Source organism: Megalobrama amblycephala, linkage group LG6 (assembly GCF_018812025.1).
Source record: "Megalobrama amblycephala isolate DHTTF-2021 linkage group LG6, ASM1881202v1, whole genome shotgun sequence".
Classification (NCBI taxonomy): domain Eukaryota; kingdom Metazoa; phylum Chordata; class Actinopteri; order Cypriniformes; family Xenocyprididae; genus Megalobrama; species Megalobrama amblycephala.
The window spans coordinates 39,207,338-39,347,539 of NC_063049.1; the positions used below are offsets into that span (position 1 = coordinate 39,207,338).

The window sequence follows — 140,202 nt, forward strand, 5'->3', positions numbered from 1 at the left end:
TATAGTGTGCAATATAACGTGTTCATGTTTCGCGTGTAAAAAAACAGAGTATTTTTCACATAATTTACTTATCTGTATACCACTGTTTCCACTGTCATAAAAACGGGCTGATGACTTCCTTGTTCTATGAAGTCCCTCCTTCAGAAATACGTAACGAGTTCTGATTGTGCCAGCGGTTCCTGTGTTGTGATTCGACAGCAGCTTTGTCTCTCTATGGCTCTGAGCGAACCTTGCCCGGAAAGGTCACGCCTCTTACCATAACGTGGAGATGCACGCGCTCAGTGTTATTGTAAACATGTCTTTAATTTTACCCTATCAATTTGAGCCGGAATCAGACCCGGTGATTGGACTGCGGGATGAAAATAACAGCGTTTCGACGACATGGCGACAAACACACTCTACAAACGCAACTCTTGTGTATTCCTGTGGGCGGAGGTTAGTCAAAAAACTGTTTTAGTGACGTCATTAAAGAAGGAAGTAGAGGGATGTAGTCCAAACTGGCCGTTCGATGTAGGCGACTTCTGTTAAATAAAATATCTCGCTTGGCATTGAACTTTGAGCTTTAAAATTTTACAGATTTTATTTATACTCTAACAACAACATTACACACTAACTAAAGTTTGAAACATGGGATCACGAAGAACAGGACCTTTAAGCATTAAACAGACTGTTGACATGACATAGAATTGATAAAGCAGACTACGCAAAAACGCACAGTGATAGTATAAGAACCCATGTACTTATCTTAGATGATTTCTGAAGCACACTGCGCTGCTAAGCAATGCTAACTCGTGTATTTAAAGATTAAGCACGCAAGCTCATTGGCTACTAATACAGCAGGAACCAATCATCTGTGACCTATAGATCAGTGTTTCTCAACTCCAGTCCTCGGGACCCACTGCTCTGCACGTTTTGTATGTATCCCTTATTTAACACACCTGATTTAGATCATCAGCTCATTAGGAGAGTCTGCATGTACTGAATTGAGTGTGTCATATAAGAGAGACATACAAAATGTGCAGAGCAGTGGGTCCCGAGGACTGGAGTTGAGAACCACTGCTATAGATAATGATGTGATAATTAGCAGGTTGTGTTAAAGGACCTATTAGCCTGCCCATTAGAGTTTCATGCCAGAACTTTGTATAAAAGTTGCTGACCGCTAAAAATTCTCCTCCATTTTGCCTCGACATTCTACTACAGGATGTAGTGACGGATCATGTGCGCTTCACTGACTCCTATTGGTTGTTGCTCCCGAAAGTCGTTCTTCATTTGCATAAAGGTAAACATATCTCAACTTTGTCGTGTCACTGGACACGCCTACATCCTGTCGCCAATGGTCACTGTTGCTCGTATTGCCGGAAATAGCCAGCTCTCCACTGAAATGATTGTGTTGTTTTTTTGCTGCGTGTCGATGGTAGTTTGAATGCAGCTTTAATCTGCTGGAGTTGTTGTTAGACACAATAAATGTATATAAAAGACAAAGGGTTATTATTATCAGTGTTGAAAACAGTTGTGCTGCTCAATATTTTTGTGAAAACCATGGTACATTGATGAACTAAGTTCAAAAGAACAACATTTATTTGAAATAGAATCAGAAACTGCCTGTCAGTCTTGACGTTTGAGATCTCTGGGTGCGTTCACATGTCTTGACTTGGTTGGGAGGCACATGTTTCTAATGTACTGTGAGACATCACAATAGACAAGAAGAGCTGCAGTGCCACATTCTGCATTAGTGTTCTCTGAGCCACCCTAGATTAGTAGTAACATGTCAAATCTAAGATAATTGATGCAATTTTATAGACAATCATCCATATGAACCATGCGTGATTCAGCAGTAATGCTGCATGGACTTGTGAATGAGAAAGCTAATAGATAAGAGTTAGATAAGATGGAAAATGAATGCATTCTGGATGGAGGACTGTTACGAGCCCCTGCTCTTTCTTTTGTTTTTTTGTTTTTTTTCCCCTTTCTGAGTATAGTTGCCAATTGGATAGGGGCGGAGCCTGATATCTCCAACACCTGCGGCTTCTGCCTATTTAAGAGCTGCCGGTGGCGTGCCACTTGGGCCTACCTCAAGAAACCTGTTGTTGGTGGTTTTGGAGTTTGTTTTTCTCTTTGTTTTTGTACAGGATGGTGAGATCTGTTTGTTTAGTTGTATTAGAATAGTGGGAAAGCATAGGTATGTAAGCTGACCCAGAAGATTCTTTTGTGTTTGTTATTTTACCTCGGGAGTGAGGAAAGTTTAACTTGTAGCTGTAGCTGAGTTGTAGCTAAGATTAGTTAGCTCACCAGTCATTTGAGTTTTGTATGTTCAGTTGTTGCTTTGCTTTTGTTTTCTTTGTTTGTTATAGTTTTGATACTTTTACTGCCAATAATTATTATTATTTTTTTTTTTTTGCCCTGGCCATTGCGAATCTTGTTTATAACTTGTTTTGAACGGCTTCTTATGTTGGTTCCTAATCTGGGTCGTAACAAGGACATTACGTAACTATTCTTTCTTCCCAATTATAATAAACAATAGTGATTTGAAAGTCAAGTGCATCTTGTTGTGTACAGTGTTAGGGGCAAATTTATTTGAATATTAAGAAATTAATCTATGCATTTACCTACAGCTTTATCTGTTGCAAATCTTTCATTTTAAGGTGGAAATTATGAGTAACATCTCTTACTGAGCAACTCATTGTCACACTGTTACTGGTTCTTAACAGTCAATTTCAATTTCAGTTTCAATTTTATTTGTATAGCACATTTCCAACAGCCCCCAGGCTGACCAAAGTGCTTTGCAGAAGAGCAAGAATATCACACATACACAAAAATAAACCAGAAGAAAATATAAAACCACCCATTAAAAAAAAAAAAAAAAAAAAAAAAAAAAATTATATTATTTTTATATATATATATATATATATATATATATATATATATATATATATATCACCCGTTTAACATATCACAGTAGTCAATACACTAAGGAAAATAAAAAGTTTTTAGCAAAGGCAAGGAAGGGGCCAGCCTAATCTCTAAAGGCAGGGTATTCCAAAGTCGTGCCTGCCACCGCAAATGCACGCTCACCTCTATGCTTTAGTCTAGTGCATGGAATGACTAACAAAGCCTGATCACAAGAACGGAGGCTTCTGGGTGGAGTATAGGGATAAAGGAGTTCAGATAAATAGACAGGAGCTTTGTTATGTAGGGTAACCGTAACATTATTGAGTTAACAATACGTTAACAGACTTGCTGAACTGGATGATCATTGATTGCCTTATATCAGTCACTTTAATCAGAGCATTATTTCTCATGCTGTAAAACAATTGGGGTTTTTGAATGACTAAATTAATATGGATTAGGGTGACTATAAAATGGAAGATAAATTTACACTAAACCCATCTTTTTATCATTTAACTAAATATTTTGCAATAAGATGTATAATGCCACACAGGGATGTTTGCGCAAGTGAATTGTTACTTTTTGAACCAGTTCATTCACATGAACCATGTAAATAAATCAATTCAGTATAACAAAACTCAATCTTTGCACACTGAGGAGTTCTGCCTATGCTCAAAGATGCGTAACTCAAAGATGGGAAAACAAACATGATTATTAAACATTAAAATTACAATCATTATCTAAACCTTCACAAACAGAAAGGCTGACAGATCCATATTAACTTGTTTAAATGGTCGATCATGTTTGGGTGTTGTCTAGATGGTTAAGTTAAGAAATAACAAAGTTTGTTGGTACGATGCAACCAGAATGACCAGGGTATTCCTTCAGCCATGGCCTGAACAGCCATTGGATTGTTGTTTTAGGAAGTGTGTCCACAAGCTTATCTGATCTCATTGACTGAGATAAAGCAAAGCAAACAGCTCTGACCATATCAGAGGGGAACAACTCAGAGAAGCTGCCAAATTAAATGAGACTTTATTAAAGAGCTGTCTGAATAGTGTTTGGGCATGTGGAGACTGTAGTTTTTAAAAACGTAATCTTGTTAATTACACTGAAAAGATGTCTTAGCATCTGTTGTGCTTTTCTCTTGCATTCTTGGCCCTGGAATAAACAAGTCTCCCATTCAATGTTTATTTAAAGACATTTTGTTCTACTAATGTACCAAGTAATCTGCCTGGAAGTGAAGTAATAAGGGGCAACGCACATTGTAAATACAACAGACTGGTTGAGCTGGTTCATTTACTCCACAGTTAGCATACATGTAATACTTAAACGTAGTCATGGTGAGTTAGTGCGTTACTTCACAGGATTGTCTTTTGTCTTGAAAATTTGACAAAGCAAGCCATCATGACATTCCTTTACATGGTTTACATTTAACTAGTTTTCTTGTACTATATTCCTTGCTATATCTTAAATCAATATATTGCAGCCTCTGGCTTGTCAATCACTGCCGTGACGTTCCTTGTGAGAGACGTGCGCGGATTGGCCCTCTGGCTTGTCAATCACTGCCGTGATGTTCCTTGTGAGAGACGAGCGCGGCTGCGCGCTCCAGTAACTTTCCACACTCCACAGGCGCCGCATGCAATGTTTTTATCAGGAGACAGGAGTAACAACCGCAGATTATGAGTTACCTGCGGTGAGTCCAACATAATGAATCCACTAACACGACACAGCGAATGCCGGTGGTAAACACTCGTGTTCCAATACTCGTGCACGAGTTTTGGGAGGAGTTCCCTCGAAATGAGCTGTGAAGGAGGGGGGCTGTTCTTACGCATGCGCTCATTTCAAAAACTCACTAACAGTCTTTGGTTTCTCAGTCGACGAAAAGATCCTCTTTAGCACCTTTAATAACGTGTTAAAATGAAGAAAGAAGAAAAGTCATATACACCTATGGCTTGAGTAATCATATGGTAATTTTCATTTTAAAGTGAATTAATCCTTTAACTACATTAGTTAACATGAACTAATAATGAAATGCACTTCTACAGCATTTATTAATCCTTGTTAATGTTAATTTCAACATTTACTAATACATTATTAAAATCAAGAGTTGTATTTGTTAACATTAGTTAATGTACTGTTAACTAACATGAACAAACTGTATTTTTATTAACTAACATTAACAAAGATTAGTAAATACAGTAACAGATGTATTGCTCATTGTTAGTTTGTTAACTAATGTTAACAAATGAACTTTATTGCAAAATGTTACAAGTTCTAATGGAGCCCTCCATAGACATTTAAAATAATAATAATAATAATAATAATAATAAAGAGTTCTAAGCCAGCTTAGAGATTAATCACATTTTTCATGAGGCAATGAACTCCTCTTCCCTTGCTTTGTTACAAAATATTTAAACAGATACAAATAGTTGTTTGTACGGAAGAGGATTAGGGCCAAGCAATAATAAAAAAATTAATAAAACCATCTCGAGATTAAAGTTGTTAAATTACGAGAAAAAACTCGTTAAATTTCAAGAAAAAGTCGAGATAAAATGTTGAGAATAAACTCGTTAAATTACGAGAAAAAACTTGTTAAATTTCGAGAAAAAAGTTGAGATAAAATGTTGAGAATAAAGTCATTAAATTACGATAAAAAAGTCGTTAAATTTCAAGAAAAAGTCGAGATAAAATGTTGAGAATAAACTTGTTAAATTACGAGAAAAAACTCGTTAAATTTTGAGAAAAAAGTCGAGATAAAATGTTGAGAATAAAGTCATTAAATTACGAGAAAAAAGTCGTTAAATTACGAGAACAAATTTGTTAAATTATGAGAAAAATTTTGTTAAATTTCAAGAAAAAAGTCGAGATAAAATGTTGAGAATTAAGTCATTAAATTACGAGAATAAAGTCATTAAATTACGAGAAAAAAGTCGTTAAATTATGAGAACAAATTCGTAATTTAACAACTTTTTTTCTCATAATTTAATGACTTTATTCTCAACATTTTATCTTGACTTTTTTCTCGAAATTTAACGACATTTTTCTCATAATTTAACGACTTTTTTCTCGTAATTTAATGACTTTATTCTCAACATTTTATCTCGACTTTTTTCTCGAAATTTAACAAATTTATTCTCAACATTTTATCTCAACTTTTTTCTCAATTTAACGAGTTTTTTCTCGAAATTTAACAACTTTAATCTCGAGATGGTTTTATTTTTTTTTTATTATTGCTTGGCCCTAATCCTCTTCCGTATGTTTGAGATTATTGGGCAACTGACTCAATTACGACCACAAAACAAGGCAAAATAAACTACAAAAGAAATAAAAGTGTGTTCCTACAGTTGTTCACACTAGAATGTGTCTCACAACAGTGTTCACAGGTAAATGCATTTAATTTACATAATATATATATATATATATATATATATATATATATATATATATATATACTTTGTACATAGTAGCCTTTCCTGCTTACTGCTTGATGTAGCATATATAGTTTGCAAAGATTAAATATGAATTGAATATGAATTTATTCATTAACTATGTATTATTATTATTATATTTAGTATGAATATATTTAATATTAATAGTAATAATAATGTAAAATTATTTTAGTTTGTATAATTTATTTATTTATGTTTTTATGCAATATACACTGTAAAAAAGAATTGCTGGTTTAACTTAAAAAAAGTAAGTTACCTGGTTGCCTTAAAATTTTGAGTTCATTGAAATGTGAGTTAATACAATGAAGGCGATTGATTTAATCAACAGAAGCTCAAAATATTATATTATGTAAGTTGATTCGACAAAAGAAAAAATGTTGTAATAACAAATCATGAAAATGTTTTTTTTACAGTGTAATTTACTTTTGTGCCAAAAAACCAGAAATAATAATATTACTTTAAAATGATTATTTTATATGTGTGTGTATGTGTGTGTGCCAGAAATAAAATAAAATAATTATAGAAAATGATTCTGTGGCCTTGTCTGAACTAGAGGGAAAGGCTCATTCAAAAAAGCTTGCCTGAAGTGCAGCTTTTCTGAGAGAATTGTCTGGCTTTGTGTGTATATTTAATATAAGAGGGTTGCACCAAATAAAAAGAGCCACCACAAACTCCTCTGCTTTGTTGAACCCTCTGAATCAGTTCCTCTTGAGAGGGGTTCAGAAGCAATAAAGGGCCTCTGCAAACAAAAGCAGCACTGTAAAGCAGTTCATTTCCTGTTGTTGCTTCTTGATCCCCACCTTGAACCTTTGCCAGAGTGTGGATTTAGTGAGAGATGGAGGCAGTAAGATATGGGAGATTTTGGGTTAGTAGATGTCCCGGGATAGTCCCAGTTTCAAGAGGTATGTGCAGTGTCCCAACAATTCATTACAAAATGTAAATATGTTCCTATGATGTTCAAGCTACTGCCTTGTGGTTCTCAACGGGAGGTCGCAGTGAAGCTTGCCAAACTGATGTTCTGATACTTTCATTCTAGTCTTTCATCATATCAGTTTGTAATGTATCTGGTTACCATAACAAAAAACTTCACACACTTGCTGCTGCTCCCTGACATCCACTCAGTGCAAATATTGTCTCAAGTGAGCAAGCTAGCTTGTTAAGCTGGAGAAATGCCCAAACAAAAATGTGTTTTCAACGATGAGCTGAAAGAATATTTCTTCATACAACTGCATTTGAGGTTTCGCTGTCACTATAAATGTTAATGTTCTGGAAATTGCAGGTCATATTCAGACAGCTAAGCTAGATTAAAAATGCAAGTTTTTGAAGATGATACAGTTATCATCTCCTAGTAAACTACAAAAATGTGAATTTGTGAAATGATGACGTAATGCGCATGCATATTACATGTTCAGTCTATAGGCGCATAGTGTTTCATTAAAAAGTGATATCACCAACTACTGGCCTGGCATGCATAATACAGTGTTTTTAATCGCTTTCAAGGATCCAAGTGAACGGAGATTGTTTTGACAACATTGCTTTTACAGAAGGACTACAACAAATGGCTGGTAGGGACTACAACGAGCTTCTTCCCGGGTTAGTGGCATCACAAACCCCAAAATTTACATAAACGCTGCCCCCGAGAACACACAACAAAGGGGGTGAGGCCATGTTGGGCTGCTTTAGAGAAGAGGAAGAGTTGTTGTAGTAGAGTGTTGTTGTCATGACGTCATTTTACGCTGGACTTCACAAACGAGGATCAATTCAACGCTGGATTTGCACAAAAGATTAACATGACGGCACATGCTAGTGGATGAGTTGAATCAACTCCACAGTAACTACATAAATGTATCCACTAACCATTCAGAAACGTCCAGTTTCATTCTAAAAGTTGTAACTTCTTCCTGAGTCTCTCCATCAGTGTCGACTCCGGTTTGAACAATGTAAGGCTGAACACCGTTACTGTCAATCCTCATTTTGGCTGCGTGAGATTCTCCAGCTTTGTTGTTGTTGAGCTGTTAAAGCTCCGCCCTCTTCTGTAAAGAGAGCCGGGAGCAGCAGCTCATTTGCATTTAAAGAAACACACACAAAAACATTGTGTTTTTCCTCAGACCAAAATAGGGGCACATTTGACAAGCTATAATAAATGGTCTGTGGGGTATTTTGAGCTTCACAGACACATTCTGGGGACACCAGAGACTTATATTACATCTTGTGAAAAGGGGAAAGTTTTTGTTTTAGTAGGATGGGCTTAAACAGAATATATGACACTAATATTATATCTGCCAAAAACTATATTTTGAGACAATTACTCTAATGAAACTGCATCTTTTAGGATTAATGTTATTCCTATGAATATTTCAGACAGTGGGCAGAAAAACTTGCGTGTCCCGGTTTGAGACTTCACCAGATAAGCTGAAAATGACTAAAGAAAGGAGGTATTTTGTGGTCATGTGTGTTCATGTCTGAACAGGTTACAACGTATTTTTCCATCCCTTAACCAGCAGCTCAGGTTCAGATCAGTGTGATAGAATATTTTGTACTTGTACTTTTATAAGATGTACCTAGACAGGTTCCTTAACATATTTTTAATGGTAAAAAAAAAAAATCTGACACTAATCATTTTATTCTCTGGCACTAATCATTTAACTTATAGATTAGAACTTTAGTTTGAGTGTAATTCTTTGAATTTTAACATGGTATTTTCTTTCCAAATAACAAGCTTGTAACAAGTTAAGTTAATCATTTGGCAAGTTGAGCATCCTGAAAACAGAAGAAAACAAATGACGTGTCATAAAAACATTTAGCCTACTCAGTATTTTTGGCTTCTGAGCAAACACACAGTTTTTAGAAACCACAGCAACAAAACCCTGACTCTAGCTCTCAAGAAAACGTGATTTAAGTGGAAATGTATTAATGGATGATACCATTGATGACGCATCTTTGCATGACTTAAGGTCAGTCATGTTTGCACTAGCTAAAAAAACAAAACAATATTGCTTATTCTAATCTGAGACCAATTCTGCCCTCTGGTGGATAATCAGAAGTCAACCACTGTACAGTACAGTAGTTTGTTTTAAACCAACCACAGTCATGTTGCTTTCTTTAAAACAAACTATTGTAACTATTGTATTGTATTGTATTGTAACTGCTCTATTAGTCATTGAGATGCTATCTATCAAAACAGCCAAAATTTGGATTAATTTTCTAATAAAGTAAAGAGTAAAAATCCCACAGGCTAATTGATGTTAGTATTGTATAATCTTCATATGAAGGTTTTCTCTTTCTTAAAGGGAATGAATACATGTTTTCCACTACTGAAGTGTGCATAATATAAAGCCAGTCCAGTTTATTGACTACTCACATTTACTGCATGACAGAATATTACCTTTTTTTTTTTTTTTTACGATATATGAAATTAAATCTTAAACACTACAGTGATTTTAGTGCTTTTATAGGAACAGATTTGTGACCGTGCTGGTGTCAAGCAACAGATGCTGAAGCTCCTGATAATAAGACCTCAAACATAGCTGCTACAGGCCATAAATACCTGGAGCAACTGTGGCTTGACAACATCTACCATAAAAACAAGACATGCTCAGACACCAAGACATTTTATCACCTGGATGTCTGCCCTGACTCTTGGGCTGCTTTCTTAGTAATATCACCTATGTTTGCATGCAACCTTCGCTGACAATCTGCTCATAGAAGGTCTGATGAATCTCTTTGACTCAAACACAGAGTGACTTTTTTAACACAAACACATCAATCATGTGCGCTGAAGCGGTTTGAAACCTGCATTGCACTGGCACAGTCTCCAACATTTGCAGTCCAATGTAAACAGCACCAGCAGTGAGCAGAATATCCTTTCTTTGACTGACATATGCAAGCATTGCTTTGATTGACAGACTGTATCCTTTTTCAGGGCTTGGATCTTCATTTAGCAGAACGATGCAGTTATACCAACCATCCTCCTGCCCACAGTCTGTACTTCATACACACTGACGCACTGTCTGCCTTATTGTGGCTGAGTAATGACAGGTGCTGCTAATAGCGTCTGTACTCCTCCAGGTCTGTGCTGACGCATGCGTTCTGATGGAATGTTGGAATCGGGTCCTTCTGGGATTCGTGTTGGGGGAGGAGGAGATCACTTTAAAAGCAGCCGGCCCACCATCACTGACAGGTAAGCGACCAGTCTGGGCAATGAGCTCTGAGAACAGTGCTGTGTTACTAACAAGATCCAGATATGAGACAGATGGCTTTTAAAATTAAAGGAAGCAAAAAAAAAAAAAAAAAACTGAGAGCAGATAAGAAAAGCAATTTAATTTTAGAGTAATGGGTCTGGATACTGCAGCTCCTCCACTGTAACTGTACAAAATAAAAATGTAGAGGAGGCTGGGGGTAATTTATTTAGTTATAAAACTCACAGACTAGCATACTAAATCTACCTGCCTATTTTGTAATTCATAAATGCTTTGGAATACAGACCTAAGGCTGCTTTATTTTTAAAGAAGACACTCAACAAGTTGCTGAAAGGACCTTAAAGGTGCTAAATAGGATGTTTTGTTTTAAACATTTTTGCAATATTACTTGAAACTGTCTTTACTAACTGATAAAAGACTATTTATTAGGTGCACTGAAAGGAATAATATTAATATACATAATCTGTGCACGAGGTAGGGCCTTAAAAACATCAGCCAATCGCATAAACGATTGGCCCTCTGGCTTGTCAATCACTGCCGTGACGTTCCTTGTGAGAGACGAGTGCGACTGCGCGCTCCAGTAACTTTCCACACTCCACAGGCGCCGCATGCGATGTTTTTGTCCAGAGACAGGAGTAACAACTGCAGATTATGAGTTACCTGCGGTGAGTCCGACATAACGAATCCACTAACACGACACAGCGAATGCCGGTGGTAAACACTCGTGTTCCAATACTCGTGCACGAGTTTTGGGAGGCGTTCCTTTGAAATTAGCTGTGAAGGAGGGGGGCTGTTCTTATGCATGCGCTCATTTCAAAAACTCACTAACAGTCTTTGGATTCTCAGTCGACAAAAAAATCCTCTCTATCACCTTTAACAAAATAAAAGTATAAAAAAGTTATAGACGTTTATTTAGGTTTATTGTAAAGCAAATGTACTAAACTAAACATTTTTTATTTTATACAAAATGTATATTTTACAAAATAATCTGGACTTTATCACTTCTAGAAAATAAAAGCCATGGGCCCTATTGTACACCCAGTGCAATTCGGCGCCAGGTGCAACACAAGTGTTTTTTGCTATTTTCAGCCCAACGCAGTTATCATTTTCACGTCCAGTGCCATGTTGCTTAAATAGCAAATGCACTCGTGCCCATCTGTTCACCCATGGACGTGCTGGTCTGAAAATGAGGTGTGTTCAGGTGCATTGTTGGCGCGTTTCTATTTTGAGGCAACTGAAAAAAACTGCGCCATTGACCAATAAAAACCGGGTAAAGGGCCCTTTTTTAACGATCTAAGTGCATGGTCTATAGCGCATGGCGCAAGTGTCCGAATCCACTTTTGCTAGTTTAACGAAGGGAAAAATGGTCAGTGCGCCCGGTGCATGGTCTAAAAGGGTTATCCCTATTCTCTTAATGAGTCATGGGTGTGTTTTGGGCATAACGTGCAATAAACCAATCAGAGTCTCATCTCCCACTCCCTTTAAAAGCCAGTTGTGCTTGCACCATGGTGGATTGCTATTTACTGTACATGGCGGGATTTGCAAGCAGAAAATCTGAACACTTCTCTAGTGAGGAAACGGATCCCACCATCTACGGGACAAGCCAGATTCCACCAAAGCATTTTTATCTTTATGCACACAATAATAATCTTTTACATTGTAATCCTTTTATTTTTATTATTTGGCAAGTTTGAGTGCTGCTGTGCGTTCCTGTGTGTATGCGTCTTGTGCACCCGCCTATAGGCTTATATTACGAACATTCTCTTTAAATAAATGAATAAATAAAACTTGCGCCATTGACTTTAGACCAAGTTTCAGTTGGTCAATGGCACAGTCTATTTCAGTTGCCTCAAAATAGCAACACGCCAACAATGCGCCTGAACACACCTCGTTTTCAGACCAGCACGCCCATGGGCGAACAAATGGGCGCAAATGCATTTGCTATTTAAACAACATGGCACAGGACGTGAAAATGCGTCAGGCTGAAACTAGTAAAAAACACTTGCGTCGCGCCTGGTGCTGCATTTCGCCGGGTGTATAATAGGGCCCAGGGCCCAATATGTCTAACCAGGTTGTGTTCCAAATTTGAAGTTGATATCACAAAAATTGAGCCCACTATTTAGTACTATTTTCTTGGTAATGCAATGTCCAATTTCACAGGATGATACCTAATGATGATTTCTAGAATATGTGATAGGGAAAAAGGCAATAAATAAGGCACACCAAGTGTCCTGCAATACTGGGACACTGACAGTTAACAGGCTAAAATACTTACATTGGTAAATTTAATGTAATAAACTAATCACTGTATATCTCAGACATATACACTACTGTTCAAAATGTTGGGGTCACTCATTTTGGGGTTTCCACAAATATATTAAGCAGCACAACTGTTTTCAATATTAAGAAATGTCCCTTGAGCAGCAAATCAGCATATTAGAATGATTTCTGAAAGACCATGTGACACTAAAGACTGGAGTAATGATGCTGAAAATTCAGCTTTGCCATTAAAATATTGCTGCTTTACTGTATGTTTGATCAAATAAATGCTGCCTTAGTAAGCACAAGAGACATCATAAACACTAGAAAACTTTAAGGGCCTTAAACTTTTGAATGGCCATTTCAACCTCAGAATAATTTAAGTCCTGTTTATATGAGAAATAAAGTCACAATTATGAGAAATAATACAAAGATACAAACTTGAGTAATAATCACAATTCTGAGATGTAATGAAAGAATTATTATTTTTACTCTAGGGCAGCAATGGGTTTTCATACAAAGAAGAGCAGACATTAATTATATCTTTTGCTTTAATACTTCTTAAATATAACTAATATATTTTGTTGTTTTCACCTTTACATGGTTGTGATTCTTTTAGCTGTAAGAAAATGTTTAAACCAAAAGTCACTTTTATAATTAAATGAAATTAGTTCAATCCTTTTTACTAAAATGATGAGTCGACAATGAAGGTTAATCTACAGCCTTGAGAATATGTCAGGTTAAAGGTGCCATCGAATTGAAAATTGAATTTACATTGGCATAGTTGAATAACAAGAGTTCAGTACATGGAAATGACATACAGTGAGTCTCAAACTCCATTGTTTCCTCCTTCTTATATAAATCTCATTTGTTTAAAAGACCTCCGAAGAACAGGCGAATCTCAACATAACACTGACTGTTACGTAACAGTCTGGATCATTAATATGTACGCCCCCAATATTTGCATATGCCAGCCCATGATCGAGGCATTACACAAGGGCAGCCAGTATTAAAGTCTGGATCTGTGCACAGCTGAATCATCAGACTAGGTAAGCAAGCAAGGACAATAGCCAAAAATGGCAGATGGAGCAATAATAACTGACATGATCCATGATTACATGATATTTTTAGTGATATTTGTAAATTGTCTTTATAAATGTTTCGTTAGCATGTTGCTAATGTACTGTTAAATGTGGTTAAAGTTACCATCGTTTCTTACTGTATTCACGGAGACAAGAGCTGTCGCTATTTTCATTTTTAAACACTTGCAGTCTGTATAATTCATAAACACAACTTCATTCTCTATAAATCTCTCCAACAGTGTAGCATTAGCCGTTAGCCACGGAGCACTATCAAACTCATTCAGAATCAAATGTAAACATCCAAATAAATACCATACTTACGCGATTAGACATGCTGCATGACAAACACTTTGAAAAGATCCATTTTGAGGGTTATATTAGCTGTGTGAACTTTGTTTATGCAATGATAGAGTCGAGAGCTCGGGAGGGGGCGGAGAGCGCGAGCAATTAAAGGGGCAGCAGCCTGAATCGGCGCATTTCTAATTATGCCCCAAAATAGGCGGTTAAAAAAATTAATTAAAAAAAAAATCTATGGGGTATTTTGAGCTGCAACTTCACAGACACATTCAGGGGACACCTTAGACTTATATTACATCTTGTAAAAAAACATTCAATGGCACCTTTAAATTCAAAGGTATCAACATATTAAACAACTAAATTGGAAAAATTACTCAAAAAGTAAATTTTTCACAAAGTGATTATGATTTTGCTTCTATTTCTCAGGCACACTCTTTGAAATAAATGTTCTTTATTGGCATCTATGGTTCCATGAAGTGTAGCCAAGTATAGTGTCCCATACTTGGAATTTGTGCTCTGCATTTCACCCATCCAAGTACACACACACACACACACACACACACACACAGTGAGTATTGAACACACACCCGGAGCAGTGGGCAGCCATTTTTTGCTGCGGCGCCCACCGCCCGGGGAGTGATTGGGGGTTAGGTGCCCTACTCAAGGGCACCTCAGTTGTGGGTAATGAGAGTGGAAGGGAGTGCTGTTCATTCACTCCCCCCACCTACATTTCCTACCAGTACTGAGACTTGAACCCCATGACCTTTAGGTTACAAGTCCGACTCTCAAACCATTAGGCCACAACTACCTGAAGAAAGTTTAACATTCATGGAAGCTTTCCCTTGCACAAAAGTTTCTTTATAGTGGAAAAAGTCGCTTTAGATTATTATAATGTTCTTCACACTAAGACAAAAATGGTTCTTTTAACAACTGTTTGCTTTTATGACATCAAAACACTTTTGGAACCTTTATTTTTATGAGTGCAGAGAGGACACATTACTAAGCATATTTTGAATAATCATTCTAGCTTGTTGTGAGTTAAAGATATTCTGTGTCACAAGTGTCCCTGGTCTCTCTTACTGAAGAAGAAAGACATTGATTACTCTGTACTCGGGGCCCTCAGATTGCTGTAAAACAATCTTGGCAACTACACCTTTATTATGTAAAAGCACTTTAGAAATGCAATTATGTTCAATCCACCTTTTAGATGGATTAGTGTTGAGAACTACATCATAATAATCTTAACATATCCATGTTTTTTTTTTTTTTTTTTTTTGACCTACTGTATCAATTGTATCAGACAGGGCCTTTCAGCTCAGATCTTAAACACTGAAATATTCCCTGCACTGATGGGAAAGAAAATGACCATCCCTCATCTAGCAAAATTTGTTCTTCTTTTAAAAGCTCATGAATATTTTAGAGATTTTGCTGACACAGGACGTTCATCTTCAGAGAGCGAATGCCAACTAGGTTTTTTTTTATTTTCCGAAGAAAAGTGAGTGCTTAGCAAAACAGCACACCTCTCTGTCTTATCATTCATGTCTTTAGACAAACAGTGTTGTGTATAAATTAGTGAGTAGTAAAGTTTAATGTCTAGGGGTTTATTCAAATTTAAGTATGAGCAATAGTAATAGTCATACTTATGATACTTGATACTACTCTGTATTTATCATTCCATATCATCACACTTTAAAAACATGGTATACAGTCATTCACATACCCCAATCAAATAATTTCCAATACTCCTATGAAAATTACACCCTGTAGCCACAAGGAGGCAGCATAATCTGAAAGTGTACTAAATCTTACTGTAGGCTACTGAAGATTATCTGTGTGCATCTTTGTTACAAATTGAGTAAATATTAATTTTAAGTAATTTACACATCTCACAGTGAATATGCAAAAATAGAATATTTTAAAGTTTGTGTTTGGATATCAAGAAAAAGGATTATCTTAACCCAAGTTTAACAATTTCAAGTGTCAGTTTAGAGAAATCAGCTATCAATGGAACAAATAGAACACAGCGGGCCTCTGGGATCAGCTTCCTAAAATAAAATAAGTAAATTGGGGTCAGCATCTCCATCTGAAATATTTTTCACAAGACACGCAAGTAACCTCTCATGACTTATTTATTGCTGAATAAAACCTAAATAAATAATCATCCTCGCTCTAAAAACAAGAATGTACCTTATCAGCAAAACCACTACATCAGGTTTATCCAAAGAAAACACTCTATTTGCATGTGTCTGATCTAGTTCCTCTCAATTATTTGATAAACCAGCTGGTGTGTTATAGCATGAGAAGAGCATCCTGCCTTTGAGCTCTGCAGTGACAGGATGAGAGAAATCAATGACAACAAAACAAGTGATTAGGGACAAGAAAATAAGCAATTTGCATGTTTGGAAACAGTCCAAGTCATGAATTTATCAGTCCAGCACTGTATTCATTTCAGACCCTCTGAAGTATGCTGGTTTAATTTTGCTGCAAGGCACTGAATGGGAAATGAGCGTTATAGCCAATGTCTGGCAGGAAGGAGTCGGTATGTAGGCCTCATACAGGCTCTCATCAAATCTGACAGGTCACATTTTTTTTTATTTTCAAAAAAGTAAATGTAGGCTACATTTGAAGAGAAAAATCTCAAAATGAGCAAAAGGTTATGTTATAATAGGTTATATGCAGAAAAGCAAGAAAGTTAATGTAAACAGTAAAGTAAAACCTAAGCCATAAACTGCGCTTTCAGTGATTCATATTAAAGGGAATATATCATGAAAAACTGACTTTTTCCTTGTTTAAGTGCTTTAAGTCCCTGGTGCATCTAGCAACCCAGAAAATGCAAAAAAGGAAAACCCAGCATTTTTGTTTTGGTAAGCCTTTCTCTGCAAGCATGTGAAAAAATGACCCGCTCAGATTTCGCTCCCTTGCGACGTAGGAAGGGGATCATATTATGATATCACCGCCCCTTAATCTGCACGTTTCCACCCACGGTGCCGCCATTTTGTTTTTTTGGAAGTTACAGCGGTGTACCAGTTCTAATGCCATGGCAAAAGTTTGAGGAAAGCATGCTCACAAAATTTACATAAACCCTGCCCTGGGGAACACAACAAAGTGGGTGAGGCCATGTTGGGCTGCTTTAGAGAAGAGGAAGAGTTGTTGTAGTAGAGTGTTGATGTTTTATTCTAAAAGTTGTAACTTCTTCCTGAGTCTCTCCATCAGTGTCGACTCCGGTTTGAACAATGTAAGGCTGAACACCGTTACTGACAATCCTCATTTTGGCTGTGTGGGATTCTCCAGCTTTGTTGTTGTTGAGCAACTGAAGCATGAGCTGTTAAAGCTCCGCCCTCTTCTGGAAAGCAGGCTGGGAGCAGCAGCTCATTTGCATTTAAAGGGACACACACAAAAGGCGTGTTTTTGCTCACACTCAGGGGCAAATTTGACAAGCTATAATAAATGATCTTTTGAGCTGAATCTTCACAGACACATTCTGGGGACACCGGAGACTTAAGGTGTACTCACACTAGGCGCTCTGATCCATGCCTGAGCGCGTTTGACCCCCAAAGCCCAGTTTGTTTGACTAGTGTGATCGCGCGTTTCCTGCCCGGGCGAGGTTCGTTTAGCTATCCCTGGCCCGCTTGGAAGAGGTGGGCCAGAGCACGGTTCGGTTGGGCTCAATTGGGGCAATTGAGCTCGGGCTCGGTTCAAGGCAATCATGCCTAATGTGAGCACACCCTTATATTACATCTTGTGAAAAGGAGCATAATAGGTCCCCTTTAAAGGCAGGAACATTCCAAGACAACGGTCGGCCGTCGGGCAGTTTTTGTTCGTCCGCCGACTAAGTTTTCTCAGTGTGTTCTGCACTGTTGGCTGAAGTTGGTCCTCGTCTGCTTTTTTTCAGCCGATTCGAAATGTTTTATCGGCGTCGGAGCTCGTCGGGCCATCTGATCATTCTGATTGGCTGTTCAGATACTGCCACCTGCTGGTACGAAAAGGCATTTCATCTCATGCATGCGCAGAACTGATGTGCTACTTGGCTGTCGGCTGTTTAGCGTTGGTTTGGTGTGTCACGCCAACTTTGGACACAGACGCTGCCGACGTGAGCCAACCCTGCAGTCTGCTTTCATCACCACTAGTTTATTGGCGTCGGCTTGGTGTGTTCTGGCCTTAAGATAAATGTTTTATTCACTCAAAAGAACTGACTAGTAAGAGTCATTATTTCACTAATCAGAGACAGTACACAGGAAGTGCTCATGGGAACTGAATCATAACAGTCTTTAGATGTGTTTGACTTGAAGCGGCGCTGTGCAAACCGATCGGTGTATGACATCAAAGTACCACGATTCGGAAGTGCGATTCGAAAGCTCGCTCTCGTGGTACTTTGATGTCATGCACCAATCAGTCGAACACAACTCTTAAGTTGGGAGTAGGACCACATCTGATTTATTTTATATTTTGATTAGCTGAAAAGAACCGGTTCGCAAGAGTAGTTCATTCGGGAATCAAACTGGTTGAGCTGTATGCTTTTAAAGGTTCTCTAAGCGATCCTGTGTGGAGTAACTTCCTGTTGACGTTCAAAGTGTTGTCAAACAAAACAGAGGCTAGCTAGACCCTCCCTCCTCCTCCTCCCATCCGTGCTTCCTGAAACAGTCATGAACGCGCATTTAAAATCAGTCTTGTCGGTTATTGGCTGGAGCATGTTTATTATGATTCGTGGTCCAGGCTGCACCAGTTTGTTTTTGTTGCCGTTTTTGGAGCTTGTGGCGACTACAGAGACCGCGGTTTTTTACAGTGTGTTCAGGGGACAGGCAGCTAGCGGATAGTGAGTTGATGTTTGCTGTATGTGACAAAAAATGTTTTGGCCTAAAAACGCGTGACATCGCTTGGAGGACCTTTAATTTACTAAAAGGATCCGACTTGGAAGAGTTATATTCTTTTGTGAATCGGACTACACTGGTTGCGCTATATGGTTTTGATTTGCTAAAAAGAACCTACTTATAAAGGCCAAAGTATACTTCCTTTTTACGCGTATGCGAGATTCAGCGTACAGTGAATAGTACACGTGTACTCAATGTGCACCAACAAATTTTTGTAACCCTGCGTATTTTGTACGCTCAGGTCGCACATGCGCATTCATTTTTTTTGCGATAATTACTTTATCCACTAGGTGGCAGCCGTGCCCTGGGGGCGTCGATTCACAAGGTAGTCAAAAAAAAAACAAAAAAAAAACTTTTTTTTATGCATACGACTCTAGCGTATGCTTAAAAAAACGAAGCATACTTTCTTCTTCAGAATCTGCTGGTCTCATGGTTTGGATTCAGCTAATAGTAGTACACTGTAAGAGAAGTAGCTCGTTGTTTCATGGAATAATGAACGTTCGAAAACCAAATCATGAATTTTTTTTATATTTTGTACATATTTTGTACATAAATTAAAACTTTTTTTTGTTGTTGTTTCTCATCCTTAATTGATTATGGCATACATTTAAAGGGTTAGTTCACCCAAAAATGAAAATTCTGTCATTTATTACTCACCCTCATGCCGTTCCACATCCGTAAGAACACAAATTAAGATATTTCAGTTGAAATCCGATAGCACCGTGACTCGAGGCCTCCATAGGGAGCAATATCCATAAAGGTTCTAAAAACATATTTAAATCGGTTCATGTGAGTACAGTGGTTCAATATTAATATTATAAAGCGACGAGAATAGAGCGCCAAAAAATCAAAATAACGACTTATTTAGTGATGGCCGATTTCAAAACACTGCTTCATGAAGCATCGGAGCATAAATGAATCTGTGTGTCGAATCATGATTCAGATCGCGTGTCAAGCTGCCAACGGCTGAAATCACGTGACTTTGGCACTCCGAACAGCAGATTCGACACACTGATTCATCTGTGCTCTGATGCTTCCTGAAGCAGTGTTTTGAAATCGGCCATCACTTTATAAGTCGTTATTTAGTTTTTTTTGGCGCTCCAAAAATATTCTTATCGCTTTATAATATTAATATTGAACCACTGTACTCACATGAACCGATTTAAATATGTTTTTAGTACCTTTATGGATCTTGAGAGAGGAAGTATACCATTGCTCCCTATGGAGGCCTCACGGAGCCATCGGATTTCAACTAAAATATTTTAATTTGTGTTCTGAAGATGAATGAAGGTCTTTTGGGTGAGGAACGGCATGAGGGTAAGTAATAAATGACAGAATTTTCATTTTTGGGTGAACTAACCCTTTGTTATAATAACTGAACTGAATAAATAATTAGAAAAAAGGATAGAAATAAAACTTATGTAATAATAATAATAATAATAATAATAATAATAAAAATAAAAACGATTAAAATAAAAATATATTAAAATAATATGCCTTTCAAATTTTAGAATGGGTGTCTCTCACACAAGGATGATCCGTGGCATCTAAAAAGCCCTGATGTACAGCACCCATGACGCGCCCACTCCTCAGCAGCATCTAGTGGCTGAAGCGAGCATCGCTCTCGGATGAGAGAGCGACAGGCAGGGAGAGTTAGAGCAGCTGGAGCGCTTCACTATGGACCAGCACGGCCCCTGCGCTCTCTGACCGATCGTCTACATTCTCATTTTGCTTGAACAACTCTCCAAACACACAGGTAGGCGAGCACAACACTGTCCGGGTGCAGATCTTTAGCACACATATTCATGATGGCACAATGAGGAATAGCGCAGATCATCTTGGCTGTCGTGGATACGGGTGCGTGGATGCGCTCCTTCCTCCAGAGCCTATGGCAGAAATGAGTCTCCCCGTGGATATGACGATGGCAGGGGTGTGTGCTGAACAACAAAGCCGACAAAACACTCACTTAGGATGCGTAAAATGTGCGCACAGGTCATTCATATGGATAGGAACATGCTCGTGCAGTCGTACAGGGAGGTGAAGCGTTTGCAGACGCATTTTACGGATTGGATACAATGATTTGAAGGCGAAGTTGTGTGCAGAAATGTTCAGGAGATTGTCGTTTATGCAAAATATAATAGCCAAACGACATTCGGATTCATAGTATCGAGAAACCCTTGACAAAGAGCAGAGCGTTTGGTGCGCACCTCAAAGGGTTAATGCTTGAAAGATGCTGAAGTAGGTTATTTGAGCTAGTCATCCTGAGAATGCATGAAGTTATTAACGCAACCCTATCATTGGTTAATAAATGGAATGTGAGATTTATGACAGAAACTGTTGAAATAAATAGTCCAGATCTTTTAAGTTATTCCAATATATATATATATATAGGCTATATATATATATATATATATATATATACCTGTTGACCCATATCAACAAAGGGATATGCAATTATAATTATTAAAAAGTTTCCTTCCTACATCTTTTTGGAAGTCTTGCAGTCTGGATCAATATGGATCAGGATGTTGGTGATTTATTTAGTTGTAACCGGGGCTAGTTGTCACAGTTCTTTCTTTTCTAATAAATATTCCTCAGGATGGTTTTATTTTTGAAACAGAATTTTTGAATTGACACATGTAGAAAGATATATTACATTTATCACATGCTGACTAATAATGATGCATGCTGTAACAGCATATGGGGTAAGTTGTCACAATGAGAACATACCATTAAATAGTGTATTACAGATTGGCCTAAAACATTTGTTTAAAATTTACCTTCTGCTCGCTAGGTGTGTCAAAACCACTGCGAGAAAACAAGCATTGTGTGCAGATGGACTCAAGTTAGAGATATGAGATACAGCCATGATTTCTCCCCTACGTCTTTTCATCTTTTCGAACTTCATGGAGATCAAATGTGATACTCTGATGATGAATGATGAGACAAAATGAATGACAACATTCCAGAGTTGGTCTTTAGCAAGGCAAGAACTTGATTGAAAATGCATTTTCATTATTCGATTCTTACAGGCCACAACCCTGATATTTTACAATTCAAATTTGAGTTACCCAAATTGCACCTGGTCGAATCCTATGCACGCTTTGGACTATACTTCATTCAAACAGCACTAAAGAAGGTTAGCAGTGTAGCTAAAGTATGTTGTCGACTTCAAGTATTAAATTTTCTCCAGTCTTCATGTAAGTGTTATTTTTGCAGATGTGCGCTCGACATTGTTTCTCTTGCCCACGCACATATCCAAATATAGATCCATACATCAACAGATAGGACCTTGTGGATCATGTTAAGTAGGCTGAAAATTATAGATACTCCCAGAAGAGTTGGAGCCCGTCCGAGCCTTTGTAACTGTCTAGATTTGTGCAATATGGCATTATAGATTCAGTATGTATACCAGTGGTTTTCAAGTGATGGGTTGCGACACAAAAATGGGTCACCTATCTGTTCTGATAGGGTTGAGAAAAATAAGGCCAAATGCAGTTCATGATATATTAAAGGGAATAGTTCACCCAAAAATGAAGTTGTTCCAAACCTGTATGAGTTTCTTTCTTCTGTTGAACACAAAATAGGATATTTTGAAGAATGTTGGTCACCAGACAGTTGACAGTAGTCATAGTATTTTTTTTTTCCTACTATGGAAGTCAATGGCTACTGTCAACTGTCTGGTGACTAACATTCTTCAAAATATCTTATTTTGTGCTCAACAGAAGAAAGAAACTCATACAGGTTTGGAACAACTTGAGGGTGAGTAAATGATGACAAAATTTTATTTTTTGGGTGAAGTATCCCTTTAATATATCTTTATTTACTTTTGTACAATAATCTTTTGTATTACAACCAAAAAGGGTTGGATAATGTTGAGTCTTGAGTCATCGATGCATCATAGAGCCAGCTGTCTACTTCCAACACAGCTGCAGCGGACCACGTACATTTATACTGTCAGGATTGCATTGAGACATCTTCAGCATCTTCTGCTGGAGTCCTTTAAATGATCAAAGCTTCAATTGTAATTAGGTCTCATCTGTTACCCGGATAAATGCCCAGGAATAGCTGCAGATGTGCTCGTTTTCAAACAAGCACAAACTAACGGAGTAATGAGGAAGAAGTAAAGAAGTAAAAAAGCTTAAATGATATGCAGGGAAGTTATTATGATCTCTATCACTATCAGTTGGACTGACGTAACTGTGTGACATTAGAAGTGTGTCAACCGTGTATTGATTTTGCTATACACATTACAGGCCAAAATTGGCAGGACAGATTTACGTTATTTACATGTGAAAGTAACAAAGAAATTTAGAGTTAAATGAAAATCAGAGCAGGAAATTCCATAAAAAATGATTTTGCACCGATGTCAGATGCAATTTTTGATGAATAAACCGATCAGTGTTGTTAACTAAAACTAAAACTATTAAAAATTGTTTTCATTAATAAAGCTGAAATAAAACATATAAATATTAGAAAATTAAAATGAGAAATGTTGCTTTGGCTACTAATTGAAATAAGTTTGAAATGAGATTTATAATATATACTAAGATAAATAATACTAAAATAACACCAGATCTTATATATGCAAGTCATTTTATACATAAAAACAAGCAGATACACAGCTGAACATAAGTATTTGTGTATATAGTGCTGTTAACGGTTGCATTGACAGTAGAGATACATTTACAGTAAACCGTGTCTGTTTTAGCTTATCCACAGCAGTTTCCCGGCACACGTTTTTTCAGTTTCAGTTGTTCTTCGGCCTAAGGTTTCTTCAGCTGTCAGTGGTGTGTTTATCATCTGTAAAGACGGTGATGTAAACAGTGTTTCCTCAGCTTGTTATTTGTTTGTTCATCCTGCTGCTTAATAAGTTAATTGTTATACTGAGACAACAAACTAAAGTATGTCTGCTGGAGAGTTATAGTTTCTTTCTAAACAAACATGCAATAGATGTTTTTCAATTAACAGTGTCAAAGCAATTTCTTTACATTAAATTATCCTCTTAATTATGTCAAACAAAAACATGCAAACACAAACTAGTATAACTGTAGTAGAATAATTGTTTGTATTGCCATTCAGCAGAGGCCAAAACTGCAGATGTGCAACTTAAATGGATAAATCACCCAAAAACTAAAATTCCATCATTTACTCACCTTAATATTGTTTCAACACCCTTTATTGTTCTGCTGAACACACACACAAAAAGATATTTTGTAACAAAAATTGTTGTTTTGGACCCCATTGACTCACAATGTATATATATATATTGATTTGGAAAGAAACTAGCATATATATATAAAATGTTCCCCAAAATAAAGAAAGTCATACAGGTTAGGAACAACATAAAGGTGAGTAAATGAGGGCATTATTTTAATTTTTTGAGATTTTAAATACTATATCTTTAAATCAGTGTAATGCATAGTAAAAAGCACTGAAAGAATCATTATGGAACCTGAATCATTGAGTGGAATCAGATTCAAAGAATAATTAAATTCCTCTCGATTCCACTCCTGAGTCACAGCAGATCACATGGAGAAATGGTCTTATTATTGGGAGATATCTCAATCTCTTCTCTTATAAAAACTTTATTTTTTTCCTGTTTAACCTCCTGGGACCCAGGAATAGAATTTTGTCCTCTGTAGTGGACATTATATTTTAGTGAATTTCACTGACATCATACATGCCACAGTTTTAAGTCCGGATGTCCTGTAAAGGAAAATGTTATGGGGTTTCTAATCAAAATGTGACTTTCTGTTACAAAACAGGACATTGATTTCATACATGACCTCTGTAGAGGACACCAGGATTTAAATCATGATTATCAGGCATTTTGGGAGACACAACAAGTGAATAGCCAAATAAATTATCTATCAATATTCCTATTAATTATTAGATATTATTATGAAAATGTTGACAATTTTTACTCCCATTATTACACTTCTTTTTTCATTACAAGTTGCTCCAAGAACACATTAATATGCAAATTAGATACAATGTATAGATGCATTGTATTAAATGGGAAAACCGATGTATGACCATTTCCTCACATATTGCATAAAGTAAAATGGTATAGCGTTTCATTCCGTTCTATCTTTCATAACATAGTTGAGAATCATTTTAAAACAAAATTTAGTAAAAAAAAATCCTGAAACCTAAAAATTGATTGGTTTTTGCCTATACATGTAATTTATTGTCATTTTATTTTTAAACAACTTAGTCCTGGTGTCCACTACAGAGGACATAGCATAAAATATGAATAAAATATAATTTTTCAAAAATATTTTATTTATTTATTTTTTTTCCTTATGCTCTGAACAATGTAATGATGTGAAAAAAAAATACTAAATTCAAAAACTTTTTTCTGGGTCCCAGGGGGTTAAACTAAAAATAGATCAATCCAAAACGAATGTTTAAGAGCAAACATGTTGAAATTAGCTGATGGGTTTTCAATTTATTAAATGATAAGCTATTTCCTCACAAAATCAGTTTAAGCCTCTCCTCCATTGACATCCTTTAAAAAAATAACGGCCTCTTGTCTCCTTTCCTGTGTACCGCAGCGTTAGCTCGCATTACGCTTCTTTCGGCTAAGGTTGCAGGCTTGCCTTCACGTGGCTTTGTCACTTGGTTAAAAACTCTCTGTCTTGGCTGTTCAGTAGAAGATGTGTTATTAATCTGATGGCTGACAGGTGGAGACTGGCCGCAGTAATCTGTGATGTGAGGGTCCTGTGCTGCGATCACACCTGTTAGCACAATAGCAGAGGCTCAGACAGGCTGAGAACGAGACACTTCAATAAAACGGCCTCTTTAACTGATTGAGCCTCTCACGAGGGATGCTTTGGGTTTAGCATCGGCTATGTGTTGCTTCACACATACTGAGGCCCATCCCCGTAATGTAGTTTATTTAATTCCTGATGTTGGCTTACTGTCTGCACGCATAGGCTTAAGCATGTGAATTGACTCTCCTCTTACAGACCTGGTTAATTATAGAAATAACTGTGGAGCTGCTGTGCTGAACCTTTGTTTGGAATGAGGTAAATAGCTTATTTTTGTGTTATGGTTGGTGGCATCAAATTAAATTCCTAATTTCAAATAATGTGTGATTCAGTTCAGACTATATCTGTGGTTTGAAGACTATTAAATTTTAAAATGTGGTTGAATCATGGCAGTTAATTTGCAAAAAGTAATAATATTCTCTGGCTGTGAGTTATCAAATAGAGTAGTGTCACACAGACAGATATTTGACCATTAGAAGAAGGCGATTCATTTTGCAACTTATTCTTGTCAACAACAACCCACTTATAGAAGAAGAGGAATCTGTAGAGTAAACAAACACAGTTCATTTTTTTTTATTGTGTTATTTAGGGCTGAGGAGGTTATTAGAATTGTGATTTATCTCAGTGTTTATTCAGTCTATTCACCAAAAACAATTCACACCATGAGTTATTCATTGACCTTTTCTAAAGCATATTTACATTATGAGACATTAAACATCATCACAATGAACAGGTAAACTCATCTACTCACTAGTTTTCACAAACTCATTGTGTTTATATTCACGCTTTGCAAACTATTCAGACTTTTCAACCTGTAGATTTTAAATTAAAGGTGCTGTAGAACGTCTTTTTAAAAGATGTAATATAAGTCTAAGGTGTCCCCTGAATGTGTCTGTGAAGTTTCAGCTCAAAATACCCCATAGATTTTTAATTAATTTTTTTAACTGCCTATTTTGGGGCATCATTAAATATGAGCCGATTTAGGCTGCGGTCCCTTTAAATGCTCACGCTCCCCGCCCACGGAGCTCGCTCTTGCCTTTAAACAGTGCATAAACAAAGTTCACGCAGCTAATATAACCCTCAAAATGGATCTTTACAAAGTGTTCATCATGCAGCATGTCTAATCGCGTAAGTATGGTATTTATTTGGATGTTTACATTTGATTCTGAATGAGTTTGATAGTGCTCCGTGGCTAAAGCTAACATTACACACTGTTGGAGAGATTCATAAAGAATGAAGTTGTGTTTATGCATTATACAGACTGCAAGTGTTTAAAAAAATGAAAATAACGACAGTCTTGTCTCTGTGAATACAGTAAGAAACGATGGTAACTTTAACCACATTTAACAGTACATTAGCAACATGCTAACGAAACATTTAGAAAGACCATTTACAAATATCACTAAATATATCATGATATCATGGATCATGTCAGTTATTATTGCTCCATCTGCCATTTTTCCGCTATTGTCCTTGCTTGCTTACCTAGTCTGTTGATTCAACTGTGCACAGATCCAGACGTCCTGCCCTTGCCTAATGCCTTGAACATGGGCTGGCATATGCAAATATTGGGGGCGTACATATTAATGATTCCGACTGTTATGTAACAGTCGGTGTTATGTTGAGATTCGCCTGTTCGTCGGAGGTCTTTTAAACAAGTGAGATTTATATAAGAAGGAGGAAACAATGGTGTTTGAGACTCACTGTATGCCATTTCCATGTACTGAACTCTTGTTATTTAACTATGCCAAGATAAATTCAATTTTTAATTCTAGGGCACCTTTAAGACTAAAAGAGTTGTTAGAAACATAGTGATGGTGACATTGAATTGTGTGGTGTATAGCCTAATTTTAGCTTTTTTCTTCTGATGATTGTATTAAGGCTTCAAAATTCTTTAAAATTGGGTTCATTTGTGAAGATTATTGTGATGAACAGAACATGTAAGAATCATAAATTTGTGTTGGCCACAGAGGATATTTTGTTGCAGTTAACCAAAAGAAAATTGAAAGTCCTGGTGGTCCAGGGTGATGCTAACTTCTGGGTTGTCCTACAAAACTACACAATCAATCAATCAATCAATCAATCAACCAGTCAATCAATCAATCAATCAATCAATCAATCAATCAATCAATCAATCAATCAATCAATCAATCAATCAATCAATCAATCAATCAGTCAATCAATCAATCAATCAATCAATCAATCAATCAATCAATCAATCAATCAAATAATCTATCTATCTATCTATCTACAGACTGACTGATCTACATACCTCATTTCTATGTAAATTTGACTCATTATGCAATGTTGCTTTAGATAAAAGCGACTTCCAAATGCATTTTATGGTTTATATACATTTTATGAATTATAGATTTATAATATAGAAGTTAAGGCATATGCCATTTAATTTAATTGTTTGTGTGCACTTTCTAATGATCATGGAAGCAGTTATTCATCAAATGATGATGAAATGATAATGGAGAAGAGCATTATAACCGGGCATATATCCAGATAAGGAACATAGACAAACATTTTAAATAGCTGATTCAAATTCATTCCCCCGTGCATTTTAAAAGCAGACAGAAAAGGAATAAGCAAGAAAATATAGTGTATAGTTACTAGGGGTGTAACAGCTCATGGACAAAGGAGTATACTTTGAAAGGCTCGCGCACTCAACTGTGTGCGAAACAGAATGGAATGCAGCAAATTAAGTATAGGAGGGTTGGGCTTAAAGGATTACTTCACAGAAAAATGAAAATTCTGTCATTAATTACTCACCCTCATTTCATTCCACACCCATCTTCGTTCATCTTCGGAACACAAATTAAGATATTTTTGATGAAATCCGAGAGCTGTCTGACTCCTCCATAGACAGCAATTTAACCACCACTTTCAAGGTCCAGAAAGGTGCTAAAGACATTGTTAAAACAGTCCATGTGACTACGGTGGTTCAACCTTAATTTTCTGAAGCAACAAAAATAACAATTTTATTCAACAATATCTTCTCTTCTATGTCATTCTCCAATGCTGTTTATGTTCAGCGCTTCCAGATACTACATCAGAATGCCGACGTATCATTGGCCGACGCTGTTCATGTGAGCAGCATGACGCATGCGTGTGATGCTGACGCAGGAGCCGACCAATGCTGAGCGGCGTTCTGACGTAGAACCTGGAAGTGCTGAACGTAAAAGTGTATGAGAATGAAGGGGGAGAGATGAATTTGTTGAATAAAGTCGTTTTTTTTTTGCTTTTTTTTGTGCACAAACAGTATTCTTGTCACTTCATAACATTAAGGTTGAACCACTGTAGTCACGTTGACTATTTTAACAATGTTTTTACTATCTTTCTGTGCCTTGAAAGTGATAATAATGTTGCAGTCTATCAGAGGCCAGAAAACGATATTGATTGAATGAAGGTCTTACAGGTCTGGAATGACATGAGGGTGAGTAATTAATGACAGAATTTAAATTTTTGGGTGAACTATCCCATTAATAGTTAGTTAATAGTGAGAATTGGACCCTAAACTAAAGTGTGACCATTTTTCCTATTGTACCTAAATAATATTGACCCCAAAACCAAGGTACGTACCGAACCATGACTTCTGTGTACCATTACACCCCTATAAAGGTTACTGTATCTGCTGGTTTTTAACTTCCAAAGTAGTAAAGGTAGGGCTCCACAGAGTCTATGAGCTGTGTGCATTGGGGATTTCTTTATTTAGAGCATGTTGAGGCTGGGGGATCAGGCATGCCTGTGATTAGCCTTTGGATGAGCTCTATTTAGACAGCCAAAGCTCTCTGTGGAACGATGCTGTAGTAAAATCCAGGACCCGGAGACAGCTGGAAGACAAGCTAACAAGCAGATTCGCCTTTGCATACAGTGTGTCTGAACTCACCACACTTTTCTACATTGAGCTGAATGTTCGAAGCTGCAACTAAGCCCCTACTCAGGATGTAAGCTAAGTGTTCAGGCTGGTGCTTAAAGGGCACCTAAAGGTGGAGGCATTCGTGGTTATGAAGCTAGAAGCAGTTTGTTTCTATAGAGTCCAAGACCCCAGAGGCCATTAGCTAAATCTGGTTGTGCTTTGTGTGCCTAATTGTTTGCAATAAGAGGCTATTAGTGTTAATAATTTACCTAGAGCTCCCTCTGAAACAAACATCTGGCCCTGACGTACACTCATTTGTGCAGACCTTAATGTGACCCACACGTTCTCTGGTGTAAGAGCAGCATGTGGCCGTTTGTAAATCCATTAATGGGTGCGTGCATGATGGCTCCTTAAAGACGAGACTCCAGATTTGAACACTTGTGCACACTGATTTAAATCAGGCTGGATGCCACAAGACTTAGTGTTGTAATGTGTATGTTCAGTTTTAATTTTGTTTTTACTCTGTTTGCTTTGTTCCTGTTTACCTGAGTTCCTAGTTAGTTTCCCTGTTTGTTTATTAGTTTCCATAGTTCCTAATTCCACATGCCTGTTCTGTTTCTTTTTTGATTCTGTTCTCTTTGTAAATAAGTTCTGAGGTTCCCTAGTTCATTTGTCCATTATCGTCTATGTTGAATGTGGTTGAGTTCTAGTTTATCTCCTGCAAAAGTTTTCTGTGTGCATTATAATAAAGACTATTTTTGTTTCTACCCCTTCACTGTCCACTTAAATTCAGCCACCCATGACAGTTGTCTTAGTTTGAGTGTTCTTACTGTTATATATTTTGGTAGTGTATTGAAAAAGAAATGATGAATGAAGCATATTTGATTATGATTTTTCAAAAGATTGCGCTGTTTTGTCTGGAAATATATATATATATATATAAGGTACAAGAGGCTGTGCTGTATCGTGAATAAGTCGATGTGAAGCGGAGTGCCTACAACCCCTTCAGCCGTGACTTATTCACGATATAGCACTAGCCTTGAGTACCTTATTGCTTTTATAAAATGGTTACCACACAATACAAGTATTAAAATATTTTTATTGACAAAATAGCCAAAAAATATGTATCAATGCAACTTTCATGAAGTAAACTTTCACTAAAGCCTTCCTTCCGCTGGAAAAAATAGTCCCTGACCATGAACAGCAACAGAAGTAACATTATTACGCCATTAGATGGCGGCAAAGACTGTCTTTATGAGTGTGTCAGTCAGTAGCGAAGACTTTAACATTGAAAAGACTGAACTGTTGTGAACACGGAACAAGATGCAACTGCGCTGTCACTCAGTCACGGGAAAACCCCTTAACTGTTAAAAGGACAGGATAATACATCGGACATTTAAATAGATTTTTTTTTTTTATGAACATAGGACTGACCTGAAGGAAAATGCGAAATCTGAATAAACTGAATAAATCTGAATGCAGGTAATAAACTCAATAATCAATTGAGAACATACAGTTTACGTTGGTAAGAGTGGTTGCTAAGGGTGTTGTGTAGTGATACACAGAATTGATGGGTGAAGCGGTCATGGCCGTGTTTCATCATGAATAAAACACAGCTATTGACCAATCAGAATCAAGGACAGGAAATAACCTATATATATATATATATATATATATATATATATATATATATATATATATATATACAATACAGTCCAAAAGTTTGGAACCACTAAGATTTTTAATGTTTTTAAAAGAAGTTTCGTCTGCTCACCAAGGCTACATTTATTTAATTAAAAATACAGTAAAAACAGTAATATTGTGAAATATTATTACAATTTAAGATAACTGTTTTCTATTTGAATATATTTGACAAAGTAATTTATTCCTGTGATGGCAAAGCTGAATTTTCAGCATTGTTACTCCAGGCTTCAGTGTCACATGATCCTTCAGAAATCATTCTAATATGCTGATCTGCTGCTCAAGAAACATTTAATGTGTACAATTGTACAAAATATTTGTGTACAATATTTGTTTTCAGGATTATTTGATGAATAGAAAGTTCAAAAGAACAGTGTTTATCTGAAATCTAATCTTTTGTAACATTATAAATGTCTTTACTGCCACTTTTGATTGATTTAATGCATCCTTGCTGAATAAAAGTATTCATTTCTTTGATTTCTTTTCAAAAAAATAAAAATAAAAATTCTTACTGACCCCAAACTTTTGAACGGTAGTGTATAATGCTACAGAAGCTTTGTATTTCAGATAAATGGTGTTCTTTTGAACTTTCTATTTATCAAGGAATCCTGAAAAAAAAAAGTACACAACTGTTCTCAACATTGAAAATAATCATAAATGTTTATTGAGCAGCAAATCAGCATATTAGAATGATTTCTGAAGGATCATGTGACACTGAAGCCTGGAGTAACGATGCTGAAAATTCAGCTTTGCATCACAGGAATAAATTACTTTGTCAAATATATTTAAATAGTACACAGTTATTTTAAATTGTAATAATATTTCACAATATTACTGTTTTTTACTGTATTTTTAATTAAATAAATGTAGCCTTGGTGAGCAGACGAAACTTCTTTTAAAAACATTAAAAATCTTAGTGGTCCCAAACTTTTGGACTGTACTGTATGTATATATATATATATACATAATTCTTTATTTTGTTTAAAAACAAATAATATTTATTGAACAACAATATTTAAATTAACAACAATAGCCATTATAAAAGACAAAGGACTAGCCGAGATGAAGCTGTTCTCTGCGGGTACACGAGCACTGAACAGTCGCTGATGGCCTTGAGCTTGCATCTGCGAAGGCGTCAAAACTAATTGTAAAATAGGCGCTATGTTCATATGTGAGTCAAATATTTGAGGTCTAAATACAGTTGTGCCTAAAACTTTTAAAACTACATTTCACGACATAACAACAGTAGTATTTATAAAAAAATATGGGGAATTTGCTCGACTGCCATGACAGTCGCCGCAAGCGGAGTGATACAAACTGTGAAACGGTACCAGTGCTAATACTGGGAGAATATCGCATGGCTCTCAGCCAATCGGATTCGAGAACCAGAAAGAACTGTTGTATAAAATACAATATTGGCATCATGTTACATTATTATTCTTAATATTATTAAGAATATCATTACGCTATAATAAAATAGACACTCAAAGCTGCAGGGAACATCAAGTGACCATTTCTTTTGCTGATCTCTGTTTACAAAGGCGACTCTGTGCACCAGTACAGCTCATAAATCATTTGTGGTGCTTTGATGGCTCGGTGAAGGGAAGAGGAAGTGCATGATGAGTGCTGGTTAGACAAGCAGGAAGCAAACAGGGACACTTATCAAAATGATGCATGTGTCTGTTAGTTTCATCTTCACATGAGGTTGAGCTTTAACTTGGCTTGAGTTTGCTGGACCGACAGCAGGACAACAGTGACTAAACAGCTGACCCTCAAGAAGTCAAGATGATGCCTGGGGTTTTTATGGATCAGCCATTCTAGAAGTGTTTACAAGCAATGAGGAGAACTGCTTTCCCAGGTGAGCAATGTGTGGGACTATTAGAAATCTCATGTCTCCTCTAGAGCAGTTTTTCTCAATCAGGGAACCGGAAGCTACTAGAGGGTCTGTGCAAACTGTCAATGATGATGCAAAATGACTTATTATTAAAATAATAATGTCAAATAATGTGAAAACCGCTCAAGATCTAGGCCTACAACATCATGTTTCTGCAGCACTGAGCTCTCACTCGGACACTTTTTGTAGCACAGAGGTCTGCGTGGATTGATTTTTCCATCCCACTACCGCGAGTTTCATTCCACACCCGCCCACTACTGCCAAATTCTGCTTCAAGTAGGTACACTTGATCCCTGTTTACAGTGAATCTGTTCTCACACGGTCCTGCTTAATTTAGGGTCCGTAACTGTGGTCCTGCCTTTAATTATTTATCACTATAAGTATACACACAGCTGTTTATGCTTTTAAATATATCATAAAAAGTCCAGTGTCATATCTTTATTGTAAATAAAGTTTTCTCATACAAATTGTTGTTTTTAATTTAGAATCCTCTTGAATCCTGCCATTAATTGTGATTAATTACTTTGGGGTTGGAGAAAGGAGACTGCTTCAAAGTCCAAAAGCTTGAGAAGCACTAGAGTTTCAGAAGTGATCTCAACAAACAGTGCTCAGATTTGCCAAAATATCAAAGTCTGCAATCGAAGGTCAGAGATCTCATTATGAGCTCAAACATTCCTCATCAAATTCTAAAGACAAATGATCTATCATTCAGTGCCTTTGATATCCCACAATCCTACGCATTCTGTTCAGTGACAGTTGAACTTAAAAATAAAGATGACCAACGTTTTCTACTTCTGATGTAATTTCGAGCGAGAAATTACTATTGTACTATTGCTTAGTTATCACCAAAGCTCACTCTGTTTTGCTGTAGATCATTATGCTGCCTCAGAAGTCTGAAATCAGTTTTGTGAGGTGCCTTCGGGCACGAATGCTGCCTACAAAGTCATTGCCTGATAAGGCAGTGAGGCAACAATTCAGATGCACTGTAAAACTCAATAAGTTCAGAATACTCAAATGTTTTGAGGTAATAAGTTTCCTCAAATGTATATGTGGTCTTAAAAGTTTTGCAGCCCATCCTCAACCTAACCACAGGCTCTACTCTTCACCACAATGGTAACCCTACAAAACTAACATAGCAGAACCCCCCGTAAACATAACACAACATTAAACACTAACTTTTGTCTCCCTGTGTGCAAAAACACACAAAATAACATTTAATTTTGACATGTATTTTCCTTATACAGTCTGACGCAAAGCATGCTGGGAATTAGAAATCTGCTGCAAATAATATTAAGTTTAGTTCAAAGTTCAAATTTTGAGTTCACTTAACTTTTTTCTAGTAAGTACAATGAATACTTTTATTATTATTTAAGTGAAACAAACTCATTTCATTCAATTAATTTCACTGTTCAGTTTTACAGTGTTTTACACTGTTTGGTTTTAAAGGTGTCATCGAATTGAAAATTGAATTTACCTCGGCATAGTTGAATAACAAGAGTTCAGTGCATGGAAATGACATACAGTGAGTCTCAAACCCCATTGTTTCCTCCTTCTTATATACATTTCATTTGTTTAAAAGACCTCCGAAGAACAGGCGAATCTCAACATAACACCGACTGTTATGTAACAGTCAGGATCATTAATATGTACGCCCCAATATTTGCATATGCCAGCCCATGTTCAAGGCATTACACAAGGGCAGTCAGTATTAACGTCTGGATCTGTGCACAGCTGAATCAACAGACTAGGTAAGCAAGCAAGAACAATAGCGAAAAATGGCAGATGGAGCGATAATAACTGACATGATCCATGATAACATGATATTTTTAGTGATATTTGTAAATTGTCTTTATAAATGTTTCGTTAGCATGTTGCTAATGTACTGTTAAATGTGGTTAAAGTTACCATCGTTTCTTACTGTATTCACGGAGACAAGAGCCGTCGCTATTTTCATTATTAAACACTTGCAGTCTGTATAATTCATAAACACAACTTCATTCTTTATAAATCTCTCCAACAGTGTAGCATTAGCCGTTAGCCACGGAGCACTATCAAACTCGTTCAGAATCAAATGTAATACATCCAAATAAATACCATACTTACGCGATTAGACATGCTGCATGACGAACACTTTGTAAAGATCCATTTTGAGGGTTATATTAGCTGTGTGAACTTTGTTTATGCATTGATAGATTCGAGAGCTTGGGAGGGGGCGGAGAGCGCGAGCAATTAAAGGGGCAGCAGCATGAATCGGCACATTTCTAATTATGCCCCAAAATAGGCGGTTAAAAAAATTAATAAAAAAAAATCTATGGGGTATTTTGAGTTGAAACTTCACAGACACATTCAGGGGACACCTTAGACTTATATTACATCTTGTAAAAAAACGTTCGATGGCACCTTTAAAGTTTTCGGACGCAGCACAAGTGTTTACATGCACTATTGAACGGATAAGTAAAGGTTAAAACCATCCCTAAAACCATCCCTCATCCCGGATTTGGCCTAATCATTCCGAATTGCATGATTACATGTGACTTTTGTTATTCCGACTGTGCTAGTACAAATAGATTATTAGGGTCCATGTAAACGCAGCTATTGTCTCATTGGTTTCTTATTTTTAACAAGAAATTTTAGAAGAGACATTTGAGACATTTTATTTTCTGGTAAAAAACATTAAAATATCCATAAAACAAAATATAATTGAGAAACTGCGAAACAGATTAGGCTAAGGCAGAATAGGCTTTTATTGTATTTCAGAAAATATATATATAGAATTATTTTTTATACCCCAATTGGCACATAGATTTTTCTTGTTTTAACCCAATTTTATCTGCTAAATGATTACATATAAATGTTATGATTAATATAAAAGCATGTGAAATCTATTTATTTATTTCAGTGTGACAGCTCCTGAGTTATGAAGGAGCAACTCTGAGCAATAAAATGTTCCCATGGGAGATGATACCAGCTCAGTGATGAAAAGATAAACTAGTTCTTTTCATTTCAGTCTGACTGGCATCACTGTTTGTGTGGACTCACTGATAAAATGTCCAAGGCAGCAGAACTGTGACGTTTCAGGCCATAGACATGGTGTTTTGATCACTGATGCTGGTACATGGAGATGCCACTATCGTTTAGCAGTCCATCATGAAGCTGCATTCCAGAAGAATGATGCTGAAAATCATATCCAGCTGGGTGCGGTTTATATGACATAAATGAGACGTATGCTTGGGCTGTCTGCAGTGACGCAAACTCAAGACATGAGTCATCATCAGTGCCGGCTTCCCATAAGAGCTGTTTATAATACAGCAGACTCTGGACTTACAGATGCAGAGCGAACACTGTCACGATTGCACAACCACACAGCAGACTCACACCATCCACACTCAAATGTTGTATGGTGCGGTACTGATCATCCATGAGCTTTGTGTAACAATGAACTTATGAAAAGATGACTGGAGAACACAGTTTTACTGCACTGTTGATTAGAGTTAGCACCAGCTTGTGTGTAGCTGGTCATTATCGCAAAATAAAGCCCATTCATCTTGAATTAGTTTATTTTGTGTTAGGCTGTTACCATTTTATGTTTAATACATGGATGTTTATCAAGTAAATAAATACAGAGACATGAAATAATGATTTCACTTGAAATAACTGTATTACCTGGCTTGTAGATTAGCTCAAAGCTCCTATTAAAATGTAGAAAACAGTCGTTCTAGCAACAAAATGAGCACATGAAATAGATTCATTTGTATTATTATTACTCTGAAATCCATGTTATGTTGTCTCAGGATTAGTTTGCTAACAATGTAACGTCTTCCTTTATTTCAGGGATTCCCAAAATTTTGAGTAAAAATATTTACTTGAAGTACGCCCTGAAATTTTTACATTGATATTTCAATAATTTAACAACACATTTTCATGTTCATGGTCCTGATATAGGTTAATGTTCACATGACATGCAGGTAAACAAAAAAGGGAGCACTTTCATTAACATTACGCTTTTTTTTTTACATTAGTTAACATTTACTAATACGTAAATGTTAACAAAAAAGTTAACATTGTATCTGTTAACATCGTATCTGTCAAAAGTTGTATCTGTTAACATTATATATATATATATATATATATATATATATATATATATATATATATATTTATTTATTTATTTATTTATTTATTTATTTTTATATATTCATTTACAAATTTTAATATATGAATGAACAATGCCACACAGAGACTAATGGCAACATTTGTGTGATGATGCAAACTATTAAGTGAATGAGATTTGAATTGATTTTTTTGAAACATTTTGAACTGATTCATGTAATTTAATTGATCTTACCAACCGGGTACAGACTCATTCTCATGATTAACATGGTTGTTCCATTGATTAACAGCTTAATACGATCAATAATATGTCTGTTGAGTTCAGCAGTTATTGATGAGCCCCTAAGTTGTAACTTAAGAACTAGAAAAGGATCTGTGTTTTTCTCCTTGACTTATTCTGGAAATTCTGCAACTGAGTATTTCTTTTCCATGTGCCCTTGGTCCTCTGTTTGTTTTGGGATCTCAGTGGCCTAATTCTGTCTCGCGCTTACAGGTTATGCCACCCCACAGGCTGACTGGAAATCCAGCCGTGAAAGAGAAGGGCTGATCCCAGACCCCCTCGTGTTCCCGCAGCTGCGCCCCTCCCTGTCCCCATGGCGACAGGAGGCCATGCCCCCGAGACAGATGTGTTGATCAACCTGCATCAGGTGAGAGATGTTAAGACCCTACCTGTTGTTTTTTTAGGGTTTGTGAGTTTTAGATATACTGCTTTAGGCTTTTTAAACACTTAAAGGTGCCATTGAACGTTTTTTTACAAGATGTAATATAAGTCTAAGGTGTCCCCTGAATGTGTCTTTGAAGTTGCAGCTCAAAATACCCCATAGATTTTTTTTAATTAATTTTTTTAACTGCCTATTTTGAGGCATAATTAGAAATGTGCGGATTCATGCTGCGGCCCCTTTAAATCGCGCGCTCTCCGCCCCCTCCCAAGCTCTCGACTCTATCACTGCATAAACAAAGTTCACACAGCTAATATAACCCTCAAAATGGATCTTTACAAAGTGTTTGTCATGCAGCATGTCTAATCGCTTAAGTATAGTATTTATTTTGGTTTACATTTGATTCTGAATGAGTTTGATAGTGCTCCGTGGCTAACGGCTAATGCTACACTGTTGGAGAGATTTATAGAGAATGAAGTTGTGTTTATGCGTTATACAGACTGCAAGTGTTTAAAAATGAAAATAGCGACGGCTCTTGTCTCCGTGAATACAGTAAGAAACGATGATAACTTTAACCACATTTAACAGTACATTAGCAACATGCTAACGAAACATTTAGAAAGACATTTTACAAATATCACTAAAAATATCATGTTATCATGGATCATGTCAATTATTATTGCTCCATCTGCCATTTTTCGCTATTGTCCTTGTTTGCTTACCTAGTCTGATGATTCATCTGTGCACAGATCCAGACGTTAATACTGGCTGCCCTTGTCTAATGCCTTGAACATGGGCTGGCATATGCAAATATTGGGGGCGTACATATTAATGATTCCGACTGTTACGTAACAGTCAGTGTTATGTTGAGATTCGCCTGTTCTTCGGAGGTCTTTTAAACAAATGAGATTTATATAAGAAGGAGGAAACAATGGAGTTTGAGACTCACTGTATGTCATTTCCATGTACTGAACTCTTGTTATTCAACTATGCCGAGGTAAATTCAATTTTCAATTTGATGGCACCTTTAAAGCGATAGTTCACCCAAAAATGAAAATTCTGTCATTATTTACTTACCTTCAGGTTGTTCCAAACCTGAATAAATTCCTTTCCACAAAGGAAGATGTTTTGAAGAATGTGGGAAACTGAACAGTTCTGGGCCACTATTGACTTCCATAGAATTTTTTTACTATGGAAGTCAATGGTGCCACCAAAGCAGCCTGGTTACAAACTTTCTTCAAAATATCTTCCTTTGTGTTCAACAGAACAAAGAAATTTATTCAGGCTTGGAACAACTTGAGCATGAGTAAATGATGACAGAATTTTCATTTTTGGGTGAACTATCCCTTTAAATCCCGTTCACACCAAGAACAATAACTATAAAGATAACTGTCTTAGCGTCCACACCATCGGATGATATTGTTTATTCTAAGTTCGTGCTTGTCTGTCACTTTAACTGCTCAAGCTTTTACAGCAGGATGGATTCTGATTGGCTGTCAATGTTTTTATCATTCATTAGCTGGATAAAATCATTCTGAAAGTGATTCCAAAGATATTGTTTCACTGTGCCGTTATTGTGATAGCTGTGGTGTGAACTCTGCTGTTATTTAATATTGAGAATGATTTTTAGAACTATATCTTTATCGTTATCTTTATAGTTATCATCCTTGGTGTGAACGGGCCTTTAAAAATAAAGGCTCTGAGGGGGTTTTGCAGTGATGCCATAGAAGGCGCATTTTGGATTCCATAAGTTCTTAAAAAGAACCATTTTTTTCTTAGCGAAGAAGATTTTTGATAATCCACTATAAAGAACATTTTGTGGAATGGAAAGCTTCTATGGATGTTAAAGGTTCTTCATGGATCCATAAATGCCACAAAGAATGTTAAGAGTGTAGATTTTTAAGAGTGTACACAAATCTTAGGTCTGCAGTGCATGTTGATACTGTGGTGTTACTAAGCAGATGCACAGCTGCAAGCACTGAGCCTATTTTTGCATTGCATGCTCAGCATAAAAATGGTGAAAATGCGCTATAAATCATTATTTAAAGGGGACCTATTATGCACCTTTTCACAAGATGTGATATAAGTCTCTGGTGTCCCAGCCCAGAATGTGTCTGTGAGAGACTGTCTTCCAAAAAAAAAAAAAGACCCTATAGGTCGTTTTTCAAGCACCTTATTATGACCTATATTTACGTTTTGAAGTCATGCGCCCTCTAGCGGGCGTAAAAATAATGACAGTGTCGTGTTATGTCTGTCGTCATGAAATGACGTATGACTGTCGTTACCAATCAAAATGCATGTTCATTTAAATGCAATGTGTGGACTTTTTACACCATTTCTCCTATTTCCATTTAGCAAAACTACGCCACTTTAGTAAACGCTCCTATGGGTCGTATTTCAGGGAAGTGACAAACGACCTATATGGTCGTATTGGTTGGAGAACATGTTGGTCTGTGAAGTTTCAACTCAAAATACCCCACAGATCATTTATTATAGCTTGTCAAATTTTCCCTATTTGGGTGTGAGCAAAAACACGCCATTTTTGTCGATGTCCCTTTAAATGCAAATGAGCTGCTGCTCCCGGCCCACTTTCCAGAAGAGGGCGGAGCTTTAACAGCTCGTGCTTCGGTTGGAGAATCTCACGCAGCCAAAATGAGGATTGTCAGTAACGGTGTTCAGCCTTACATTGTTCAAACTGAAGTCGACACTGATGGAGAGACTCAGGAAGAAGTTACAACTTTTAGAATGAAACTGGACGTTTCTGAATGGTTAGTGGATAAATTTATGTAGTTGCTGTGGAGTTGATTCAACTCATCCACTAGCATGTGCCGTCATGTTAATCTTTTGTGCAAATCCAGTGTTGAATTGACTCTCATTTGTGAAGCAGTCCGGTAGAAAAATGACGGCATGACAACAACACTCTACTACAACAACTCTTCCTCTTCTCTAAAGCAGCCCAGCATGGCCTCACCCCCTTTGATGTGTGTTCTCTGGGGCAGGGTTTATGTAAATTTTAGGGTTAATGATGTCACTAACCTGGGAAGAAGCTCATTGTAGTCCCTACCAGCCATTTGTTGTAGTCCTTAAAAAGCGATTTCTGTGAAAGAAAATATCTCCCTTTTTATTGAACTTTGAGTGTCGTAACTTTGCAGATGTTGTTTATGCTCAAACAGCAACATTACACACTAACTGAAGTTAAACAAGTAAAATCATAATCAAGGCCCACTTTAACAACACAGTAGGCATTTCTCAATTCCAAGTATGCGAAGTTCGGCCTTGCGTCCTTGGTAGTTCGGACTTGGTAAGTTTGACTCAAGAGAACGGACTCCCAAGGACGCGAGGACACAAGTCCGGTGATTTTGCGAATGGTACAGCAGCATACTTGATTGCATTGATACTCGCTCTGGCTACTCCGGTTATCTCTGTATGTATATTTTCGGCAACAATAAAATGAAATAAGAGATTAAAGACATCGAAGCCAGCTGCAAACGTCAGAAGGATTAGCCAAGGTAAGGCTATTCTCGGCGGGTAGATGAGCGCTGAGCGCTCGGTGATCGCCTGGATCTCACAACTCCGACAACATCAGATAAAATTTTCAAATAGGTGCCATCTTTATCAATAAACCACAGATCTGAGCTTTAAACCAGTAAATTCTCGCCTGAAAAACTCTTAAAACTACATTTCATCACATAAAAACAGTAATGCGTGGGTTTTCTCCTTTACTATTGACGCATGCTGGTTAGTTCGAGATGCATTCTGGGATACCTGACTGTCTCAAGTCTGCACAAGTCTCCTCTCGATGCATCCTCGATTAAAAGGGGCGGATCAAGAACATATCCAGGGATTTTAACTGTACTTTGCAAGATGCGAACTTTGAATTGGAACTGTACTTGGGCAGCAATTGATGACGTTTTACAAGTCCACAAGACCACAAGTACAGACAAGAACGCATATTGAGAAACGGCTAGTGTTTTACAGTACACACTTTATAAAAGCAATATAGAATAGAGTAAACTACTCACATACTGTCTGAAAAAAAACTTCTCCATGTTCCACATGTAGTGACAGATGCACACAAACACTTTCTATTCAGTAAATATGACTTAATCAATATTTTTCAAGCAACAAGTTTGGGTGTTTTTTAGATTTATTACCATTTTGGATGAAAAATGTTATATATTCTAAAGGTGTGTTCAATGAATATATAAGTATTATTAAAAATACTTTTATAATGCATCAGTAATGCATTAAGTAAAATGTTACCAAAGATTTTTGAAAAATGTCTAATTGTTTTTTGTCCATGCACTGAAAGTCAATGGGGTTAAAGTTGTTTGGACATATAAATGTATATTATTCAAAGCTGAATTTTCAGCATCATTAGTCCAGTCTTTACTGTCCCATGATACTTCATAAATCATTCTAATATGCTAATTTGCTGCACCAGAAACATTTCTTATTATTATCAATGCTGAAAACAGTGATGCTGCTTCATATTTTTGTGGAAAATATATGGTAAGAAGACTTAAATATGTGGAATTGCAAATGGTTTCCATGTGGTTTCCTGAGCAACGGCAGGTTTGGTGCTGGTGGCGCAGTGCCAAGCAGGGAGGAGCAGGTGCTGGGTTACATGTGATGGCTGGACACACGGGCCGTACACAGGACAATAGTATCAGTCTGACCTCCGTCTCGTTTGACACTTGGGATGCACGGATCTCAGTCAGTGTGTGTACATCTGAATGGCCCTTTTTGTGGTTGCCTGCATCTTATGTGTTTTTGTGTAGTGTGTGAAAGCCAATTTTTATCAAATTGTGCAGCTATATTTAAGCCAAATAAACAGTTTCTCTCATATTTGACAATTTTTATTTTTTTTGTAGAATTAATCAGACACAGTCAGAGCAGTAGAACAGAGCAGAAAAAAGGCTGTGTATCTACACATTCATCTGTCAACCTTCATCACATTTCTGTTGCTTACAATTACGCAACCGAGTATATTGAAATAAAAAATGAAGGCTGACTGTAACTGAGAAAATCTGTTATGTTGACAGAAGTGTAAAAGAAATTCTTCATCTTTTGTATCGTATTCAGGCTCTATAATAATGAGACGTTCTGCTGTTGCTTCTGCAGCTGTTCAGTTTGTACTTGCCCCGGCAAAATTTAAACAATTTCACCAATATTTTGATTCATTATTCAGAAAATACAATTAATTTTTAATAACACATTAGTCAACAACATTGTAATATGTTTTGTATTTCTCCACTTATGCAATTTAGTTTTTTCATTAAACATTTTCTTTACAAGGAAAATATTTACTTTTTTTTTTTTTTTTTTTTCAATTTATTTTTGCAATAACAACTGGAAAAATAACTGTTTTTCCTGTTTTTAGGGAACTTCCTGGCAGCTATTAGTCAAACAAACAGACACATGTGGTTTATACAGACTAATATTTTTTGATACTATTCCCTTTAATCTAAGCAATGACATTCCTATCCACGTATAAACAGCAGAGCAAATGAGACCTTTTTGGACCTTGAGACCACCTGCAGTAAAACTAGAGCCATTACTGATAGTTTACATGTTCTTAGATGTAAGCATATGCAATCAGAGCCGGTGTTTTAAAAGAACTGCCTCATCAGAGGCATTTTGAGATGTGCTAATTGGTTGATGTTCAGCGTTGTCCTGTGGTTCTGTCAGCTCAGCCTCTCTTATTGATGTTAGTCTTTCAAAGGGCTTTCAGAGGGGGAGGCACATGACAACGTCTGGAATAAAGCTCTCTGATATTAGAGAAAAACACAGTGTTAATCTTTTGTGCAAATCCAGTGTTGAATTGACTCTTGTTTGTGAAGCAGTCCGGCGTAAAATGACGGCAACAGCACTCTACTACAACAACTCTTCCTCCTCTTCTCTAAAGCAGCCCAACATGGCCTCACCCTTATTGTTGTGTGTTCACAGAAGCAGGGTTTATGTAAATTTTGGGGTCAGTGATGTCACCAACCCGGGAAGAAGCTCGTTGTAGCCCCTACCAGCCGTTTGTTAAAAAGCGATTTCTGTAAAAGAAAATATCTCCCTTCGCAGTGATCTTTGAGCATTGTAACTTTGCAGATGTTGTTTATGCTCAAACAGCAACATTACACATTAACTAAGGTTAAAAAAGTGAAGTCATAATCAAGGACCCCTTTAACAATAAGTTGTTGGGCACACGCTTAATTGAGAATTGATGCCACGGTTGCAAAAAGGGCACTTACCTAATCATAGGCCAAAAGGGCAGGTGCTTGAGCACCGCTTGAGGTCTATCTGTGCATGTGTCGGAGAAAGAGAGATGGATTAGAGACATTACAAAACAGAAAAGGTCAGAGGAATATCACTAGAAAATGAAGGGTTATGATGATCAGGCAAGAGCTTCAGGACCCGCGTTAGTATACGAAAAGCTTTCCAGTGTTGGAAAGACTAAGCGGGAAGGCCTGAAAATGGACACCGAGGTTGTGTTTTTTCTCCTCCATACGTGAGTAACATTGGCTTTGCTATGTTTCACAGAACCAAGATATGCTATTGTTGTAATGTTAGCTATTTTGTTAGCTAGTTTGTCTGTGACTAACAACCAACTTATGTTTGTATATACTCTTCCTGGTTGTTCTTTTGTCATCTTCACTTTATGATATGATATAGAGACATCCATTCTTGCATTTTGTGTTCATGCATTTGGGGGACGGAGCAATGAAGGGAGGGTTGTGTTTGGGTTGATTTCAAATATCAACAGTGTTTCTCAGAGATTGCTTACTGCACCTTTAAATAGGTCATTGTTTGATGCTGTTCCTTTAAAGGTGCCCTAGAACTTTTTTTTAAAAGATGTAATATAAGTCTAAGGTGTCCCCTGAATGTGTCTGTGAAGTTTCAGCTCAAAATACCCCATAGATTTTTTTTAGATACATTTTTTTTAACTGCCTATTTTGGGGCATAATTACAAACGAGCCGATTTCAGGTTGCGGCCCCTTTAAATCGCACGCTCTCTGCCCCCTGCCGAGCTCTCGACTCTATCACAGCATAAACAAAGTTTACACAGCTAATATAACCCTCAAAATGGATTTTACAAAGTGTTCGTCATGCATACTGAATGCATGCGTCGGATTGTGTGAGTATTGTATTTATTTGGGTGTTTACATTTGATATTGAATGAGTTTGAGGCTATGCTCTGTGGCTAACTGGCTAACATTACACACTGTTCGAGAGATTTATAAAGAATGATGTTGTGTTTATGCATTATACAGACTGCAAGTGTTTAATAATGAAAATAACGACGGCTCTCTTGTCTCCGTGAATACAGTAAGAAACAATGGTAACTTTAACCACATTAACAGTACATTAGCAACATGCTAACGAAACATTTAGAAAGACAGTTTACAAATATCACTAAAAATATCATGTTATCATGGATCATGTCAGTTATTATTGCTCCATCTGCCATTTTTCACTGTTTTCCTTGCTTGCTTACCTAGTCTGATTATTCAGCAGTGCACATCCAGACGTCCTGCCCTTGTGTAATACTAACTGCCCTTGTGTTATGCCTCAGTCATGGGCTGGCATATGCAAATATTGGGGGCGTACACCCCGACTGTTATGTAACAGTCGGTGTTTTGTTGAGATTCGTCTGTTCTTCGGAGGTCTTTTAAACAAATGAGATTTATATAAGAAGGAGGAAACAATGGAGTTTGAAACTCACTGTATGTCTTTTCCATGTACTGAACTCTTGTTATTTAACTATGCCAATATAAATTCAATTTTTAATTCTAGGGCACCTTTAAGGCATTCATGTAATCACCTTATTCACACATGAAATGATCATTTTACTCTGAATGTTAATTTTTCTGGTCTTTTATATTGACCCCTTTTCAGTTAGTAAACATTGCAACCTTTTTTGTGGGCAGAGCTTAGGTGGAGGCAGAGCGATTCCCCTGACCACTTTACTAACGCTAGCTAGCACGTTTTGTTAGCTTGTTTTTTAACAATGTCTAGAGAAAATCTGATTTTCATTGTCCGGGACAGCGATTGTTATTTGAAAACATTAACTTTAATGGACAGAACCAGATTGTCCGACCCGTACATGCACACTCAGTGGATGGTAGATCTGACTGGACTACCTCCAGTTGAGTGGCCTGACATCTACACCTACCTGATAGAGAAACCAAGCGTTATAGTAAAGAGAAATTGAGGGCGTATACATCTTTAGTTGTACGACTAACAAAGTTAGCTAACTTATGCGCTAAAAAAGTTAGTGTTACATGAGAAATCACTTGTTCCCCAATTTCTGATAAGGTGGGCATGCATGGGAAATCTTTAGACGCGTAACCAAACCATAATCCATACTAACAAAAGACAATAGTTTATTTAACCTTAACTGATATGAAGTTTGCACTGCAAACGCAGTTTATGATCATTTCTGTCCACTCCGCTTGTTTTATTGCATTTAACCACAGCTGTCGTTGTTTTTTCTTTTCTGCAGTGGCAGCAGGTATGCGAAGAAAAAATTTCAAATTGGAGCCTGTGACGTACAGTGCTCAGCGTAAATGAGTACACCCCCTTTGAAAAGTAACAAATTTAAACAAATGTTGACAAGACTAAGTTTTATATAACATCTGTTTAACTTATAACAAGAAAGTAAGGTTAATAATATAACTTAGAGAACAAAATTTTCAGTTTTACTCAAATTAGGGTGATGCAAAAATGAAATGAGTACACCCCACTGAAAGTCTCTGGAGCAAAGCTAAATTTTAGACTACAAATGTCTAATTTAACAAGAATTCAACCACAGGTGAGTCTAATTATTCATTACACAGTTGACTATAAAAGGGTGTTAAAACCCCTTCCCATTTCATGCTGTCAGCAATGGCACCACATGGAAGAGAAATGTCACAAGACCTGAGAAAGAAAATAATTTCTTTACACCAGAAAGGTGAAGGCTACAAGAAGATCAGCAAAGCTTTACTTATCAGTCAGATTATCAATTATCAGTCAAAAGTGGTACAAAAATTTAAAAAGATGGAACTGCAACCATCTCACAGAGACGTCCAGGTTGTCCACGGAAGTTAACACCTCGACAGGAGCGTCTTCTGATGAGAAGGGTTGAAGAAAATCGACATGCAAGTTCACTGCAGTTATCTAAAGAAGTAGAAAATCAAACTGGGGTGACTATTTCCCGTGACACAATACGACGTACACTGCAGAGGAATGGCATGCATGGGTGCTGTCCACGAAAGAAGCCTCTCCTAAAGCCCAGGCACAAAAAAGCGTGCCTAGAGTTTGCCAGGGCCCATGCTGACAAAGATGAAGACTACTGGGACTCTATACTCTGGAGTGAAGAGACCAAGATAAATGTTTTTGGAACTGATGGCTTCACAACTGTATGGTGTCGCAAAGGTGAGGAATACATTAAAAATCATGGAGGCCATACAAAGTACTAGATGTAGTAGTTTTTGTTGTGTGGTGTACTTATTTTTGCATCGCTCTAATTTGAAAAAAAAAATGTGTTATTTAAGTTATATTATTAACCTTACTTTCATGTTATAAGTTACAAATGTTATATTAAACTTAGTCTTGTCAACAGTTTGGAAATTGTTTTTGTGTTCATTGAGATATTGTTTAAAATGTTACTTTTCAAAGGGGGTGTACTCATTTACGCTGAGCACTGTAATTGTGATGTCGGCACTAAAAAAAGGTCTATACTTCTTCCTTTAAATTTTTGCATGGTGGCTGGTTTCTGAAAACTCTATACATGTTTCTGTGTTGGAATATATTAATCTTTCTTATTGCAGAGTTGTACACAAGTTCATAGTGAGTCATTTTAGCAGCTCAGTTTCAATAAATGCTCTTTTTGGGTAGGAGGTTTTGAGTTACAGTTTAGAGTTACATGTTTCATAGCACAAAGAACTCTCACAAGATTAGGGAAAATTAGATTCCAAATGACATGAGCTCTTTAAATACATCATCATACGAAAGGAACATACCCTTATTAGTACCCATACATGGAGCCTTACCAGAATTTAGGGCCTGTTTCCATGAACTCTGCTGACATATTGTGAGTAAGTGTTTTAGGCAGCAATCTGCTCACCATGGCATCAGATACCAGATTAATTGCCTGGTGTCGACCTGCATGCGGATGGCCATTTGGCATGTTGTGCCTGCGCTGTAGAGATCGTCCTATCATGTTTCAGCAAAGAGAATTGAATGTTTAGTAATAAAATAGTGTGCAGGAGACATTGTAGTGCAGCCCAGACAAAAGCAACATGTTAATGCTGCACATTTTTTACTTGTTTTCTAAAGCAATAATCAGCATTCTATATGTTGATGCAGACTTCCCACAAGCAGCACCTCCTCTTTGAATTGACAAAAATCAACACAGAATGAAGAAATCAATAGTGGTAAGCGAGAGGATTTGGCCAGACTGAGTAAACAGAAAGTGTTCAGTGATTGATGCGCTGATGTTTCAGTCCAGCCCAGAACTGCAGGCTGATTTCCCACTCCCAAATATTTGACCAAGTGTTATTTATACTTCCCATACAATCCAGTGGCAGCAGGACACACACTTCTGCATGCACACTGCTGCTCAATGTGGTTTATGAACTTTTTTTTTTTTTTTTTTTTTTCAAACAGAGCTGTCCTGTGGATGATGGCCATAAGTAGAAATAAATTATATACCTTAATTTTAGCTGACTACAGTATGAACAGACAGGACAGACAGAATTTATGTGATTTTGAAATCAAATTCAATATTTGTCAAAATAGTGTGCTTGATCACCAACATATACAATACCAGTCAAAAGTATGGAATAGTTAATATTTTTGAAATCTTTTTGAAATAAGTATCTTATGCTCACCAAGGCTGCATTTATTTGATCAAAAATACAATAAAAACAGTAATATTGTGAAATATTATTACAATTTAAAAGATCTGTTTTCTATTTTAATATATTTAAAATGTCATTTATTCCAGCCTTGCAAAGCTGAATTTTCAGCATCATTACTCCAGTCTTCAGTGTCACATCATCCTTCAGAAATCATTCTAATATACTGATTCACTGCTCAATTATTAATAAAGCTTCTTCTTATTATATGATGGCTGTCAATTGACAGTTAAAGTAATTAATTGCAATTAATCAAATTTTTTTGTAGTTAATGTTTTTTTTTACATTTATAGTTAATACTTACGGAGCCCCGCACATAACATGCAGACATAAACATATATTTTGTCTACGAAATAAAAATTCGTTCTCTGGTTTTAGTAAATCATGGCCATGATTTACTCATTTTTTTTCACTTGTTTTAGTTAAATCATGGCCATGAATTAAGAATTCGTTCCCATGGCTGATTCGTTCCCCTGTTTTGATTTATACAGTAGAGAGTTCAACATGCTGCAATTGAAGAAAACTCATGCTGCAAACAGAAACACACTGCAAATACTTACAGTGCAACCAAATTTTCCAAAAAAATCTTTTTTTCTCTCTTTTTGTTATGTGTGAGGTTCTGTAAAAACGTACAAGTCAACATGAAATCAAAATGCATCCTATTTTTAATGCATGTTACTGTTCTTATTGTGCAGGATTCACAATGTTTTAATCCAAATATGGATATAAAATGTGTAACAAGCAACATTTCCTGTTGACTTTAAGGGAAGAAAACAAAATAACAAGTGACAGACAGGATGCGGTAGATTTATGCAACAATGCTCTTCTCTCACTTGCAACACAGATTCTATGCAGTACTTCCCAAATACACTGACAAATAAGAAATGCAATGACAAATAAAACTGTTCAAAACCAGTCAGCCTGAATTTATGCGTCTGCATTGCAGTCCAGAAGAGTGAGTTAGAAATGCTCCTTCACCCTATATAGACAAATGTGTGAAGTTTTCCTGTGAATGGAGGAGTGTGAGCCAGTAAGTTTCTTGCTCCAAACTGTTGAACTCACTTGAAAAAGGACAGAACATTTAATAAATAGTGTATTATAGCTGCACAGTGTCTCCATTGACACACATAAATTGGCCCTGACAGCGTACACACAATACTGTTTTTGTAATAGATTTTTTTAAATACTTTTCCCTTTTTTTAAATGAGCATTTATTACAACAAGGTCTTTTGTGTATTGATACCTTTAACTACACATTGTCAAAAACATCCAGTCAAAAAGTGAGTCAGACTAATTCGGTCATTCATTATGACTCACACTTTGTAATTTTATCTGAATAATAGAATGTTGTCTGTTTATTATTTGCCCAGTTTTTACAATATGGGTAAAGTATAATTTCTTTTGCCCATGGCACTGTAAATAATAATAAAAGAAAAGTTAACTGTACATTTTTTATCCCAGAATTTAGACTTTTTTGACATATAAACTCTCAGTTGTGAGTTATAAAATCTGCATTGCAAGATATAAACTCTGAAAAAAATCTGAATTGTGAGAAAAAAAGTAATTAAATTTTTATTTTTTTATCCATTGAATTAAACATGAAATTTTGAAAAAAAAAAGAAAAAAGTTTTTGTCATGGCAGATCAATGATGAGATGTTGTTCGTTTATGTTTCCTGAACATACATGCACATTTTCCCAAGCCTTATTGTGTCATATAAGAGAGCGAAATAAGAGATGAGATCCTAGCATAGTGTGGACTATCCCTGGAATAGACGTCTGGCCCTAATCGGTCCCCTGAGGACCCCACTAGACGCTGCTTTATCAGTGTTTACACTGTACAGGGTCGAGGATAGACGGATCTCTCTATTCTCAGTGGTCTGAGCTCATGGTTGTCATGGCGACGATGATCTCATAGCACCGTATTCAGCTGGGGTAACCGCCACCCCTCAATCCTGATGCCACCTGTTCAGGTTGGGAGGGGCAACATTGATCTGCTTCTTAAAAATTTACAGCATGTGGTTTACTGTACAGAAAAATATGGATGGTAATTATTCACCACATGCTCAATTAGATGACTTGTAAACAGACTTGAATGCTCGAACAGACTGATGCATAATAGAATTAGATTTGTACATAATTCATAATTCTAGATAATTAAATCCCAGAACTAAGAAGAGGCTGAAAATTGACTTTCTTATTGCGAAACCACTTAATTCGTTTTCCTAAATGATACTTGCAGTAACAATTAATCTTAATGATATACTATTTTTTTTATTTCATGTTTTTATTTTTAGTAGCATATTTATATAAATAGTTAGCTCATATTTATGTAAATTTGAGTCTCATGAATCCTAAGTACACATAAAATGATAAGTTTGAGACTAATTTGCAGTGTTATTTTAATATTAGTTATGTACTATTATAGTATTTATCAATATTTTGAATCAGCTTTTATTTTTAGATTTTAATATAAATGTTAGTAATTTTGTTAAGTGTTATGTGATTTTTTTTTTTTTTTTTGTCTATTTATTGATTTTATATCATTTTGGAGCACCTCATCTTTATCTCTCAGCAGATTTAGTCTCAATAAAATTCGCAACTAAATACATTTACTGTATATAAAATAAACCGTTTACATCATTTATTTTGCTGTCACTGTATATTATGTTAGTGATTTTTACAGTTCCCGTATTAAAAAAATAAAAAATAAATAAATAAATATTCAAAGGCTCTCCATTTCCAAATCTATCTTCATCGCTTCAGAAACATAGATACATTTGACCTGCTATTGACACATATTTGAAATACTGGAGAGAAGGAAGCAGGCCTTTTTTGCCTGTATTTACCTCTCTGTTCAAAAACGTGTGATGAAATATTTTTCCATAGTGACGGTGAGTCATCGCTGGTACTGTGGGAAAGGGCAGATGCTGTGAATCCTGTCGTAGTGTGCTAGTGAAATGCCAGCAGTGAGCTGGATGATCTGGTGTTTTTAAGGAGAGGAAGGTGTCTCTGCCTGCAGCTCTTTAATGACGCTAATGAAGTTGTTTATAAGCCAATGACTCACGATAACAAGGATAAACAAAACATCTCATTTGCATCATTCTCATCTCCCATCACTCCTTGGCAGCATCTGTGAAACAGCAATAGTCTCTTATCCAACTCGTCTCTTAGAGCGGCTCGTTTCTTCTCTCTGCTGAGGTATTTGAGCTGCAAGGCTAGGCAAGTTTATTTATAAGTTTATTTATTTAGTTTTGATGAAACACAGTGCTTCATGGGATTCGTCTTTATTCCCTGATGTTATGTATACAGTCGTGTATCTGTCTTGTTTTCAGTTGTCTAGGCCGTATAGTCTTTCTATCGCTACAGGCCACATGTACGTTAAGTTGTGAATGTCACTGCTGTTGTAGGGAGACCCGAGACATCACTGAGAGCATCAGTAGTGCTCATGGGACATGCTGTGTTTTGTTAACCCAAGCTAGATAGAGAATGGTGGATGATTTGACATTGTGGCTGAGGCTGCAGATCTGTCGCAACACTAGAATTTCAGTAGTCATCAGTAAACTCAAAAAAATTAAACACTCTGAGGTCTGAAAAAGCGCCGGCGCGTTTTGCAGGTTTTTTTTCACACTGCAGCAAAACAGACTTAAAATACTCCATTTTTTGTCATAGAGACATAAGTAATATATCAATTGAAACTATAGAATATCTTCTTTTATTTGTATGCACTCAAAGTAAAAACACAATGTTGTGCTTTTTGTAAAATAAAGAAAACTAACATGATGCGTGATTTCTCCTCTCCCTCTGAACGAAGTCCAATCTGATAGTTCTCAGAAAATGAACTGTAACTTAGTGAATACTAATCACAGAAAAAATAAACGTATGTCTAAAAAAACGTTAAGATGTCAGGTTTTAAACCATGTAAGTCAAATCGAAAACAAACCTTCTGTGTTTATGTAATCTGTATGAAAAGAGAGCCATGTCAGAAGTCCGTGATTCAGCTCATTATCCGCTAATGCGGCCACGCCCACGGAGCGAGCGCTATTCAGACGCAAATTCAGAGGCAATACATGCATTCATCGTCTCAATCGTGTATTTATTGTCTTGAAAAGTGTTTATCTGGATGTAAAAGTCATGGTTAGCGAGCTCTAGAAGACATGCAGTTAGTTCCTGTTTTCTTTTCTTCTATAGATGAATGTTAGATGAGTTTTTGTTTCTTTAGCGCCCTCCGGCTGCAGTATGAATTGGAAACTCCATTCATGGAATAGCCTCTTCTTCTTTTAGATGAATTTGTGGACTAAGAATGCACAGAGAGCGCCCTCCGACTTCAAGTATGAATTGAAAACACCAGCGCTCATAGTAATGACATTAAATAATGAATATTAAATCAATATAACTCCTCTGTATAGAAAATTGACATAAGCATATGAGAATCCAATATTTCTCCAAATGTGCTTCTTTTAAACTAAAAGCCTATATTCAGACTCTTTGCATCACAGAAATACATTATATTTTAAAGTATAATATAAAACCATTACTTTATATTGTAATAATATTTTTCTGTATGTTTCATATATCATGATGACCTTGAGACATCACAGAAGGTTTTTTTCACAGCCTACCTGACTGAAATGCCTCATTAATATGCAAGTCATTTCAGCTCATTACTATCCAATTCTTTTGTTTCTCAGGTGAGAATGGCCCATTATTCAGTGGTGATTCACGCCTCCATGCATACTGTGTTTCTTGGCAAAAGGTGTCTTACAAAAACTAAATCAATATATTGTTTTATATGAATGAGTAGGCAGCATAATTTTTACATAATTTTGAAGCAAAAACTCTTGTCTACAACCTCCAATACCCAAAAGTCTTGTGAACACAGATTTACTATACTTTTTTTGGCTTTATTTCAGTGACTTAAGTTTTTTGTTTTTTCAATAACCACGCATAAATGTTATTCCTTCAAAAACACAAACATGTACATACATGTTCCTCACATATTATGGTAGCCTAGTTTGTGCTGAATACAGTGTACTGACACTTTTTCCATTAATATGTTTATGAACAACTGAAAAAAGCACAAATGTCAGGGCATGTCAAAACTTCTCCAGGCCCCAAATCAGCCTCAGACTCCAGAGGGTTAACTACAGCACATATATAGAATTTTTATTTTGTCGTTCTCGAATTTGATTGGCTGAGAGCCGTACAATATTCTAGTGATAACAGCACTCCTAGCCTTTCACCATTTCACCATCACTCCACTTGAAGCGACTGTCATGGCAAATCCAACTTATGTTTTACAAATACTACAACTGTTGTACCACAAACTGTAGTTTTAAGTTTTTTAGGTGAGAATGTAGTTGTTTAGACCTGAAATATGTGACTCATATTAAATCATAGCACCTATTTTACAATTTGTTTAGATGTTTTTGGATATTCTAGCTCCAGGCCGTCAGCAGACGTTCAGTGCTCGTGTACACGCAGAGAACAGCTTCATCTCGGCCAGTGTTTTGGGGATTTGCTGCTGGCTCTTATAGTGCTTAAACATGAGATATAATTCATTTTGGCTATATAAAATGGGCAATCTTTTGCCTTATTAATCCATTACTTGTTCCTGAGAAAATCTAATTGGGCTATGATAAATTAAATAATTTATTATTAAAGGGTTAATTCACCCAAAAATTAAAATAATGCCTTTTATTACTCACCCTTATGCCGTTCCACACCCGTAATACCTCCGTTAATCTTCGGAACACAAATTAAGATATTTTTGTTGAAATCTGATGGCTCAGTGAGGCCTCCATAGCCAGCAATGACATTTCCTCTCTCAAGATCCATTAATGTATTAAAAACACATTTAAATCAGTTCATGTGAGTACAGTGGTTCAATATTAATATTATAAAGTGACGAGAATATTTTTGGTGCGCCAAAAAAAACAAAATAACGAATTATATAGTGATGACCGATTTCAAAACACTGCTTCATTAAGCTTCGGAGCGTTATGAATCGGCGTGTCGAATCAGCGGTTTGGAGCAACAAAGTCACGTGATTTCCGCAGTTTGGCAGTTTGACACACGATGCGAATCATGTTTCTATACACTGAATCATAACGCTCCGAAGCTTCATGAAGCAGTGTTTTGAAATCAGCCATCACTAAATAAGTTGTTATTTTGTTTTGTTGGTGCACCAAAAATATTCTCGTCGCTTTATAATACTAATATTGAACCACTGTACTCACATGAACTGATTTAGATATGTTTTTAGTACAATAATGGATCTTGAGAGAGGAAATGTCACTGCTGGCTATGCAGACCTCACTGAGCCATCGGATTTCAACTAAAATATCTTAATTTGTGTTCTGAAGATTAACGAAGGTCTTACGGGTGTGGAACGGCATGAGGGTGAGTAATTAATGACAGAATTTTAATTTTTGGGTGAACTAACCCTTTAAGGCTATATATAACTTCTGTCCTGTAGAGCACTGCTTTTGTATGTTTGACTGAAGTACAATTGTTTAATTCCTAGTGTCATTTATAATGGCTGTTGTTGTTTAAATAATGTAAAATATTTAAATATTGTTGATCAATAAATATTATTTTATATAAATATGTTGTATTTTCTTTTGAGAAAGGGTCCGTTAGTGCGTAATATGGATTGAGTGAAAGTTACGTTAATAACTTTACGAGTGAATAAGTAAGAAACTTTTCAATTGAAAGGGACTTTAGAAAACAAAGGATGTTGTTTAAGCGCTGTTAACTGTAAAAAGGACAAATGCAAAGGTCGCTTTTCTCAGCAGACATTCAGACAGATTTTGATAATGGATATCTGTGAAGGAAGTAGTTCTGAACAAAAGAGGGTTTTAAAGACATTCTGTTGTTTTTTTATTATTTATTTACACACTTGTGTCGTCGAACTGTTGTATAAACGCAATATCACACTCGTAGCTGTGCGATATGGCTGTATATCAGCACGCTGTGATTACCTCATTAATAACTGTATGAGTAAATGTTAGTCATAAGAAACTCTTAAAAAAAAAAAAAAAAAAAAAAAAAAAAATATATATATATATATATATATATATATATTATAAAATAATAATTATATAAATTAAAATATATACTGAAATATTAAATGTATTAATGTTTTTATTTTTTTATTTAATGTATTAAATTAATTTCTCTGAATTTCATTCCATTTTAACTTTCTTACATTAAAATTACATTTCCAGTGTGCTACTTCTGAATGGCGGACAACCCTGGTGAAAGTGTTAGTCATGCAGGGATTGGCTCTCTCTGTCCTTGGCTGCCTGAAAAGGTCAGCACTTCTGCAAAATAGTGGGGCTGTGAGAATGAATGAGTATTCTGTACTTACATAAAGAGCTCAGTTGGGCCTCCACAGTCACCTGATATCCAGGCCAGTCTGAGCAGTCATACCTGCACCTTTAGACGCCACTTTGAGCACCAGAGTGAACACTCTTTGTCAAGCAGCCTCCTCAGTTTGGATAAGAATAAGTGTAACCCCACCGGTTCTACTCGCCCCGCTCCGAACGGGATTCAAACCGGCATTATTCCGGCATGGGAGGCAGGTGCACAAACAAGGAAACTAAAGACCACAGCCTCTAGCGTCAGTCACTAGTGCGCCTCTTGAGGACAAGTTTACTCGCACACACCTTGTTACATAAGAGAAGATGCACTTCACTCTCTCACAGCTGAGGCACAAATTTCATGGATGAGACAATAGGATATCAATAGTATGGCTACCTTTCAAGTTAATATTAAAATTAGAAATGTAATGAAACCATGTTTTCTGCAGTGTCAGAAGTACTAAATAGAGACTCTATTCGATACCTGAGGGCTGTCTGACTGAAAAGCGGCTGCTTTCGAACACCCACATGCATATTTGTGCGCTTGCTCTGTGAAGAGCGATCGGGCCTCGAGGAAAAAGAGAAAACCACGCAATGTGTTCTCTATTACTTAATGTTTACTCGAATAATTACTTGAAACACAATGTTAATTGAGGCTACATGCCACTGTTTCCAACAGTATTCTTGTTTTGTTCTGAAGCGGGGGAGTCTGGTGGGTGCGTTCACGAAGCTTTGAAACCTTCATGAATCTTTTGTTTGGAATCGGTGCTTCAGAGCTTGTGACAAACTGACCAAGTTACTATTACTATTATGTGAAATGGCTTCTCAAAAAAAAAAAATGTAGGGCGGGACTTGATTTTGTCTATGGGGAATTGATTAAATCGTTGGATTGTTGTGGTTTGTTATTTCTCTGAGATCATGTGGGGATTATTCAATAAAAGAACCGTTTCATTAGAGTCATTCGTTCAGATGTCAGACAGCGTACACTGGCCACACTGTATGTTTTCGATTTACTTAAAAGAACCGGTTCGCTACAGAGGTTCATAAGAGTCATTTGTTAGTATGTGTTTGATTCATGGAAAAAGAACCTGTTCCTTAAGAGTCAATTGTTTATGAATCGAATAAGCCTAGTCACGTGATAGTTAGCATAACTAAGAAAGTCTATCGAGACAACTCAACAGAAAGATGTTTCTTCTCAGTTTTGCAGCTTCACACGTTTTTTTAAGTGCTTCACATTCAATACAGACTGCAAAGTCAAATTCACAAGATGCAGCAGAACGCTGCCTCTGAAAAGCAGGGACAGGAAACACGTCATTCATTAATTTTTCATGGGAATCATAAAATTTCACTGCTTTGGTATTGACTACTGAAATGTTGGTATTGTGACAGCAGTTAGTATCTCGGCGGAGCGGGCAGTCACCTATGACGTATGTAACTCTATCTACTGTTTACCCAGAGCACTTGCTAACAGCAAGCAAACACATTTGCCAGCCCTCTCTGAATTCCCATTGTCATTCTGTTCACCTCACAGTTGAAATAAAGAGAGCTGCAATCCGTAACCTTTATTGGGAGCGCTTGCACTCAGTCTCGCTCAAGCCATTAACATTTGCACAATCAGAGAACTGCAAGAGCAAATGCTGTTTTGGTCCTTCATTTTCATTGAGAACAGAAACGGTGGGAAATGCTGTTCGAAACGTACTATTCTAAAAATCCTGCCGTTGTTTGTTTGTTTTGTTCTTTTGTTACATTATGTTAATTAAGAAGGGGCAATTACAGAAGAGAAACAGAATGAGTGAGGGAGAGGTGACCGAACGGAGAGGTAGAGAAAAGGGATAATGTTACGTCGCTGCTCATGAAAACATGACCAGGTTTCATCCCAACTTCACCCTTAAATCTATGCTTCATTTTATTTATGAAAAATAAAATATCTTAATATAAATTTATTATATATATATTTTGTATTGTAACATTATATAGATATTATAAAATGTTTGCCCCTTTTTTTAAGACCATTTGCATTGGGGCATTTTTTTAAATGACATATTTCCCCTCCAAATTTTCAGTGCTGTAATGCTTCCTCATGTCTTTTGAGATTATATAAAGAATATAGAATATTTATTGTAGTAAATGGTATTAGATTAAAATAATAAAACACTATAGTGTATTCTTAAAGGGATAGTTCACCCAAAAATGAAAATTTGATGTTTATCTGCTTACCCCCAGGGCATCCAAGATGTAGGTGACTTTGTTTCTTCAGTAGAACACAAATTATGATTTTTAACTCCAACCGTTGCAGTCTGTCAGTCAAATAATGCGAGTGGATGGGAACTTCTACTATAAGAGTAAATAAAACTTGCTTAGACAAATCCAAATTAAACCCTGCGGCTCGTGACGACACATTGATGTCCTAAGACACGAAACGATCGGTTTGTGCGAGAAACCGAACAATATTTGTTTCATTTTTTTACCTCTGAAACACCACTATGTCCAACTGCGTTCAGCACTCGCTTAGTGAGGTCTGATCGCGCACTGACAGCGGAAGTGATGTCTGACACTCATTGAAGTATATGCGCGAGACATCACTGCCGTTGTCAGAGCGCGATCAGACCTCACTAAGCAAGTGCTGAACGCAGTTGGACATAGTGGTGTTTCAGAGGTAAAAAATTATATAAATACTGTTCGGTTTCTCGCACAAACCGATTGTTTCGTGTCCGTGGTTTTGGGTGAACCATCCCTTTAAAAGTAAAACATTGCTGTAATACAATAAGGATATGAATTATGTAAAGTTTGGGTTGAATGAATTTCAGCCAATTGTCAATTCATAGTAATTAATTAAAAAATCTCAGCTGCCCAGAAAATCTTTGAAAAATTTTAGATTTTTTTTTTTTTTTGTGTGTGTCATTCCTGTTATTTCTCAAAGGAAACACTCATTACTCTAATACATTTTATTTACAGCATGACTAAAATACCATGATTTTTATTTAATCAGTATGTATTATAGGCAGCACAAAAATATAATGATCTTTTATAATGTCACTTTTTTTAACTTTAGTTAGTGTGTAATGTTGCTGTTTGAGCATAAACAACATCTGTAAAGTATGACGCTCAAAGGGAGATATTTTCTTTTACAGAAATCACTTTTTAAGGACTACAACAAACTGCTAGGGGCTACAACAAGCTTCTTCCTGGGTTGGTGACATCACAAACCCCAAATTTTACATAAACCCCGCCCCCGTGAACACGCAACAAAGGGGGTGAGGCCATGTTGGGCTGCTTTAGAGAAGAGTAACAGTTGTTGTAGTAGAGTGTTGTTGTCATGCCGTCATTTTACGCCGGACTGCTTCACAAACTAAGGTCAATTCAACACTGGATTTGCACAAAAGATTAACATGATGGTACATGCTAGTGGATGAGTTGAATCAACTCCACAGCAACTACATAAATTTATCTACTAACCATTCAGAAACGTCCAGTTTCATTCTAAAAGTTGTAACTTCTTCCTGAGTCTCTCCATCAGTGTCGACTCCAGTTTGAACAATGTAAAGCTGAACACCGTTACTGACAATCCTCATTTTGGCTGCGTGAGATTCTCCAGCTTTGTTGTTGTTGAGCAACCGAAGCGCGAGCTGTTAAAGCTCCGCCCTCTTCTGGAAAAGGGGCCGGCAGCAGCAGCTCATTTGCATTTAAAGGGACACACACAAAAATGGTGTGTTTTTGCACACACCCAAATTGGGGCAAATTTGACAAGCTAAAATAAATGAAGTGTGGGGTATTTTGAGCTGAAACTTCACAGACACATTCTGGGGACACCAGAGACTTATATTACATCTTGTAAAAGGGGCATTATAGGTCCCCTTTTTGTATTTTTTTCCATTTGATTTTGGGGTGAAAAATTAGCAGCAAATGTTTTTGACAGGTTTTGTGACATTCAGACACAAAGATACACGCACATGATTTACAGACAGAAAGAGATTCTCAACCAAGCTCTGCTCGAGAGACATTTAAAGTGTAACTTAAGCAGAACTGATGAAACTTTTTTGCCCTTTGTTTGGCATAAATCACTGTTTGTTGTCATCCTGTTTGAAATGGAGACTACAAACAAGGTTTTTAAGATTTTCCGTCATGGATATATTTATGATTCTTTGCAGCCTCTAGCCACTGCTGACAATGCGCTGGATCCTTCACTTTAAGCCAAAAATAACTCACTATGACTAATTTTAAAAGTTTACCCTTGAATTTTTGTACCCGGGAACAATACAAGTTGACACTATTATGACTAAAAGTTTGCTCAGAAGTATTTCCTACTAAAGCAAGGCAGTATTTGACTCTGGTCAAGGGTATCAATAGCAAACTGGTGGGAGTGGCCTTGGATGGCAACATTCAGTTATGCAGTTAACAATGCATTATGGGTATTGAAGTTTTCCTACCTATTTGGCAAAAGACTGTTTTTTGTTTTCTCTAGTCAGGTATCACCGATTTATTTATTTCACTTTTTTACTGTATAGGCAGCCAAGTTTAATTGAAAGCCCATTTTGGCAGCGGTGAAGTACCCTTTTAAGAGGTTGGAAAAGCAGGCATGAAAGAACAGAAATTGTGTAATACAGCAGAGGGGGCTTTTTCTAGCGTCCTCTTTGTTTCCTTCCCACATTGGCTCATTTCCAAGTCTCCTGTATTGTCAGAGCAAGCCGTTTATCATTTGACTTCACAGGTCAGTGTCTTCATTAAAGTCAGCACTTCAGCGGTGATAAAAGAGCGGCACACAGCATGCAGACACGGAGAGCTTAATGAAATGTTGTCCTCATTAATTTACGCAAAGCCGATGGGCACAGACAACAAAGAAGACTTTGTTTCCTTAATTAGGCCCTCATTCGTTCATCTCATTTCAGTTTTGCTGAATTTGCCCCATCTGCTCTGGTTAACTCTGCAGAGGCCTGCCTTTTGCCCGTGCATATTTTCCTGAAGAATTAAAGAATATGTGGCTATTTTAAAAGATTCAGGTTTGTTTTAATTCTTCAGGGTTAATGATTTGTTGGCTTTTATGCGTGCCGAGTTCAGTTGGGCGTTCTGCGTCTTGGTGCTTGTTGGACATGACAGAGGTGCTGTTGAATGCAGTTGTGGTTGTTAATGGGGGCGCTGCAGGGCTGCTGTTGACTTCCTGCTGACACCGTGACATTTACTCTGACTGATCTGTGAGCCTTGTAGCCTGTCAGCATGCTTTATCCCACCCGCGCTCTTCAAAGCTTCTTCTCACGAGGCAAATGTTAGATGCCTCCCATAGGTGGAACTGTGGGCGGGTCCATATGGGCAGCTAAAATATGACTGGTCCTTCTAGTGCCCCATCCAACATTCACTGACGAAGAGTTTTGTTTTATTTTGATCATGCTGATAATGAGATCATTTTAATGAAGACATACTCTTGATACTGTAAGATATTATAACACTCTGTGTTTTTAGAAGAAGATTGTGTTTATAATCACACTTTTGCAAACTATTCTAATTAATTATCGTGAGTGCAGAGGGGGAATCTGTTGAAGTGCTGTGGAGAAACAGCTGCATTGAGTGAGCGATGCTGTGAAACAAGTTCATTTACTTCAAGAAAAAATATTTTAAGTCAAGCTGTCCGAGTGCTATTGCTTGCTCTATCATCATGATATCATTTTTTTCTGTTTGTGTTTTATCATTCGTATTATTTATGCATCAAGTACATTAATAAAATAATCCAGTCCACCTGGATACTACTTTAAAGCAATTAAGTTTTAATAATTAATTTATATTTTATTATATTATATTATTGTTATTATTGTTAATAAGAAATAATAGAATACTAATATAAATATAAATAAAAAATAACAGTAATTCTTCTGTTTATTATTATTATTATTATTATGGATAATAATCATATTTTATCATGTTATCATATTATTACAGACAATATGTTCAAAATAATAATAATAATTATTATTATTAATAATAAAAACAATGCAATACTAATAACAATATTAATAAAAATAATAACAGTAATAATTATTCCTAAAAAAAATATTATTATTATTATTATTGATAAGTCATATTTTATCATTTGATCATATTATTATTATTATTATTACAAACAGTTTGTCCACAATAATAATAATAATAATAATAATTATTATTATTATTATTATTATTATTAATAATAATAATAATAATAATAACAATAAAAATAAAACAATACTGATATTATTATTATTATTATTATTGTTAATACTAATTAACAATACTAATACTAACAATACAATACTTAATACTAATATCAAAATGAATAAAAATAACAGTAATAATAATTCTTAATAAAAACTGTTATTATTATTGATAATAATCATATTTTATCATTGTATCATATTATTACAGACAGTTTGTCAATAATAATAATAATAATAATTATTATTATTATTATTAGTATTATTATTGTTAATAAAAAAATACTAATATCAAAATTAATAAAAATACTAACAGTAATAATAATTCTTTAAAAAAACTATTATTATTATTATCGATAATAATCATATTTTATCATTTTATCATATTTTTACAGACAGTTTGTGTCACGATCGATTGTGTGAGTGCCCTATCTGCCACTTGAGGGCACTCCATCCTGGACTCTTTCACCCATTGACTACACTACCCATAACGCACTGCCGGACTCATTATCCCTCTATCACTTCATTACCACCAGCTGTCATGCATCATTTAATCAGTGTCTGTCTATTTATACCCTGTCTGTTTCTGTTCACTTCCTGGAGTTTTCAGTTCACTTTCCCAGTCTGTGTTGTTTCCTGTTCCCGTGTTTTGTTTTTGTTATTTTTTTATGGACTGATACCTGGTTTTTGACTCATGCTTGTTGTGGACTACGATTTTGGATTTCCCTAATAAATTACCTGCAATTGGATCTGTCTCTCGTCTTCGTGTGTGAGTCCGTGACAGTTTGTCAATAATAATAATAATAATAATTATTATTATTATTGTTATTGTTATTGTTATTGTTAATAAATAAATAAATACTAATATCAAAATTAATAAAAATAATAACAGTAATAATAATTCTTTAAAAACTATTATTATTATTATTATTGATAATAATCATATTTTATCATTTTATCTTATTATTACAGACAGTTTGTCAATAATAATAATAATAATAATAATAATTATTATTATTATTGTTATTGTTATTGTTATTGTTGTTATTATTATTAATATTATTATTTATTTTGGACAGACTGTCTAATGTTCCTCAAATTCACTCTGATGATGTCTAAACTTCTCTGTTCTGTATTTTACAAAGCATTTTGGTTTGATGTAGATATATAACAGATATACTGCAGGGTTACTAAATCTGACAAAGTCAAAATGTTGCTTTGAGTCAAGTTAACTTTTTTTTTCTTTTAAATGGTTACATTTATCGTGTTTGTTATTTGATTTTTGATTAGTGCGGAAACCCATTTACTAATCAATGCTAACATGACTGACTGCTTCATTTCCACTTTAAAGTTTACCAAAATATATTAAACCTCGCTATTTCACACAGAATGGCTTTAACGTTACCCAATATGTTAGTATATATGGTTTACAGGGACTCTCCATAGTTGTAAAGGTTTTTATACTGTACAAACTGTATATTCTATCCCCCTACACTATCCCTACCCCTAAACTTACCCATACCATCACAGGAAACTGTCTGCATTTTTTTTTTTTTTTTTTTTTTTAAAAAGAAAAAGAAAAAGTTTATTATGTTTTTTAAGCCATTTGGTTTATGATGACACAGGAAATGTCCTCATAAACCATGCTTACACTGTAATACCAATGTTTAATGGTACACATTTGTGTCCTTATAAACCACACAGACACACACACATGTGCACATGGTCCTATCCTACACTATTTAAAAAAAAAAAAAAAAAAATTAACACCTAGAATCTTCAATGATGCCTCAGTCACCATGATGCCCTGTTCTTTATGGGTGATAAACCATCCAGAATTGCGGTGCACTGGGTGAGCGCTAATGGACGTGTGGTTGTGGTTCAATCTCAGAGAACATAAAACATCTGGCCGTAACTGCTCAAACTCTTCAGAGCATGCCAGAAGGAATCATTTGGCCTCAAGTTTATTTCCCATACTTCCTCAAATGTATTTTAGCATCTGGAACATCTGTCTGGCATTTACTGTGTGGTTTCAAATGATCTAATCTGCAGGTTTTGTCGGAAGAAGAGAAGGGCTCCACAGCAGGACAAGAAGATGAGGAATGGGAGAAGGCCTTGTCTGTGGAGAGGTTTGGGGACATCATTACTGAGTCTGCCATCAATGGTGCAGACAAAATGGGCCGCAGCTACAATGAGAAAGACTTTGAGTGTAAGTGCTGTCTGACGTTTAACCATAATTATATGTGCTCTCTATTTTAAATAATCTTCAAGCCATGTTGTTTAGCAAAGGTTTGAGATCTGACAAGGATGATCCAATCACAAGTGTGGTAGTCAGCCAAGACAGATTTTGATTTCATAGACTACATCAGGTGTTTTCCTGCTTGTTGATAAAAAAATATTTTAATATTACCACAACAGTGTTAAAACTTATTAAGTGCAACTAAAATCTATTTTGTTTGTACTATTAGAACTAAAACTATTAAAAATGTTTTTGCTAATTGAAATAAACCTGAAATAAAATGAAATATGTATATATATTAGATGAAAAACATGTTAGATGTAGATAAGTTCACTAAAATGACTAAAACTAAAACTGGAATAAAAATGTAAGCTAAAGAAAAGAACAGCAAAATTGACCATATATATATATTAATCACAACATTACTAAATCTTAAACTAAAATGAAAATAAAAACTGAAAATATAAAAACAGAAGCTAATTATTAATAGATACTATAATAATATATAAATAATACTAAAATAACACTATTATAAACATTTCAAGTTTAATTATTATTGTTATTCAAGTCCCTTTTTCAATCGGATGGTGATTGACAGTATGTAAGCGGTCTATAATGACACATTAGCATTCATACTATAAATGCAATAAAATGTATTTCTTTCTGTCTTCAAATGTGGTTTGAGTGATCGGATCACACAATGTTTTGGATCTATTCTGCTGTTAAAACAAAAAGCAGTAGCTATGCTGAAACGCTGAGGGAAATTGGCTTCAAAGTATTTTGATTGAATTTTGATTGATCTGATATCAGTTTTCACATTCCATTTTCTTTGAATCTGAACATTGTTGAGCCAAACCCATCTGTCACATGAGAGATCACTCTCTAAGAGACCCAGTTTTGACAAAATGCATTTTGCCTTTTTGCATGGCAGTGTTTAGAGCTGCATTTAGTGCTAAACTTGTGATTGGAATCCCTATAAATGAGGCCAAAGATACAGTGATTTTTTTTTTTAAACTTTAAAATGTTCTCAAAGCGTCAGGCTGCTAGAACAGACACATAATTCTGCAGAAGTTGTACAGAACATGGCGGTTCCAAAGTACAGAGAAGACTTTTTAATGGCTCTCTTACATTCCCTGGCCTCCTGTAGGGCTGCTTCTGTGCCAGTCGCTTTCCAGACCCTGATAAATCAGGGCCTACATTTCCATCTACATGTGGCGACAGTAGTGGGAGGTGTAAACGAGCCTGTGATTCATTCACAGCAGAGCCGAGAGGCACACTAAACACAGGACAAATCACACTTTAACGTCTCCATTAGGGATGTCAAATTAAAATTGGAATTTCAAATTGTGACGAGCAGGGCGGGGCGAGAGCCGTGAGGGAACGGCGCAAGGCTGGTGACGCGAGTGATAACGAGCCCGAGGTGTGACCGGTTCCTGCCTCCTTCGAACTGTGTTACATTGGTGGCGAACCCTGGGAGGAAGGAGGGACATGCTATCGGAGAGCCCTCGCTGCTGAGGGGGTTCGCGGTGCTGAGGAGGTCGGGCAGCGCGGGAGTGTGAAGAAACAGGTTGGACGGAGAACTCGCTGCCGTTCTCCTGGGTCGAGGTGGGATGGCTGCTGTCCGAGAGTGAGTGGAGGAGTTGCCACCGTTCGCCGTAGGCCGAAGCCTGCTGCCGTCCACCATGAAGGGGAGGAGCAGGTAACAAGGCACTCCCAGCTGGCTGCCCTCAGCCAGAGGAGCCATCGCCGGCTGCCAGGGGGTGGATGAGGATCAAGCCGTCCACTGAGCATCCAGGACCATCACATGGCACCATGAGGAAGAGCCTCTCGGCTGGCTGAGGACCGAGCGGCAGTGTGACCAAGAATTTTTTCTCTTGTCTGTCGCTCTCTGTGCTTCCGTCTCCTTTTCTCTTGTCTTGCCTGTCCTTACCCCCAGGTGCTGCGGCTGCTGAGACTGGCCCCCAGGGGGGAGTAGAGCACAGACTCGTGGGTACCTCCTGGCCTGCGAGGGGCGATGGGGGTATGTGACGAGCAGGGCAGGGCGAGAGCCGTGAGGGAACGGCTGCGCATTGCACCGGTCTCGAATCTCTCACGGAGGAGCTCAGGAAGCATAAAAAGAGGAGCGACGACAGTGAAGGACGAGAGAGGACCAGGCTTGGATTTTATGTTATGACTGCCGGCATTACTTTAATTTTGTTGTTTGTTTATTTATTTTGTATATTAAAGTGTTTAACATTCGCCGGTTCCTGCCTCTTTCTTCCCGTATATACGAACTGTGTTACACAAATATTCATCAAATTTAAAATAAAAATCCACATTTGAATGCAAAAACGGGGTCGGCAAACGTGCAGGCATGTTTGCTGAATTCTCTTCACATAGGAGCAAAATCGACTTAAAATACTTAATAATTTTTTGCCATACAGATAAAAGTAATACATCAATTGAAACTACAGAATGTCTTCTTTTGTTTGTGTGCACTCACAGTAAAAACAAAATGTTGTCTCAATAAAGTCCATTTTGATACTCGTTAGAAAATGAACTGTAACTTAGTGAATACTTGTCACACAAACATGAGACATATGTCGAATGAAACGTTAAAATGTCAAACATTTCTGATCATTATCAATGCTGAAAGCAGTAGTTCTGCTTTATATTTTTTTGGAAATCGTGATACATATTTTTTTTCAGAATTCATGTGAACAGCAAATTAACATAATTTCTTTGAAAGAGAAATCTTTTGTAAAATTTAAACGTCTTTACTGACAGTTTTGATCACTTTAATGCATCCTTGCTGTATAAAAATATTACTTTATTTAAAAAAGAAAAAATTACTAACCCCAATCTTTTGAACGATAGTGTATAAAGTAGTTTTATACTGAAATAAGTCTGCACATCACTTTTATTAATTGATTTAGTGCTTGCTTATTTTATATACATTTTAAATATAACACTCAAGATTTAAGCCCGTGAAATAAGTACGGGAGAGGATTAGGGCCAAGCAATAATAAAAAAAATAAAGCCATCTCGAGATTAAAATTGTTAAATTTCGAGAAAAAAGTCGAGATAAAATGTTGAGAATAAACTCAATAAATTATGAGAAAAATGTCGTTAAATTTCGAGAAAAAAGTCAAGATAAAATGTTGAGAATAAAGTCATTAAATTAGCGAATTTATATTCGTAATTTAACGAATTTGTTCTCGTAATTTAACTACTTTTTTCTCATAATTTAATGAGTTTATTCTCGTAATTTAATGACTTTATTCTCAACATTTTATCTCGACTTTTTTCTCGAAATTTAACGAGTTTGTTCTCTTAATTTAACGACTTTTTTCTCGTAATTTAATGACTTTATTCTCAACATTTTATCTCGACTTTTTTCTCGAAATTTAACGACATTTTTCTCATAATTTAACGAATTTGTTCTCATAATTTAACGACTTTTTCTCGTAATTTAATGACTTTATTCTCAACATTTTATCTCGACTTTTTTCTCGAAATTTAACGAGTTTATTCTCAACATTTTATTTTGACTTTTTTCTTGAAATTTAATGAGTTTTTTCTTGTAATTTAATGAGTTTATTCTCAACATTTTATCTCGACCTTTTTCTCGAAATTTAACGAGTTTTTTCTCATAATTTAACGAGTTTATTCTCAACATTTTATTTTGACCTTTTTCTCGTAATTTAACGAGTTTATTCTCAACATTTTATTTTGACTTTTTTCTTGAAATTTAATGAGTTTTTTCTTGTAATTTAATGAGTTTATTCTCAACATTTTATCTCGACCTTTTTCTCGAAATTTAACGAGTTTTTTCTCATAATTTAACGAGTTTATTCTCAACATTTTATTTCGACCTTTTTCTCGTAATTTAATGAGTTTATTCTCAACATTTTATCTCGACCTTTTTCTCGAAATTTAACGAGTTTTTTCTCATAATTTAACGAGTTTATTCTCAACATTTTATTTCGACTTTTTTCTCGAAATTGAACGACATTTTTCTCATAATTTAACGAATTTGTTCTCGTAATTTAACGACTTTTTCTCGTAATTTAATGACTTTATTCTCAACATTTTATCTCGACTTATTTCTCGAAATTTAACGAGTTTTTTCCTCATAATTTAACGAGTTTATTCTCAACATTTTATTTCGACTTTTTTCTCGAAATTTAACAACTTTAATCTCGAGATGGTTTTATTTTTTTTATTATTGCTTGGCCCTAATCCTCTTCCGTAAATAAGAGATTCCTAGCAACAGAGAAGTATGAGTGAGAGGAACTAACTAATGGGGATGTTGCTATGGCAGCTTAATTATCTGTGACCTTTTAATAAACCTTATCATTGCTTACTACATGGTTCTATGGAATACTCGATTCTGATCTGATCAATGGTGGCATTCTGTGGTCAAATGTGTTTGTATAGTGAAAATAAACTGAATCATTGACCTGTGCTAGTCTCTCGTATCACGCCGCAGTCTCTTTCTTTTGCATGATCTGTCAGCCGTTTGCAGTCTGAACATCATCCCCTACTCTCTCTCTCTCTCTCTCTATGCACAGATCACCGGCACACCTTCCACCACACCCACCACCCCTGTCCACCCACCTCCCCCCCAGCGTTTCCGCAAAAGGGTGCTCAGTATGGACCGCCGGCGAAAGAAAAAGAGGAAGAAAAAGAAGACGTCCATGCCCCCGTCAGATGTCACGCCCACTATTCATGAGGTGGATGAGGAGGAGGCGGAGTCTGAGACGGAGGGCCAGTGCCAAGCAGCCACGCCTACTGAGCCATCTGAAGAGCTGCCACAGGTAACTTTAAGTTACAGTATGATTATTTTTATAGTAAATAACCAGATGGACGGCACCAAATTAAGCATGCAACATGTTATAATGAGGTCATTTGACAACAATGTAGAGTGCTACTGTTGCTTGAAGAGTTTGTCATTGCATTCAGTTGCACATGCTAAAAAATAGTATGCTGTTCACAGTATATACTATAAGCACAGTTTCTTTCTGCACTGCTGGATATGTTGGGAAATATGTGTGAGAGATTGGGTGGGATAATAGGGAGATGCTGACAGATGTTGTGATCTCACAGCTCAGTTTGGGAAGTGAGGAGGACCTGGCGGCTGATCTCTCTCTCACCATCTTTCATTTGGAGAGCGAGAGACCCCCGAGCAGTGAGGAGGCTCCACCTACCCCCACCGGAATGGAGGAGCAGCAGCAGGAAGCACAAGAACGACTTAATGGAGAAGAGGAGGAAGAGGTTTCCAACAGGTATTTGACTAATAATTGAGGAATGATCTACACCTGAATGACCAGAGAACACTTATGAGTTGATTAAAAAAATAGTTGAAACACAGTCATCATTTACTCACCCTCATGTAATTTCAAACCTGTATGAGAAGTCTATCCATCAAATTTATTCAAAGCTATATCAGATTAGATATAATCATTGTAAGAAAGATCATTTTAAGATCATATGCAGAATTTCTAGGTTATATAGCACAAAACATTCAAGACATTAATGTAAGCTCCCTAATTTCTTAAATGATTCATTTGAATGATGAATTCACAGCTGTTACTTTTGTATGTGCTTTCAATGGAAAGTGCATCATGCAACTTTAATACAATGTGATGCTGTGAAAATGAGAGGACTTTGCTTGAGAGTGAGCTGGAAAAATTGTATTTTATTGCCCTCTGCTGGCTAACTTGCTCCTTGCAGCATATATATTTGATTAAAGGGATAGTTCACCCAAAAATGAACATTTTGTCATCATTTACTCACTCTGAAGTTGTTCCAAATGTGTGAGTTTCTTTCTTCTGTTAAACACACAAAAAAAGATATTTTGAAGATAGTTGGTAACCAGACATTGACTTCCATAGTAGGAAAAAAATACTGTACTATGGAAGTCAGTGGGGTCCATCAACTGTTTGGTTTCCAACATTCTTCAAAATATCTTTTTTTTTGTGTTCAACAGAAGAAAGAAACTCATACAGGTTTGGAACAACATGAGGGTGAGTAAATGATGACAGAATTTGTGTGAACTATTTCTTTAAGGTAAATGTACAAATAAAACATCTTTATCTTTTATGTCCTGCCTTATTTAATTTTATTATTTATTTGCAGTGCTGTTGCTTTGAATAATGAGCCTTTTGATTGTATATTTGTCTGGTCCTCTGACTTCAATTAAATGAATGCAAATGCTCCAACATGATGTGCCATTGTACTTTAGTTAGTTTAATCGAACTTGGGTCATTTTTTTGATGTATATTTTTCATTTTTTGACTCTTTTTTTTTTTTTGTGGCTCATTTCATTTGGTGTATAATTTCTGAACAACACACTGATTGGGATATATGGCCAGCATATGATTGTTTAGCGGCATGAGAGATTAACATATTAATCATGCTGCATTTCAATCTCAGTTTAACAAATTTATAGTTGCTGATGCAGCTTAGTAGTTTTTTAAACTATGTAATGAGTGTATTTGCCCATTAAATCAAAAGCTATATTTAAGGAATTACAAACATAAACAGATTATTTTACTTGGTAACACTTTAATTTAAAATGGCATAGTTACACTACATGTACTTATTATAGTAATAATAGTAAATTCTGCATAATTACAAGTAACTAACCCTAAACCAAACTGTAACCATAACTCTATAGTAATTACGTTAAGTTAATTAATATAACTCAGTACTTATGTAACTACGTCACCTTAAAGGTGCAATATGTAAGAATTTTGCAGTAAAATATCCAAAAACCACTAGGCCAGTGTTATATATTTTCTTCACTTGAGTACTTACAATATCCCAAATGTTTCCAACTATTTGTAAATGGTTAGAAAATTGCAATTTTATCCAAGGCTCCGGGACGTGTGAGGAGTCGCCTGTCAATTGCGTCATACCCGCGTTACCCTCGGTTTCCGGTTTTATTTTGTAGAAACCATGGAAACACCAAAGATGCTTTAATATATTACATGTTTAAATAGACAATGAAATGTTACTTTTTTGATATATTTATAGACAGAAAACTAATTATTGTTATATAGCTCAACATGTTTAGTCTTGTTGTTTAAATCTAATTTTCTTGATTTTTTGCGAGTACCATGCTTTACCATGCCTCAGAGAAAAACACTATTTTGTCAAGTAACTAACAGCATAATCAGATGCAGCTTTATTTTTAGTAACAGTAATACAGCATTTTCTCCATCATACAATGCATTTTAAAATTAATTGCATGTCATTTATCAACACAAGCCATCCAGCATTTAATATGATATTGTAAAATCGATCTATCTTACTGCAGTGTGTAACAGTGTCTCACAGCAGCCGCCGAGAGAACGCACAGAGAGTAACGTTGTAACATATTTTCAACACACTCAAATATATATGATAAACAGCGCTGTGTTACCTCATACTCATGACCGGAAAAGCGGAAGCAGCGCGGGCGACTGTGACATAATAAAAGTTCTGCTGCTTGTGGCGTGTGTTGCATTTGTCTCTCATTAACAATCGCTCCAGCGGCCTCGTTCAGCTCCCACAACACTCGATCCTGCTCTGCTTCATACTACAGTAACGTTAATAATCGCATAATAATCGCACATGTGTGTGTGTTTGTTGTTGTCTTGTCTTGGAGTTTGTTGTGTGTGTGATATTTATGTTCTGCTGAAAACCAGTTTTCCTGCTTAAAAATATAAATAAATAAATAAATAAATAAATAAATCCATGAACATGATTTCTTGAAGAGTCCTATCCTGATTATTTTCCACTGTGAGGTGAAGAACACATGTCCCAAGATTCCACGCTCAAACTTGGCATCATCAAGCTACGCCTTTGTTTTGAATAGGCCTTTAGCGGACAGAAATTTCTACATATTGCACGTTTAATATAAAGTGTAACCATTTATTTTTTATTTGTTTTAATCCTTTTCAGCATATGTGTTGAGTGGTTAACCGAGCCACCTATAATCATGCAGATATTTCAGTCTATTAGCAATGCAGTCCTGTTCATGTCATCCAGCTAATAACCATGAACATGAGACATAGGTCAAAAAACATAGTTTTTAAAGCAGTGTTCAATTGTAGATTTCTTTTTACAGGTTTAGCCCTTCTCCAGAACCTGCCACTATGACAACACGAGGCTGGTTTCGCAGGAAACCCGTCCACCGGCTGGCTGGAGCCCAGCGGACCAGCTACGACCTACGAGAACGCATCTGCATTGGCAGCATGACTGCCATGGAGACTGCGGTCTACCAGAAAGTACCTACGGACGAAGCAGAGGCTCAGATGCTTGCCAGCGCTGACCTGGACGACATGAAAAGTAAGCAAAAATTCAATTCTGAAGGAGTCGTGAAAATGGCAGGATGCTAATATGCAATGATTTTTGAGACATGGAACAAAACATCTAATCAATTTTACCTGCCATTAATTTTGCCATTTCTACAAATATCAGATATTATATGTAGAATATTCTTATGCACAATTTCATATTTCTTTCTGTTTATTTTACCAAATAAATCAATTATTGCCCACTATCCCCCAAAAAATTAACAACAAATAATGATTTGTCCTTTTGTACATAGATTATCTTTATTTTGCATTCACCTTTCAGAATTTGGAGGATGCAAATTATTTTTTATAATAAAATAGGGGCTGTCAAAATTGCTTTTTTTTTTTTTCTTTTTTTTTTTTAATTAAATCTAATTTATTTAGTCTTTTTTGTTTCTTGTTTTATATTTTATATTATATTTTAATATAAAATATATTTTACATACTTGAGAAGCAAGCATGAGATATCAAGACTTATTTTTAAAGATTATTACTTTAATATGAGGGGTTTAATATGGAAGCTTGTTTCTGGCACTAAATAAAATATAAAAAAAGCTAATTGTGACTTGTTATATCGCAGTTCTAACTTTTTTTCTCAGAATTGCAAGATTTAAACTCAGACTTTGTAACTTGCAATTCTGAATTTATAACTCGCAATTTTGACTTTAGATCATACAATTCTGACTTTATAGCCCGCAATTCTGACTTTATATCATGCAATTCTGACTTTATAACTTGCAGTTCTGACTTAATATCACACAATTCTGACTTTATATCACACAATCCTGACTTTATATCATGCAATTCTGACTTTATAACTCACAATTTTGACTTTATATCAAGCAATTCTGACTTTATAACTTGCAATTCTGACTTTATATCATGCAATTCTGACTTCATATCACACAATTTTGACTTTATATCACGCAATTCTGACTTTATATCACACAATTCTACTTTATAACTTGCAATTGTGACTTTATATCACACAATTCTGACTTTATATCATGCAATTCTGACTTTATATTACACAATTATAACTTTATAACTCACAATTGTGAGTTTATATCTTGCAATTCTGAGAAATAAATGTCAGAACTGTGAAAAAAGCAAATACCTTTTTTATTTTTTATTTCATGGCGGAAACAAGCTTCCATAGTTTAGACAATACACATGTAATCATTAAATATAATGACTATATTAACAGTTGTATATTTTATAACTATTTTATAACTATATAAAATATTTTTTTTGTACTGTAGTGAGCATAAACCTTTCGTAGATGACTAGTTTAAGCAAGAAAGCTTTATTTCATGGTCGTGGTCAGGGTTTATTTTCTGATGACAACAGGCTGACTCTATGATTATTCCTTATATCTTATGCATATTCAGTGCAGTGCTTAGTTAAGAAAGGACATAATTTTTATGATCTTATTTAAGGTTTTATCTATTATTTTTTCCTGGATTCTGCAAGGGGTGTGTAAATTCATGAGCACAACTGTGAACTTTCATTTTTTTTTAGTCCTGTAGCCTTTTGTCCCATGTCTCAAGAATTAGTGCACTTACTGATTCAAGTTACTGTAGCCATGATGATTAAAACACAGATTAAAGCAGACAAGTTGCATGTTGTTGCGGTCATTCGATCTTAATTGAAATCAATGCAGTAACTCAAACAAAATTAGATAGGCGTGTTTGATTTCATGTGTCATTGGAGCCACACCAATGACCGAGTCTCAGGTCGATGGTTTAACTTGATCTTGACAAGCCAAAGCCCGTAGTCCCTCCAAATGCTCATTAAAATCTCTAGAGGAGGGGAGTGATGACAGGGAGTGTTTGTATAGTGGACTTAGAGGTCCGCATTGGCAAGCTTTCTGGTAAGTTTTGGGGCGCTGGGGTATTCGTGTCCATACTCATAAATGTGTTTTGGTGGAAAGCAAAGCAGCAGGATCATTGGCTGGCCATGGTCAGAACTTGGCCTGCCCTCTCCTCCCTTTCCCGCAGTTGTAAACAAGCCTTCGAGATGTTCAGATGTGGTCAGGGTCACTGGATGTACGCCATGCACCAGAGTGCTTCCCGTTGTTTTTACATTAATGATTATCCTTAATAAAGTAAGCTCAACAGATTACAGGGTATGACAGCCCAAGAATACTACTGCTTCCTTAAAAACCCTTGCAAGAGTGTAATTGGCACTTTCCACAAATAGAATGTCCCATTACTTTTTTAAAGAAGTATTATAAAGACAAATCCCATGTTTTTTTTTTTGGTTGGGAGAAATGTTAAATAAACTGTTATTTAAGATAAAATTAACATAACATGAAGAATAAGTAGAAAATATCATAAAAAATTGTCATAATTTGTCATAATTTAGAAATAAAAGGCATTTTTCCTACCCTAATTTTAGCCCTCTGATTTGAACGCTCTGTTTTTTGTATGTTCATATCTGTCAACACATCTGCTGTGAGGCTTCAGTGTAAACGCTAACATCTTTGCATATGGAAATAGATAAGTATTACATGTGGAACTCTCTCGAAAACCTTTAGCAGGTTTTTACTATTACAGCTCCCAAGGTTAACTAACCATGAAAAGTGTTGATTGTAGCATTACATATAGATCTATGGCATTATATTTAGATCGTGGCATGAAAGGTTGCAATGATGAAGATTGTAGCCGATCACAGACATTTTGAGTGCATGAAAGCAGTGATCTTGTCATTGCAACTGATGAACGCTTTCATCATAACTAACAGTGCAAACATGATGTAAATAAGAGATTATAGTATGATGACCTCTTACATGTCAAAAGCTCAATGATAATTGTATTTCTCAGTTCATGCCCCTTTTAAATGTCTGTCGAAAGAAGTGTTGACCCCAGTTGCTAAGCTTAACTTTTCAACTCGGTTATTTTATTTTGGGAAACTTTTACTTCACTACATTCCAAACCATAATATCATACTTTTTACTCCACTACATTTCATAAAAACATGTCATTTCTCATTATTTTGAAGTGAAGAAATCATTACCGATCTGTTCTTGTGTCAACAACTCACTGATTCAAATGACCCGGTCAGAGCGAATCTTCAGTTAACAATTCACTGAGTTCACAAGTCTTTCTGACTCAAAATGTGCCAAGAACAGGAGATCCTCGGAGCTCGAGTGCGCGTGTGACTGATGGGGAGAAAAGTAGTAGGTACCGCTAAATCGCCATCACCTGCTTTAAAATGGAGCGCCTTTTAATAGACAGAGCCGTAATTCACTGATAAGCCACGCAAAATCGGGTTCATTATCGAAGTCGATTCATCTTCGATACTGAACGCGATTTTGCGTGGCTTGTCCGTGAACTACGGCTTTGTCTATTAAAAGGCGCTCCATTTGAAAGCAGGTGATGGCGATTTAGCGGTAATCAGGGAACCGGCTTTACTGAGGAAATGCGCGTGAGAATCGCATGCGATATATCGCCCAGCCCTAATATATATATATATATATATATATATATATATATATATATATATATATATATATATATATATATATATATATATACACACATATATATATACAGGGTGCAATTTGTAGGGGGGGATTTGGGGGATTTCCCCCCTTCTGGTCTATGTATCCCTGCCTCTGCTGAATTATTTTCATCCCCGGTGGGGATAAATGGATAAATGGGTGATGCTACTCCACAAACCACCAACAGAGCATATAAAATACCAAAAATAAAAATCATTTTTTAAAACATCGCCAAGTAAAATGCTGATATAAGGAACTGTCTCTTTACAACCACAACAAACGGGACACTTTTCAGACGCGCATTCCGACTTCGCCTCAGCGCCAGGTGCAAGTCAAACGAGCGGAAAAGGTGCAGGTGATGATGAGGGAGCTTCAGTTGAACAACAGTGAACTGCGGTCAGATGAGATGTTGTCAGGCTATGTCAGTAAAACTACGAAAAATTAACACGACTGTCCAATCAGCCATTATACTGTGCTCGTGTCACACGCTCAAGAATTGCAAGCGCAATCTTAAATAAAGCGCAATAGAAACTACGAGCATGCACCATCTGTTGTAAATTCTGTTGTAAATTAAGTCATGAAATTACCAAACATGCGATTAAAGCTGCCTCAAAACTGTGCATGCATGTATGTGTTGACATGGTTTTAAAGCTATTGTTATCCAGTTTGTTGGCCTTAAAACGTCTTAAAAATGCACATATGTACACCATGGAAATCAAAATTTTCTCGGGAGAGCATGCCCCCTAGCTAACTACATTTTCTGACCTCGGTAATTATGAAACCCTGTGTACGGCCCAGATTATATTCTATCGAATGAAATCTGAGTTAAACGTGTATTTCTCCAAATGTGCGCACTTTTGGAATAAAAGATTGTATGTGTATGCACTGTGATCAAAAATAAATGGGAGCAAACACAATTGAATGTAAAGGTTTGTGTCTGGTTATTCTATTAATAACTATCGATTGATTTTGCATTTCTATCAGAAATGAAGAATTATTAGTGTCATTGTAGATAGTGGTGCAAATATTTAAGCTATCTAATACTTCAAATCTCAAAGTTAAATCAGAAATTTTTTTGCAAAAATGTTTCTGTAACAGCTGCCAAAAAATAGTATATAGCTCCACTGTGGTTTTTAACAAATAAAAAAAAAAAAAAAAAATTCAAAACACCCCTGTTTTTTTTTTCACAAATCGCACCCTGTATAATTTTAATAATTAATATTCATCAGTCAGTACTTTTTCCTTTTAATGCTTAAGTACATTAAAAATCAAGTACTTTTGTACTTTTACTCAAGTAAAATTGAATAGAAGTACTTAATACTAACATTTTAACATTTTAATGGGGTGTATTTTAATCTGTTCTTCTACAGTACTTGATTTGTGTACTTCGTCCACCACTGATAATATGCAACATGTTCTCCAACCAATATGCCTATGTTGGTCTTTTGTCACGTCCCTGAAATACGACCCATATGAGAGTTTATCAAAGTGCCCTTATCGACAACAGGACACTTTCTTTTTAATGCATTGTTCCCTTTTATCTGCGTCATATTTCAATTGGCAGAGCATTGCAATATAAAACAATATGCAATCATGTGTGCTCATAAAGTGTATATGCACTATAAATCACTAAGGGTAGGTTTAGGGATGGGGTGGGTGTAGTTGTTAATAAAAAAAAATGTGTTTTGCTAAATGGAAATAGGACAAATGATGTAAAAAGACACACACGACACATTATTTTTATGCCAGCTAGAGGGCGCATGACTTTAAAACGTAAATATAGGTTGTAATAAGGTGGGGGGCAGTCTCCTAACCTTGGATAGAAGACCTTTGATTAAAAAAGATTTTAAAAAACAAGTTTAAGACTCTATTTAAAGTGCACATTAGTAATTTATTTCATTACAGTGTTTTTATGTTAGGGAACTTCACAGATCTCAAAAGTCATTCCTGTACAGGGTCTGGGAGGATCCCTGAAGATGTTCTTCACACGACTGTTTTCTTAGAAGCAACGTTGTAAAGTTCTTCCTGACGTAAGGGGTTTGATTTAAATGAGCTCCCATGCTCCAGTTGGCCTCCCAGCTGTTCCTCTGTGTGTCATGTGGTGATTTTTCAAACCATGGGGATGGCTAGACACACTTTCCCTTATTGAACGAGATGATCTTCACAGAGCCTAAGTTTAGCGCATTGTGATCATAGATATAAAGTCCCATCCAGAACATTTGAATCCAGAATGTTTGCTAATGAATGGTGCTTTCCCTGTGGCCGAACCATATATGTTCATATATTACCTTATAGAGTGTATATAACCTTATAATATATATATATATATATATATATATATATATATATATATATATATATATATATATATATATATATATATATATATATATATATATATATATGTGTGTGTGTGTAAAAGTCACTGTTTGGATTTTAAGTTGGCAAATACTTAAGACTCTATGATTGGATCATTATTGCAGGGATTATTATGTTTCTAGCATTTTATACATTTGGCAACAGTTCTAATTGATGGAGTGTGTAACTTTTTGTTTCTTAAACAACCATGTAGGAAGACACATCATGGCCATATTCCAGGATGACAAAGTCAATATTCATCAGGATCAAACTGTGAAAGAATGGTTGTGAGGGAGCATGAAAAATCATTTTCACACATGAATTGGCATCTAGAGTCTATACCTTAAATTCATTGAGAGTCTATGGGATGTGCTGGAGGAGACTTTACAGAGTGCTCACCTCTTGCATTGTCAATACAAGATCTTGACCAAAAATTGATGCACTTCTTGATAGAAATAAATATTGTGATGTCATTTCCATCAAGAGGTGTATCAATGTTTGTCATCTTGTAATGACAATGCAAGAGTCGAGCACTTTGAAAAGATACACAATCCATCAATTCATCAATTAGGGTTCAAAAAAACTGTTGCCAAACTAGAAACATAATCAGCACAGCAATAATGATCCAGTTATAGACTCTTAAGTATTTGCCAATTTAAATACAGTGATATATATATATATATATAAACATATTATTAATTAATACTAACATGCCTATAGCTGGTTGGATTTTGAAGGAAGCACAATTGTTTCCATCTGGCATGCCGATACAGGCTCATTTCATGAATGATACTGCTGTTTACTCTACGTGACGTACAGTGCAGCTAATATGGCTAAATTATTCCCTGTGAATGAAGGCTAGCAGGGTCCAGCAGAGTGCATTTAGGTGAGTGCTGCAACGGCTCTGTGGATGAGACCCCTCCAGCTATAATTAACTTCACTGTTCCAATTGATTATCCTTCCCAAAGACCCGCCCGCAGCCCTTCCTGCTTTTAGAAAAAAGGAAGCATTGACTGCTATACCGCAGCAAATTACAAATGAGGCCGCCACAGTGGAACAGGCCATTGAATTTAAGCCCTACATCACACTAGCTTGATATAAACTGCTCATGTCCGAGGCTGTACCGCTCCATGTCAGTGTTTTCATATGTCTGACACCTTTTATAGGGCATTTAGACAACATATACTGTATGTCAGAATGCTCACTTGTGTAATCCACATAATTGATTTTCTCTCTTATCTTTTGAATGACCCAATTATTTGCTTTTATTTTTAGAATAGTTTGTAATTGATTGTTGAATAACCTCAAATGGTGTCTTTTTCATATCTCAGTTGTGTCTCCTAAATAGCAACGCGATTACAGTGTAATTACAGATTTTTATTTTTATTTTATTTTATTTCAATTTTTATTTTGATGTTCTTGGAATATATATTCTATAAATTTAGCCAAGTTTATTGAATAACCACAATTACGGTCTCAATATCTCAATTGTATCTCCTAGACAACAATATGACTACAGGAATATTTTATTTAGTTTTGTTTTATTTTATTATTATTTTATTTTATTTGTTTATTTTGATGTTTATGGAATATATATTCAATAAATTAATCTTATTTTAGTTTATAACCTTGAATAAAGTCTCAATATCCCATAAGTTTCTCCAAGACAGCAATTACAGTGCGATTACAGTGAACATGAATTACAATATAATGTATTTTGTAAATAGGGTTTAAATGGAGAGCAAATGGAAACTTGTTTTAAAAGTTTCTTGCATTCTCCTGAGAAAAAAGACCCTTTTTTAAAAAAATATATAGAAAAATGTTTAATCAAAGGTGAGAGATTCCAATATAATCTCAACATTTCTCATTAAATTCTCCCAAAATCAATTTATCCGAGCTCTCTTTTTTCTTATCTGCATAATAGAAACATTCGAGTCTATATTTGTTCCCCTAAAAAAAACAAACATATGAGACAAAGTTCATATCTAAACTAAACATAACTGAAATCTCCCATATATCTTATGAGCTATGAAAGAGCAATCTCTGTCCCTCTGATATGCATACAAATCTTGTAAATGTCCAGCTGTATAGGCTATTGGACACATCTGAATGATGATTGGCTAATCCCTGTGCAGGTAACCGATTGAAAACGAGACAGGGTTGAGTTCTAGAAGCAGCCATGGTTTCCATGGAGATCGGTCATGTGGAGACAGCGCTGTGTAATGTGTGGCACCATGTTGTGCACTTCATCGGCACTGCTGTTGTTTCGGATGGAGGTTTTCACCTGTGCTTTCTGATAGGGTGGTGTAACCAGCTCTGGACATGATGGGGGAAAAACCGGACAGAGGACCGCATCTCTGTCCCTCATGCAGCCGCAGGATCAATCGACAACGTCATGGAAAGCACGGAGGCAGCCAATAGATTAGTGCGAGACCTCAAAAGTAGTTCAGTTGTATCAACATTTCCTCTGGATCATCAGCCAATTCCAGTGTTCCCTGCTGTTTGCTTGCGTACATGAGGATACGTCTCGCAGAACTGCTGCTCATCTGCTTGGAAACCCTGAGGCCAGACACCATTTTCTTACCAGGCAGCCAGGTGGATCTTACAAACACTTATGGATTGAGGGCCAAACTGAGAGATTATCCTTTTTCCTTCTTTTTTTCTTTAACTTACCATTCTTGGACAAAATTCGATCGCAAACAAGATTAATTGCACGATTCCTGGTCGTTCCAAAGTTCTAGAAATTTGTGCTTCCAGGAACCTGAAGACAGGATTAGACACAGTTCTACTTTGTAGAAGGTGCAAAATAGCGGCGCGGAAGAGGGTGGCATCCTGGATGATCCGGAGGCACCAGGTGTGGAGATGACAGACGTGGGGAAGGAGAAGGACAGGAGCGACGGCTCAGGGGAGGAACTCCCTGATGCGGATGCTGGAAAGGCCCATTGTAGGGATCAGGAAAACCCTCTGGGGAGCTTTGCATTGGACAGCTTTGAGGACTTTGAGGAGTTTGTGCTGGATTTTGATGATTATGACCTTCTGGAGTCCATCCACTCACACCTTGGCTCCCCAGATGAACCGATCCGTAAGTGTGCTTGCTGTTAAAAAGTTGGAAGCGTGATGAAGGGTAATATTTTCCAGCCACCTTAGTTTTTGCAAATGTCACAGCGACCTCCACTTTGCTTTACACTTACATCATTTTTCGACGGAATTTTGCCATTGTCTGTCTTTGACAATTGTAGTTTAGGTTAATAAATGGCAAAAAGCCTCGAAGTATGTATTTCCACTTGAATGTATAACAGGCAGCTCTTGATTAAATCCAATAGGATTTTCCATTCACATGACTGCTGCGATTGTGACATTGTAAAAATGCACTCCACCCTCTATAGATCTTTCTCGCATTGGAAATTGGGAATTTCGAACTGAGTTGTTTTATTGATCCTGTAGGGAAATACAAGCTAATTAATGTCAAGCCGAGTCCATGCAAACGCTTTGCTGATATGAAAGATGTCATAGCCTCCAGTGATGTGGCATGTTTGAGTGGATGGCTTATGAAGTTCCACATCCTCTCCTGTTGACATATCCATGTGCAGCCAAGCCTCCACTCGCACACATCATCTCAGGGCAGAGTCATATTACACAGTAACTTGATTCAGACACGAAGTACAGTGATTCTATTCATATTCGTCATGCATTATGGTTAGAGGTTTGTTCGTCTGCAATTAATTCAGCCTGAACCTTTTTTGACCTATGTTACCGTTCAAAAGTTTAGGTCATTTAGTCACTTATTAAAGGATTAGTTCACTTTAAAATGACTTGCCCTCAAGCCATCATATGAATTTCTTCTTTCAGATGAACACAGTTATATTAATAAATATCCTGACGCATCAAAGCTTTATAATGGCAGTGAATGGGACCAATGAGTATGAAGCTCAAGAAAGTGCTCCACAAACGGCTCCAGGGGGTTAATAAAGGCCATCTGAAGCGAAGCGATGTGTTTGTGTAAGAAAAATATCCATATTTAACAAGTTATGAAGTAAAATATCTAGACTGCCTTACGTATTTAACTTACAAAGAAGGTGTATTGCCTCTCGCAGTTCAAATGACTTACGCCTTCTGCATTCAACTTCAGTTACATTTTCTTCCTAAGTTGAATACGGAAGGCGTAGGACATAGCATAAGCATTTTAAACATTGTTACAGAAAAAATCTCAAATTTCAAATAAATGCTGTTCTTTTTCAAACTTTCTATTTATCAAAGAATCCTGCAAAATGTATCACGATTTTCACAAATGTATTAAGCAGTGGCCTACAGCTGTTTTAATATTATAAAGAAATGTTTCTTGAGCACTAAATCAGCATCTTCATGCATGATTTCTGAAAGGATCATGTGACACTGAAGACTGGAGTAATATCACTTACTTTAAATTGTCATTATATTTCACAATATTACTGATTTTGATGTATTTGTGACCAAATAAATGCAGCCTTGGTGAGCAGAAAAGCATTTAAAAATTCTTACCAAACCCAAAATTTTGAGTTGATGGTAGTGTAAATTGATAGACACAAGTAGCATCATTACCATATTTGCATACTGAATTATAATTGGTCTTCTTACCTCTATTTGCATGCTGAAATGTGAATGCTCTTGTTTTTCCTGCATGTATTTAGCCATTTATAGCTATGTTTATACTGAACAGTGATTGTTTGCTGAATCTGATGAGCCACCAATAGAAGATGTCATTGTAATATTTGCATATGAATCGATCATCTTTCTTATATCAGCCATAGGCCAAATCAATAATCAGGAAGTTAAAATCGATTAACTTTAATATTTTAGACACAATATGACTAGTTAAAATAGTTCCAGAAGTCAAATTAAGATTATGGAGTGTCTTTGTTTTTTAAGCTTGAATGCACCCCATTCACAGTTATTGCATGGAAAAAGCAACCAGTGCATTATCCATTCTCCTTTGATCTGTGGAAGAAAGAAAGCCATACTGGTTTGCAACTACCTGAGTAAATAATACCAGAGTGTTATATTTTTTTGAGAAACTGTTTCTTATATAAAAAGAGATGGGCCTGAAACATTTCAGTTATCAAACAGAGAGTTCAAACACTGCTTCTCACTAACAGCCATTGTATTTTGATAAACCGTAAAACCCTCAGGCTTAATGCTTTTGTCTTTGTGTAGACTGTTTACCAGTGCATTGCTCCAAGGCCTTTCCCTGTCTGTGATTCTCTCTTCAATCCCTCGGGAAAACGTCTGTGTGAAGAGCAGACAGACAGTCTAGCAGAGATCGATTTTTATCTTATCTCTCAGTCTCGCAGTTTCTTTTCAGTAATGCGCGCAAACGCTGTGTCATAAAACTCTTATAACTGCAGTTTGTTTGTACTGTATTTGGGTCAATAGCAAAGAAGAAATCTTTATATATGTCCCCACAAAGATAGCAATATCTGAAATCCTTGTACTTGTGGGGACATTTATGTATTATACATTCAGTATTATAACATTATATTTTAAAGAGTTTCAGAGGTGTATTCAATTGATTATCTGTATGAAATGCGTTTGTGTATAGATCTTGACAAAAAGTGAGCCTGTGCCATTGAACCATTTTGAGAGTGTCCTTGAAGGTGGTAAATAGGTAAGGCTTAAAAAAAAGGGAGGACAGCTCAAATGCTTGAATTGACATTGCAAATCAGCACTTTTGTGCGTCAAACACACATTTGCAGCCTGAGTTGGTTTCGTCTTGTGGTGTTTTGATGAAAACTTGGCTGTTTTGGTCTCCTCTAGGATTTTTGCTCTCCTGCCATGAAAAGCACAACCAGAGTACAGCCAAAAGGCACGGCCACCTTATTGTTAGCACTCTACCCCTGGGAAAAGGCCCAGCAACAGTGTGTGGACTTCAAAATTATGCAGAGCCTTTTTTTACGAGGGGGGTTGGAGGCATGTGCGACACTAGGAGAGAAAGGGTAAAAAATTAACTTTGTTTACCGAACATCCCCGGGCTACTGGGACAACACAAACCAGCTGAGGCCTTGGGCGTCCTGGCAGACCTCAACCCTTGGAGAGCCCCGGCCTTTTACTTGGCTCTCGGAACAGCTGGAGAGAGAGGGTTTCTCATAATACACCCCTTCAATTATCCCAAATTCAATAAAAAACCTTGGTTTGTGGGCTAAAATGATACAATATTAAATCACAGCAATTTTTTTGGAAAGGCCTAGCATCCAAAGTACGCCTCTTAGTTGCACTCAGCTGAGAAGGCCTCTGATTCTCTTGTTTTTCTAGGCCCGTTTTTACTCTCAGTCACACAAATGTATGCAATTTCATTGCTACAGTTGAGTAAAAGCTATGTGAACTCTTGGATTTACTATGTACTTTTGTATAAATTGGTCATATAGACAATTTGTTTTGCCATGGACTGATGAATATCAAGGCTTGTGGATGTCTTCTGAGATCTCTTTTTTCCAGGCATGGATCAGGCTATGTTTTATTTGCAAACAGAAAAAAATATAAATCTTTTTCTGTTTGTTATAGGCCAGCACAGCTCTGACCAACACCTCCAGTCTGGTTTTGGTGGGCTTTTTTGGGGCAATAAATAATGGCACAAATACCAGTAAATTGACTAGCACAAACCTTAATAAATCACCATAAATTTTGCGTCTAAAAAGGAAAACTCCTAAAAAAATGCATATGCAATAAGGTCAGCTACAAAAATAACTGTCCATGCCAACTGTCACGGTGTGTCTTTAGTAAATCCTAACAGTAGTTTTTTTAATGCCAAAAGAGTGTTTTTACAGATCATTATTTACACATTTGTATTTTTAATACTATGCACTTTAAAATAAACTGCTCCGAAGTGGTATTATAGATAGTGTGGATTTAGTACGTTAAGAGCACTAAACTTTAGCATTAATCAGACCTGGGACGTTCTTGGTGGCGCTCTTACTTCCAGTTGTGTTACATGCTCTCAAGTTTCCAAGACCTGTGGGTGGGTTTTGGGAAAGGCCCATTGTTTGGACTGTAAGCTAAATCCAATTAGCTCAAATCATTCACCTAAGGATTCTTTTTTTAAAACTAGTTCTTTTTTTAAAACTAGTTTTAGTTAATGATAATAACCCTGCTATGAATATTGTGATTTGGTTGCACCTTTTAAGACCAGTTAATGCAGAAATCCATGGCAAATGCAAGGGTTCACTTATTTTTTCCTTGAATCTGCCTTTACAGAACTGACAGCTTAATTTATTTTTAATTTACCTAACCTTTTCCCTTTTCTTTCACTTTAAGGTCACCGTTTTGAGGACAATCCTGGGGTTAGACGTCACCTCGTCAAGAAATCATCACGCTGTCAATTACCACGAACCAGCAATAGCTCACCCCCTCTTTCCAGTCTGAAAAGGAGGAAGAGGATGGACAAGAAAACTCATGAGGTGAGAGCTGAGCTTCCTGACCGCATGGAGAAAAGAAAAATGAGACCTAGTTTCGCACAGCCAGACATACAGTTTGCTCCACATTATAACTTATTCTCACTCACTTAGACAAAGAGACTGTCTGACTAAAATGTTAAGTGTTTTTATGTGTCGTTTAGGAGCAGATTGAGCAGTAATAGAAATAATATTCAAATAATAGCATGGTAGGCTCTCTGTATTGATTTTGAGATCTAAATTTCTGTGTTGTTCCTCAAGAGGTAGCTTAAAGTAAAACCTCCATTTTCCCCAGACTGACATTGATACTGATAATGAGGAGGTGTTAATAGAGATAATCAATCTAGAGGAGCAGGAGAGACCCTCGATTCAGAGATCTTTCCTCTAGTCTGCTGATATCTTTTGATCCATTTCATCCAGTGGGCTTCACTAAACGAGCGAGATCTGTGTCCCTAAATCAGCTGAATTAATTACATAAGGCACTTAGTCAATCAGCACTGGATTCTGTGCTATTCATGTGGCTTTATCTGCTGATCAATAAGCTCTGAATCAACCAGAGTTGAATCTCACTGGAAGTAAAACATGGCTCTTTTTAAGCACCTCAGTTTCAGAAGCATTTTTGCTTTTTCCTTTTCTTTTCAGCCATTTTAACAGTTTCTTCAGGAAACTGTTCTTCAACCAAAGCAATCATCAGTAGGGTTGGGAATCGAAAATCGATTCCATTTCTGGAACCGGAGAGTTAAAGACAGGAATCGGATACTTGTCATAAAATTAAAATGTAGATTTCGCTTATCGATTCCAGTGTGCGTATTTTAATGTGGTTTTAAAATATTCAAGACGCAAATGATAACTTAACTGACCCTTCGCCAGGAGTTTGATTGACAGGAGATCTAACCAATCATAACGCCAAATCCGCCATTTTGTCTGACAAAGCAGTCAGGGGAGTTAGAAGAATAATGTAGGTGGACTTGAACTTGAAAAATGATGTGTACTGACGTCTTTCCACGATTGAAACAACATACCTTATGATGTTCATTCATGTTTATTTGATGCTACTGATGAAATAGTTGGAAGAGATGATCGGTTCACGAGCCGTTTGAACTGAGGGGTTACAGCGATCTGTCACGACACATTAAAGAGCCACAAAACGGCATTTATTGTTTAAATTTCTTTAAAAATAACAAAATTTGAGACTTTGTTTTAACCTGCTCTGTCTTGTCTTCGACACGTTATCAGTGTCCTCTTTGCTCTGCGATGTATTTTTCACTGCATGAGAACATGATGGCGAGAGATCGGCATGGCTTGTCGGACATAGCAACAGTAACTAAAGGGGCCGGGTCTTTGCAAACGGTCAATGGCACACGCAGTCGGTTATGTCTTAAGTGAGTGTAAACAATTGAGAAACAAAGCGCATGTGTAATAGTATACCGGATCTGTGCATGAGTTCTTAAAGTGACAGCAGCCTAATAAACCTGCTGCGGTCTGTGTTATTACTGTTAATCTAAGAACAAAAGAAAAAGAAAGTCACTCACTGAAGACAGTACTTAGTATTTATCTCGTTGCAAATAACAATTGAATCAGAAATTACAATACAGTATTAAATGATTTACTTATAGTCATTTACTTCAGTCTTATTTTATTAGTATTTGTATAGACCCCTTAAAAGTTTGTAAACATTGCAACGTTTCCTGGTGGGCGGGGCTTAGCTGGAGGCAAAAAGAGGCGCTGGACTCAATGTTGACGAGCATAAGCTAGCATGTTTTAGGAGGGATTTATTAAACATAGATGCAGAAGAAGGTTCAGAACTGTCCGAATATGTACAGTCACTGACTCTGCGGGACTGTGACAGCTATTTTTGTAAATTAACTTAAGTTTTGGATATTTCCTAGACAACATATGAATTACTTTCGGGTGGTCCGGGGAATTTTGTCAAGGCTTACTGTCTAATGTAACCTAACGCTGGGTTAACTATGATTATGGCTAGCAATGTGGATTATTTTAAGAGACCATTCAAAGGATGGCACACACATCTATCGCTGTATGTTTGTTTAACATTTAAGCTAGCTAGTGCGCTGAAAGTTGGCGACTTTTCACCTATAAAACAGAAACTTGCTGATTTGTACTAGATAAAACCAACACACCATTACATATGCATTGATTATTTTACCTGATATGAAGTGTGCACTGCAAAAACGAGTATTATTTATGATCATCTCCGTCCAGTCTGTACGCCGTATTGCATTCAACCACAATTATCTTTTTGATTTCTGTGAAGGAATGTCTGCCGGGATCTGGTAAAACTTTAGTTTTGAACCAAAGTGCTGTTCCTTTTATTCTGGCAGCCAAAAACACAACAAGACGACATTTTAAAGTCAAAACCTCAAACTTTTAGCGCGCCTGCTATGAGTTTTTATTTATGTTTTGCCTCCAGCTAGAGCGGTGACGTCACAGTGACGTAGGCGATTAAGGGGTCTATATGATTATTGCATTTTTTTTTTTATATTTTGAATTAGCTTTTATTTTTATATTTTCTGTATTCATTTTAATTTAAGTTTTAGTAGTTATGTACTTTTGTCATTTTTATTAGTTTTTGTTTTTTTTAATATTTTTATTTAGCTTTCATTTATCCTTATTTCAGTTTCAGTTTTAGAAATGTAGTAGTACTTCAATTTCAACAGTTAGTTGCCAAGGTGACATTTCTAATTTTCATCACATTTATTAACTTTACATTTTTCTCATTTATATTTTAAGTTATTTTTAAGTAAAATTTTCTAATATTTATATTTTATTTAAGCTTTATTTAATGAACAAAAACAATTTTTAATAGTTTAGTTTTAGCTAATAATATCAACACTGCTTTACCTAAAGTCATAAACATAAAATACCAAATGTTTTTGAATATATACATAAGGTTTATTGCTAAATGAGGTGAGCCGTTATATGCACCATTATGTAATTTTAATCTTTCGCGTACTTTCACTTTTTCTTGTGTACCAACACTTCTCACATGTTGCCTGTACGTTGCAATTCAGAGTCAAAGCGTCTGTGTCTGGGTGATTAGTCATTGTAGAAATTTCAAATGTGATGATAATTTGCGAATGCCAGCCGGCAGTGGCAGATCTTACATAGGAAATATAGGCAGCCGTCTAGGCCGGCAATGTGCTGAGGGGCGGCATGGGGCACTGCTTGTGCACCCAGCTTTCAGAAACAACTTTCTTCTCTTCTTTATAGTAATGAAAGTGTCAAGAGTGCGTTATTGTAACGTGAGAGAGCATCCATGTAATACACAAGAATCTCTCACATGTTTGATTTTGCCTAAGGCACCAAAGAAGCCAGAAGTTATTTTCACTTCAAGCACTGGCTAAATCTTCAATATATACAGTATTACAAGTAGTTTGAGAGTGTAAGTAGACTGATTTGATTGTATTGATGATCGTTGGTAGCATAGCTCTTAGCACTGAGAATTTGGTAATGAAAATTTTGTCTTATGAAACTTGTGAAACTCTGGCTTTTGGCTTCAGCAGAAGCATAAAGCTCATAGTAGGTCTGTGTTCAGGTTTTCGTTTATTTTTTGATAGATCCATTACCTCTATTTTTACTCTAGAATTAGAAACAAAAGAAGATTTATGATATTGCTGTCATGTTTTGTTGGCAAAATATTTCAGTTTTGCTCCACTTCCAACTAGAGCTGTACTTGTTTGCCTGTTTCCTAGAAATAAGCTGCCCAGGGAAATGCCACAATGGCCGCCAAGTGAACTGAATTGCCCTGAAGCAACTTTGGTTATAATTCATTAAAAGTGCTTTATGATGTGCTTTTGACATTGTGTTCACCATAGGTGTTTGTGGAGCTCAATGAGCTGATAGTGGATAAGAACCAGGAGATGCGCTGGAAAGAGACGGCACGTTGGATCAAGTTTGAGGAAGACGTGGAGGAGGAGACGGATCGCTGGGGTAAACCGCACGTGGCCTCGCTGTCCTTCCGTAGTCTGCTGGAGCTCCGCAGGACCATCACACATGGTAAGAGTCGAACGCTCTGCCAGCCCACTCAACCCTGCGATCCTGGTCCAACCCTAACATCCATGCACTGTTTCTAGTTGACAAACCAGTGCCGTGTGACTGACAGAATTCAAATGGACATGTAAATTAGATAAATGGATGAAACCCTCTTGGGCATATCCACTTTTTGACCATGAAAAACTGATAATTATTCATTCAAGGATAACAAGGTAAACAGTTCTTTAGTTTTGAAAAATGCTTTTGCAAAAGCATGACTTAGTCCAAACACATGTCTATCAATGAGAAGGTTTTGGTAAGTTTCAGTCCTTGTGGTTATGAAACTAACATGACAACCCTGACAAAAAACATTGGCAGTCATAAACTGACACGAGGGTTTGCAAAAACAACTAAAAATTAGGAGTAATTTAATATCGCAGTTAACAGTGTATGTCACGATATATTTGTTTATGCTGAACATTTGATTGAAATGTGGTGCAGTGCCTTTATCTTTGGATTATCCAGCGAATTAAATACTTTACAAATGCAAGCTACTTTGATTGTTTTCTTCTTTTATTTGCAACTCAAAGGACCAAACATTTATTTATATAACCAGAAGATTATTCATAACAAATGATCAAGCCTGGCATCAGTGCAAAAACTCTTTCAAATTATGCAACACTTGGGTTAAAAACTAAATAATCAAATCAGTAGAAATAATATTATAAAACTGATAGTTCTGGCTCTAAATTCTGTTTGGAATGGTACAAAAACAATATGCATGTATGTATGTATGTATGTATGTATGTATATAAATATCAGAGCTATTTTAGTATTATTTCAGACAGGACCACTTTGGCAAGTTACTCGAGTTTATTGAAACACAATTTATCTTTGGCGGTATGGTTCCTTATGGGGCTTCTTGCTCCAAAATTAATTGAACATACAAGAGCTTTAACATTAACCCCCCGGAACCATCAGCTTGGAAATACATAGACAATTAAGACACTATAGTAATGTTTTTAAAAGTGAACAGTGGTAATCGTGTTGATGTGGCAATGGGACGTCTATACTGTAGCTTGGTTATGAGAATGAGTGTCTCTCAGCAGTGAGGTCCATGCCAGCTAGGACTTAGTAATCTGAAACAAAAGAAGATGACAACCAGAAGGTGCACAGTAATATGCTCATGCTTATAATGGGTAGGGAGGGTTGCGAGCAGTTTGAACATACTTACCGAGCAGTAATGCCACGTATATATGTCCAGTCTAATAGGAGAATGGTAGTGATTGGAGCAATTTGACAGCTGACCGTGTCAGCTGGTTGCAGCACTATGCCTACATTTACTGTAAATACTATTATAGTATTTATTAATATTTTGAGCTATTTACTTTTATATTTTCAATTTTAATTTTAGTTTGTTTGGTATTGTTATGTGCTTTTGTCATTTTTATTAAATTTTCAGTATGTTAAATATTACTTTTACATGTTTCTTCCTGAATATTGAATAATTACACTTTATTTCAATTATCAATATATTATATTTAAGCAATAATGTACGAGAGGCTGTGCTGTATTGTGAATAAGTGACTTATTCAGGATACAGCACTAGCTTTGTGTACCTTATTGCTTTTATAAAACAGTTACCACACAATACAAATATTAAAGCCACAAATATGTATCAATGCAACTTTCATGAAGTAAACTTTCACTAAAAGCCTTCCTTACACCAGAAAAAATAGTCCCTGACTGTGAACAGCAACAGAAGTTACATTATTACGCCATTAGATGGCGGCAAAGACTGTCTTTATGAGTGTGTGAGTCAGTAGCGAAGACTTTTACATTGAAAAGACTGAACTGTTGTGAACACGGAACAAGACGCAACTGACAAATGATTTGACTAGCGCTGTCAGTCATGGAAAACCCCTTAACTGTTAAAAGGACAAGATAATACATCAGACATTTAAACTGATTTTTTATAATGAACAATGGACTGACCTGAAGGAAAATGCTAAATCTGAGTGCAGGTAATAAACTCGCTCACTCGATCTCTTTCTCACAATAATCTTCTACATAATACAGTAAACATCAATGAACAATATCAACTGAGAACATACAGTTTACATTGCTAAGAGTGGTTGCTAAGGGTGTTGTGTAGTGATGCACAGAAGCGTTGGGTAAAGCAGTCATGGCCGTGTTTTATCGTGAATAAAACAGCTATTGACCAATCAGAATCAAGGACAGGAACTGTTTTATAAGCCATATTATAAAACAGTATATGTGTATGATATATGGAGTGATGTTACTTTATACTGCATATGTGCCAGCATGACAAACACTGTGTTTTATTACCCAGGTGCCATAATGCTAGATCTGGATCAAACCACACTGCCTGGCATCTCCCACTTGCTGGTGGAAACCATGATCATCTCGGACCAAATCAGAGCCGAAGACCGAGCCAACGTGCTGCGAGCCCTTTTGCTCAAACACAGGTTAGTTGAGGTCAGACATCAATACTCCAAAAAAGCTCATATTGATCTTCTCTGCGGTGGGCCTTGATGCCAATGTCCTTTGTCACAGCTGCCACTATTGGTTTTCTGCTAAATGAAGAAGCGTGATTACATAACAAATAGACTTCATGACAGCGCGCCAGGCCAATGGAGTTTCTAATGGCATTTTGCTATTGCAGCTGCATAGACATTGGTTACATCAAAGAGTGTTTAAAGGGGTGGTTGATTATGATTTTACTTTTTTTTTTACTTTAGTTGGTGTGTAATGTTGCTGTTTGAGCACAAACAACATCTGCAAAGTTACGAAGCTCAAAGTTCAAAGCAAAGGGAGATATTTTCTTTTAAAGAATTCTCTGTTTAAGAACTACAACAAACAGCTGGTTGGAACTACAACAAGCTTCTTCCCGGGTTAGTGACATCACTAACCCTAAAATTTACATAAACCCTGCCCCCGAGAACACGCAACATAGGGGGTGAGGCCATGTTATTGCTATACAGTACGTAACACAAATGCAATAGCATGTCATAAAAGCAAGATGACAACATAAGTTATAACTGTAATTAAACTAAACTATATTTGTTCTGTCTTCATGCAGCAAATATTCTCTGACTCTGTAGGCATCTTACAACAGTTCCCACATGAGCGATTTATAGATTATCATGACAGAATATGCTAATCAATGACTTTAAGATAGTTAACTCCACATCATCTACATAAATTCATAACTAACCATTCTGAAACGTCCTGTTGCATTCTACATGTTGTTACTTCTTCTTGAGTCTCTCCATCATTGTACGGTTTGAACATAAAATGCTGAACAGTTTCTGACATTTTCAGTGATTCCGCATAAGGTAATTGCATAATCAGAGCTGCTAACATGAACTCTTGAAACTCCGCCCTCTTCTTGGGAGCAGCAGCTCATTTGCATTTAAAGGGACACACAAAAACAAAGCGTTTTTTTCTCAACCTCAAAAAGTGACAAATTTAACATGCTATAAAAATTATCTGTGGGGTATTTTGAGCTAGAACTTCACATACACACTCTGGGAACATCAAAGACTTATTTTACATCTTGTAAAAGTGGCATTATATGACCCCTTTAAAGGAATAGTTTTTAAAGGAATAGATTCATCCCCATGTCATTTCAGTATTTTCTATCTTCCATGAAACACAAAAGGAGATGTTAGGCAGAATGTCCGGGCTGCTCTTTTTCATGCAACAAAAAAAGCTCTAAAAAAGCACCATAAAACTAGTCCAAATGACTTATTTCATATTTCCATAGCTACAGTATATCCCATAGCTCTCAAATCTAATTTGCTGTCAAGTTTTCCAGACATCAATAATGTGATGCATCTCATTTTTAAAATAAAAGATAAGTGTGAGAAACGGTGTTATTGTAGTATCACTGATATACTATCATTGAGAACTGTTTTTGTCATTTTTCTATATATATATATATATATATATATATATATATATATATATATATATATATTTAACATGTTTATATAGTTTTTATTCCTTTTTTTCAGTTTTAGGTTTTTACTTTTAGTACATCAAGTTAGCTTAAAGGGTTAGTTCACCCAAAAATGAAAACTCACCATCATGTCGTTCCAAACCCGTAAGACCTCCGTTCATCTTCAGAACACAGTTTAAGATATTTTAGATTTAGTCCGAGAGCTTTCTGTCCCTCCATTGAAAATGTATGTACGGTATACTGTCCATGTCGAGAAAGGTAATAAAATCATCATCAAAGTAGTCCATGTGACATCAGTGGGTTAGTTAGAATTTTTTGAAGCATCAAAAATACATTTTGGTCCAAAAATAACAAAAACTATGACTTTATTCAGCATTGTCTTCTCTTCCAGAATCCTTTCCATTGAATTGATTCCATTGAATTGATTCCATTGAATCCTTTCATCTGTCGGCGTTGATAATGCACCTTTATGTCGCCGTGGTTGTTTTTGGCGATTAGGACATCCGCGACATGCACACTTACGCACCATTTTAAAAAATATAGCAATACCAAAATACAAACAATGTAGAATAGCTTGAGTACAGCGTGCGTCTCCCTCAGGCTGTAAACGAAGCTCGGGCGCACCAGATAACACGTCAGCAGCGTCTTACGTCAGCAGCGTTACTGCAGAGTCGTGAACAACACTCCGGAGCAGAAGGGGGCGGTAATGCACCAATAAGCTGAATGCCAACCGCCGTAAAACAGGAAAGAAGAAGAAGCGGAGTCATGAACGCAGATTGACAACAGACCCGGAAGAGAATACATTGCTGAATAAAGTCGTAGTTTTTGTTATTTTTGGACCAAAATGTATTTTCGATGCTTCAAAATGTTGCGGATGTCCTAATCGCCAAAAACAACCACGGCAACGTAAAAGTGCATTACCAACACCGAAAGATGAAAGATTCAATGGAATCAATTCAATGGAAACGATTCCAGAAGAGAATACAATGCTGAATAAAGTCGTAGTTTTTGTTATTTTTGGGCCAAAATGTATTTTCGATGCTTCAAAAACTAACTAACCCACTGACGTCACATGGACTACTTTGATGATGTTTTATTACCTTTCTGGACATGGACAGTATACCGTACAAACATTTTCAATGGAGGGACAGAAAGCTCTTGGACTAAATCTAAAATATCTTAATTTGTGTTCCGAAGATGAACGGAGGTCTTGCGGGTTTGGAACGACATGAGGGTGAGTCATTAATGACATAATTTTCATTTTTGGGTGAACTAACCCTTTAAATGGGAAAATGAGAAATGTTGCTCTGGAAATTAGCTGAATTTTTATTTTTTGTTAATTCTAATTTTTATTAAAATAATTATTTAATTTTATTTTATGTTAAGTAACAAAAATGTCTTTTTTGTGGTTTCAGTTATAATAATAACCCTAGTGTGAAAGAGATTATGAGTGAAAAACTTAATTATGGTCTGTACAGATATATCATATGATTTCAGAAGACTTAAAGTATAGCGCACAAGTAACAGGCTAATTTTATCATGCTTTTAAGGTGCTTTTTTTGGAGATTGGCCGTATAAATGATCATGCACTTTTTAGCTCACACATTCATCATTTTTGAATACAATACAGTGTCAGAATGACATGAGGGTCAGGTTTCGATTTTTGGGTGAATTATTTCTGTAACCCATTCACTGTGGTTTCATTACCTTGTTTAAAATCTGGACTATAAGTTAGTGCTGTACAAATGCAGTATTTAGTATGACTCAGACAGGCCTCCTTTCTTGAAGGATTGTGAAGTGCTGTGTGTTTTCTTTGTTAAGCTCTGCTCAGCCACAGGATCACACTCTGAGGTCAGAATGGTACTTTACATGAGTGCTACTGCTAACAGAATTAATATCGCATGGCCTTCGCTACAGAAATGTGGGTTACATTAATGGTTTGAAGATGTACCTTCTTTTTGAACCCCTTTGTATTAATATGACAAAAGATATTCATAAATTGGCTCCAAATACACATGTGCTCGGTTTCACAGACAAGGCTTAAGCCTAGTCCCAGACTAAAATGCATGTTTGAGCTGTTTAAACTAAAAGTAACTTGCACCGACATATCTTAAAATATGTCAGTGCCATTGTTTTGTCTCAAGATGCACACCAGTGATGTTTTTTTTTTAAGGCACATTTAAAAAAGTGACCTAATTTAACTAAGGCCTAATCCTGGCTTAATCTAAGCCCTGTCTGTGAAACCGGGCCATAATGAAGTAAAACACTAGATTAAGCTTCTCTACGGCATTTCCCATCATCTCAGATGCAGCTTTCCATGAGAAACGTGTCCAATTATTCACCAAAAATGTCTTTGTAATGTGGAAAAAAATACATCAAGGTGCTCTATAAGTTAGGTCATCGGTTACTCAAGTTTTGGGAATGTTTTCAAACACAATTGAATGTCACCTTGTGTTTGTGAACATTACAGCGACCAGTTTGGCTGGAGCACAACAAGATTTCAAATAAAGCTTAATGAGTGTGCCGATGTCAACCGCTGGACACGGTCGCGGTGACGTGTGTAACAAAGCTGGGCAGCCACTCTTTAGTCTTCACTTTTTTTCAGTACACATAGAGCACCCAGAGCAAACCAAGATTAGTCTTTTGTGAAAAACAATAAAGGCATTTATTAATTCATTGGACTACCTCTGCTGTCGATTTTTAGAGTTTCAATTCTAAATATTCCCTGATGTTATCTAGCCGCTTTTCTGTTGTTTTTAGCATTTTTTTTACTGATTGCTTTGGCACGTTTCTTCGAGCGAACAGGGAATGCGGTTTGGTTTTGCAGTTTGGATTCTGATATCCTGACATGTTGGGTTTTGTGTTTGCTTTGCAAATATTGCAAGCGAAGATGGAAAATTGCCTTTTTGGACATTGATAAGCAAGGAAATTGCTGTACCCGTGGAGCTAAATAAACACAAGAGCAGGGATATTTGTCTCACAGAGGAGAACAAATGGACTCGAGGAACTTGACAGATTAAAGAAGTCATAACATTTCCACTATTAAAGACATAGCTCACCCAAAAAGAAAATGAAAATACTGTCATTTATTCACCCTTTTGTCAACTGACCCATATGACTTACATTCTTTTGTTGAAAACAAAAGGTACATGGCTGCTACATGGTTTAGCTATCCCTTTAATGCATGTGTTTATGGAATATAGAGAATGCATTGTAAAAAAATATTTTATTAATCAGTATTTACATCTTTCATCTAAAAATATCTTAGAATCCTAAAAGGAATAGTTCACCCCAAAATGAAAATTATCCCATAAGTGTACCCCCTAGGTGTATATGACTTTCTTCTTTTAGCCAAACACTATCAGAGTTATACTGAATAATATCCTGGCTCTTCCTTACTTTGTAATGGCACTGAATAGTGTCTGAGTTTTTTAAGCTCCAAAAAGCGTGTCCATCCATCATAAAAGTAATCCATATTACTTTTTTAGTAATAATTAGTAATTAGTAATACATAATCTAACTCCAGTGGATTAAAGGTACTAAAGAGGATTTTTTCGTCGACTGAGAAACCAAAGACTGTTACTGAGTTTTTGAATATGAGCGCATGCGTAAGAACAGCCTCCCAAAAACGCCTCCCTAAACTGGTGCACGAGTATTGGAACACGAGTGTTTACCACCGCCATTCACTGTGTCGTGTTAGTGGATTTATTATGTCGGACTCACCGCAGGTAACTCATAATCTGCAGTTGTTACTCCTGTCTCCTGACAAAAACATTGCATGCGGCGCCTGTGGAGTGTGGAAAGTTACTGGAGCGCACAGCCGTGCTCGTCTCTCACAAGGAACGTCATGGCAGTGACTGACAAGCCAGAGGGCCAATCCGCGCACGTCTCTCACAAGGAACGTCACGGCAGTGATTGACAAGCCAGAGGGCCAATCATCACGTAAACGATTGGCTGATGTTTTTAAGGCCCTACCTCATGCACAGATGATGTATAATAATATTATTCCTTTCAGTGCACCTAATAAATAGTCTTTTATCAGTTAGTAAAGACAGTTTCAAGTAATATTGCAAAAATGTATAAAACAAAACATCCTCTTTAGCACCTTTAATAAATGCCTTCTGAAGTGAAGTCATGGGTTTTTGTGAGAAAAATATCCATATTTAAAACTTTATAAACTAAAATCACTGGCTTCCGGCAATGTCCGTAAGCGCGTTCACGAGAGAGTCGAGTTCCAGCTGAAGGGTAACCTCCAACCTGACGAAGGATGTAGCTCCTCTTATTTTGAAATCCTCCAACATTTTTCTTTAAAACTTCTCACTGCAGACTTCTAATTCGTGACCGGCATTTTGTTTTGCTTCTGTGTTCATCAGTTGTCACCTCGCTTACGCTACACCAATGTCATACGTCTGGTCAGAGGTCACCCATCCGCCAGAACTCAACTCTCTTGTGAACACACGTACAGATGTTACCGGAAGCCAGAAATAGTTTAGAAAGTTTTAAATATATATATATTTTTTTTTTTACAAAAACTCATCGCTTCACTTCAGAAGGTATTTATTAACCCCCTGGAGTCATATGGATTACTTTTATGATGGATGGATGGATGCACTTTTTGGAGCTTCAAAAACACTATTTAATGCCATTACAAAGCTGAGAAGAGCCAGGATATTATTCAATATAATTACTCTGATTGTGTTTGGCTGAAAGAAGAAAGTCATATACACCTTGGGTGGCTTGAGGATGAGTAAATTATGGTATAATTTGAATTTTTAGGTGAACTATTCCTTTAAAAATTGTGTGAAATTATATTATATTATATTATATTATATTATATTATATTATATTATATATTATATTATATTATATTATATTATATTATATTATATTATATTATATATGCTGCTTTATATTTATCTTGTTTTAAAAATGTTTAAAAAATCTGACAATCAAGAAAAAAAAAATTTTCATTAAACATTTTCACATTAAAAATTGCTCTCTACACTGTAAACCCTAATGCTTAAACTACTTAATTCGTTTGAGTAGGACAAACTTAAATTAAACAAATTAGTTCAGTTAAATTAGCTGTTATGAGTATTTAAAACTTTCTTTTACTTTTGAGTTCACAGCACTGACATATTTCAAGTAAACTAAACTGTTTTAGTTGCAGCAGATTTCTAATTCCCAGTATGCTTTGCATCAGACTGTATAAATGTTGAAATTAAGTGTTATTTTGTGTGTTTTTGCATAAGATAACATAGGGAGACATAAGTTAGTGTTTAATGTTGTGTTATATTGGGATTGACAGGGGGTTCTGTTATGTTAGTTTTGTAGGGTTACCATTCTGGTGAAGACTAGAGGTTAGGTTGAGGATGGGCTGCAAAACTTTTAAGACCACATATACTGTATGTTGTTTGATTACATACATGCAAGTATATATTGACAGTCTCTTTGATAGTTATAATAGCATGTGTTTTTTGCTAACTAACATTTAACCAAGATCTGAATGTGATGTTTATGTAAATTAACCTATATGTACTTGAGAGGGGCGAGGCTGAGAACGGAAGGAATTCCAGTGATGTGATTGTACCACACTGGCCTTGCTCCACTTCCATGGCTCTCAGCCCCGCCCCACTTGTCACAAAAAAATTAAGTTCTACTAACTTAAAAAAAATAAGTTAGTTAACTTAAATGTTTCGAGGTAATACGCTTCCTCAAATGTTTTGAGTATTCTGAACTTATTGAGTTTTACAGTGTAGATTTCACAAAATACTTTCTCTTGTCCAGTCACCCCAATGATGAGAAAGAGGGCCTTTTCCATCGGAACCATTCTGTCAACAGCTTGGGCAGCTTCCGTCACAACCACAATCACATTCACGACACCAGCCTGCCCCTGGTGTCCCAGGACCACGAGGAGGTGCATGACAGCAAAGCGGCAGAACATGACAAAGAGGTGTTTGTGGCATTATTTGTGAGTTGCGTGCTTCTTGTTGTGTGTATGTCGTAGTGAGTACCCAGGCTGCAAGAAAATTGCTGTTAAGTTTATTGTTCACTTAGAGGACACCATCTTTGACCTCCATGTGGTAGCACTTGGTCCATTCAGTATGCATTGCTCTGAAGGCTTACACCCAAGCGATGTAATGTACATGTTTTGTTGGTTAGAACCGGCTCTACTGGGAAAAAATACTTTAAACTAGCCTACAGTGGTTTTCTGGTCTTAGCTGACCACAAATCTGGCCAGGCTGGTGTGTTTTAATCGTTTTAGAGGTGTTTGGATACTGGTCGGCTGGTTAGGCTGGGTCAACCAACAAAACCATCTAAACATCAGCTTGAGGAATCGGCTAAACCAGCTTCAACCAACCTAAGATTTTTTTTTTACTTTTAGGCCCACATTGAACAAGAACTCTGCAGAAAGAATTGGAACATCCATAATTTCCAAAATTCTACTATTCTACTATTGGAACATCCATAATTTCCAAAATTCTACTTCTTCATGTTTCTTTATTAAATATTTTGACTTACTCGATTATGATTTCAACTGCCAATAAAAGTGTAGCACTGCATTTAATGCATTTACCCTGTTTAAATACATTCAGCAGAATCACTTAGATCACTTAGAACCAAAATCAGTGCAGAACACTGCAAAAAAATGATTTTCTTCCTCAGTATTTTCATCTTGTTTTCCAGTACAAATATTTAAACATTCTTGAATCAAAATACACTTATCTGAGAAGCAAAAGTACGTAAGATATTAAGTCTTGTTTTATGACAATGGAGTAAAAAAGATCAACTTGAATTTTTAAATTTTTCTTACACCATTGGCAGACATCCTATTGTTTTAGAATCACTTAATTTTGATACATTTTTCGGAAAACAAGAATTCATATCTTACGTAATTTTGCTTCTCAGTTAAATCAATCTTGATGTAACAATGTTTAGATATTTGTACTGGAAATACTAAGCAGTGAAAAAGCATCTGCACATTGGGCCTGGGCCTAGTTAGCGACACTGCTAATACTTGGATCATGTAAGTTGCTCTGCCACATGTGCAGGATTAAGCGTAATAGTGAGTTTACAGGTGCTTCCAGTTAAACTCTTGATACATTAGCTGTGAAACTATGAATGTTCCCCATGGCTAAAAATGTTGGCACATTCGAAACGGCCCATATAAAAAGTGAAGACGTATTGTGTTAAATTGATTTACCATTTGCTTTTCCACTTTGTCACCTGGATCTGTAGGTTTAGATTTGTGCTGGGTGATGCAAAACAGTCACAATGGTTCATTAAAATTCATGAAACATACTTGCACCCCGTCGCCCGAACACATGAACGAAACAGTGGTATGGAACAATAAACAATCAGAGGGAGGGCAGCTATGCATGCGCTATCTGCCAAAGCTTTTCTGCCACAGCTTGAGGCTGATGTGTGGCGTTCAAATGGCACTAACTACTTTCTTCTGTCAACAAAAGAAAAACCTCCACCCTGTCCCAGCTGAGGGACATGCTGCCGCCAGATCTATGAAACTCTTGGCAAAGATTCCCAAGGATGCCGAAGCCACTGTGGTCTTAGTGGGTAAGCTAAGGAGCATTTCGTTCCAGCGTTTGTTGTTTTCAGGTCCAGAGATGATGTTGAGTCATCGCACCAGAGTTTTCCAATAATGCCTCAGTCAGCTAAGCGAAGATTAATGCTTTCTGTTGTGTTTGATTTCTGTCTCTGGATCCCTGTTTGTGTGGTTTTTGATTTTTACCACAATAAATGTGTTTATAGGGTGTGTGGAGTTCCTAGAGAAGCCCGCGATGGCCTTTGTCCGGCTGAACGAGGCTGTCCTGCTGGAGTCCGTTCTGGAAGTCCCCGTCCCGGTTCGGTTCATCTTTGTGCTGCTGGGCCCCACGCAGACCAACATGGACTATCATGAGATTGGACGCTCCTTCTCAACCCTAATGTCTGATAAGGTTCATCTTCAGAATCATACAATATGTATCATGGTTTGAAATATCTTGATTTTTAGTTGTTTTACCTTATTTTTATGCTTGCTTTGTCTTATTTGAAATATTTTAAACCCTACTGGACCCGTCATTCCTTATAGAAAGTTGCATTTTTGTTTTTTATGATTCTTGGGTCAGTTCAATTCAGATACATTTCTTTCTAGATTTTTTGCCATTTTGGATTTTAACAAATACTACCACCTATAAATTTTGCCCAATCTTCTCCAGAATTGTGTCAGGTGATCTTGAGACCAAGTCACATAATTCCAGAAGTGATTTTTTCCTATTCTTCTATAAACCTGTAATGAATTTTGTGGTGGATCTGCCAAACAGGAATGGAGCATATATCTCTGCAATGCTTGGGCCAGAGGCACTCATTCCTGTTCCTGAAGATCTACCTTCTTGCAAAGTTGATCAAACACACATGAACAAGCTAATTAAGATCTCCAGGAACAGAAATGAGCACCCTGGGCTTAGGCAAATTGGGGGTGGTATCAATGCCTTCATGTCCTAAGAGGGCTTAAACAGTTTTATGACATAAAAATGAAATCCAAATGCCTTTGCCCAAAATTACGCTTCTGGATTACTCATATTCCTTGAGCAAGTCAAACGATACCCCATTTGTCAAGTTTCACCTTTTAAATTTAATTGAAAACTGTTTTTCAGTACTCCTGCTGCAAATTTTGTCCAATCTTCTCCAAAATTGGGTCAGATAATATTCGGACCAAACTACACAAAAATGACTGAATGGACTTTCAATATACTTTGCCATTCTCCGAAAAATCTGTAATGAATTATATTGCAAAGCCACCAAACAGAAAATGTGCCTATATTTCACCAATGCTTTGGCAAACTGACACAAAACTTTGTGGGTATCATTGGCATAATGTCCTGAGAGTGTTTAATCAGTTTCATGGCAAAAAATTAAATCATAACTTCAGAATTCCTTGACCCAATATTATGATTCTGGTTTACTCCTATTTCTCCATTCTGTCATATGATAGACCATTTGTCAAGTTTCAAATTATGGCCCATCTGCCATATTGAATTTTATTGAAAACTGTTGTTTGCTCTATATTTTTGAGAAGATTGGACAAAATTGGTTCAGATGATCTTTAGACCAAGCCTCACAAAAAAGACCATAGAGATGTTTGATTTTCAACTCTTTCTACAGTAAATCTCAAATAAATGTGACAACAACGCCAACAGACTGGAAGTGAGACTTTGTCTTGGCTTTGCTGTCGCATTTTGAAATGAAACTTTGCATGTGTCATTAAGACTATGGCCTGATGAGAAGTTTCAGGACTTCAACCGACTGGTCAAAAGTTTCTAAACAATTCAATCTACTTGTTGAATCTATTAAACCACGTTTTTCTTGACCTTCCACAGAACTTCCATGAGGTAGCATACTTTGCTGATGACCGCCAGGACCTGCTTAATGGAATCAATGAGTTCTTAGACTGCAGTATTGTAATTCCACCATCGGACGTCGAGGGAAAAGACCTGCTGAAGACAGTGGCCTCCTTCCAGAAACAGATGCTACGCAAGCGCAAAGAGAGGGAGTACAAAAGATGCGGCAGTACCATTACAGGAGCTGAGCAGGAGACCAAAGGTGAAATTGTTTTTTTATTTGTGATTTACATTTTCCAGTTTGTCTGTTCTGTTAATGTTGACCTGTACTCTTTTTTTTTATAGACGTGAGTACGGATGAACAGGAGGAGGAGGATCAGTTTGATGTCGACCCTCTCAAGCGCTCTGGTATTCCCTTTGGAGGTCTGATCCACGATATTCGCCGCCGTTATCCACGCTACATAAGCGACCTGAAGGACGCCATGGACACACAATGTTTTGCTGCTGTCATTTTCATTTATTTTGCTGCTCTTTCACCCACTATCACCTTTGGAGGTTTATTAGGCAAGTGAGGCAATTTTATCTTTGATAATGAAGTCTATATAATATAGAATCCCATCCTGGTATTATGATTAGCATCTCATAATTTTTTAAAACATTTTTAAATTATAATTTCATCATAATTGACTTTTTATGTCATAATTTCAACTTTTTTGTCATAATGACTCTTCACTTTGTCAGTTTCCATTTTTATCTCATAATGTTATATTATATATATTATACATATATTATGTTATAATTTTGACATTTTATCTTATAATTATGATGTAATATGTCAAAATTTCAACTGTTTATGTCAAATTCAGAGCATGACTTCTTTTTCTAATGTGGCGGTAATGGGCTTCTATAGTATAATTTCATACTTTATATTCTCATTTATTTAGGTGAGAAGACACAAGGCATGATGGGAGTCTCTGAGCTCATTATCTCCACGGCGACAGTGGGGGTGCTGTTCTCCCTGCTAGCAGGACAGCCCTTGCTCATAATTGGCTTCTCTGGACCACTTTTGGTCTTTGAGGAGGCATTTTATAAGGTACTTTTTTGTCTTTATGGTACAAACATTACGAGAAAAGGGAGGTAGTTCCATTACATTAACATTGGTCTTCCTTTTATCTTCCTGTCCTTCTCTTTTTCTTTTGCTATCTTTCCTATCGCTCCTTCTTTGTTCTTCCTCATTATCAGTTCTGCCAGGCGCAGGGCTTCGAATATCTCACAGGCCGAGTGTGGATCGGGTTCTGGCTCATCTTCATTGTCCTGGTGATCGTGGCAGCGGAGGGGAGCTTCCTCGTGCGCTACATCTCCCCTTTCACCCAGGAGATCTTTGCGTTTCTCATCTCTCTCATTTTCATCTTTGAAACCTTCTCTAAGCTAATTAAGGTACAGATTTAACATCACCAATACCAGCATGTGCAAAACCTAGTGAGCTGCCTACCTACCCTGCTGAAAAATCCAGCATTGCTGGTCACCAGTATAAGATATGTTTTGCATGGGATGCTGGTTGCTGATTTGCTGGTCCCCAACATGGGATGCTGGTTACTAGTTTTCTGGTTTCCAGCATAGGATGCTGGTTGCTGGTTTGCTAGTCCCCAACATGGGATGCTGGTCCCCAACATGGGATGCTGGTTGCTGGTTTGCTGGTTCCCAACATGGAATGCTGGTTGCTGGTTTGCTGGTCCCCAACATGGGATGCTGGTTGCTGGTTCCCAACATGCTGGTTGCTGGTCCCCAACATGGGATGCTGGTTGCTGGTTTGCTGGTTCCCAGCATGGGATGCAGGTTGCTGGTTCCCAGCATGCTGGTTGCTGGTCCCCAGCATGCTGGTTGCTGGTCCCCAACAAGGGACGCTGGTTGCTGGTTTGCTGGTCCCCAGCATAGGATGCTGGTTGCAGATTTGCTGGTTCCCAACATGGGAAGCTGGTTGCTGGTTTGCTGGTCCCCAACATGGGATGCTGGTTGCTGGTTCCCAGCATGGGATGCTGGTTGCTAGTTCCTAACATGGGATGCTCGTTGTTGGTTCCCAGCATGGGATGCTGGTTGCTGGTCCCCAACATGGGATGCTCATTGTTGGTTCCCAGCATGGGATGCTGGTTGCTGGTCCCCAACATGGGATGCTGGTTCCTGGTTTGCTGGTCCCCAGCATAGGATGCTGGTTGCAGATTTGCTGGTTCCCAACATGGGATGCTGGTTGCTTGTTTGCTGGTCCCCAACATGGGATGCTAGTTGCTGGTTCCCAGCATAGGATGCTGGTTGCAGATTTGCTGGTTCCCAACATGGGATGCCGGCTGCTGGTTCCCAGCAAGGATGCTGGTTGCAGATTTGCTGGTTCCCAGCATGGATGCTGGTTGCTGATGTTGGCTCCCAACATGGGATGCCGGTTGCTGGTTTGCTGGTTCCCAGCATAGGATGCTGGTTGCTAGTTCCTAACATGGGATGCTCGTTGTTGGTTCCCAGCATGGGATGCTGGTTGCTGGTCCCCAACATGGGATGCTCATTGTTGGTTCCCAGCATGGGATGCTGGTTGCTGGTCCCCAACATGGGATGCTGGTTCCTGGTTTGCTGGTCCCCAGCATAGGATGCTGGTTGCAGATTTGCTGGTTCCCAACATGGGATGCTGGTTGCTTGTTTGCTGGTCCCCAACATGGGATGCTAGTTGCTGGTTCCCAGCATAGGATGCTGGTTGCAGATTTGCTGGTTCCCAACATGGGATGCTGGCTGCTGGTTCCCAGCATGGATGCTGGTTGCAGATTTGCTGGTTCCCAGCATGGATGCTGGTTGCTGATGTTGGCTCCCAGCATGGGATGCTGGTTTGCTGGTTCCCAACATAGGATCCTGGTTGCTAGTCCCCAACATGGGATGCCGGTTGCTGGTTTGCTGGTTCCCAGCATAGGATGCTGGTTGCTGGTCCCCGCCATTGGATGCTGGTATGCTGGTGGACCAGCACATGTTTTTGGGTGCTGGTATGATCCCAGCAAGACAACAACAAAACTTATAACCCCTCTTATTGAACTGCTGATGATTATGCTGTTATTTGGCAATTTTCTTAGTTTTCATATCTGTAAATGTTTTGTTTTGCAATGTACACAAGTTCTTTTAAACTGATTTCAACCAATTTGACAAACCCTTTGATTCTTTGAAACATTTCACCAGTTTGAATTTTTACTTTATTCAAAATTTCAGATGACATTGATCAAGATTGTTACTAAAACAATTACAATGTTTAATTCTACTTTCAGAAGAGAGAGCTAAAAAATTAGAATCAGAATTTTTAATTGTTTTACAGTTATATATTACAATAAATCTGTTTGTTCATCATATTTTAAATAATATATTATTTTTCCTTTACATCATAAATGTCTTAAATATAGAAATCAGCAAGCAAAAACAATGCTTGTCCCAAAGCACTGCTTGTATACATACAGCTGGCCTACTCACAATCAAACATCATAAGACCATGCTGGTGAACCAGCTTCACCAGCTTCGTTTTGCTTGAGAACAGCATGACTATACTGGTCTATCAGCTGGACCAGCACTATACCACCAATAACCAGTACTATACCAGCAATAACCAGTACTATACCAGTAATAACCAGTACTATGCCAGTACTATACCAGCACTATACCAGCAATAACCAGCACTATACCAACAATAACCATCACTATACCAGCACTAACCAGCACTATACCAGCAATAACCATCACTATACCAGCAATAACCAGCACTATACCAGCAATAACCATCACTATACCAGCAATAACCAGCACTATACCAGCAATAACCAGCACTATACCAGCACTAACCAGCACTATACCAGCAATAACCAGCACTATACCAGTAATAACCAGCACTATGCCAGTACTATACCAGCACTAACCAGCACTATACCAGTAATAACCAGCACTATGCCAGTACTATACCAGCACTAACCAGCACTATACCAGCAATAACCAGCACTATACCAGCTATACCAGCAATAACCAGCACTATACCAGTAATAACCAGCACTATACTAGTACTATACCAGCACTAACCAACATAAACCAGCATGGAATTCATGCTGGTTTATGCTGGATTTTTCATCAGGGTAGACAGCATTTTAAGGCATCTTAGGTGTGCTTTAGATGTGTAGACTCTTATGAAAGGAAGGTATCTTCTTTTTGCCAAATTCAAGGGCAGCTTTGCATGTTCTTAGAAGGCAATCCCATAATACACTGCAACAAAACATATTCCAAGGTGAATGAGAGAAATGTTGATAATGAATAAAATTGATGATCAGAAAGTGTCAATATAAATAGTTATTGTTGTGCCTTATAGCTTAGCAACATGTTAATGGCAAACCCCTTGAAATCATAGGGCAAAATGGCTTCCCACTGCTCTGGGTGTATTTGTCCACGGTTTGCAGTGTGTGTGTGTTCACTACTCACTACTCCTAATGTGTGTCCACTAACGTGGATGGGTTAAATGCAGAGGACAAATTCTGAGTATGGGTTACCATACTTGGCCTTCACATCACTTATTTTATCATGAGTCAAATCTCCTATGTTCTTCTTATAAGGTTCACATTTTGTATGATGCACAGACTTTCTGATCATGTACAGCATTCCAAATCAGTCACTTACGAGGTTTAATGTCACTTAGGATGCTGCCTATGTAAGGTAGTAGACAGCAAGAAACAAGAAGTCAATGAATGCTATTGGTAGTTTGCTGTTACTGTAAGGTGTGTTATTTATTTGTATTTATTAATTTAGCAGATGCTTGAATCCAAACGAGGGTTAAATAAATAAATGTGTTCTATTCTCTCAGGTGTTTCAAGAGCACCCTCTGATGAAGAGCTACCCTACAGCTCCTGTACTGCCTGCCTTCAAACCCATAGACCCACAAGGGAACGGTGTGATTGGGGAAGCCATCCTCAACCAGCCCAACACAGCCCTGCTGTCCTTAGTGCTCATGATGGGAACCTTCTTTGTGGCCTTCTTTCTGCGAAAATTTCGTAACAGCAGATTCCTCGGTGGAAAGGTATATAGCGTGGTTTTATTTTCACAGCGAAATGTCATTTCATGAATCAGCTTTTCTTTTTTCTTCTTGTTTTCCAGCAAAATATACTTGTTAAAAGGAATACATTTATCTGAAGCAAATTAATCAAGAGTAGCAAGTTAATTTGTCAGCATTATTATTTTTTTTTTTTGTGAGCTCCATATGAAGATTTAAGGGTTTGGTTTAGGGTTAGTTGCATGTAATTATGCATAATTAATAGTTAATACTACAGTAACTACATGTAACATGTATAACAAGGACACTGTAAAATAAAGTGTTGCTGATGTTTTTACTGGAAAATGTTGATTGCAAACATGTTTTTTTGCAGTTATAATTGGCTAAAGCTGGCTAAAAAGTTTGCCATCCTTTGTTTTTGTGTGTATCATCTGTTATCATCAAAGGCCAGACGAATCATTGGTGATTTCGGGATTCCTATCTCTATACTGATCTCTGTGCTGGTGGACTGCACCATCCCTGATACATACACACAGGTAACCACGCTCTTAAAGGGATAGTTCACCCAAAAATGAAAATTTGATGTTTATCTGCTTACCCCCAGTGCATCCAAGATGTAGGTGACTTTTTTTCTTCAGTCGAACGCAAATTATGATTTTTAACTGCAACCGCTGCCGTCTGTCAGTCAAATAATAGCAGTAGATGGGAACTTCTACTGTAACAGTAAATAAAACTTGCTTAGACAAATCAAAATTAAAACCTGCGGCTCGTGACGACACATTAATGTCCCAAGACACGAAACGATCGGTTTGTGCGAGAAACCGAACATTATTTATATAATTTTTACCTCTAATACACCACTATGTCCAACTTCGTTCAGCTTCCTGTTAGTGAGGTCAAAAAACGCGTTCTGAAGACGGAAGTGATGTCTCGCCCATATACTTCAATGAGCGCGAGACATCACTTCCGTTGTCAGAGCGCGATCAGACCTCACTAGCCGGAAGCTGAACGAAGTTGGACATGGTGTATTAGAGGTAAAAAATGATATAAATACTGTTCGGTTTCTCGCACAAACCGATCGTTTCGTGTCTTAGGACATTAATGTGCCGTCACGAGCCGCAGGGTTTAATTTGGACTTGTCTATGGAAGTTTTTTCGACTCTTATTGTTCAAGTTCCCAATCACTCCTATTATTTGACTGACAGACGGCAGCGGTTGCAGTTAAAAATCATAATTTGCGTTCGACTGAAGAAAAAAAGTCATCTACATCTTGGATGCCCTGGGGGTAAGCAGATAAACATCAAATTTTCATTTTTGGGTGAACTATCCCTTTAAACTCATGTACAGTATACTGTATATATTACCACAGAGAAAGTCCTCTCCCAACGTACTCTTCTTATTAAGTACTGGCCTGTAATTGGAGCCAGGTTTCTTCTGAGTCTGTATTACAGTGTGGTTGGTTTGGCAGAGCACTGTAACCAATGAAGCCTGGGATCTCTGGGATACGAGTGCTTGTGTTTTTTGTGGTTGCAGAAGCTGAACGTCCCCTCTGGTTTCTCGGTCACATCTCCGGACAAACGGAGCTGGTTTATCAGTCCGTTTGGAGATAAACAGCCTTTCCCGGTTTGGATGATGGGGGCCTCAGTGATCCCGGCCCTGCTTGTTTTTATCCTCATATTCATGGAGACTCAAATCACCACGTGAGTAAGCTAACATTACATGCACAGTCTTTTGCAACATTTCTTGAGATGTTCTATTTAAGCTTAGATGGAAATGCAATCAAATATGTGGCTCATTGTATTTATTTCATCCTATCTGCAGCTTGATAGTGAGCAAGAAGGAGAGGCGTTTGGTCAAGGGTTCTGGCTTTCATCTTGACCTGCTCCTGATAGTGATTTTGGGAGCTATCTGCCCGCTCTTTGGTCTGCCCTGGCTGACTGCCGCCACTGTGCGCTCGGTGACTCACGTGAATGCTCTGACAGTCATGAGCAAAGCCACTGCCCCTGGAGAGAAGCCCATGATCCAAGAAGTTAAAGAGCAGAGGGTGACAGGGATGTGTGTGGCTATCCTAGTGGGTAAGAAACACTAAAAACAAAGGGTTAGTTAAAGAGTTAGTTCAGCCAAAAATGAAATCATTAATGACTCACCCTCATGTCGTTCCAAACCCGTAAGACCTCCGTTCATCTTCGGAACACAGTTTAAGATATTTTAGATTTAGTCCGAGAGATTTCTGTCCCTCCATTGAAAATGTATGTACGGTATACTGTCCATGTCCAGAAAGGTAATAAAAACATCATCAAAGTAGTCCATGTGACATCAGTGGGTTAGTTAAAATTTTTTGAAGCATCGAAAATACATTTTGGTCCAAAAATAACAAAAACTACGACTTTAGTCAGCATTGTCTTCTCTTCCGAGTCTGTTGTCAATCCGCGTTCACGACTCCGCAGTGCAAAAGGCTACTCATATTAATTACTGTTATGTGTCCGATGTTGTAAAGAGTGATACCATTGTGCAGCGTTTACCTCAGTAAGTTGACCGAGTGAATCTTGTCTGAGCTTGTGCGAGTGAGTGGAGGCGGGGCTAATTATCATATTCATAGATCCGTGTATATTAAATGAGGCAAGGGTGTAGAGTTACATTCAAGCTATTTTAAGGCATGACTTTTTTTCACAGTAAAAAACGTTTAAATATGTAATTTTGGTGATCAGAGATGAGTTTTGAGGACACAATTATTGACTATGGGGGACTTTAAGTAGCTGCTTATTACCATGCATATTACTAGGATATTTGCTGTTTATTACTACTTATAAAGCACATAATAATGCCTTATTCTGCATGACCATATTCTATATCCCTTAATCCTACCAATAGTTAAACTTAACAACTACCTTACTAACTATTAATATGCAGTAATTAGGAGATTATTGAGGCAAAAGTCATAATTAATAGTTAGTTAATAGTGAGAATCGGACCCTAATTTAAAGTGAAACTCTAAATTCTGATTGGATGAGCATGTTATCACACCTGTGACCACACATTCTATATAATTATAAGAAATAAGATTTTTTCAGTGTTTTTGAAAGAAGTCTCTTCTGTTCACCAAGGCTCAGTTATTTGATCAAAAATAAAGCAGAAACAGTAATAATTGTTTAAAATATTTTAGATTTTAATTTATTCCTGTGATGCAAAACTGAATTTTCAGCATCATTACTTCAGTCTTCAGTGTCACATGATCCTTCAGAAATCATTCTAATATGCTGATTTGTAGCTCTTATATTTTTGTGGAAAACATCATGAAAGTTCAAAAGAACAGCATTTATTTGAAATATTTTGTCTTTCTAACTTTTGATCAATGTAATGCATCCTTGCTAAATAAAAAATATAAATTTCTTAAAAACAAAACAAAAAAAATCTTACTGACCCCAAACCTTTGAATGGTAGAGTTGGTGCATTCATGTTCAGTCGTGTTACTATAATAACAAGATTCTACCTGTTACATTAATTCCCCTCCATATTCTGTTGAAGAAGTGATAAATGCACCGGGTAGCAATAAAATAATAAAAATAAGATCAAATAGTAAGTTTAAGTAATTAACTACCTTTAACTGTTAAGGCTGCTGCCATTTTATTTGTATTTATATGACATCACAACAGTCAAAATGAAGACATCGGAACTTGCATTTGCAATTATAAGTTTGACTACTTCAAAACCTGCAATTACATCAAACACCAGAAATGCGGCAAGTTGCTGTGTTGATTGGCAACTATGAACATCCTACATTAGAATAATGAACTGATACTTGGTAGAAGAAGAGTTTAATCTGATTATCAGTATATTAAATTGAAATATTTATTGTACTCTGGTGTCCTTTATCATATTATAGATGGTGCCATTTTGTAAAAACAATAAGGTGCTAAAGGCTGTGTGTACAGTGATTTTACCATGGTTAGGGTGGGTTTTGGTACTCTGGTCATAATGTGCCTAAGAAACACGATAGTAAAACATTGGTAAATTCACTGTAACGCATGGTTTCGAGTGGCTTATTGCTACATTAATATTTGTTATATATTTCAGACCACTCAAGTTTCCTAGTTTACATTTTTAAGTTTTATTTTCCAGAGAATACAATTCAAGATTGCGCTTTTTTTTCCCCTTATTCTGACAATCCCATCTCTTCTGTGCAGGTTTGTCTATAGTGATGACAGATGTGCTGCGTCATATTCCTCTGGCTGTGCTGTTTGGGATATTTTTGTACATGGGCATCACTTCTCTTACTGGTATCCAGCTTTATGAGCGAATCACACTCATGGTCACGCCCGCCAAACATCACCCTGACCACATCTATGTTACCAAGGTAATCACTTCTTCCCAAGAGTTTGAGCTAGCGGTGACGTTATTTACAAATGCAATGATGATCATCTGTGTTTGTGTTCGATTTCCACACGGTAGCCTACATGCTACAAGTTTGTACTAAATTGACATCTGGATTCTGTGTGAAAGCTTTTTAAGCACCCACAAGGTGGCGCACAAATCACCATTGCATTTTGCACTTTTTCACAGAATCCCCAAAATTAAAATTACAAACCACTTTTGACAAATATGAACACTGTATATAGTTCACATGTACAGTAGGAGTCCAAAAGTCTGAGACCACATTGAAATTCTAATTTAAACATTTTTGAGGATTTTTTTAATTTAAAAGAAATAAATAAGAAATGTTTAATATTCTACTCTTTGTTTAATATTCTAAATTTATTCAAAAATATTATGTATTTCATTATATTATAAAAATACAATATAGAAGCATTTTCACTAAAGTTGTAACTCTAGGCCTAACTTGTTTCACGTACAGGTGAAGACTTGGCGTATGAACATGTTCACCCTCATTCAGTTGTTGTGTATCGTCCTGCTGTGGGTGGTGAAGTCGACCGTAGCCTCTCTGGCCTTTCCCTTCATCCTAATCATGACCGTACCTCTGCGTAGACTCATCCTGACCAGGATCTTTGAGGAAAGAGAGCTTGCAGCGGTGAGTCCGCGTATTCATGTTGTATTGTCTGTGGTCTCCTGATGATCCAATCAAAAGCAGGTATTGCTTTCATTTTAAAACATTTTTTGTTCTTGCAGTTGGATGCTGATGAGGATTCGCCCAATTTTGATGAAGATGGACGTGATGAATACAACGAGATCCACATGCTTGTCTAGATGCAGGTCACATGGCTCACCTCTTCACTGACCGATCGATCGCGGGTCTATGCATAATGGGAAAGGTGTACAGAATCTGAAGAACTCTGATGTACTGCCCTCTTTCAGAATTATTTCTTTAAAATCATGTTTTGGATACTTTTATTTATTTATTTATTCATTTATTTCACTCCCAAAAATGTGGCCTATGTGTTCGACTGCTCCTGCCCAGTGACCTTTGAATATAAGATAAAAATACGGCCCGTGCACCTTAGACCTCCCAAAGTGCGGTGATGGTGAGACAAATCCGATAAGTTGCACCCATCCAGACCAGACCTATACTGCCTGTAGATCTTTGTTGCCTTCTACTGTACTGTAGGCATTGACCACAGGGTCTGAATATTACAGTAGCATGACCTCTCAGTGCCCTTTGAGCGGTCAATTCCTTTGCTGTGCAGTCCCGTTGCTTGAAAACAGTAGTGCAGTCCCTTTAGACGTACTTTATGCAGTAGTGAGATTACTTTGATTGATGTATGCAGTGGTTACAATATGTTTGAAGGTGCAATAAGCTATTTTTTTTATTATGGAACAGCATGCAGATAATGTCCATGCTTCCTGACAGATATTACTCTCAGCCTGTCAGTCATTTTGAATTCAGTGGCTTGTGGGAGTTAGCAAATGACTAACATTGCTTACAGCACCTTTAATGGAAAAAAGGATTATTTAGCCCTCCAAACATGATTTCCCTTCCAAACAGATTTTATTTTATTTTATATTTTATTTGATTTTCAAGAAATTGTTATTTAACCCTCCGAACATGACTGCTAATATTTTTTTATTTTATTTTATTTTATTTTATTTTATTTTATTTTATTTTATTTTATTTTATTTTCAAGAAATTGTTACTTAACCCTCTGAACATGACTGCTAAAATTTTATTTTATTTTATTTTATTTTATTTTATTTTATTTTATTTTATTTTATTTTATTTTATTTTATTTTATTTTATTTTCAAGAAATTGTTACTTAACCCTCCGAACATGACTGCTAAAAGTTTATTTTATTTTATTTTATTTTATTTTATTTTATTTTATTTTATTTTATTTTATTTTCAAGAAATTGTTATTTAACCCTCTGAACATGAACTAAAAGTTTATTTCATTTTATTTTATTTTATTTTTTATTCTATTTTTTTTTTCAAGAGAGTATCTCTCTGAACACTACGTGTATTTTATTTCATATTTGATATTTTTCATATTAGATTATTTTGTTTTGATTTATTTGTTTCCCAGAGTGATTGATAACTTTATTTTTCTTTGAGCAACTCAGCTATTTTCTTGCTATATATAAATTTAGCATTTAGAATTTATATAGGGTTTATTGCCCAAATATGTTATTATTATAAATATTAGTACATTCGTGTGCGTGTGTTTTCAATATAGACCTTTTCAGAGAACTAATTCCATTCCTTATGCTGTTATACTGCAGTGTATTCGGGAACAGTTCAGCTGAAATAGGTTAAAGCCATAGAAACTTGGATTTCGTTGATTGCATAAAAGCTAACTTTTTGAATCAATGCTATTCCAAAGGCTGTCAACTGCCAGTGTGTATGGATGCACTTATTGCTACAGTTTAGACTGGAGGCTTCGATGAAACGTACTGCCATATTGTTAGTCAAGGTCATGGTGGATAGCTACAAACTAAGCTATTTTAAAAGGAAGTGCATGACCTTTTAAAACAATCCTCGTTAAGCCACCGAATCCATGTTTCCTTTTCCTCGATAAAGCCTTTAAAGGTGATGTGTGTATTTTCTGTGTTAAAATACTTTCTCCAAACCTAACTTAATATGCAGCAACATATTAAAAACATTGCTCTGTTTGTTTGAGCATCCCAACCAGCCCGACACAATCAGCCAAGAGTTTAGTTCGGTGCGGGACTAGCAGTTTGACGTTCAAGTCACCTGTTTGCAATTCCATTTGGGGGAAGAAAAAAAAATGACGCACTTCACCTTTAACATCTTCATCTCTTTCTTTGTGTTTTGATAAAGACATTTCCTCTGATCAAAACAGTCTCATACATGAGGCTCAAGACGGACCTGAAAACAGGAAGAATCGTTCCATTACAGTCATGTTTTGAGTTCGGACAATTGCCTTTAGAGAAAGCCGCCCTTTGGACTGTAAATAGCGTGCCGTCCATGCGTGTATTGAATTTGTTTGTGCGTAATACAGACTTCTTGGTCTAGTCACGCTACACTAGCTCATTTCATCACAAACACATATTCCACATGTGTTTCTTTTTGCTCGTCGTTTCCCCGGTTTTTTAGTGTGAAAACAAGGGGAAATTGTGCAATATAGGAATATCTGTCATGCAGTGCTACACTTCTCTGAATAGATGTTTAGTTTCTTGGAAAGCACAAAGTTAAGTGCTGTTCTCGAGCCTGAGAGCGGTAAGGGGAGATCTGTGGTTGTGAATGGCAGGTCTTTGAAGCACTTAATATGAAGCCACACATCTGAGGTGTTTTGCCGTGTAATCTTAGTTGAGTCATCGGATAGCTCTGTCCGAAAGCCAAAAGGGTAAACTGATGGTAAAATGTTGGTTTTAATTTTTTTGCCCTCAGCATTTATTAGGGATGTAGCTGAGTGATGAAATTAGATGAGGACAAGCCAGCTGTAATTGCTTAAGAATCGGATTCCCAGTGTGTGAAGCCTTTGGCAGGCTCATCAGATTGCAAGCAATAGATCTTAGCTTTAGCAACATATGTTAACTTCCCAAAGGCAAATGTTATTGCTCAAAAGTGGCTCTTTTCGTAACTCAGGAGATTTATTGAAGTTCTCTGTGAGGTTTCATGGAAGGTAAATGGGAAATGGCATTCACATTCCCTTTTTAGTTAGGCAATGTGACATTTCTGATGATTTAATTAGCCAAAATATAAGGTGGGACTTGATTTTATCCATTAAAGGGTTAGTTCACCCAAAAAATTCTGTCATTAATTACTCACCCTCACACCCGTAAGACCTTCGTTCATCTTCGGAACTCAAATTAAGATATTTTTGATAAAATCTGATGGCTCAGTGAGGCGTCCATTGCCAGTTAACACTTTTAATACCCAGAAAGCTACTAAAGATGTATTTAAAAAAGTTCATGTGACTACAGTGGTTCAATCTTAATGTTATGAAGTGATGAGAATACTTTTTGTGTACCCAAAAAACAAAATAACGACTTCATTCAACAATATTTAGTAATGGGCGATATCAAAACACTGCTTCATGAAGCTTCGAAGCTTTTGTTTCAAATCAGTGGTTCGGAACGCCACAGTCACGTGATTTCAGTAAACGAGGCTTCGTTACGTCATAAATGTTTCGAAATTTCAATGGTGCACCACTGGGGGGGCGTGACTTTGGTAGTTTCATACACGCTCTGAACCACTGATTTGAAACAAAAGATTCGTAAAGCTTCAAAGCTTCATGAAGCAGTGTTTTGAAATCGCCCATCACTAGATATTGTTGAATAAAGTCGTTATTTTGTTTTTTTTGGTGCACAAAAAGTATTCTCATCACTTCATAACATTAAGGTTGAACCACTGTAGTCACATGAACTGTTTTAAATATGTCTTTAGTAGCTTTCTGGGCATCTGAAAGTGTTAATTGTCTTGCTGTCAATGGAGGCCTCATTGAGACATCGGATTTTATCAAAAATATATTAATTTGTGTTCCGAAGATGAACAAAGGTCTTATGGGTTTGGTATGACATGAGGGTGAGTAAATAATTACAGAATTTTCATTTTTGGGTGAACTAATTCTTTAAGATTTGTTCGAATTGTGAAAAGTGAGCAAAATGGAGACATGCGGTGAAGGGGCGGGGCCACTTTTAAAACCTTTCTTTGGAATAATGTGCATTAATGAAGTAAGTTGGATACATTTTGACTTCATGATGACTTGGTCTAAGATACTTTTCCTAAATTTTCTAGAAGAAGTAAAAAATCAACACATTTGAGATGATTGTGATAAGTTGTTGCTATAAAATGAGTGTGGAAAGCAGCTCAGATAATTTAGCAATCTCATTGTTTGAGACATGATAATATGGAGATATTCTGTGTAAATTTTCTTTCAAATTGGGTTGAAACAAAGCTCCTTGGTTGTTCTCAGAGTTGCTGTTTGCTTGGGGTTATTAGTTTCTTGTATATCTTGAAGATATTTGTTGCTTTATGGACAGTCTGAAGTTTATTGCACTGCCACTGATGCTCATACTGCCGTCACGCTCAATCTCTGCAGGCTTGCTTTTGGTTTTCTGAGTAAATGCAATCCAAGCAACAAAAAGGGGAGTGAAAGAAACAGAGACAGGGGCTTTTGTAATGTTTTCCAGGGGCTTTTGTGTTTTGAATTTTTCAATCTTCATCTCCCACTGTGAATTAGCACTAAGCGGGAACTCTAAGTTGCACAGATCTGTCCATTGCACTATTTACATGATTGGTTTGATCCATGGATTGTGAACATATAGGCCCAACTTTGTAGTGGTTTCATGTTTAAGAGTAGTTAAGTCAAGCAGTGATCATTTGTCCATCTATGGCAGCCTTTAACCAACTTCCAGCTTGTCAGACTGTTCAGGATATTTGATGATAAATTGTGCTGCTCCTTTAACAAATTTTATTCAGTCTTTTCTCAGATGATCTTCAGATTAAGTTAAAAAGACAGTTCACCCCAAAAATGAATATTCTGTCATAATTTACTGACCTTCATGTGGTTCCAAACACGTATGACTGTGGAACATGAACAGAGATATTTTGGAATAAAGTGGAAGTCAATGTTAGTATTGTTTGGTTCCCACAGTTCTTCAAAATATCATCTTTTGTGATCTGCAGAGGAAAGAAAAGTCATACAGGTTTTGAACCACATGAGGGTGAGTAAATGATTATTAAATTTTGGGTGAACTATGTCTTTAATGAAAACAGACTGAATGCTTTGGTGACAGCCCAGCAAACATTGGTCGACGGCAACTTTGTGTCCCTGGCCAAAAATAGTCGCGGTAGGATGGCATAAATCGGTAAAAATATGTAACACAGAACATTTCCTAAAAATGCATTCAGTACTTTCATATCGTTCATTTTGGAACTATTTTTCAACCATGATGGGACGTTTTGAAGGGACGTTTTTTCAACGGTCATTATAGTCCAAATGTTTGCTGGGAAGTGACTAGTCAAAAGAAATGCTTATAACTTTTGAACAATTTTGGCCTGAAGTTAAACCATTCAGCCTCCTGATTCCTGGAGTCAGCCTTTCTACAATTCTGGTCCCAAACAAAACTTACCATAAGCTTGAAAATGAAAGAATGGAAACACTAAACTATGGTAAACATCAGAGATACACTGAAGGACCCTGAGCAGTTTTGGGCAAAAAACTATAGTGATCACCAAGTTTGCTGCTGTTCTTATAAATTAAATTCAGTTCTCTCTAAAATTGGCTCTGATTATTTTCAGATAAAAGCTATTAAATGAATGTTTTGTATTCAAAACCCTTTTTCTGTAGCAGCAACAGCATTGTCTGCTTTCTACTATCAGATTTAGTCTAGATCAGAAGGATGTTGTTTCAAACTGATTTCAGTATCTAGCCTAGTTTTTCGCACATGCAAATCATATTCCTTCAGTGCTTGGCCTCATAATTGCTGCTTACAGTTGTATTTATTACCATTATTTTGACCAGTTTTATTTATTAGCAACTAATATGTATGACATGGAATTTCCCTGCAGTTTGGGAAACGTCCCATCACTCCTTTAAGCACACAAAAAAGCGTTTTAATATTGAATTCGTTCATGAGCCACAGATGTGACACAGTGAATGTACATGGAGTGACGTAGATTTCTTGCACCCACAGAACTGTTGTAATGGTTACTCACCCAACTAACCAAGTATCTGGGAGACTTTCACCTGATGTGGAAGTCCAGAAGCTCTCCGTAGTTGAAGTACACACTTGTGCGGTTTTGCAGGGAGCTCAAAGACGTCAATACCTCTCTTATTTTATGGGTCGTATGAGAAGTTGAAAAAGGCAAAACACTTTGTGTGGATTTGGTTATTATGTGAGGTAATAAAAAGCACTGCCATTTCCTGTTTGTGGTTTTTTAGGATGAAAAGGAAATGGTATGAATGGTGCAACAGCAAAACGTGTGTCTGAATGAGTGAGGTTTTGGTGGATGGTGCCACCCTGTATGTGCAGACCACCCACCCGATGCTATGAAAGATGTGTTTAACTTCATGTCTGATGCCTCTTACACTTGCTTGCGTTTTGTTTCATGTTGTGAATTTTAAATGTTCGCCATTCTTCTTCCCGTTGTGATGAAATGGATGACAATCAGAAATATTTGCAGTCAGATTATATTAATCTCATTCACACCCAACACATTTTAGTAGTCCACTCATACACAGACCACACAAAAGCCAGTGTTTTGGTTCTAACAAAGCATTTTACTCAGTTGTAAACAGTTAAGACTACAAGCTGAAGATACTGAGACACATTACCTCTGTTACATGCTAATTCAAACAGTGCTAATTTACTCTGTATTTTAGATCCAGATGAGATGACCCCTAGATAACACATGAAGGAAAAAAAAAAAAAAAAAGTATGTAGTGGTTTTTGAGTTTGCAGCATTTTAGACCATGTCAGAAAGACCTCTAGTAGATCTCAAAAAGTGTTGGCAGGTCATAATTAAGATGTGTAGTTTGTCTGTCAGAAAATAAGACAAACATTTTGAGTTCATATGGTAAAAAATGATGTATTACTTTAGCATTAGCAATACTGAAAATACTATGATGTTATGTGGATATTTAATAGCAGTTCCAATTGCTATTCTGTAAAAAGAAAACACTGTTTTCAGAGCACTGTAAAACAAATTGTTATTTTTTTGTCTCAAAATAAATATTTATTATGTGTTTCAAATGTTTTTGCATTGACTGTTTAAATGACTGTTTAGTGACCATATACTATGTGTGTGTGTATTTATTTTTATTTTTTTACGAAAGACAAATTACAAATTATAAAAACATATAGATTTTATAGCCCTATGTTAAATAAGGCCTTCTGAAGTGAAACAATGCGTTTGTGTAAGAAAAATATCCCTACAGTATTTAACAGTAAAATATCTAGCTTCCACCAGACCGCCTTCTATATTCAACTTAAGAAAAAAGCGTAACTCGCACAACGTCCGTAACACTTTTTTCATTAGTTGAATAGGGAAGGCATTGGATGTAGCTTAAGCATTTTGAACTGCTAGAGGCATTACACTTTCTTCGTAAGTTAAATACGGAAGGCAGTCTGGCATAAGCTAGATATTTTACTTTATAACTTGTTAAATATGGATTTTTTTCTTACACAAATGCATCGCTTCAGAAGGTCTTTATTAACCCCCCAGAGCAGTGTGGAGTACATTTATGATGGATAGATGCTTGAGCTTCAAACTTGTTGGTCCTGTTCAGAAAGTCATATACACCTAGGATGGCTTGAGGATGAGTAAATCTTGGGGTAATTTTCACTTTAATGTGAACTAATCCTTTAACGAGATATATGGTATATATACAGCAGACCTGCCTCTGTTATATGTACACTATATTGCCAAAAGTATTGGGACACCCCTCCAAATCATTGAATTCAGCTGTTCCAATCACTTCCATGGCCACAGGTGTATAAAATCAAGCACCTAGGCATGCAGACTGTTTCTACAAACATTTGTGAAAGAATGGGTCACTCTCAGGAGCTCAGTGAATTCAAGCATGGTACCGTGATAGGTTGCCACCTGTGCAATAAGTCCATTCGTGAAATTTCCTCTCGACTAAATATTCCACGGTAAACTGTTAGTGGTATCATAACAAAGTGGAAGCAATTGGGAACAACAACAACTCAGCCACCAAGTGGTTGTCCACGTAAAATCACAGAGCGGCGTCAGCGCATGCTGAGGCACACAGTGTGCAGAAGTCGCCAACTTTCTGCAGAGTCAATAGCTACAGACCTCCAAACTTCATGTGGTCTTCAGATTAGATCAAGAACAGTGCGTAGAGAGCTTCATGGAATGGGTTTCCATGGCCGAGCAGCTGGATCCAAGCCTTACATCACCAAGTGCAATGCAAAGTGTCGGATGCAGTGGTGTAAAGCACGCCGCCACTGGACTCTAGAGCAGTGGAGACGTGTTCTCTGGAGTGAAGAATCACGCTTCTCTGTCTGGCAATCTGATGGACGAGACTGGGTTTGGCGGTTGCCAGGAGAACGAGTGTAGAGTTTGGTGGAGGGGTTGGGCTTGAACCCTTAGTTCCAGTGAAAGGAACTCTTAATGCATCAGCATACCAAGACATATTGAACAATTTCATGCCCCCAACTTTGTTTGAACAGTTTGGGGATGGCCCCTTCCTGTTCCAACATGACTGCGCACCAGTGCACAAAGCAAGGTCCATGAAGACATGGATGAGCGAGTTTGGTGTGGAGGAACTTGACTGGCCTGCACAGAGTCCTGACCTCAACCCGATAGAACACCTTTGGGATGAATTAGAGTGGAGACTGTGAGCCAGGCCTTCTCGCCAACATCAGTGCCTGACCTCACAACTGTGCTTCTAGAAGAATGGTCAAAAATTCCCATAAACTGTGCTCACCCTGTGGTCTGTGTGGGTCCTAATGCCCCAGTATAGTGATGGGGACACTATACTGACAAAAAGCACCGTCCTTCGGATGAGACGTTAAACCGAGGTCCTGACTCTCTGTGGTCATTAAAAATCCCAGGATGTCCTTCGAAAAGAGTAGGTGTGTAACCCCGACATCCTGGCCAAACTTGCCCATTGGCCTCTGTCCATCATGGCCTCCTAATCATCCCCATACACTGATTGGCTTCATCACTCTGTCTCCTCTCCACCAATAAGCTGGTGTGTGGTGGGCGTACTGGCGCAATATGGCTGCCGTCGCATCATCCATGTGGATGCTGCACATTGGTGGTGGTTGAGGAGATTCCCCCTTCAATATGTAAAGCGCTTTGAGTGCCCAGAAAAGCGCTATATAAATGTAAGGAATTAATAAACACACTCCTAAACCTTGTGGAAAGCCTTCACAGAAGAGTTGAAGCTGTTATAGCTGCAAAGGGTGGGCCAACTCCATATTAAACCCTACGGATTAAGAATGGGATGTCATTTAAATTTATGTGCACGTAAAGGCAGGAGTCCCAAAATTGTTGGCACTATAGTGCATATATATATATATATATATATATATATATAAAGCTCATGAACAGCAGAGCAAGGTCATGGAATCAGAGAATGCATAAACTCATCAAATGTATTGTGATAAAAGCATCTGCCAAATACATAAATGTAGATTTAATCTAATAACATTGTCTTTAGGAAATTTAATAGCCAATTAAATAGTCCATTAAATATCATTGCATATATATTGAGTGTATCAGGCCTTTCAAAACATCTGAGAATACTTTGATTCATCCACATTATCCATTCTAAAAGTAACACACTGTCTGATTATTAGTTGCCTTTTGGCAGTCTATACTCATGCAGCTTTGAAGCACTGGCAGAGGAACGGTGTTATGAGCGGGATGATGAGGCAGGGGACGATGAGCAGCAGCCGGATGGGCACACCTGGATCCTTCATATATGAGCAGAGAGAGAAATACATCTCATGGATTTCCATCAGCAAGTGGTGTCTGTAAGACACGTCTGTACAGCATGTTAATTTAGCCTGATTCTCAAGGCACATCATCAGGTCGACGTAGTATCTGAGAGACCAAAAGAAACAGCAGGTGAATTAGAGAGCAACTCTAATTCAGCTTATCTCACTTGTCAATTTTTTTATTTTAAACTTCAACTCAAAATGATCTTTTATTATGAACTGAACACTGTTAATGTATTTAACGGCAACAGTAAAAGGGAAATGTTTTCTCCTCCCTTACACAAATCTATACATCATTATATAGTAAGTTGCATTTTATTGCCTGCTTTCAGCATTGTTTTTTTCAGTATAGAACTGTGACCCATTTTTTTTGGGTTGTGACCCACCAGTCGAGAACCACTCGTATAACCTACTCATTAGCAGAAAGTGGAGGCCAAACCATAAAAATGTTGTCCTGCGCCCCCTGAATTGTAGTGGCAGGCCTGGCACTATAGAGAAATGTAGTTGAAGGTAACGCTGCAATTTGTTGGCTCATAGGGATACGCAATTACTTGGACTAAATATTTTGGTTTAAGACAACCCACATGGGCTGGCTGTCGCAAAGATTGAAGAGTGTAGAGTCATGCTCTGGGTTTGGCGTTATTGTTCATAAAAATCTGATGTTACAAAGACCCCGGGGAAACAGAAGAACTTGACTTTCCCATGACTCCAGACTGTGGACTCTCTATTAGGAGAGTCATTCAAATCTCAACTGGGGAATATTGTTATTTTTGTCCTGTTCTTTTTTGTCACTCAACAAACCTGGAAATTAGCTGAGGATAGACAGATATATATATATATATATATATATATATATAGATAGATAGATAGATAGATAGATAGATAGATAGATAGATAGATAGACAGATAGACAGACAAATAGACAGACAGACAGACAGACAGATAGATAGATAGATAGATAGATAGATAGATAGATAGATAGATAGATAGATACATAGATACATAGATACATACATAGATCAAGGACTGTTAGTTTGTTATTCTAATTTCCTCTGTTTCCTTTCTGTTTTCATTCTGTTGTCATAGTTACTCATTGTATCATTGATTACTGACCTGTTCCTCTTTTGTTCATGTGTATGTGCTGAATTCCTCTGAAGTAAACTAACTTTTTAAGGTTTTTGAGGAAAACATTCCAGGATTTTACTCCATATAGTGGACTTCACCAGGGTACAATGGGTTGAAGGTCCAAATTGCAGTTTCAGTGCAGCTTCTAAGAGTTCTACACAATCCCAGATGAGGAATAAGGGTCATCTTGTTACGTAATCATGTTGGAAAGGTCACATGTAATGTAGGCAGAAGTACTGCGGTAGGGCGAAAAACTCCATTTCATTTTCTCCTCCAACTTCAAAATCGTCCTACGTCACACGTGACCTTTCCAATGTGATTACGTCGCACATGGTTGATCATTTCGCTAGATAAGACCCTTATTCCTCGTCTGGGATCGTGTAGAGCCCTTTGAAGCTGCACTGAAAGTGCAATTTGGACCTTCAACCCATTGTACCCTGGTGAAGTCCACTATATGGAGAAAAATCCTCAAAATTTGGAATATTTTCCTCAAAAACCTTAATTTCTTTTCAACTGAAGAAAGAAAGACATAAACATCTCGGATGACACAGGGGTGAGTAAATTATCTGAATATTTTAATTCTGAAGTGAACTAATCCTTTAAGTTCTGTACCCCTGCTCTAGGAGAAGTTAAGGTCAAGAAGGATTTGGGAATTTTTGAAAAACCTCTAAATCAACTGGTTTTGTCAAGCCTATATTTCAATCAACTATCTCACCTTCTAGTGGTTGGCCAGGGACAATTGTGTTGGTATTCAGTGGTTGCCATATGCTGAGTGAACGGCTGAACACAATATTTAAGTACGTCAGCATCATATTTTACTTTGTCACATGGGAGTGGCCTGCACCTTTTTGACACCGTCCAGGGGAGTTCTTCTCCCTCCACCAAGCCTGGGATGAGGTAAAAGAAGATGCTTTTGAAAAGATGCATTAGCCATTTTCACAGCCACTAAAAGACGTATAATTTACACAAAGGATGATTTTCACTTCTGTAAATGGCCATTTCCTCTGGACTAATTGCATTAGCTTGCTACAGACAGAAGAGGGAGGGTTTGTTGCATCTCCCACAAGGGCATAGAAGGCAGTTGTGATTACCTGCAAACGCTAAACACATGATGAGATGGGCAGCAATCATAAAGGCCTCGCTTCTCTCCATCCCTGAAGAATTCTGAGAAAAGAAGAGAACCTGTGAGTTTTCGTCAAACTGTCAAAACAATGCCTGTATTAATGGTGCGATGCCTTTCAAACAGATCCATGAAACTGGCCCAAAGGATATTCTTTATCTTGATGAGAAATATAAGCCACGGCAGGCAGAGGAGGTGGAGGAGGAGGTGGTCTCATAAAGCACAATATTTAAGTGGTCTCTTTGTTCGGCTGACATCGTTATGGCTGCGGTCCATTTGCTCACTTTATCATGTTTCCAGAGCTCTTGTTTAGAGTTCCCCTCTGATGAGTCTCCCACATTTGGTGATTTATATCTTCTAAGTATGCTTGACTTTTACTGACATGGGCAAGATGCACATTTTCTCTTGGCTCTGATTTAATGGAACAATCTTTCCACCAGCATGTGTCTCAGCTGGGCTCAAACAGTGTCAAAATATTCCAAAAAGGCTCATTATTCCCGCAAGCACTTGTTAGCTTTTGTACATTTGTTTTACACCCACCATCCTTCATTATGAAACATGTGCGAAAGACCTTTTATTTACAAAAACAAGGGTTCAGATTACAGTCAAATATATCAAATGGCTTTTGGAAAGTTAGTCTCAACCCAAAGGAAAATATTGCTCAGAGACTTCTCGTTCATAACTCATGAGACTTAATGGAGCACACATACAGTTACGATTCATTAGTTGTTTCAAAGGTGGAAAATTAGGAATACAATTTAATTTAACAGTTAAATTTCGTTAAAGTATAAATTTTGTCTCAGACGTCTCACCTACAAAAAAGGGGGGAATCTGTTGACAGACTAATAGTAACCCGGCTAACAATAAACATTTTCAGAAATTTAGGGGCCATTTACAAGACACCATTTTCAACTAAAAACAGGAAGTTTTTTTTACACGTCAATAGCCCCCTTTTGGGGGCCTGAAGATGCAAAATTTTGAAAACGGGTTTCAAAGTGCAAGTTTTTGAAAACAATACCTTTATCGAGTCTGTGACTCGTGTAAACACAAATTTATGAAAACAGCGATGTCATGCACATGCGTATTACATGTTCAGTCTATAGCCGTGTAGTGTTTCTTTACAAAATGACATCGCCATCTACTGGCCTGACTACATAATACAGCTTTTTTTAGTCATTTAGTGGATACATGTGAACGGGGATCATTTTGACAACATTGTTGTCTGTAAGCAAAAAACGCAAAGGAAAAACGTTTCCATGTTTTTAGTACATCGTTGTCGTGTGTGTAAATGTTCTAACAACGTTCTTCCAATAACATTAATAGAATGTTCAGAGAACATTCAAAAGTAACATTCCCATAATGTTTGAAGAATGATAAAATGGAATGTTACCTTAAAGGATTAGTTCACTTCAGAATTAAAATTTCCTGAAAATTTACTCAGCCCCATGTCATCCAAGATGTTTATGTTTTTCTTTCTTCAGTCAAAAAGAAATGAAGGTGTTTGAGGAAAACATTCCAGGATTTTTCTCCATATACTGGACTTCACTGGGGTACAACAGGTTGAAGGTCCAAATTGCAGTTTCAGTGCAGCTTCAAAGGTCTCTACATGATCCCAGACGAGGAATAAGGGTCTTATTTAGTGAAATGATTGGTAATTTTCTAAAAAGAAAATTAAATGTATATACTTTTTAACCACAAATGCTCATTTTGCACTGCTCTGCGCATAACGCAATCATGTTGGAAAGGTCACGCAAAAGTCTACAAAGCAATGTGCAAAGAGTAAATCAAACGGCCTTTACAAAAAAAAAAAAAAGGGAAAAACAACGATGACAGACGATTTTGAGTTTTTTTGTCCTACCGCGGTACTTCCGCCTAAGTCATGTGTGACCTTTCCGACATGATTGCGTAATGCGTGGCGCATGGCAGAGCAGTGCAAGAGGAGTATTTGTGGTTAAAAAGTATCAATTTGTTTTCGCTAGATAAGACCCTTATTCCTCATCTGGGATCGTGTAGAGTCCTTTGAAGCTGCACTGAAACTGACATTTGGACCTTTAACCCACTGTACCCTGGTGAAGTCCACTATATGGAGAAAAATTCTGCAATGTTTTCCTCAAAAACCTTAATTTCTTTTCGACTGAAGAAAGAAAGACATAAACATTTTGGATGACATGGGAGTGAGTAATTTATCAGGAAACTAATCCTTTAACATTAGTAAAATGTTAATGTTTTTAAAATATTTAAAAACTGGAAGTTTTGAACCTTTAGAGTTCATTCAGAAACAACATTTTTATAACTTAATGGGAAAGTTAGCAAAACGTTCTTAGAACACATTTTTTGTCAGCTGGGAATAAGATTTGTGATTCAAATGATTTGATATGAGATGAATTTGATGAGAATTATTTGAGTTCATATTGAGATCTTTGTCTTTTGATTACAGACTTTGGCTTTTTGGCACATCAAGATCTTTTCTAAAGAAAAAAAAAGACATTACTACTTTCAAATGTCTTTTTTTTTTTTCAGGAGAAACATCTGAGAAGCAGGAGAACAGCTCTGTATGTAATCTCATTGCTAAATGGTTGAGATCTGTACAACATGGATAATAGTCAGAATATTAAGAACAATGCTTTGCCATGCCCACATCACTAACAGGACATTTTCTTCATGATCTTTAGCACCACCCACTATTGTAAATATTTTTTTCCCCAATACAAGTCCATCTTTTATAATCTGCACTTACCTTGCCTTTGGAGCAGCCTTTCAGATTACATCACCTGCTTATGCTGGAGGATAAATTCAAGTATCTTCAGAGACTGTGCTGTGATCCTCACTCATGGAGAGAGAGCGCATGTACGCAGCCACTGAAACTCTTCATGTTAATTAGAGTGGGAATTTGCTTTCGCAATGACAGCCACTGAGCCTCTGGACGTCTGTTTCCTTTCCCAGGCTGCTGTGTGTCCTTCCCTTTCATTCGCAGGCATGTGATTCACACACCAATGTGTCTCGGGAGACAAAGACAAACTCACTGCCTGATCAAAATAAATATTCACACCAAGTCTGGCTATTAATTTCAAATGAATTTTGCTTTATTGGCATGACATATTTTAGTTCACATTGCTAAAGCATTCCAGGGGAAATAACATTTATTTTAAAGTCAATATGAAACAGGATTTTTGGCATGGCATACTTTAATACATATCGCTGAAGCATTACAGGAATATAAAATAATTTTGGTATTAGGAAATGAGAACAATAAAATAATAAACTCTATGGATAAATCACCTTAAAGTCAATATTAAATGGCATTTTTGGCATGATATACTTTGATTCATATCACTAAAGCATTGCAAGTGGATAAAATAAAATAAAATAATATTTTTTTGTATTAAAAAAATAATAAATGATAAACTATGGATAAATCACTTTGAAATCAATATTAAACAGCATTTCGGCATGATATACTTTAAATATTGTTAAAGCATCGCAGCGGATAAAGTAAAATAAAAATAATTGTTGTATTTAAAAAAAAAAAAAAAACTTACAGAATAAAAATGACAATTTAGTACTTAAGCTTTTCAGAGGAGGAAAAATTATAAAAGAAAGGTAGAGATAATAAAATAAGCAAAAATACTGACAAATAAACAGATTCTGTCAGATAGTTTCTGCTACAAAATGTTCTTACTTCAAACTAAACTTGAAATGTGTTTCCAATCCATTTTACTTCCATAAAGTTATGTTTTTCTAAGTGAAACAGGATATTTGTAGGACAGGACTTGATTTTATCCAATAAAATTCCCAGGACCTGCATGGAACAAAATTATAATTATGAAGACTTTTTTATAATTATGCACCTATCATTCAAAATAAGACCAGAAAGGTGATTTGGAAAGTAAAGAAGGTCCATTTTGATTCCATGCCAACTTTAAGAGCTGTGTGTAAGGCACATTTACCCCGGAATCCCCTTCCTATACTGGTCACATATACACGTCATGAAGTAAGTACACGTCATCTTTATGATAATCATGCAGATGTTTAACTCAAATTTGTGAGTTCTGTCTGGTGCATGTTGGTCTGCATAATCCTAGAGAAGATGATAAAATGGTGCCAGGCACAAAAAAAAACAAAGATCAGGGATTCATAACAGCACATATCCCATCCAAGCCATTTTGCTGCATAAGAGCATTTTTATAAATCAGTTCCTGCAGGGCAGACCTTTCCGTGACCTCCAAGAGGAAAGTGGGGATCTACTTGTGTGTGTGTGTGCTTGTGGAGGGGAAACATTTGTAAACATGAATTAGGTATGCAAGTGAAACTGCAGAGGAAAAAGAAAAGCTGAATCAGCCGGGTAGTGCCTTGAACCTTTTCCATTAAATCATTTCCCCGAATTCTAACCATAAAACAAGACGGCTGTCTGAAGCCCAGCCAAAAAGCATTAATAACTCCTGCGTTTTGTTTGAGTTTTAATGCTTCTCCAAAGTTGAGGTTTGGGTTTGTACAACAGAAGAACGAGAGTGGTGTTGGCACTCAGTTGCATTTAATAAACAAAATAAATTGCACATATTTTCACAAAGGCCAGAATTTAATAACTCAAAGAGCTTATTTTGCGTGCATGGTTACAAAATCTTATCTTTCACTGTTCGGTCAAGAACTACAATGTACATTGGCTAAAACAGACATTTCATTTTCAATGCAATATGTCTGCATACATTTGTCTTGGTTTACTTGTCTTGGTTCCCAAAAATACATAACACACAGGGGGTCCAAACAGAGACCAGTTGAAAGTTTTGGGATTTTCAAAAAAATTAAACAAAGATAAGTTAATAAATAAATAATAAAGAAATACTTCAGATTCGGCACAATTTTTGGGTCACTAATCACATGTACAGTAAATGAGTGACACTAATCGATGTTCTTGTTTCCATTGAAGCTCAAGATGCTTTTGGATAATCTCAAATCATGCTGGAAGTCATAATCATCAGGTTTTGTTCATGTCAGCTCCAGTGCATCAATTTAACTTGTTATGCTCATAATATAATTTGCAATAAGAACTGATGTGAATGTGAAGCAGAAGCATTTCCAGTATTGGTATCACTCTATATAAATGCACCGCCCTAAGATCAATGTTAACACAATCAGCAGATTTCCCACATACTGTTATGTCAACATTAGAACATATACAAGGCCTCCCATAGTGCAGAATAAATGTAAGTGCCATATCCATGCCTTAGACAGCATGCTGAAACCTAAACGCACTATTGCTGGAGTCTGTTATATGTCAGGATGGATGTCTTTAGTTCATATTTGAAATGACATTATCAGAGTACAGTATCCAGAGTTCTGACTCGCAACAAGTCTGGTCTACTTCGCAGATTATTCTGATCACTAATGCCTGGTTCAGACTACATGATATCAGCCTGATTTTGGCACGATCCATCTGATGTAGGGTGTCATGGTGATTCGTAAATGGCAATAGGTGTCGAATCGTATATAGTGTGTCATAGTGTACGACAACTGTCGCAGCGTCTGCGTCGCTTCACGACGTCACAACAGAAAGGCTAGCATGTTTCAGTTTTTTTCGGCCCCCCACAACGTGTTCCATCATATCTGTGACGTTGACCAATTGGAGCACAGAAGCTCAGAAGCTGTACACAGCTTTCAAGCATGGTGAAACGAGAGAGAGAGACGATTGTATTGGTGCTGCTAAGTGGAATTATGCAATGGAGGTAGCCTGTTTGTTTATGTTTTTATTTCGGAGTCAGTCACTAGTTTTGCACGTTGTTAAAGATGTGTAGTCGGACATGTTTCTTGTCCATGACACAACAATAATTTAGGAGTCAAAATTGCATAATCTGACAGAGTGACTATTGTAGCAGGGACAAATAATGTGTAGTTTTTAAAACTTAAATATCTTCAACAACTACAGAGTTTGCTGAAGATATTAAAGTCATCACGCGGAACAGGAAAGCTCAAAATGCAGTTTTTGTGTGTGTCCCTTTAAATGCAAATGAGCTGCTGCTTCTGGCCACCTTTCCAAAATAGGGTGGAGCTTTAACAGCTCAACAACAACAAAGCTGGAGAATCTCACGCAGCCAAAATGAGGATTGTCAGTAACGGTGTTCAGCCTTACATTGTTCAAACCGGAGTCGGACACTGATGGAGAGACTCAGGAAGAAGTTACAACTTTTAGAATAATTAGTGGATAAATTTATGTAGTTGCTGTGGAGTTGATTCAACTCATCCACTATCATGTGCCGTCATTTTAATCATTTGTGCAAATCCAGCGTTGAATTGACTCTTGTTCGTGAAGCAGTCCAGTGTAAAATGACGGCATGGCAACAACACTCTACTACAACAACTCTTCCTCTTCTCTAAAGCAGCCCAACATGGCCTCACCCCCTTTGTTGCATGTTCTCGGGGGCGGGGTTTATGTAAATTTTAGAGTTAGTGATGTCACTAACCCAGGAAGAAGCTCGTTGTAGTCCCTACCAGCCATTTGTTGTAGTCCTTAAACAGAGAATTCTTTAAAAGAAAATATCTCACTTTGCATTGAACTTTGAGTGTTGTAACTTTGCAGTCGCTGTTTAAGCTAAAATTCAATTCAATTCACATTTATTTGTATAGCGCTTTTCACGATACATATCATTTCAAAGCAGCTTTACAGAGAATGCATGTCAACATTACAATTTAAAGAATGCAGTTCGCAAATAATGTAATAATTTAGGCAATTAATTTACAATCACTGTTAGCAGTTTAACTGAAGGCTCCTGGAAAAATGAATTACATTAACAATAATTAGGAAATAGAAATTGGGCAATGTAAAACAGCAACATTATAAACTAACTAAAGTTAAAAAAGAGAAATCATAATCAATCACCCCTTTAAATATCTCAAAAGAATCCACAGGAGTAACAAAAGACATCATAATAGCTTGCATTAACACAAGAACAATAACCAACAAACCAAGGAGGACAATGCAGCACTATATATTCACACAAGCAACTAAACACAAAACAAGTGGTAAAACATAATCAGTAACCATGAAAACTAACAAGACAATCAGAAACCAAGGTAACTAATGAGACAGGAACATAAGGGTACGTATACATGACAATGATGTACTAAAAACTGAAAAGTTATGAGTAGTCATGAGACTATGGTATAGTTCCTTTATAGCCTAACTTTAGCTTTTTATTTCTGGTGATTGTATGTAGGTCTCAAAATTCATAAAGTTTGTGTTAATTTGTGAAGATTATCCTGATGAACAAAATGTGTAAGAAAAATAAACTTTTGTTGGTCACAGAGGTTATTTTCTGCAACAATCCAAAAGCCAATGGAAAAATACTATAGGGTTTTTGTCAAGGGATCCAGGGTGAGGCCTACAAAAATACTTCTTCTTCACAAGAATTCATTGTATCAACCTGGTACTTTTAAAAACAATTTCTGTGTCTTTGTGGAAACAAACTGACAAAAGTCGTGTTGCTGTTGAAGAATCTAATTGGAGCTTGTCATTTTCTTGCTTTCCAGTTTTCACTTGCAGTACACATTAGGCGGTTAGTAATCATACTGCAATCAGACTGAGATGTAACGATGTCTTGAAACTAATGAGAGCTCAACATGAAAGGCTTATAATGAATTAGGACATATTTAGTGAGTGATGCATAACACTTTAAGCCATTTCCTTATTATTACTTTGTTTAATTATCCCTGAAATGTAAGGTTTTCAGAGAAGTAATGATCTCATTGAAAGACTATATTCTGGTAGCTTAACAACTCTGTGAAAACATCATAAACAATCGTCTTTGCTTAATCCGGATTTGAGTTGTTGAAGTACTGGAATATATTCTGGATTCTCCAGGGTTGAAGAGTTACACCAGCCTTGTAATTTCTGCCAAACTGCTTTTGTGATGTGCAACCAACTCCAAGACCAGGTCCATTCTTCATCCAAGGTGACCACATTTACCCCACGTTCGGTGCTTTCTTTGGAGAGCAGAACAGAGTGGGGCCTTATTGTTTCTTTTAATTTTAAACCGCAATTAAAGTGGAACTGGAAAACATTGCTCACCTCTTTCATCTCATCAATCCAAGTTTTCGTCCTGGGTGTTAGCAAGTCCAGATGATCCTTTTCTCTGTTTCTTTCAATTACAGTCCAACGTGAGCAATGGAAACATTCTACTGCTTCACTGTTAAATGTGCTTCAGTGAGACAACTGCTTGAAAGATGGACACCTATAAATGCTGTGAAAATACCTTTCAGCGCCATTCTGGATTTTCACATGGCGTAAAATGATTTACCTAATGCACATCCATCTGGAGTTGCTAGGCAACATACACATGCTACAATCACAAGCCATTTGCGATGGGAAAAATTTCCAGGAGTGGTTATATGAAAACATTTCCATTTTAGTGAGATGCAGGCGTAATCCCGTTAGCCTCTGAACAAACACACAGGCTAGGATCAGCATTAGGACCTTGTTGCAGGTCTCAACAATAAAGTTGCTGGCTCAGTCGTGCCTGTAGTTTCCATCTTTACTTGCCCTGCCATCATTTTCACTGGCCCTAAGGCTGAAATTAAACATTTTCTTACAAAGTGTCAGAAGCAAAATATATTTCATAATAAACACATTGTAAAACATGTCAACCCTCTTCAAGTTTAATTGCTGCCTTTAAGTTTTAAGTGCAATCAAGTTACAACTTCATGTTAAGCGCACTGAACTTCATCAGATACAACGATGAAGAAACAACAAACAAATGCAAGGCAGAAATACTGTGACATTTAAAAGTGAAGTTATATCAAATATTCTTTAAGGCAATATTTTTCATGACAACTTCTTTAACTCTTTCCCCGCCACTGATGGAATTTTCCATCGTTTATGAGACAATGCTTCCACTGCATTGACATATTTTCCATCATTTATGACATAGCGCTTCCCCACCACCATTGACAGAATTTTCCATAATTTTTGAGACAACGCCATTGACAGAATTTTCCATAATTTTTGAGACAACGCCATTGACAGAATTTGTGTCATTTATGAAACAATGCTTCCCTGCCATTGACAGAACTTTCCATCATTTATGAGACCACAGTTCACCGCCATTGATGAAATTTTCCATCATTTATGAGACAACGCTTCCCCGCCATTGACAGAACTTTGTGTCATTTATGAGACAACGCTTCCCAGCCATTGATGGAATTTTCCATCATTTATGAGACAACGCTTCCCAGCCATTGATGGAATTTTCCGTCATTTATGAGACAACGCTTCCCAGCCATTGATGGAATTTTCCGTCATTTATGAGACAACGCTTCCCAGCCATTGATGGAATTTTCCGTCATTTATGAGACAACGCTTCCCAGCCATTGATGGAATTTTCCATCATTTATGAGACAACGCTTCCCAGCCATTGATGGAATTTTCCATCATTTATTTTCCATCATTTATGAGACAACGCTTCCCAGCCATTGATGGAATTTTCCGTCATTTATGAGACAACGCTTCCCAGCCATTGATGGAATTTTCCATCATTTATGAGACAACGCTTCCCAGCCATTGATGGAAGTTTCCATCATTTATGAGACAACGCTTCCCAGCCATTGATGGAATTTTCCATCATTTATGAGACAACGCTTCCCCGCCATTGACAGAACTTTGTGTCATTTATGAGACAACGCTTCCCAGCCATTGATGGAATTTTCCATCATTTATGAGACAACGCTTCCCAGCCATTGATGGAATTTTCCGTCATTTATGAGACAACGCTTCCCAGCCATTGATGGAATTTTCCATCATTTATGAGACAACGCTTCCCAGCCATTGATGGAATTTTCCATCATTTATGAGACAACGCTTCCCAGCCATTGATGGAATTTTCCATCATTTATGAGACAACGCTTCCCCGCCAACAGAACTTTGTGTCTTTATGAGACCCTTCCCAGCCATTGATGGAATTTTCCATCATTTATGAGACAACGCTTCCCAGCCATTGATGGAATTTTCCATTTATGAGACATTCCCAGCCATATGAATTTTCTATCATTTATGACAACGCTTCCCAGCCATTGATGGAATTTTCCATCATTTATGAGACAACGCTTCCCAGCCATTGATGGAATTTTCCATCATTTATGAGACAACGCTTCCCCGCCATTGATGGAATTTTCCATCATTTATGAGACAACGCTTCCCAGATGGAATTTTCCATTGATGGAATTTTCCATCATTTATGAGACAGCTTCCCAGCTTGATGGAATTTTCCCATTTATGAGACGCCATTGATGGAATTTTACATCATTTATGAGACAGCGCTTCCCCGCCATTGATGGAATTTTACATCATTTATGAGACAAAGCTTCCCCACCATTGACAAAATTTTCCCTCATTTATGAGACAACGCTTCCCCACCATTGACAGAACTTTCTGTCATTTATGAGATCAAGCTTCCCTGCCATTGACAGAACTTTCCATCATTTATGAGACAACGCTTCCCAGCCATTGATGGAATTTTCCATCATTTATGAGACAACGCTTCCCAGCCATTGATGGAATTTTCCATCATTTATGAGACAACACTTCCCAGCCATTGATGGAATTTTCCATCATTTATGAGACAACGCTTCCCAGCCATTGATGGAATTTTCCATCATTTATGAGACAACGCTTCCCCGCCATTGATGGAATTTTCCATCATTTATGAGACAACGCTTCCCAGCCATTGATGGAATTTTCCATCATTTATGAGACAACGCTTCCCCGCCATTGATGGAATTTTCCATCATTTATGAGACAACGCTTCCCCGCCATTGATGGAATTTTCCATCATTTATGAGACAACGCTTCCCAGCCATTGATGGAATTTTTTATCATTTATGAGACAACGCTTCCCCGCCATTGATGGAATTTTCCATCATTTATGAGACAACGCTTCCCAGCCATTGATGGAATTTTTTATCATTTATGAGACCACGCTTCCACTCCATTGACATATTTTCCATCATTTATGAGACAGCGCTCAATTTCATTTCGCTTCTGTACTCAGTCTGATACAGCGTCAGAGCTTTGTGTTTGTCACCGGTCTGGAAACAGCCGGGCCAATCAACGAACAGAGGGCGGGCTGAGAGCCGTGACGTAGATGCTAAGCGCCGAGTTTTACATTGTAGGTTAGAGAAATCGAAAACCGAAACGACCGCGGAAATGGGAAACGAGACACGGGATGCAAACTTCGGGATGCATTAACTTCGCATAATCTGCAAAAGTCGTTTACAGCCATGTTCACTCCGGTATTTCGCTCACATCATCATGTGTTTACAACAGGTTTACAGTGGAAGTTCAATCATAGATTTGAGTTCGATGCATGATGTCTGTGCTTCGATGCGGCTGTACAGGCGGATAACATACGTCATAACTAAACGTATCTGATTGGCTTACGGGTAACCAATGATTTTAAACTTCAGACAAGCGTCCCCTAGCGAGAGAGAAAACACTTCTCTATTATGCCATTCCAGACTCTGTCTACGAAGCAAAGTGAAGTAGCAGAGTCTGGTATTACCAGGCTACAATGCTTCCCCACCATTGACAGAACTTTCTGTCATTTATGAGATCAAGCTTCCCTGCCATTGACAGAATTTTCCATCATATATGAGACAAAGCTTCCCCAACACTGACAGAAATTTCCAACATTTATGAGACCACGCTTCCCCTCCATTGACAGATTTTCCATCATTTATGAGACAGTGCTTGCCCGCCACCATTGACGGAATTGCATGAATGTACGAGTTAAAAAAAGGCAAAAAAAAAAGGAGATTATGCACGTTGTAGTCTCTTTGAAAAAAAAAAAAAAAGTTCTCAGCTTTTTGTTCAAAATATTTCTTTTTTATGAAACTTGCCCACATTCAATTGTTGATCAAAAAGAATGCATAAGGCTAAAATAAAATGGGTTTTGTTTGTTTGTTTAAAAGAAGAGGTTCCGTTATTTCTTTTGATATATTGCAAGTTCAGATATTCATACAACAAAATATTCTGGGGGTCATGAAAGTTTTGTAAACATTATCAAAAATGCTGGCGGTGGCTGGAGTAATAATGCTGAGAATGCAGCTTTGCCATCTAAGCAATAGATTGCTTTCAATAACTGATCCAAAAATGGCTTTTTTTTACAGCAAATGTTTATCAGCACAGAAATAAGGATGGCAAAAATCAACGGATCATGTTACATTTGACAGAGACAAAATGCCAACTGGTTGTCTTCTGCTTTTGACAACTAAACTGACAGCCTTTTTCCTTACTCAAATGCACAGTGGTGATAAGAGACTAAAAAGCTGCCCAGTTCAAGATTCATTCTTCCCTTCCGGATTTTGAACCCAGCCCAAATCATTAACTGCCCCCATATGTCTCCTATTGAAAACACATCTACAGGACAAATCTACAGGAAACCTTAAGAGAGGAAATACTCGTACATAATAATAGGAGCCATAGACCAGCTATCAATCTGACTCAAAGGAAAATAGGAACCACGTTGCCTGAGTTTTAATGATGGTTTGACATTGACAGCCTCCGGAGACAAGGACTATGGATACTGACTTCTCAAAATGAACCAACCGCCAACCGCCTCTCAACTAAAAATCTTACTAACCCCAAACTTTTGAACAGTAGTGTGTTTGCCTAAGATTCAAATGGCCAATTAAGAGAACTAGTTTTCTGTAGCTTCCGTGATTAAGGACACACAGGTTATTCCCAATCTACATGGAAAACTGTATACTTGGTTGATAGAATGAATCATTGAAAGATACTCAGTAAGAAACTAAGTTTAGTTTGTAGCACTAAGTAAACTAGATAACTGCAACCACAACTGAAATAATCTGTACTTAGCCTACACTTTGTACATTTCTGTCTAAATGGAACAGACTTTATAGTGAAAGTCTAAAGTCAGTCTACGTGAGATGAGCTTAAAAAACACAAAACCTTCTAGACCTGCATTAGACCTTCCCGGGCTTAATCCTCCAGGTGGCACTCAGACCCCATCCTTCAATGAGCCTGATAAATCTCTCAGGTCTCTGCTGCCACTCTTCCTAGAAACCCGAAGGGAAGATGTCGAGGCAGTTCTCCACACTCAATGCAATTATTTATATCTGGACACAAAGAGGAGACTGTGTATCTTGGCAATGGCGAGGGTTCAACCCTTTCAGTTGACTGGCCGCAGTTCACCAGTGCCAAACAAATTACTGTGCGGTGGAGGCCGGATAATTAATGAAACATGGAGAATGCAGAGAGAGAATGATGTCCACACATCATGATCTGGGAGGAAAGTTGCAGAGGACAAATGAAGTGTAAAATTAAATCTGCAAGTTAGTTGTGGAGATCTCCTAAAATAGAATAAAAATGAGGACACGGATTACTGTTATTTATTATTTATTGCTTCACTCGTGGAATATACTGTATCCTAGCTGGATAACCAGGACCATACAGAATCTAAAGTACGCCCAAAGAAATTCAATAAGAGAGTACTACTTCAAGATCCATTTAACAATTTTACGTTGTTAAAACCATTTTGGAGAATTGCGCTGCATGTTCCCTCAAAATCAACACTGAAAATCCGAATAAAAGTCGTCTGGGCCTAATAATAACTAACCCAAGCTGCAGTAAAACATGACATGAAGAGCTGGCCCTAACGGTGGTGAGAAATAAAATCTGTAATGCTTATTCACCATCGATTCCGTATACACTTCCTTGTGGAAAAAGCCCTGCCAGATTCTGGTGTGTTAAGAGAAAGGAAGTTCAGAGATGGTGTTGAGGGACCAACTTGTCAGACGTTACCTCACAGACCAATCCAAGGTGGCTCAGACTTCATCCTTTGCTAAGTTGTACAACCTCCGCCTGGAAATCCCAGAATTTACCCATGGGTCAAATGCAGGAAGCTTGTTAACAGTGGAAAAGTGTAAAAGGCATTTTTTCCTGATGCTCTCTTGCCTCGTGTATTGGTAGCATGAAACAGGTGTCCCTTAACCTGTATGCCAGTTTGCTCAACCCTTAGCTGTCTTCCTGAATCTCTGTGCCTAATGTTTGGTTGAGGAAATTTCTAATTATGGAAAACTTCACTTAAGACTTTCCCACACACACAGATTTATTTTTAGTGAGAATAAATGTCATATTTAGTGTGGCACAAGAACACGGACTCTGAGGATGTTTATACATAGACCAGGTTTGTTGGCTGCTCAGTGGGAATTCTTTGATATTCCCGTTGGTGACCTTGGAAAGACATTGTGTAATACGGCAGTTGCTCAGGTTCATGCCATTTATTTGCTTTTCCAAAATAACAGACATCCCTTTCCCTCCCTCCATTTCAATCTCTCCATCTTCTCTTCTCCTAAAGGAATACTGTAGTTCACCTGAAAATAAAAATGTTCTCATTATTTATTTACTCTAATGTCCTTTCAAAACTGCATGTTGCTTTTTT

General features: G+C 37.0%; 1 protein-coding gene across 1 annotated transcript; it reads left to right on the top strand.

Annotated features, from left to right (window-relative positions):
- Positions 1-20,571: 20,571 nt before the first annotated feature.
- On the top strand, positions 20,572-115,147 carry slc4a3 (solute carrier family 4 member 3). Its single transcript, XM_048194574.1, is given in 24 exon segments — positions 20,572-20,799; positions 37,883-38,036; positions 64,534-64,690; positions 69,274-69,319; positions 69,321-69,519; positions 69,809-69,987; positions 72,816-73,036; positions 86,192-86,334; positions 90,165-90,345; positions 92,675-92,810; positions 100,094-100,259; positions 101,776-101,878; positions 102,074-102,258; positions 103,681-103,903; positions 103,987-104,205; positions 104,586-104,734; positions 104,884-105,078; positions 108,503-108,715; positions 109,135-109,224; positions 110,221-110,387; positions 110,509-110,762; positions 112,872-113,041; positions 113,540-113,713; positions 113,812-115,147. Coding segments are annotated over 23 exon segments (3,702 nt in total). The 5' UTR covers positions 20,572-20,799; positions 37,883-37,982; the 3' UTR covers positions 113,890-115,147.
- The last annotated feature ends 25,055 nt before the right edge of the window (positions 115,148-140,202 follow it).